The sequence below is a fragment of the Mercenaria mercenaria genome, chromosome 7 (genome assembly GCF_021730395.1).
Source record: "Mercenaria mercenaria strain notata chromosome 7, MADL_Memer_1, whole genome shotgun sequence".
Taxonomy (NCBI): Eukaryota; Metazoa; Mollusca; class Bivalvia; order Venerida; family Veneridae; genus Mercenaria; species Mercenaria mercenaria.
Window position 1 is genome coordinate 42,204,254 of NC_069367.1, and position 132,863 is coordinate 42,337,116.

At 34.1% G+C, this 132,863-nt stretch overlaps 5 protein-coding genes and 1 long non-coding RNA gene across 6 annotated transcripts in view; 3 read left to right on the forward strand and 3 right to left on the reverse strand.

The window, feature by feature from the left end:
* The window catches only part of LOC128558560 (uncharacterized), a 4,199-nt gene extending 2,208 nt beyond the window's left edge, over nucleotides 1–1,991 (forward strand). Inside the window, exon 4 of the mRNA XM_053548223.1 lies at nucleotides 134–1,991. Coding sequence (XP_053404198.1) covers nucleotides 134–587 — 454 coding nt within the window. The 3' untranslated portion in view covers nucleotides 588–1,991. The remainder of the gene's footprint in view (nucleotides 1–133) is intronic.
* A 2,053-nt stretch (nucleotides 1,992–4,044) lies between these two features.
* On the reverse strand, nucleotides 4,045–6,514 carry LOC128558565 (uncharacterized). The gene is made up of 3 exons (XR_008371720.1): nucleotides 6,410–6,514; nucleotides 4,817–4,927; nucleotides 4,045–4,199 (listed from the first exon to the last, which is right to left on the reverse strand). It is a non-coding gene; the product is annotated as an uncharacterized LOC128558565 (long non-coding RNA).
* Nucleotides 6,515–16,134: 9,620 nt separating this feature from the next.
* On the reverse strand, nucleotides 16,135–50,134 carry LOC123526611 (uncharacterized). Its single transcript, XM_053547140.1, has 7 exons — nucleotides 50,105–50,134; nucleotides 46,320–46,425; nucleotides 44,471–44,556; nucleotides 20,679–20,908; nucleotides 20,090–20,213; nucleotides 19,621–19,705; nucleotides 16,135–16,976 (listed from the first exon to the last, which is right to left on the reverse strand). Exons 1-7 carry the CDS (start codon nucleotides 50,132–50,134, stop codon nucleotides 16,906–16,908), a joined length of 732 nt encoding a protein of 243 aa, XP_053403115.1. The 3' UTR covers nucleotides 16,135–16,905.
* Nucleotides 50,135–57,615: 7,481 nt separating this feature from the next.
* On the forward strand, nucleotides 57,616–60,308 carry LOC128558562 (uncharacterized). The gene is made up of 2 exons (XM_053548233.1): nucleotides 57,616–59,344; nucleotides 60,288–60,308. The coding sequence occupies exon 1, from the start codon at nucleotides 58,316–58,318 to the stop codon at nucleotides 59,126–59,128; it is 813 nt and encodes a 270-aa protein (XP_053404208.1). The 5' UTR covers nucleotides 57,616–58,315; the 3' UTR covers nucleotides 59,129–59,344; nucleotides 60,288–60,308.
* LOC128558564 (complement C1q-like protein 2) lies at nucleotides 59,394–64,513 on the forward strand. The gene is made up of 2 exons (XM_053548236.1): nucleotides 59,394–59,733; nucleotides 62,868–64,513. Exons 1-2 carry the CDS (start codon nucleotides 59,709–59,711, stop codon nucleotides 63,275–63,277), a joined length of 435 nt encoding a protein of 144 aa, XP_053404211.1. The 5' UTR covers nucleotides 59,394–59,708; the 3' UTR covers nucleotides 63,278–64,513.
* Nucleotides 64,514–122,335: 57,822 nt separating this feature from the next.
* On the reverse strand, nucleotides 122,336–124,349 carry LOC128558247 (cytochrome P450 2D15-like). The gene is made up of 4 exons (XM_053547141.1): nucleotides 124,346–124,349; nucleotides 123,514–123,618; nucleotides 123,119–123,253; nucleotides 122,336–122,640 (listed from the first exon to the last, which is right to left on the reverse strand). Exons 1-4 carry the CDS (start codon nucleotides 124,347–124,349, stop codon nucleotides 122,336–122,338), a joined length of 549 nt encoding a protein of 182 aa, XP_053403116.1.
* Between the last annotated feature and the right edge of the window lie 8,514 nt (nucleotides 124,350–132,863).

Consider the following 132,863-nt stretch of genomic DNA (forward strand, 5'->3'; position numbering starts at 1 on the left):
TTACCTTATTAGCTTGATCCGTTGTACATACCCTAAACGGCCTGTTGGTTTATAATGATACATTTTATGATGTATGTATGACATGTTAAAAGATTAAAGCAGTAACTGAATGATTAACTGTCGCAATTTTCAGATGTTTGATTGACGCCGGTTTTGGCAGAATTAAACAGAGGTATCGTAGGGAGGATATTGATACGCTTCAACACGTAGCGGATGTTGTTGATCTGTCATCCTGTAGCAACGCCTCAGTTGTGTATGGCAGGCATACATGGAAATGGAGGCAGTGGAAGGCTTTCTTCGGCGACAGATATAAAAAAGTTCCGAATATATCCAAGTACCACTACTTCCGGTTCACTTCAACAGACCCCGGAGCCGTATTTATGAAAATGTCTGCGGTTGACACAGAGGAGACAAGGTTTGTCGTCTGTAAAACAAATCTTCTTGCTATGGATTCATACGACATTCCCCAAGAAATAATGCCAGCTGGACTTAGCCGAGAGCGACAGCGCTACCTTTACAGCCAGGTTCGCCCGCTTGTGAGACTCCAGTTTCAGGAAGAATTCTGTGCAGTACCAGCTCAAGAATAGTGGACATTTGAAAAGCAATGTCTTTAAATGGGAGTTTTAACGCTAGAAGTTTGTCGTCTCGTGAACAAAGTGTTTACAAATGTGTAAAAATGAGATTTTTAATTTGGTTATATATCGTCATGATAATAAACAGTGTAAACTTGAAAATTGAAGTACATACTGAAATACCGGTTGGCGGACTTCTTTCACTGCTGTTACCATGGGAACGGATAAATACGTGTGCTATTTCAGATATGTTGCTTGTTATAAGGGACGGCATTTAATGATTTGTTGTTCTAAACAAAAATGTTTTGAATCTGATTTCTATATGTTGCTTTAAATGTTATGTAAATAATTCCTTTTCACTACCGTTGTATACTACTGATGTTACTAAGTTTACATAGAAAACTACTTTTTTTTAATCATAACAAATTTGTAATAAGTGAAATTTCGTAGGATATTTTTGTAAAAGTGGAAAAAATATTTAAAAATGTAATGTTGTAAGTTTACCGGTGTAAAAAGTACTTAAAATGTCTTGAAAGCCGCATAATTCTATTCGCAAGTCAGTCGTTTCCATGACAACAAATATTTGTATAAAAATAAATACTTATATTTTAGAGAAAGTGTTTGTCTTTACATATGATATTAAATGACTGTTGTAAAATCACTATAATACAGTAGATAAACATATAAATCCAATACTTCTTTTTAATTGTTTGACATTTTTGTTAACGTTTTCTTGACGTTAATTGTGTAATTTTTTATTCAAGATGACGTCTTTGGACTGAAATGCTCAAAAATGTACGTAATATACCTATAGAAAGGTTTATATTTTTATAAACAGTATAAAGTGCAGAATAATAATCAATGAAAACCTAAAAATGTCACAAAATTACGTTAAGACATATTTCTGCTTGGCGCGGTTCATGTATTAGGTGTGTACAATTTTAAACCTCACACACACTGTGTAACTGTCTATACACATAAACATGTTAGTTGTATGTTCAGATAGTATAAAGTATAATCTGGATCCTTTTATCTTTTACACGATAGCCTTGCAAAATATTACTTTGAGGAAAAATGTTCTGACTCAGCGAAACTCATTGCAATATCAATGTATATCTGGTACTAACCCTTACACATTTGGAAGTTGATTACATCTTCGCATAGTTTTAACTCGCCTAGATATGGCTTATTAAAGAGCTTTTCGATACCAAATTTGTAAATAGCCAGGGGAGCTAACTTTGATATTAAAATGTCCAAAACCGGCCACATTCTGAACCATATCAAGACGAAATACTAAAGATCTGATCCTTATTTAGAGTATTTGCAATTGTATACATACCCCTTGTAAATGTTTGTTTTTTGTAGATACATTTTTATATATACAACAAATATGTTTTAACTATTAAATGATAAAACTAACACCTCTTGTATGCTACGTGAAAATGAGATGAGATTTGTAAACATATGAATACACATCAGCTCTCGACTACAGTGCAAATGGGGGCAAGGGACAGTTAGTTTCAAAATTCCACAAATCTGCGCTGATACCAATGCGAAAAAAATCATGAGAAATCCAATTTTGATAAATTCAAGGCAAGTGTTGAGCGAATGTATTGCATAGACTTACCACTTCATTGTGTGACATTTTCAGCCTGCCAATTCTGTTGCTTCTATGATAAAAACGAGTAAAACGCAGGTTTTAGGACACTAAATTTTGAGGCAAAAATGGCCCAAAGTGCACACCTTGCGCGACCTGTACCGTATTATCTGCAAATGACTGACCTAAAATACATGAGTATTTTTAAAGCATGTGGCCAGACGAAAAGAATGGTGGGAAGAAAAGTATCTCATAACCGTTTACTTTTTCCGCTATTTTGAGCAGAATTTGGATGGATGAATGACCGTTTCCATTTCGTCTGAATTCCGTTTCCTCAGGTAAGACTTTAGGCCCGGCCGTCTACACGGAGCGAGGAAATCGATTCAAGTACATATTTACTTTACACAATAACTACTCGTACGCAGGAATCCTCAGTTCTATAAACATCATAAATAACCAGTTGAATATAAATGCCTTTAAAGTGCATCTGTCTATTTTATTTGAAAAACGTACCCGGGCCGAATGCGAAACTGGCCCCTGCCTCTAAAGGCCCACGAGAACTGAAATAAAAGTTCAAACACAAATCGAGGGACTGGAAAGTCCCGATTTTTACTGTGGCGTTCGTGTCATTTCCAATTCGTCACATTGTAAGAGGCGATCAATATTCCCCTCTCATTTTTAAGTTTGTTTACGATTATATTCTTATGAAATGACAATGAAATGCATGGCTTATCCTACATTTGCATGAGAGCAAAAAATGATTTCACATATCCAAGGTATTCAAATAGCCGGTTATTTTGCCCGTTCCTTTATTGGTCTTGGTTACAGGATTCTGTCCTACAATCATAAGTGGTCATTTTCTGTGCTTGTTTTGTGTTTAGCGCCGTTTATTTCAATAGTAATGTAATGGCACGAAATCAACCTGGCCAGAGTTCCTAGATTATTGCCAGTACTAGCCTATTCACTGCAAGTAACCAACTTCTCCACATGAATTAGAGATGGTAGATGAATGATTTCAGATACATTGTCTTCTATCAAATCGTCATGGACAACATATGTCTCGTCCTAGAATTGAACTCGTGGCCTTGCGATCCGTTGTGCTTGCACTAACCTGGTTTTTTTAATTCAGGGATTTACGGGGAGGACTTTGTTTTCGGGACTAGTTATAACGTCTCCGTATGTGGAAATGGAGCTTTGATGTTCTAATGTATTTCTAATCATTTTAATTTCATGGATGACACTTGAATGAATTTTGATGAAAAAAAATCAAAATATAAAGTACAATCTAAAACATTAAAATTTTCGTACGACTTTCGAGTTCTTTAAAGTCATTATACAGTATCAATAACTGAATCCGCTATATCAAATGAACTAGCCGAAAATTAATGAAAAGTCTCATCATGGAATAGGTGGATCAAACATTAAGTTTTTTGCGGCCTATATTGGGTGCGCTTTGAGTTCTGCTTAACCCGGTGCTAGAGGGCGCGGACGGTAGCATGCATTTTAATTACCGTCCATGAACAGGCTCAATCAAACCGAGTCTGCAACATTTTCGTTTCTGTTGTGTTGAGCGACCTGTGGAGTTTCCACTTTTTCTATTTTACGTAATACACAGAAGTTCAAGGGAGAACAAATGTTTCTGATTATCATATACTTATTGAACTGTTCAACGGTTAATCAGCATAGAAAAACGTTCAACGTGACATCTTTCTAAACTCAACATTCATTTAATTCGTATATCAGTTTAAACATTCAACTCTATGTTTCATTTAACCCATATTAGCCATAAAGGTTAAAGTAGAAAAAAGTGTCTAAGCACACAAAGACATTAATCGACATATTACCTAAAATGAGGGGTTTATAAGTAAGACAAGATAGTGTATCAGTTTATTGTAACCTTTTTCATTATTTACATAGACCACATGACTTCTTGCAGTTGAACCTTGCCCAACCAGGAAAGTCCTTGCAAGCTGTTCTCAATTCATAAGCGTCACAGAAGGTTAGCTTGTCAACACATGGTGCCGTGTAGCCTATATGTCAAAATAGTATAACTTTTATTTTTACGTCTTAAGCTGAAGCTGTTTGAACGAAATAAACACTGATAATGTTCTTTAACAGTACAAAAGAGTTGGTATACTTTAAGTAAAATTTACAGCGGTATTTTTTTAGTTCTAAAGCCTCTTTATGTGTAATGAATTTGTAAGAATTTAAACAATTCATGTTTGATAACATACTTGTGTATTTAAAGGGATGACTAAATAAATTGCTCCGGATGGAGAATACATTTAGTCTAAAATCAGTGGACTATCACATCCTCACTCCCCAACGTTTAAGTATATAGTTAAACTATGCGTGTAGTGGCCTCCTTGGCCGAGTGGTTAAGGAAGCAGACTTCGAATCACACCCTCAAAACCGCTGTGAGATCTCTATCATATGAGGAAACTACCAAGCAGGTATAGGGAAGATCAGTTGTTATACTAAGGTACATGCAGTTGCCTGAAATATTGCCAAGAGACACCTTGCGTCTACCTCTGCCATCAAAGTTTCAAGAACGTCAACACCATATTTTCAAAATGTTTGTCTGCATGACTTTAATACAATGCACTATGCACATATACTCAAACTTCTCGACCAAGTATTTACGTACCACAATAGCCACATCTGAGGGAACAGTGAGCACGTGCCCACGGCTCGTAAATTCCTTTGCAGACGATCTCCTCGTAGTATTCACATCCTGGAATATTGTCTTGACAATCGCCTGTGTAAGTTTTATAACGAAAATCAAAATTATTTCAGTACTGAATGACATTGACCAGCATATGATATCAACCTAGTATGGCTCTGTCTTATGAGGCAACTATTAGACTGGGCCAGTCTAGTCCAGGAGAAGCCAATAGTTTACAATAACTGCAGTTGATAAATTTAAAAACCATGAATGCATCATGTGTGTGAGAGTACATCATTTTGACCTGGTTTGGTTTCTCAATCAGTAAACGAACAAAGTATGTCACCTAAATTTCACTTTTGAGAATTAGTCTAATGTGACTGAAATGTCATTGAAATGTCATCTTAGGTCAAATGTCAACAAGTCTTGTTCCTGTTCGGTCCATAACTCTCCCATTCATGAAGGGATTTCAATATTACTTGGCAAAAATGTTCCCCATGATGAGACGACGTGTCATGCGCAAAATCTGGACGCCTAGCTTAAGGGTCAAGGTCACAATTGGAGGTCAAAGGTCAACAAGGCTTTTTTCCTGTCCGGTCCATAACTCTCCCATCCATGAAGGGATTTTAATTTACAAATGTACCTCATAATAAGACGATGTGTCATGCACAACTTTCAGACCCCTAGCTCAAAGGTCAAAGTCACACTTAGCAGTCAAATGTTAACATAGCATGAACAGTGTCTGTTTCGTGTCCGGTCCATAACTCTGACATTCATTAAGGGATTTTAATATCACCTTTTTATAGGAAATCACGTACTGTTAAAACAGTTCCGTTTCATAGTAAAGCATGAACGTGATACGACCCTTTAATGCATAAATAAAACGGGAAGAAACGAACGCTTATCAGCATTATATTAATTTAATTCACTTTTTACATGTTTTATGCTAGAACAGTTTTTAGAGCAAGTTTCTTTCCCGTTATAGCATCTGCAGTATTCCTCAGGATACTTTGATGCTCGAGCCCGTCCCAGCCAATCTCTCGAGAATTATGCAGACGATATAACACGATAAAACATGGTTACACTTATATTTATGGAGTGAGTGACAAATATTATAGGGGGAGGCTTACTGATACACTTACATAATAAAACATATATTTTAAATGTTTTCTTCAATAAAGCAAAGCCACATGAACCATGGCTAACCATAAATTCTTCATAACATTATTTCGAAATTATTTTACTAGATATGGAAATGACACTGCATTAGGAAAACATAAAAAAAAACTTATTCCCGCTGATTCAAAGAGTAATAGTAATTTACTAAGCATCTATCATTCAAGTTTTACGCATTTCAATGAAAATGCACTTTGATTAATTTAAAGCCTGTTTCTAAAATTTTAAATTATCGATTGCCCACAGCAAATCGCATCATTAAACTATTTCATTATTATTACACCATACTTATGACCAATGAATATGCTTTACACGAAATGTAAAAGTAGTATGACAAATTCTATTGGTCGGTCAACAGTCAGTTAAAAATGGAGTGCGAGAAAAACGGTCAACACTAACTTGCATTCACACTGCTTGTAACGTTAATAGTACTTGTATAGTTGACAATATCCGTCTCGTTTCCACAGTCAAGTTTCGGGCAACATTCGCCAGTTTTCTGCCTGAATGATCGAGAAAATCTGGCAGCTCAGAAATGCGCACTATTTTACAAACTATGTACATCTAAAAAGACTGTTTTAGAAATTTAGCCGCCTCACCAACGCACAAAACTGAAATACTTTAAAGAGTTAACATCTGTTAATGGAATATACAGCTTCGAATGGTGCATTTTATTTGTTTTTATATTAAATATTAATGGAATGTAAGACAGATATTTGTATTAATATATAGCTTGAATAAGAGTGAGAGGTTGTGACGTTAAATTTGCGAACACAAGAGGTGGGGTAGCTTTTGATCGAAGCTGCACACTATGGTACCAAACAAGTATAATAACCGGTATCTATAAAGTTTAAATTAATTCAGTCGTATTTTTTTTAACAATGGAGAGTCCCGTTTATTGGTGTTTTACACCTGGCACGCTAAAGAAACAGGAAATCTCGTGGAATTGGAGTGTCTTCAGTATCTCCCACTCCGATTGTGTATGAAAATGTTAAAAGAAAGCAAAACTTTTGAACAAATCTTCAAAAATACCAAAGGTATTTTCATAGCATAGCATACTCTTATAGGAAGACTATGGGGTGTTAATTTTATGACACGTCCTCTGTGAATATATTCAAAACCTGATTAAGGTCAAACTAGATGACAGTCGCCTTCTTAATACTCATCTGCCGACAACAGCACAATCACATTGTTAAAAAGTCTCTTAGTTAATGTTTTAATGATAACCAGACGTGTTGAAACGTAAAGAAGCTTTTATGTCATGTTACACTGTGAATGAATTGTTGGCGAATTAGCAAATACTGGAATATTTTCTGTTACACATTTCCTTAGTTAATAATATCAGGATAGGGTCAAGCTATTTAACTATTTTTTTTCCGGAGTAGTTATATTATTTCAAGACCTTTCCATGAAATGTTATGAAATTATTAGCATATAATGTAAGTTGTACAACTACTATATGCCATTGGTTATACTAGAACTGGTATCAGAATGAGAGAAAATTGAATATCTTTTAACCTTACTGCACCAGAAAGTTGCTATGTTGTACCTTACAACAAGAGAAAGACCTTCAGTGACAGAAGTTTCAGGACTGTCGGACCTAGGCTCTGGAATGAACTGCCTTGAAGTTTGAACTTATAACAAAGTGTATCAGTGAACATATTCAAGAAACTTATTTCTTCAAAGATTACTTTACATTATTTTAAAATTGTAGTCATGGTAGAGCAATGACATTGACATGAATCCTTTTTCTATAACAACAGCAGTTTTGCACTCCTGAGCATGTACTGCTCAATGGGAGCTCTAAGGATCGTCGGATGTCCGACGTCCGTCCGTCCATCCATCAATCGTCCATAATTGCTTCTAACAACATCTCTTTCTAAACCACTTCGCGAATTTTAACCAGACTTTACAGTAATGTTCCGTGAGTGGTATTCTACCATATTTTTCAAAGATGTCCATTTCATGCAGAATTCTTGTTGCCATTGCAACCAAACATAAAATGTTTTCGAAAAACAGCAAGGCCTAGTGCTGATTGGATAGATGGTATGTACTATTGCCTAGTGGTTCTCTCTCAATTTTTCATGTAAAACGTGGCGACGTTTCAACTAGACAAAGCATGAATACAAATAATTGCAGCTGTTATAAATATAAAATGGAGTACCTGTCTGTATATAGGGCATATGGTTTCTTAAAAAGCTTGCAAAATGTGGTTGACTCGCCCTGCAAAAACAGAGATAAAGCCCCTATTATATAATTATACTTGAAGACAAAGTACGACCTACTTTCTGGAAACAAATATGAAATAAGAGAAGCATGCAAACTGTCGTCATAGACGTTTTACTTTCAATACAAACATTAATTTCTCTGCATTAAATGAGGCCCCGATGTAGTTTTTAATACCAACTAAAATATAAGCGTCTGAAAAATTGGGAGCAAAACATCTTATTTAAATATTCATCTACACAAACAGAATAAAACCCTAAGGTGTTGAAATGTATTGGTAAAGGTAACCAGATTAAATATTAAATTCTGCTATTATTTTTCTATATCAAGTTAAGGAAATTATACATAATAATGCTTTACAGTTTGATACACGAACAATCATTTTCTGAAAAACTTCTGAAAAATGGTGCTAAACCCTACCAAATTAATTTTCAGAGATACGAAGAAAACTTATTTTCAAATGTTATCCCCACTAAGATTGACAGAAACAAGACGAAGAATTATAAATAAGATAAATAATTTTTAGTTCAACTTATGTCCAAAATAGTGTACTTAAAATTTGGTCGGGACACCACTGTCCCTCCGTCTTACAAATAAGCGTAGGTCGTGCGTTAAGAGGAGATCGGAACTACAGAAATAGATTTGTGTATATTCTTAGATTCGAATCTGGACCCTTGTGGCGGCAGCATCTAGTGCTGAAATTTGTGTGAAGCTAGCCGTTTTCTGTCGCACGCCCCCAACCGAGTTGCACATGAAACAGTTACATGAATGCCGTTCGACAACCAGTATTAGTAGCATGATCATTTCATTTGGGGAGAGAGAGAGAGAGAGAGAGAGAGAGAGAGAGGGTGGGGGAGGGGAGATTTGCTACATGCCAAATATCTAAGCTCTAAGCCTTGAGATTTTAGAAAAGAAATTTCAGAGCATTTTCCAATGTAAGCTATGTAAAACAAGTGAATCCCAGGCTGGAGCCAAATTTGCCAAAAAAAATGACATCTTTGAACGACTACTATACAATGCTACATGTCACATATCTAAACATTAGGCCTAGAGGTTTTAGACAAGAAGATTTTCAAAGATTTACATGAAACAAATTTTGACGTCAGGGGTATAATTTGGAACAACTTGGTAGAGGACTTCTAGATAAAGCTGATTACCGCATATCTAAGCTCGGGGACTTGCAGTTTGTAAGAATAAGATTTTTAAAGTCTTTCTTACGTAAGGTTTTGTAAAACAAGTGAACTCAAGGACGGAGCCAATTCTGACACCAGAGAAAGGATTTGAACAAACTTGTTGAGGGCCAGATGACGAGTAGGCTGGTTCCTTATTCATTATTAATATTTCAAATAAGGAATATTATTCCCTATTCGGCGAATACTTTTTTAAAAGAAAAGTGATCCTTACTCGTGGTTAAAAATGTTTCACAGCATAAATGAACGTGTTAAATCATAACACGAACAAGTAAGACCGAAAGACAGAAAAAGGACTAATGAACTCGCTCCCTATTCATTTTTCTATTAAGGAATTTTAAAATCTGAAAATGAAAACAATTACATGTCATGAAAACCTCTTCAAAACATGCAAAAATAGCATTTTTTTTTTTTTGAAAAGTCAAAGATGTTTTTTCTCTAGATGCTAAAAGAGTAGTGACCTGTGTCTTGAAATTTAAATACAAAGTTCGAATTTGTTATATGGATGCGAAACATTAAGAACATGTTGGATAGATTAGAAAGTAATTCATTACGATTAACAAAAAGCATACTGGTGAAAATGTGGCATTTATACTACAGAAATAATAAAAATCATAAAGTCGGATAAGGAACTGGTTTCCTAAAATGCAATATAATGTTCTCAAAAAGTAGCTACATTTTGTAAACGTTACCATCATGAAATGTTTTGTATATGTTAGTGGTATTATCCACGTGTATAAGAGTGTCTGCCTCAAAGTAGAGGTACAAAGTTCGAATAAGGATCTGGAGTTACATTAGATGGAATTGTCCAATAAGGAATAAGAAACCCGTTCCCTATTCTTTTTTCAAATTTCGAGTAAGGGATATAACACACAAAACACGAAAGTACTTAAAATGCGATAAAATCTTTATAAAATGTAGGTAAACATCGCCGTCATAAATGTTTTAAATATGTAAGCGATGTTTTCAACGGATATGAGAGAGTATGCCTCAAAACAGAGGTGTGAAGTTAAAATAAGTAACTAGATTTTTTCAAAAGTCGAAAATGGAACAGGACACATAGATATAGAAATATTACAGATGCACTAAAATCTTTTCAAAAAGTAGGTTTATAATACTGTCACAATGTCTTAACTATGTAAGCAGTATTTGCCACGGATATGAGTGTATGCTTCAAAATAAAGATACAAAGTTTGAATAAGGAACTGGAATGATATCAGTTGATAATGTCAAAAAATACACTTGAAGGTAATTGGACCGGTTTTATTTAACTAACTAGCAGAACATCTCGTGAAAATTTTAGGTTTTGAAGATTTCGTCGGCATAAACGTAAAAGAGAAAAGCTGGATCGCCCTAAAGCGCCGTTCCGCTGCATTACGTGCAAACTGTCAGGAGAGCTGGTACTGGTCTCATTTAACACTGATAGCCAAGCCAAGTCCTTATATCTTATTAGACAGTCCAATCTTATACGAAGTCGAGTTCCTTATTCGAACTTTATACCTCTATTTTAAAGCATACTCTCATTCTATGACGGTAATGTATACCAACTTTTTGACAAGATTTTATTGCACATCGAGTACTTCGAGGATTTTGTGTTATACTCATTATTCGAGATTTGAAAAAGGAACAGTGACGAAGACAAACTTCTTCACAAGGAAACATTAAATAGCAGGCAAGCTGTAAACAAACAAGCTAAAGAACCAGTTCCAAATATGTTACAAGGTGACAGTTTGCTGAATGTAGCAACTAAAGCCATTTCCACTGACACCATAGAAAAGTCTCTATTGTCTGCCTTGAAATTAAGACAGGAACAAATTGATAATTTTGTCAGAGAGAAACTTAGTGAGAATGTATCAAAAGTTCAGCTATGTGATAAATAATAAAAAATACTCCATCTACACACAGCAGCCTGAAATTCTATCCAAAAGCCATGAAAAGTCTATATATGAAAAAAGACCCCCCTTCTATATAATAAAAAACACCAGGAATGAAACGCATTCACACCCCACCCACCACGAGAAAACAAGAAAATTTCAAAGTAAGCAGTGCGAGTGTTCTCGGATGGCGTAATTATCTAAAGGCAACTAAAATATATGCGGGACTGTGCTTACTGGTCGCTTCACCGTATTTACTAACACGAAATCAACGATTTCAACAACATTTCGTTCATCGTCCAAACCATTGCGTGACGTCACACATTCATGTATATTTCTGCGCCGGAGAGAATATAAAATAATTTCAAGAACCAGGTAAAAATATCTGTATATGTCATGTTTTATTATCAATATTTCTTTCAATAAATATTACATTTTTGAATTTCTTTAACCATTAAATAATAAAAGAATTAGGCATATCATGTTGGAAAAAACCCATTATGGGAACTAACTCTAGCATTGACAAAAGAGGGGAAGTAACTCAACCATTGACGGAAACAGCTCATAAGGACGGATTACACCAAACCGGAAGTGACTACTCAGTGTTACATGTGAAGTAGTCCAAAATGTAGTTCCATGCTATGGATGAAATCTGGTATAATGAGTAACATGAGGAGGTGACAGTTAAATTTTTGGCTTATGTTTATTGCTTATAGTATTGAGAATAGATCTAGACCATTTTCATTGTAAATTTCTTGGAATAAGTTTTATTCTTTGCGAAAAATGTCTACCTACGCGTAATTGCTAAACGGCTGTTTTCATGGGGGCATTTTTAGAGGGTGATGTTTGTCAGAACAGATTATTTTTCTTATATACAACATAACATGTCAATATTTTTCTATTTTTGATAAGAAGACATGTTATACTAAATGCCCATATATGGTTTTCATATCATTGAAATGCTGTAAAGTGCTGAAAATGAGGTCTGAATGTTTTGTTATTAATATGAAATAAATAAGGAATTGAATTGGTAGAATGTAACCTATAAGTTGTGCAGGGGTAAAAATTGAAACTTGTTTAGATGTGGCTGTAAATAGGCTAGTTTGGCCAGATTATGATAGAAAATGACAATTTCAGTGCAATTTAGCAGAGAAAAAGAAAAAAAACTAAAAATATTTCAAAATCACTGTTTTGGGTGTATTATTTTCAAAAAATGCATATTTATTGACTAAATATTGATACGTTTTAGGTGTCAGGGGTGAGTTTGGGTATATTTTACAGTAACAGTGTGTGATTTGAGTGCAGTTTATGGTAAAACTTGATAAAATATGGCAAAAATAAGCTCAAGCAAGGAAAAGTGGTCAAAAATGATGTCGCGACAGCTTTTTTCCAGGAAATTTGGCGCGCTAGCATACGTTACTGAAAAAGCCATAAAACCTTGAAAATTGATTGTATCAAACTGAAACTGGTATTTTTTTCATGCATTTAGGTTACTGGTACAATTTAAGTGAAAATAACACATTTTGAGTATGAAAAATTTTCCTATAAGTTGTGCAGGGGTAAAAATTGAAACTTGTTTAGATGTGGCTGTAAACAGGCTAGTTTGGCCAGATTATGATAGAAGATGACAATTTCAGTGCAATTTAGCAGAGAAAAAGAAGAAAAACTAAAAATATTTCAAAATCACTGTTTTGGGTGTATTTTTTTCAAAAAATGCATATTTATTGACTAAATATTGGTATGTTTTAGGTGTCAGGGGTGAGTTTGGGTATATTTTACAGTAACAGTGTGTGATTTGAGTGCAGTTTATGGTAACTGATGATTTTATAAAAAGGGATTTGACAAAAAAATCCCTGTTTGGGGGTAGTATACGCTATTTAGAGGGTACTTATTTTTACCAAAAAACGGAGGACTCTTTTGGAAGTGATGAAATCTGTCAATATATTTAGAAAATGTGACATGGATTAATCCATGCACAAGCAAAAGAAGACACTAAAACATGCTGTTTTTCATTTCTATTTTTATTTAATCTGTAGAAATATTACACAAAACATGGATTAATCCATCTATATGTAGAGCATTAATTCATAAATGACAATACTTTCTTTCTTAATTAAGTATCTATAATTTATAAACAAGCAGAAAACACAACATGGATTAATACATCATTCAGTTCAAATGAATTATGTACAATTACAAATGAATAAAAAATAATACAGTTATAATGCATGGATTAATCCATGCTTCCAAGAACAAAGCAATTTAAGCACAAAATATGAATCCAATGTTGTTTTTTTTTTCATTTCTCTGAGAAAAACTTCACATGGATTAATCCATCATTTCATTCTGTCTACTGACGAAAATTCAGATTTATCTGCAAAAAATAGCTATACTAAAATTCTAAGCATTGATTAATCACTCTCTTCCATGTTTTTCAAACAGGTACATGCATTTTTATATGCTAATAATGATGATTAATCCATCTTTCCTCGTGAACAGAAACAGTGTTAACTCAAACATCTAAATGTACATGTATCTGCTTTAAAATCTAATTATAAATTAAGAGTCAACATAAAAAAAATGGATTAATCCATTCCCGATTCATACAGAAAACAGTTGGTTAACGCCTAAACTGAAAATAAAGAAGACATGGATTAATCCATCTAGTCTCATCTTGTTCTCAGAACAATGAAGTAAAGTATAAAAACTAGTGAAACGTGGATTAATCCATCCTTTATGAACAATTTATATCAGACTACGAAAAATCAAAACATACTGAGTTTTAATTCAATGACATTGATTAATCATGTAGTTACATTGTATGTTCAAAACTGTGAGGTAAACTATAAAAGCTCATAGGAAAAGATGGATTAACCATCCTGATTCATGCAGAAAAAATTGTTGTTACGCCTAAAATGCAAAATCGAAACATTGGATTAATCCATGTAGTTAAAATTGTATTTTTCAAAACTGTAAGTAAAATATAAAAGTGATAGGAAATGATGGATTTAATCCATCCCTGATTCATGCAGAAAAATTGTTGTTAACGCTAAAATGCAAATCGAAAGCACGGATAATCCATGTAGTTACATTGTATTTTTTCAAACTGTAAAGGTTTAAAAATATAAAAGTGATAGGAAAAGATGGATTAATCATCCCTGATTCATACAGAAAAATTGTGGTGAACACCCAAAATGCAAGATGGATTAATCCATCCTGATTCAGCAGAAAATTGTTAACGCCTAAAATGCAAATCGAAAGCATGGATTATTCCATCTAGTCAATGTATGTTTCAAACTGTAAGTAAAATATAAAAGCTGATAGGAAAATGGATGGATTAATCCATCCTGATTCATGCAGAAAATTTGTAATGCTAAAATGCAAAATCGAAACATGGATTAATCCATCTAGTTACATAGCATTATTTTCAAACTTAAGGTAAAATATAAAAGCTGATAGGATTAATCCATTCCTGTTCATACAGAAAATTGTTGTGAACATCCAAAATGCAAACGAAGACATGTATAATCCATCTATTGAACTGTAAGTTTTCATAAGTATGAAGAAAATATAAGCTGGATTTAATTCCATCTCGATTCATAGTGCAAAATTGCTGGTTAACACCTAAAATTCAAAATCGAAGCATGGATTTATCCATGCTTCATTGCCCATTATATATTCATATTATATGTAAGCAGAGACAGTGAAAAAATAACCTAATAATGAACTTGTACAATAGCTGAATTTAAGTACTTTGTGAGTAAAAGACATTTCATTTGCTGACTAATTATAGTTTCGGTTTTGCGAGTCTAGCTTAAATGTATTTTAATTAAAAGCATTAATTGGATGCCAGTGAAAATATCATGTTATTTTCATCGTATGGAAACTACACTTGAATGTACAGAATATGAATTATAAATAATAGAAACTTCCTTGCAAAATATACTTCACAATAAGGTAAAATGTTATAAAAATACCACAGGATAATAAATAGTACATTCTATCACAATAAATCTGAAATTAAAAAAAATCAGGAACTTCGTAGAACTTTTATAGGTCTTCCACAAGAATCCTGATGATACAACATTATGTTTCATGATGCAATGCTGTGACTTGAGCGGAGAAAGTGGAAATAAAAGGTATAATCAATTATAAATTAATAAAATAAATGAAAAAAAACGTGTTTGTTTTTGTTAGATTGATTATATTTACTCGTGAACATCATAACTTATATTTATAGTGCTGCAATTTGCTCAGTGTTCAATTTATGAAATATATTTTCGTTCTTAAAAAAAATACCTCTATTTACACAAAATAAATGTATACACTTTGAAGCTGGAGTAAAATGGTACAAAATGTAGTTGTAATTTTCTGTCTGTTCTGTACATCAATTAATTTAACTTCCTGAACATCATAACTTATATTTTTATGAGTGGCTGTGCCACTCATAAAAATATTGCATCATAGTGTTCAATCCACTAAATATATTTCAATCTTAAACTAAAACAAAAAATAGCCTCTTATTTACTCACAATAAATGTATACACTTGAAGCTGATTAAACTAGTACATCACAACTTTAACTAACACGGATGAAAGAATTCGGTTAGAAAGAAAAGTTTCTCAAAGTTTTATAAATTTTAGAGAAACATTAAGCCCGAACTTAATTACATGTAAACACTACAAACACAAAACTGTTTATACATAATGTATAAGACTATATGAACAATAATCAAAAAAGCATCAAACAATATCTTGAACTAATTACCATACTGCTTAAATACGAAAGCGAATAATTAAGCCTTACTGGAAACAGTTGAGAATTTGGTGATGCTATTGAATGTAAACATACAGCTTGAATTATTCTAACAATGCCCAATTCATTTTCCTATTAAACAAAGAAGGCTAAATAGTGATTTATTTATACAACATTCATTGTTCTGACGTAACACTGCAAAGCGGCGTGTTGGAATACAAACCGGTTGAAAACAAGCAAATATTTAATGGATGCTGTCAAGGATGTACTTTAATAAAATCATTGGTAACATATAAGAATCAAAATAATATATCTCATGTAGAGATTTGCTCTTGAATAATATCACTGTTTGTCGTTCAGATGCGTATAATAATTCCTTCATATTTGAACTACAAGCAATAATTTTTTCAGCGACAAATCACTAAACGAGATATATTATATCTTAAACCAGATTCTTGCACTTACTCGTTATACATGGAACTGACAAAAGTACAAACACAGTAAATACCAAAAATATTAAAGATGCAGTTATCCTTTCATAGTTCACATTATATTTGGAAAATACTGAAAGTTCACCAGCAACTAATTCAATCCACTTTTTTTTTCTGTAATGGGGCCTGAGCCGAGCATTTAATTTATCATAAACTTAGCCAATAATATTTATTCACATAAAAATATACATGTTTTGCATTCTGATGGAGACAATTTTTAAAATGAGGACTAAATGTAGCTGTCAATATAAAAGTAGAACTTTAACTGAAAAAAATAGCTAAATGTTCTAGATCTCTGAATAAGCACATGGGTACGGAAATGACCATATAAATGTCATTTAGCAGTTGTCTTCTCTGGAAATTTACTTCTCCGCTATGTCATCCTCTGACACCTTCTTTTGCACATTATCTTCAAGGTACTGCACATGATACACTGAAATAAACAAAATAAATGCTAATGAAGCCATTCTCCTGGACATTATTCTGACAAACAAAGTGGTAAACAATAGAAACAAGTTATATTAAATATACACAAATCTTCAGCTGAGATCTTATTGGGGATTTTGAGCAGGCGCGGCAAATTCAATTGTCCGTATTGCCCAGGTTGTCCCAAAGCTTGTACGGACAAGTGAAATTTGACCAGAACTTACTGTAGAACTATCAACAAGAGGGCCATGATGGCCCTATATCGCTCACCTGTTATCATTGCACTTGCGGACAAGAAGGTCCGCAGAAAAAATATCTAAGTCCAAAGGACAGGAACAACAAAGGGAAGAAATTTAACCAAACAGAAAAAAAAAATATCTTACAAGGTATAGATATGTTAAAATACACCTAAAAATTGGAGGTACCATCCATGTTGTACCACAGAAAACTGGTCTTGTGTTTTCCCTACGGCCAATAATAAAAAAGTTACTAAAAATAAGCTATTTATAGTAACGTAAAAGGGAAGTAATTAAAAAAAAAATATTGTAAGTGGACAAAAGAAGGATCTGCCAAATAAATCTGACATAAATGAAATCTCAGATCAGTATCTTCATTAGTTATGGAGAAATAACAATTTTAATTTGAAATAAAGGGAGGTAATTTGACATAAAATCAGTCCATAGTTATCTACCCTGATTGTCTCAGTCCAACTAATAACAATAATGAAATTTCAACTAAGTTCTGTGAGTACTTACTGATATAAATCCATTTTGATTACAATCAGTGGAGGTAATCAGATATAAAATAACTCTGGAACCTATGATTGGATCTGATTTGTCATGGAATCCAAGATTTATTGTTGTTGGAAGATATTTTGGAAGTTTGCATCAAATAAAACCATAAAAGAAGTCTCTATATGGCTGCAAAAGCCAAAATAGCCAATTTTGGCCCTTTCAGGGGCCATAACTCTGGAACCCATGATGGAATCTGGCCAGTTGAAGAAAGGAAGCAAGATCTTGTGGTGATACAAGTTGTATGCAATTTTGGTTAAAATAAAATTATTAATGAAGCTCCTATTGTGCAGACAAGGTCAAAATAACTAATTTTGGCCCTTTCAGGGGCCATAACTCTGGAACTCATTATGGGATCTGGCCGGTTAAAGAAAGGAACCAAGATCTTATGGTGACACAATTTTTGTGCAAGTTTGATTAAATTCAAATCATAAATGAAGCTGTTATTGTGCAGACAAGGTCAAAATAGCTAATTCTGGCCCTTTCAGGGACCATCACTCTGGAACCCATACTGAAATCTCGCCAGTTCAAGAAAGGAACCGAGATCTTATGGTGATACAAGTTGTGTGCAAGTTTGGTTAAAATAAAAGCATAAATGAAGCTGCTATTGTGCAGACAAGGTCAAAATAGCTAATTCTGGCCCTTTCAGGGGCCATAACTCTGGAACCCATAATGGGACCTGGCCAGTTCAAGAAAGGAACCGTGATCTTATAGTGATACAAGTTGTGTGCAAGTTTGGTTAAAATAAAATCATAAATGAAACCACTGTCGTGCAGACAAGAAATTGTTGACGGACGGAATGACGACGGACAACGGACGAAGGGTGATCACAAAAGCTCACCTTGTCGACTATGTGGACCATAAGACAATGCTTCAAACCAAATATCAAAGGTCTAAGTGTTGTTATTTCAGACAAGAAGATTTTTTTAAACTTTTTTTCCTATATAAGTCTATGTAAAACTTGGGACCCCCGGGGCAGGGCCATATGTGACCCTAGGGGGATAGTTTGAACACTCTTGGTAGAGGACCACTAGATGATATTACTAACCAAATATCTAAGCCCTAGGCTGTGTGGTTTTGTACAAGAAGATTTTCAAATTTTTTCCTATATAAGTCTATATAAACCATGTGACCCCAGGGCGGGGCCATATTTGACTCTAGGGAGATAATTTGAACAATTTTGGTAGAGGACCACTAGATGATGCTACATCTCAGATATCAAATCAAAGCCCAAGGCCCTGTGGTTTTGGACAAGAAGATTTTTAAAGTTTTTCTTTTGTTTGCCATGTCAACCAGACTTCTGCACTGAATTCAATTCTTTGAAAAATTTTGAAAGGGGGCCACCCAAGGATCATTCCTGTGAAGTTTGGTGTAATTCTGCCCAGTGGTTTTCAAGAAGAAGATTTTTTTAGAAAATGTTGACAGATGCCGAACATTGAGTGGTCACAAAAGCTCACCATGAGCTTTTGGCTCAGGTGAGCAAAAAATAGACTTTGCTGCAAATGATCCTAAATATATTTTTTTTTAAGAAATCTGCGAACTTAACACCACAAAGGAAACTAGAGCTGAATTTGAGAAAAATGCATGTATCCCTCAACTGCATTATCAGACTTTCAGTGCCTTGATTATCAAAAACAAGATTTTAAGGCCATAATTCTGATGTGGCTAATTATCGAACTTGCCAGAGAACTTTATCATCAACTTTTGTTCAAGTCTGGTAAAGATCAGATGAGGAATGTTGACTTGGAGTGCGGTAACACGACAGCCAATCACATACACACGGGAGTGAATCAATATGCATCCCACACCACTATGTGCTGGGAGAGATAATAAAATTAGTAAATACTGAAATAAACTTACCAATTTCTACTCTTTTTATTTTCGCTTCGTACATATTGCCATCATTCCATTTAGCCATGACCAAATCACCAACATTAAACTTGCTCTGAAAAGAAAATCATATCACTATTTGTTCACTTAACTATTGTGAGTAAACCTTAAATGTTTGTGATAATACTGCATGTGAACCACTTAAACATCAAATTCAAACACTGGTCATTCCAGTAGACTTATTTCAGTTTTTCAATATCAAAAACATGACCTACTAATCGAAGGTCAGTAAAACTACATGTGACACCTTATCTATTCAATACACAAATTTTGTTTTCACAATCCTTTTATTCACTTGCATCACTATTATAATGACTATACAATGCACAGATACCGAACAAAGTAAGCAGTTGGAAAGCTCACACAGTGGATAATGTTCTGAGGAACTCAACCCTTTGTATGGACAAAAACGAACAACAGGATATGAGCTAAATGTTACCTTGAAAACTTGGTTTGTTTCAACAGCAGATTCACTCACAACTGGAACACTGCTGGTAGATGAAGCCTCGGAAGATGTGCCTTTTCTATACTTCCCAACTCCTTCCTCACTCATCCATTGGTTCCTTCAAATACAAAAGACATCCCAGTTTGTATATTACATGATTTCAAAAACAGTATATTCAATTTGATAATATTGCAGTTCATTAAAACTTAAAAAGACAATTTGTTCATTACGACTAAGCTTCAATATACTAATTTATTTATCCAATGGATTATATACTTGGGAATCCAGAACTTGTTTTTGATGTACATATGTTTTATTTCAGAATATATAAAATAAATATACAATTATTTGCAATTTCTTATCATTCATATTAATCTCTTGACAAGCTCCTTCATTTATAAAAGTTCTAAATACGTTTGTATTTAACATTCTGAATGTCAATATCACAACAAAATTAAAATCTGCCTATACTGCCTGCAGATATTTTATCTAGAATAAGAATCTTTTGATAAATACTTTACAAATTTTAACATTTTTACAGCAACTGACAATATTTATGGTCCTCTCTGTGATTAGTACTTACAGTTTTTTCTTGAAGGCCTGAACACCATTGTTACTCAGGACAGAAATTCCTTCTCTAACGTATTTCTGCATCTCTTTGTGTTTCGTAAGAGACTTCACCAAGGTCTGTGAAAGTGGCTTGTCGGTTCTGAACCATTTCCTGTCTGCTTCCTTCAATTGTTGGCGAACTTCTTCTGGCCATCTCGACACTGCTATATGTACAGCCAGATCATTCCTCACCTGTTTGCCATCCTGAAACAAATGAACAGATATATCATATACATGTATATTTTACATCTCAAATAAATGTTAGTTTAGGGAAGCATTCTACCTAAATGTGATAAAAGGATGCAAGTTAAAACAAGAATGAAACTAGAAATACATTCTGCATGCCCATGGGCAGAATGTCGAGTCCGCCAGCTGTCTAAAAAAGTAACATTTATCATACTATTTCGTGGTGTCAGAACTGATTTACACTAGCACCTGTATTTGCACATATATTGCTTTTTTTTTTGACTAATGATAAAAAAATATATAAACTGTATATACAAGTCCATACAAAACTCGTTACCAGGCAGAGATAGGTCAAAACACACCAAACAAGAGCTGTCTCCATAGGATGACACATGCCCCCGATGGCACTTTGAATGAATAGTTATGGCCGATGTTAGAGTTTAGGACCTTTGACCTACGGTGCTGGGTCTTGCGCACGACACGTCGTCTTACTGTGTCATACATTCATGCGTAGTTATTTTAAAATCCATGCATGAATGACAAAGATATGGACCGGACACGCCCATCAATGCAATATCATGAAAAATGACCTTTAACGTCTAAGTGTGACCTTGACCTTTGAGCTACGGACCTGGATCTTGCGTGCGACACGTCGTCTTACTGTGGTACACATTCATGCCAAGTTATTTGAAAATCCATCCATGGATGACAAAGATATGGACCGGACACGCCCATCAATGCACTATCTTTTAACGTCTAAGTGTGACCTTGACCTTTGAGCTACGGACATGGGTCTTGCACGCGACATATCGTCTTACTGTGGTACACATTCATGCCAAGTTATTTAAAAATCCATCCATCGATGACAAAGATATGGACCGGACACGCCCATCAATGCACTATCCTTTAATGTCTAAGTGTGTCCTTGACCTTTGAGCTACGGACCTGGGTCTTGCGCGCGACACGTCGTCTTACTGTGGTACACATTCATGCCAAGTTATTTGAAAATCCATCCATCGATGACAAAGATATGGACCGGACACGAAAATTGCGGACAGACTGACAGACTGACAGACCGACAGACTGACAGACCGACAGACCGACAGACGGACAGACGGTTCAAAAACTATATGCCTCCCTTCGGGGGCATAAAAATTGGACTTTTCAAAAAGTTTAAATACATTGTCGTCATAAAATGTTTTTAAGGATGTAAGTGGTACTTTCCATGGATATGAGGAAGTATGACACAAAATAGAGGAACAAAGTTCATCAAGGCTATCATTTTTACTAAATTTCATGAAGACCGATTAAAATATAGCCTCTATCGCATACACAAGGTTTTTCTTTGATTTGACCTAGTGACCTAGTTTTTTGACCTCAGATGACCCATATTCGAACTTTACATAGATTTTATTAAGGCAACCGTTCTGACCAAATTTTATGAAAATCCAGTGTAAAATGCAGCCCCTTTCGCATACATTGACCTAGTTTTTAAACCAAGATGACCCATATTAGAACTTGACCTAGATTTCATCAAGGCTATCATTCTGACAAAATTTCATGAAAATCAATTAAAAAAAACAGCCTCTATCGCATACACAAGGTTTCCCTTTGATTTAATCTAGTGACCTACTTTTGACCCAGATGACCCATATTCGAACTTGACCTAGATTTCTTCAAGGCAATCATTCTGACCAAATTTCATGAAGATTAATTGAAAATTACAGCCTCTATCGCATACACAAGGTTTTCCTTTGACTTGACCTAGTGACCTACTTTTTGACCCAAGATGACCTATATTCAAATTTGACCTAGATTTTATCAAGACAATCATTCTGCTTTAATTTCAGGAAGATCAATTGTAAAATATAGCCTCTATCACATACACAAAGTTTTTCTTTGATTTGACCTAGTGACCTTAATTTTAATCTCAGATGACCCATATTCAAAACTTTCCTAGATTTCATCACTGCAATCATTCTGACCAAAGTTTAAGAAGATCAATTGAAAAATACAGCCTCTATCGCATTCACAAGGTTTTTCTTTGATTTGACCTAGTGACCTACTTTGTTACCCCAGATAACCCATTTTCAAACTCGGCCAAGATTTTATTTAGGGTATTATTTTTTCTTAATTTCAGGAAGATCAATTGAAAAATACAGCCTCTATCGCATATACAAGCTTTTCCTTTGATTTGACATAGTGGCCTACTTTTGGACCCCAGATAACCTATGTTCAAACTTGACCTAGATTTCATCAAGGCAATCATTCTGAACAAAAGATTATCATTCTAACCATTTTTCTTAATTTCAGGAAGATCAATTGAAAAATACAGCCTCTATCGCATACACAATGTTTTCCTTTGACTTGACCTAGTGACCTAGTTTTTGACCCCAGATAACCCATTTTCGAACTCGGCCTAGATGTTATCAAGGTTATTATTCTGACTAAATTTCATGAAGATCAATTGAAAAATACAGCCTCTATCGCATATACAAGCTAAATGTTGACAGACGACAGACGACGGACGCCGGACATCGAGTGATCAGAAAAACTCACCTGAGCATTGCTCAGGTTAGCTAATAACAGAACCATGTTTTAACTTAGAAACGACAAAGAAGTGATATATGCAGAACAAGGCGTTCAAAAGTTTTATTTTTAGCGCATGTTTGGCACCAAATAGGAGATTGACGTGACTTCAGAATGTTTTTTTTTTCGGTAATGTCAGTCTTGTTTGGTCACGTTGGTGTAATTTCGTTTAAAATTATACGTTCTAGGGTCGTAATACGCTTAAAATTTGCCAGGGAACGAGTATAATTTATATAAAACGGAATATTTACAGCGCATGAGCTGGAGAGTTCCTATGTTATCAAACTTTACGTATAAAAATAGTCTAGCATAAAACTGCTGTTCTTGTCAATTTTTGGAGATGTTTAAGAAGGAGAGAAAACATATGATAACAGAGAGATTCTCGCGCTCGTGCTGTTAAAACAACCGTTTATAGATGCGCGTTCCGTAGCAAAGCGTAAATGTATTACGACCCAAAAAGGAAATACCATCAAAGTGAAAAAAAATATCAGACATTCCTGCGCATTTGATGGAAATATAATGACGCTGAGAGACAGTGTATTTTTATACGCGTTTTTTCCTTTTGTGTTTTGTGTTTGTGTTGGTCACAGCTTCAGAATGCGGCATTATGCCTCAGGATTTGTTGATACCATCGCCCTACCGTGCTCGAGCACGTGTTATAACACGAAGAAGCATGTGTTATCCCTTCATTGCATAAAACATAGTATTTCCTGTTTATGAGAACAGGAGAGTAAGCGTGTTTTAAGAGTTTATGCGCTGTTTACAAATATTATCATACACTCCTGCCCCCCCCCCCCCCCCCCCCCTCCAGAATGCTGTGCAAGATACTGAAGACGCTCTTAACAGAAGATTCCCTGCTTTTTCCGCATTCGCCGTCTGCTAATGTAGTTTATACCAGTTTGAGAAAGCCGAAATCGCATTCGGAAATTGCCGAGAAACTTAAAGTGACTGCACCTTGGAATAGGATTATTGCATTGAAATATGACACATTATACTGAACAAAACATATACTTTTCCAGTTGTTGTTGTTATGACAAAAACTTACAAATCTCTGGAAGTACTTTCTTGAAATTTTGTCTACACTTAAATCAATAGTTCGCTGATAACAATAATATCAAACTGAAGCAAAATGAAAGGGATAATTATGCAACACGTTGGACTATCCTGTTATATGATGATGTGTGGCATGGAAGCCACTAACCCTCCTTGCTTTCTTTCTGCTAATTACAGTGATGAGTAAATTACGATTTTTAGGTAGGGCATAGAGATCTCTTGCTTTGGTATATTGTGTTCTGTGGTGTGGAAGTCTCTAACCGGTTGTTGTTGTTTTTTATTTGCTTAATATATCACTGTGAAACCCAAAACTTTGTGGTAGGTGGCATGTAAGCCTCTTACCCTGTTCTGCTTCATGTATAAAGGACCATTTACGATAAATTATTTGAAAGATAAAGGATTAATATTGCATTTTTGTAAAGAAAAAATGCAACAGTTTTGCGTAAAAAGTCATGATCCAAGGTCTAGTTTCATGCCATCAACACAGATTTTGTACATTTTTATACATTTTCGTGCACTTTATCACCAAAGTACGATACGAGCGAAGGGGAGAACAATTTACGTTTTTGAATATGTTTTGAGGACTGCAAAAACACGAAGAATGATACATAAATGTCAAAATAAATTTCACACTATATTAGCAATGGATGATCAAGTAAATTTCTAATTTAAGTAATTTGAAATGATAACTTCAATATGACACTTTTTTAAAGCAAACACCCTTATAAAGCAAATATTCACACACTTGAACGCATGTATATATAAATCAGTATTTTTTAAAATACTGACTTTATTCAGATATTTGGCAACTAAATAAAGAAAATAGACATATTTTATGATGCATTTAAAAACAAAATTGAATTTGGGGCCAAAAACACCCCTTATCATACATGGTCCTTTCATTTGTTGTGCAAATAGTTTGCTTTGTAAATTATTTTCACTATAATATGTTACGTGTTAATGCTAATGTCAGTATATAGGGATATCAACATGTTTTTAAATTTTTACAATATTGCCTTTTGGTGCGGTCATTATGTGAATTTATCGACCTGATAAAAGCGATATCGACCGAGGACGCAGTCCGAAGTTGATACCGTTTTTATCAGTATTATATAAGTATAAATACCACTAGCAAATCTCTTTCATTTTTACATGCTAACATAATTACCCCATCCACTTTATTTTTAATTTAGATCTGCTGTTAAGATTTCAAAAATATTTGGCAGCTTTAATGACGCACTATAATGCTTCAAAATGGATAGAAAAAAGTTGAAGTCACCGTGTATCTATAAGCAATTTATTCAGAAAAACGTTTAGAAATTGTTTAATGATATCTTTATTTCTGTATTTCTTAGATAATATTATTTATTATGAAAGAATGTTTTTTAATCAAAGAATACAGGTTTGTTTGGGAAGCTGACGACAACGAGAAAACCTTAATTATTTAATGACATTGTAGAGGATACTACTCTTTGTGTAGTAACAATATTGTATCTCTTGAAATGGTCCTTTCTTTTCATTGAAACATTTTATTATAGATTTAATGGTGGCTATGATTTTAAAATATTTCCGATGAACGGAAGATCGTTGTTTCTACTAAAGTACCCGCCCATGCCTGAAACAATTTTTTGAGGTTTTCCTCGTGTCTTTCCCCACAACAAAAAGCTGAAAATGTCACCTAAGGACTAAATTATAGCGATACAAATGAACCCAACACAACAATGTAATAAAATAAAACTAAGGTGTTAGGTAAGCAGTCGTAATGACCGATCAATAAAATCATGTCCTTCCCAATAAAAGAGATTAATATCGGAAACAAAGCATAATTTGGAAAAAATGACCTTTTAAGTTTATTCTATTGTCGTAAACCCCAGTCCCGGGGTTAAATGTTCAACGAAGACCCTAAAATGTGGTTGTTGGCAATGTTCTTATTGCTGGAGTTTTGGGGGTAAATGTTCCGGATGGCCGACACCACTGGCTTAATTAATCTAAGGAAAAGCCAGGTTCCTTATAAGCCACTTTCTGGGCTATTTCAAAGTTATTATAATGCTAAGTGCTGTAATAATAAGTTTAGTTATTATAACACCACTTAGATTATAAATTGGAGAAAATCAACACTTTATGTAGTATTAAATGAAAACACAAGAGTAAGTTCAGTTTTATAAATCTATTAAATCTAAAGGCCTGTCATAACCACACATTCACAACTACAAAAATCAAGATTGTATCTACAAATAAGCTTCTACAATTAATATTATACACCAATTAAAATACATGTCAATATTATCAGAAATTTCCACAACTACATGTATTCCAAATAAATTCAGTAATTTTCTTGAGCAAATTAATTAAACTCCAAATTTCTAAATTATTCCCCAATAAAAATAAAATCCAAAGTTCCTAAAATTGGCTCCAAATTTCCAATAATTTCCTAACTAAGATAAGTGTTTAATCCAAAAGTGTAAACTAGAAGAGCCAAGAAATAACTGATAAGCCCATATTTATACAGAAGCACCAAAAATGCCGCAATCTGATTGGTCAATGACATTTTCCCAAATATGTAAAACTTTTCTCACCAAATGCAAGAAATAGAAAAAATGTCCTCAAAAACCAATTACATCAACACAAACTAGAAGAAAAACTACACCTTATCAGTATATTTAAAATTACAAATAATGATTTTAAAGCACTTGAAGCAAGTGTCAAAGAAATGACACACAAATTCTCCCAAAAATATCCAATATGGCTGCCAGAATCAGTCTCCACATCTAAGGGCCATTTTTATAGGATTACAAGAGAACAAGGTTTCTAAAAAATCTACAAAATTTCACATAACTAAAAATTAATATCCTTGATATAACAGTAAAGTTTCAGACCTGGGGTGACTAACTCAAAGGTCCCTTAAGTCCTAAGGTGGTCGTAACGTCACCTTTTCTTGCTCGTAGGGATTTTTTTGATTCACTCAATCTTCTCGTAAAATACGAGATACCTTCAGTAATGCCTTATCTTAAGGTAAAAAAATTGTGCCTTATCTATATCGTAAATAGATAGAAAATTGAAGAAATTAAGTTTTGTTTAACTTTCTGATTATTTTTTTATTTATAATCTAGCTTTTCCAATTCCTGTTGTTTTTTTTTTAATTCGATATAGAGGTAATTTCCTAAAAAATCTGTGTTTTTTTCGCCTGCCTGCAAGGCAACTATCATTTCAAACCATACAAAGTTGCCTTAATACAAGTATTGAGCAATGGCATTTTATTTAGTAAAAAAAAACATAAGAGATACGAGTATTAATGAAAATTTACAAAGATCTTCAAATGACCTCAAACATGCAAGTCACTTTTTGAATTGATGGTATATATAAACCTTCCGATGTTCATCAAAACATTTTTTTAAATCACAACATATATAGGAAATTTTCAGTCAATATTATATAAATTGATATTTCGTATGTTAGTTGTATAATACTGATACTTTCTTCTGTCTTATATCATATATTTTGCTGTGTGATTAACGCATCTATTTCGGACTCCTACTTACGAGGACATGTTTGAAGAAATATCAGATCTCGACGTTTCAGTCGTTCAATTAAGATGTTCCACATTTAAATGTAATTTAATGTAATTAGCTAGTTCAGTGATTGATAAAACATTTCTGTTGCATATGCATATCTGACACGGTCAAAATAAATGTACTTGCCTAATGCAGATTTTGGTACTCCTAGTCCTACAGTTTAGTAAATATTTCACAACTGTCATTCATATAATAATTTCTATTGTAGACGCGCACTTTAAATGCCTACCGTGCTCAAATGTAGATTTATATCAACAAAAGTTTTACCACTATTACAAAAAGTGGATGACAGGTTAACATAATTTGATATCCTTCCATGATTCAGACACGTGAGTAAAGAAATTTTAGTAATCTTCAAAAGATTTACCAGATATAATACTGAATCAAGTTAAGCGGTCAAAACAGTTTACTGTAACAAAATGACAGTATACGTTATCAGATACATTTGCATCATAATCTAAACACTACTAAATGCAAGAAGTGTCTACAATACTATGGAAAAAATGGTCCGATGAAACTGCTTTTAAATGTAAATAGCGAAATGAATGCCGCAAGTCAAGTCATTTTGCCTTTCAAGTTGCTTGGATCTCATTACTTGGTAATATGAACATAAGTTGCACTGTCATTGCATTTGTAAAACAAAATGAGAAAAGAGCTCTTGATAACTGCGTTCGAATAATATAAACAGACAAAAACCTTAATACTGTAAATGTACGGAAATTCAAATGATTGCAGGGGAGAGAACGTCTTATATCAACTAGAGATGAATGTATATCTACTGTCATTCCAAGAAGAGTAGAGGATTAAGTTTTCCGTTAAATTCTTCGACTTAAATTACTCAAATTTAGAATTTAAACCATTAACAGCAAAACTCATTCGGTCAGATGTGTTAAAACTAATGATAAATTCTTGCTACACGTTTACACATACCATTGCTTCAAAATTGTACGAGTATTTTATACGAATAAAAATTTATTTATTTGTCATACTAAAAAAAGTATATTCGTGTAGTACACGTTAAGTCTTTAAAAATAACCATAATGTCTGTCTCAAATAAGTTATGTTATACATTGTAGATACCAGCATAAACTTTGATCTTCACTTTTCAGTTTCAAATAAGCTCCAGTATTGTAGTATCAGCCAAGGATGAGGGTCAAAGGTGTTGCCCATAATTTTATCAAAACAATATCTTAGAGGTTTTCGTTCGGAACAATAGATACGTCAGTTTGGGAAGTTTCTAGAATGGCTACTTAAGGCAAGTGGCTGTTTAATTAATACCTGTAGGTGACCGCTAATGCAGGATGTACTGTATACCTCTATCACAGTTCAACATTAAATGTGTGCAAAAAGCCTCTTTGAATCTTCATTTCATCTTATATCTCATCCTCTTAGCCTTCAAATTTTATTTATTGAATTTCTTTTTTTTATATTTTTATTGTCGAAAAATGACGATATGCCTGTCATTGTATGAAAGAAGAACTGTTTTCATAGAAAACTAATGTCCTTTTCAGCATGACAGCAACATTAGACGGAACTTTGATTGTAGGGAAAATTGTCTGAACATTTTACATTTAATTTTACTCGTATGAGATAAACAAGAAGCTTCATCAACAAGAAAATTATACATTTACCTCCCAAAAAGTAAGATCTCTGATGCACCGAGACCTCCATCGCAAGAGAGACACATTACAAATGAACCATAAATTAATATTAATACCCGGGGTAGAGCACGGAGTGGAAAGAGTATTTTTTTCTTTTAAATAAAAACAGCGCACCAAAGTGTGTTTTTCATATCATATATCCTATTTTGCCTTGGAGGAGCCCCCCACCCCTACAAACCATCCTATGGAGGAGGGTGGGACACAACCTCCCTAACTAACCACTGTCGGCGCGTTGCCTTTACCATTCAAGTTAACCTAACCTGTATATACATATTGTGTATAATATTGTATATATTCAATGTATTATTGGTCAGTTACAAACTGTTTTAGTACAATTACATAAGAACCTATTAACTTTTCCTGATCACAAATGTGGCACTCAACTTCTTTTACTAGAAAACACATTAGGGTGCCTTTTGTAAGCCATTAATTTCATACGAATTTCATTCACTGTTGGCTTATAGGCCCACTGGGCCGGGTGTTTTTTTCTTTTTGTTTGTTTTTTTGATATGTCTGAAAAAGGCGATAAATAATCATAATATCAACTATAATTATATCCTTTCCGCGGCTCTAACGTAATAAAACGTATTAGCGTCTGATGGCCCTTTCACGCTTCCGTATAATCAACAATTATTACACGGACTTAATTTTAAAAATATTTCTGAAATGTCTAGGTTGCCGCTTTTAAATATGGAAATATCTGACATCCGACGAATATATATACTGACATTTTTAGACAACAGCAAAAAGGACCTTTTGAACGATTTCACGATGTTCCAAAATCTTCTTATACCCTTGCTCCGGTACGGACACCTGTGGGATTTAATAAGTATTTTCTAATTGCTTTAGTTAAAATAAATCAACACAAAAATGAAGGAAATAATTACAGGTTGTTACATATTTTTTTCTTAAAGATAGGACAATTACAAATGAGGTAGATTCCCGTTTCATTTTTATGCACATTTTTACGTTTACGGTATCGTAAGTCAGGCTCAACATACGAGGTTGATAAGGTATGCTTTGAGTTATAGAAATAGCGTTACCTTAGCGTTAAGGTCCTTAGTGTTACCTTAACACTGTCGTAAATAACCTCGTAAATTCAGCGATATCGTAAGTTTCGAGTTAGCCACCCCTGAACAGTATCTCTAAATATTTTTAATAAATATTTTCATTGGCCAGCTCTAGCCACATATGAAATGGACTAGCAAAAATGTAAACAAAGTAGATTTTTCAAGATTACTTCAAAGCTACATAATGTCATGTCCTCAAACTTTACATAAATATTAAGACATATATTTACAACATATTGAAAGTGGAAATACCATGGCAAAATATAAAGTATGCATTTAGGAGCATTTAATGGTTTATGCTGATAAACTTTCTCCAAGTCGGGGTGTCTTTTAGGTATATTTTTGGGAATATCTCGAACAATTTTTACCCAATGAGGGTCAGTTTTTCAGCAAAGCTCCGTCTTAATGTATTCTTTAATATATGATAAAAGAACATGGTAACGTAAACTATTTATTCAGATATTTACAAAAAGCAAAATATTTCTTTGCCAAAACCCAGGTTTACCACACTATTTTTGATAATACACTTAACAAAATTCCTAACTGGTCAGTTTATATTGTATAACTATTTTGATAATAATGCATGTATTTACAAGAAATTTCACATACCGACATTTGAATAGGTACTGCAACTTATTATTGATTTATTTTTGGCCGACTCACGACCAGCGTAACAGCATTAGGCGTTTTGATCAATATAGCATATTTTGCACGTGCAGGGCATGCGCACCAATATGCACTTGTTAGTGAACATTTTTGGCATTACTGACGAAAGTCCTACTAAAAAAACACATATCACTGTGAATAAAAACTGGAAAGTAGATCCCTCCTCGGAAGCACCGAAAACAATGCAAACTGTGAAAATTGCAGACTCGGTTTGATTGAGTCTGTTTGACCAGCCTGATCACATTTGTATGCTTTGCTTATTTCTTTGATTGTGTCTGACGGGCATGTTATGCACTGTTTTTCAGTATCATTTTTAAGGCGCGATAGATACAAATGGAGTTGACTAGACTGACCGAGGACTTCAGTCCATATTTGTTGAACATGACAAACACATTCCATGCATTTTCTCAGTTAAGACGAGTCCAATAAGTTTAATATGAAAAGACACAAATGTAATATTCTTTTATCACATGTTAGCTTTTTTTGCTGAAAAATCAAAGTTTCTTAGTGCTTTACCTTAGGTTAATTCGACGTTCTTGCATAAGAACTACTTGCTGGCTTATCACCTTGTTTGCTCCCTTTTTTAACTCAGCGACGGTTTAATTTTAGTCCACTGCCATTCGTAATCCCTCTCGAAAGTAGTTGAGAAATATAGCCACATATATCAAATTATTCCTTGGTTCAATATGTATGTATCTCATTTGGGGACCGCGACTGGATCCGGAAATGACGTCATCAATATGGCGACCGTTTACGAAAATAATACTGCTGAATAATGATTAAAAATATTAGTAAAATTGCTTATAATGTCGGATATGATGTTATTAAACAAGCCAATTGGACATATCAAATATATTATATTTGCACTTTCTCAGTAGAAAGTATATTTAAGTTATTTTAATTGTTTTGTTTTTTTGTACCCCACCCACCTAATTCGCAATGCATTTTTACATGTCGCTTCTACTTCTTGAAATAAAATATTTTTAGACTAATCTTATGGCGTTGAATCTGAAATAAGATTATTTCCAAACGTTACAAGAAATAAAACATACACTAAGGGAAACTACGTTATCAATATCTGGTTTTAATCAGTACCTAGAAGGAAAGGATTTTGTCGAAAATGCAATACAAATCAATGTCGGCACAAGTAATTGTCTATGCTGTTATTATTAGAACATGTACAGCATTAGAACTTGTGCATATTACATGCATTGTTTGCAATTTTATTTAAACAAGATTAAAGTACGATCAAGACGACTATGCCGGTGGAAATTTAACAGATATTTTCTTAGTTAGATTCATAATAGTCGACTCAGTTACTCAGAATTACTGGTTAATCATATGCATTCAAACTTGACATCAACACTGAAAGCGTTTTACTTAATTCGTCTTCAGCTCTGCGATAACAAAAGTATCTATAAACAATATTCTTTATTCATTTAAACGTTTATTAAGGGTTTTCAGTCATTATGTTTAGCTAAATGCAGGTGGAGGGGCATCAGGGGCAGGGGATAATCATTTCATTTTTTTTCTTTCGTCATTCTTTCTCTGAAACTGAAAATATTTCTCAACAGATACGATTTGATAAACTCTGATTCGTGTTAATGCAACGCATATTTGAACCGTAAAACTCTGCAGCAATACATGTATAGGTTAGAACATGATAAATACCTGAACGAAGTAAAGCCAATAGACAGAAAGCTTAAAACGTAAAATAAAGAAACGTAGTGCGGCAAAGCCTTGGAATGGTCAGTTGCAAAACAATGCTGGTGTGCTTAAACAATAGTTTGGCAATAATGCTCACACTCTGTATCTCCACCATATTCCAATGTTGTAGAACATTATACGTAAACTTAATCCCCCGACTGCTGAGTGTCTTATTCACGCAAGGGAAACTGAGGGCACACTATTAATTGAAACACAAAAATGATCCGGTAAATATCTACATTAAATATCTCTTGCAGCGTATAAAATGTTTCTTAGACTTGCCTGTGCGAAAAATGTTTTTTAATGCGTACATCTTACCACATTTAGATTACTGCTGCTCTATTTGGGGTAACTGCAATGCAACAGAAATTGAAACAATTATAAAATTTCAGAAACGAGCAGCAAGAACAATTCTTGATACTAATGTTGACACTCCATCAGAGGAACTATTTACCACACCAAATTGGATGAAATTTCCTGACAGGGTTAAATATAAAAAAGCAATCATTGTGTACAAATCACTTAATGACATATGCCCAGACTACTTCAAAACAAAATTCACATACTTGCACAAAGTCAAAAAAGTAAACTTAAGGTCATTAGATTCAAAACAAAATCTGTACTTGCCAAAGCCAAACATAGGAATATTTCGGAAATGTCTCGATTATTCAGGTCCCAGTCTATGGAATGAGTTGCCTGTTGAAGTCCGTACTGCAGAAAACTTAAGTTGTTTTAAACTAAAATACCTGGCATACTGGAAAGGGTCACAGGTCTAAAAATGGTTTTCAAGGGCAAATTCCACATTTATTAATTATAGAAATATCTGTGTCATTTTCTACTGTTATAATTGTGCATTTTGTACATGTGTGTGCGCATGTGTGAGTGTATGTGTGTGAGTGCCTGTGTGCATATATTTCAAATTATTTATTGCTTTATATAACTTTTTGTCATGACTACAATTATGTATTTCATTACTATGTTAATTTGAAAGTCTACACTGTTGTAAATATTGTATATATGATGAGGCTCACAGGGAAGATCGGGTTACCTGACTGTGTTGCCTCTTTAAATAAAGTCTTTATTATTATTATTATTAAATAGCCTCTGGTCCTTTAGTATTATGAAGTTCGTTAAATATCATTATAATATAATTCAGCTTAAGCTGGTGGAAAAGGGCACACGTTTCTAAACCTCTCAGGAACAAATTTAGTATTCTATTTTCTTGATTATTTGCGTTCTATACTTTCAAGGGATCTTCTTAAAGCTTTTAACAAATCATTTGCGCATTTGTTCTCCATGCCGTTACAGAAAGCAGAATACCAGCAGAACATTATTAAGGATCCGACAAATCAGGAAAGTAGAAATATATCAAAGCAGCTCAGTCCCAATGGCGTTTAAGAACCACCAGTCATGGCGTGGTCCACCTTTTTCGTTGGTCACGATCAAAGAGGAAAGTGTAGCATCCAGCTGACAAAAGAATGAACACCGAATATGCAACATATCTCCAAATAAGAGGGTCAAAACCGCATATGATAAAACATTTCATCATTCGTGAAACTTTTCATTGAAATTGATAAATAACTACTGTTTTGATACACTTAGTAATAGAAGTGTTTTAAATTGCTATTAAACTTTAAAAAAAAATAACCCACACAAGTCTGAATTACAATCGTAAAATTTAGTAGAATATTCTTGCACTTGATAATAGCAGTATATCTGCAAAAGGACATATTGATAACATTCACTGAATTCTTGAAAGTCGCTCTTGCAAATATATGAAGATTATATAAAAGTTAAGGAAAGTGTATTTATTAAACGTCGCATATAACCGACAAACAACAGCTGATTGTGACAAACTACGTATTTAGTAACAGATAGTTATCTAAGCTGATATATTGCAGTAGATTGTATGGGGAACATCCCCATCTGAATAGAGAAAAACTCCAGTAAATGAACTTGAAAGTGTAAATCAATTTAAGATATGGAGATAAATCAATCCCAAGCAATGCAGTATTGTAGTCTTTGAATTGTTAGTTTCATTTAGTAACTACACCTCCCTGACATAAAAAAATGTCAACTATTCGAGCAACAACTGATTGTATGTATTTGAAAACTTCATCAAGAATGCGTAAATTGTTTTTCATATAGTAGCCACACATAACTGTGTTTAACGTTTTCTAAATCATACGACAAGCTAGGCAGAAGTAGTTCTCATGGATTACTTGTTATCTCTCGAAAAACTGCATTCCCTTACCGGACATCGTTTAATAAGGAGATGCTTTAACAAACTGCCTCACAGGTTCACATGGAAATTATTTTTAGCAATGTTACAGGCAGGAAAAGGCTTAACTGAAATTAAATACACAAGAAAGGGCATTTAATTAAAGCAATTCCTTTGTAATTCATTGGATTATTTAGTAAATAGGTATAAAGAATAAAGGAATCATACGAAACGACGGAACAGCACACCCTGTAATTGCTGGATTTTAATTTTTCTGGGAATGTTTTTTTTCAGAATCTGCATATAATTTGTCGCAATATTTTTTTTTCACATGAGGTAAATATCAGTTCGACATGAAGTTATACGATTTAATAAATTAGAAGTGGTACATGTATTAGAGGTTAAATTATCTATGAAAAGAGCATAATCTAATTGTATATGCAATTAAGGAATCACAAATAGTATTGCTGATCATATATGCGAGCTTTGCTTGAAAATACAAATGAAGGGATGTGATTAGTGACCAAATCTTGTTCATTGAAAGGACTCAATGTGTAGTTTTTAGTATTATGAATTTTCTTCTGTAAAACGTAAATATACTGTAGCGCTAAACGACGATGATTTTTTTTTTCTGTGGGATGTATCATGGATGTTCTCCGGACCGTTTAGGTAGGGATTGACTCAATCATCCGGGTCGGTTTGCATGCTGTGATGCATTTCGCAGACATCATACTGTTTAATTCTGTCTGTTCAAAATATAAGATATCTTCTGTTCTATTCTGCTCTGACCTGTGTCTTTGATAGGTCAGATAATGTTTTATGATATTGTATTTTTGTTTCATGTTTTGATCTGCCTACCTTCCAATTTAAAATGCTTGGTATCTTATTACCGTAATGTAATTTTAATTCCTTCTATAATAGTTCAATTCCCATTTTTTATTGAACATTATATAAATGTTTTTATGTAAAGCACTTTTGAACGTATTTTTATATGAAAAGAGTGCTATATAAATGTGGTATATAATAATAATAATAATAATAATCAGTTTCAATAGGAGAATCTGCATTACAAAATAGTTTACAACAAGCTGTAAATGCATTAGAAAAAAGCATTTTTAAAATTATAACAATTATTTTTTCTATTGATCTTGAGTTCTGACCACAGTGTCGGGGTATTAAGCTGATCTGACACACTCATACAGACAAAAAGGGTATATAGATACATATAATTATGCTAATCGTCTATTGTAGTGATAGATTATCAGATTATTTCTATTTTAAATCGAACAAACTGCGCCATTAAATAGACATTTGCTCACTTAATATCGTTATTCAGTCGTTTTCGTCATTTTTTGATACATATTGATATCTTTTTTTCATTCTAAGCATAATTAATTCAATCCGTTTCCATAAAAGTGTTTTATCTGCTAGAATAAACATTACCTTCACTAAACATATCAATTTTGCAATGATAACATAGTTTTCAAAGACGTTGCCACCTGTATTTATTCAGCAGCCTACGATTTTTTATTTTCTCTTAAGCCGCCATATTTATGACGTCATAACTTTTTTCAGTCGCGTGTCTGGAAAGAGATACATGGGAAATTACAATAACTAACTTCAATCTACAATGTGGTATAGGTCTCTATATTTCTCAATATTTTTCTCACGGCGGCCCATATTCCCACAATTTGACATGCACTATTTTTGCCGATAACCATGAATGTATTGTGCGAATGTTTGTTTCAAGGAATCATAGCAATGATTTTGGGAAGTATGGGTCTGTATGTTTTCTATTTTATTTCTCACAAAATTCATACCAAAAGCGTGAATGTAAGGTTTTAAACAATTTTTCTAATAATTCGTTATTAAAAACATGACATTTCCCATAGTATTGCATATTATTAAAGCATTTAAGTAAACAGGTACACATTTTCAAGAATAATAACTGTACGTTAGAGTTATTTTGAGTACGCGTACGAGCACTTATTAAGCTTCCAAGATTTATATGAATTCTGTGAGAAATTAAATCAAAACTTTCCACATGAATCTTCCCAAAATCATTGCTATTAACCCTAAAAACAAACAATGACACAAGTTACAATATTTTACGGTTATCGGCAAAATCTGAACCGACGTTACGTTCAAAAGAGAGTAAAAATAGGGTGAAGCAAGGAAGAACATTGCTGATGCAGTGCGTATGTGGTTGGTAAATGATACATCAAAACATACCTCGGATTAGATTGCATCTTTTATGCTAAAAAAAGGAGTACACTATTATGGAAGAAACAAGATGAAGATAACAGATTTCTTTCTGAACCGTAATATATATGAAAGTCCCCGGAAAAGCATTCCAAAAAGAAAATCATGTATCAACAGCATGAAAATTGCCTTGTTTGTACACGAGTTTCTCGAGTTATTTCATGGGTGGATCCAGTAAAAAAAGTGTTTTTTTTTCTGCAAGAACTTTGTTTTAAATGTAATAAAGTGTTTTGAATAAATAAATTGCTATTCCAAAATCTTTCTGTCTGAAAATGTTGCGAGATATTTTACAGTTTTACCATAAAAGCCCAAATATCATTGTCTCTTAAGGGGGACTCAGTGGTCTGGAGGAAACACTGTCCGACTATGAAACCAAGGGTCGTGAGTTCGATCCCAAGCTTTTCCAACTAAAAGATTTTAACATTTGGATAAGAGTCCTGTGATGGGGTGCTTTACACCTGGCATGCTAAACAAACATACACAGTCTCCTGTTTTGCTAATCTTCATATTTCAAGTCATTCATTTAGTCCCATGTTGCACTAGTAAATTGTATAGTGATAAGGTTGAATAAAATAAAGCACTCCCTCACATGTTTACAAAATAAATGAGTCTTTTGATCTAATTGTGAAGTAGATTTTAGTTTTGCGTGCTTTGTTGGCAAATGAAACACGGTTTTGAGTTCAGATGCGTAGTAATATAATCACGAAGGCCCAAGTGATTAATTACGATGCATCTGAACGAGAAAACATGTTTTATTTATCATTAAAGCACCCAAAACTAAAATCTATTTCCATTCGAACACACGTTCGAATTACACCAGGAAGGGATATTAGTCTGGAATACTTTTTTAGGCGTAAATGGACGCATTACTTCCCTTGGCTCTGAGCAACGTAAAGCGGGTTTAAATACGAGGGAGTAAACCGGAATAGCCAAAAGTAGGTCATTTTGCGAAACGTGTTTTAATCGACAGCACAATACACGGTAAAATCCTTCTTTGTTTATAAAAGAAAATCTTAAAAGTGTTAGAATGAATATTTGCATATGTGTATCTTTACCAAATTTCATTTTTGTTAGTTTTAGTAAAGGATGCAAACTTGTTAGGTATGGTGTGATTATGAAAATTAGTTGTCTTACAATAATGAGATAAATAGGTTCTAATTCTTTCGTTCTTATGAATTATCCCACTGGAAATCATTGAACCAGGAAAACTTAGTCGGAATTTGATATCTAGATAAATGTTACCATGGTTATCTTTGACGGAAATACTATCAGGCTATATATTATTTTTAGATACATTAAGCTCTTTGGCAGAGACATATGATCATAGACAATAACAAAACTGCCTTATTGATAACAAAACCACAGTTATATTGATAACAAATCCGACGCCATACCGATAATAAAACCATAGCCATATCGATAACAAGAGCGCCATATTGATAACAAAACCGCCATAGTGATTACAGGACCGCAACCATATGAGTAACACATCCACCGCAATATTGATAACAAAACTGTCGCCATATTGATTAACAATGTTCAGCAATATTGATAACAAAACCGTCTTGTTTACTAAAAATCCGACTACAAATTGATAACGAATTCACCGTCATATTGATAACAAAACCGTCGCCATGTTGGTGAAAATGCCATATTGATAACACCGCCGTCATATTGATAACAATTCGTCGGCATATTGGTAACAAAACCGCCGTCATATTGATAACAAAATCGTTGCCTTATTGAAAACAATACGCCGCCATTTTGATAACAATTCGTCGCCATATTGATAACAAACCGCAATATTGATAACAAAACAGCCGGCATATTGATAATAAAACCGTCGCCATATTCATAACGAATCCTTTGCCATATTGATAATAAATACGACACCATGTTGATAACAAAACCACCGCCCTATTGATAACAAAACCGCCGCAATATTGATAACAAAAACGTTGCCAAATTGATAACAATTTCGTTGCGATATCGATAACAAACCGGTCGGCATATTTATAATAAAAACGGAGCCATATTGATAACAAAATCGTCATATTGATATCAAATCACCTCCATATTGATAATAAAACCATCATCATATTGATAACAATACCACCGCCTAATTGAAAATATAAATACCACCATATATATAACAAAACCACTTGTCCATCATATTGGTATCAAAACCGTCATCTTAATAAAAAGAAACGCCATATATATAATAAAAAAGCCTTATTTATAACAAAACCGCCAGGGACAAATGACTTAAGACAATAACCATATCGCCTTATTGATAACAAAATCGCCATATTGATAACACAACCACCATATCTATAACAACAAAGAAAAACATCCATATTGATATTGTTTTTTAAACCAACATACTGATATTAAAACCGTCATTTTAATAAAATAAAAGCACTACCATATTGTTATTTAAGCCACCATATTAGTATCTAAACATATATATTGATCACAAAAAAAACCCGCCACATTGTAACAAAACCACTGCCGTATTAAAACCTCCGCCATACGATAACACCAAAACTGCCATATTGAGCAAGCATAAATAGATTATATGAATTTAGTTTCGTCACCAAATAACGTTTTATTCTATTACTAGTTGTGATAATGGCATATCATATTTGCCTTGAATTAAAGCACCAAGATAATTTAAATAAGCGGGCTATAATCTTTATTAAATTTAACCATGAGTTTTCGTTATCATTTCAATAGGCCTAAAGTGTCGGAAGTATTGCTCCTGAAATACAGCTTGATATTTAGTTTACGTAAAACGTTCGAATTCCAAAAGGCGAAAAAAGGGCAATAAGTTGTATACATTCAACCAAGAACTTCCTAACTTGATTATTTCCCTAGGCTTGATAACGGGAATCACTGTGTGATGTTTTCAATCGTTACTGACATACAGCTTGACTGTACATTGCACGCAAAGTTTTAACAAAATGGGTTAAGCCAATAAAGGGCCATAATTGTATTATTAAACTCGGCCAAGAAGGGCTCTTCATGTGAGGAAGCCGACCAGCTGGCTTACGGAAGGTCGTTGGTTCTACCAAGGTGCCCGTCTGTGATGAAATAATCCATGGAGGGGCACACTGGGTCTTTCCCAACCATCAAAAGCTGGAAAGTGGCGATATTATCTTTCATTGTGTCGTGAGACGTTAAACCCAACAAAAAACAAAAAAGAAACAAATCAATACAGAGTTAGTATGTCTATGACGGGACATTTTTTTATTGTGCGAGCTGCCTTGTTCTTGACATGTTGCTTGTCAAATATTGCGTTATGAATACCACTCAGTAACGCACTACATAGTCAAAACATTGGGGTATCGCCATATCAGGCTTTGCCGAGTATTTTAGTGGTATCATTGCTTACATCACTCTCCTAAACAGTGGTCTCTCCTACCAGTAATAAGGTCATTGTAACCATATCATTTTCATCACGATTTTGATGAAACGAACTATGTTTTATCATTTAATATTACATTTCAGTTATTGAAATTGTTTTGAGTATATTTCAAAGATTTAATAATATAGAAAAATTGAAACCTCCACAGGTTGCTCAACACGACAATTACGAAAAAGCTCGGTTTGATTAAGCCTGTTCATGGACGGTAGTGGGAATGCATGTTACCGTCCACGCCCTCTAGTTCACGGCTGAGCAGAACGTAACATTTACACATGCTACAAGTATAGAAACAATTTTGAGACATCCGCATTAAGTCTAAAGTGGTTGATAAAATGAAAAAATATCGAAATTAAGAAAATAATATTTGAATTTCTTTTTGACGGATTTTCATGGTCACGTGGTATTTATGAAAGCAGTGATTATAAGGGGGAGATAATCGCTGCTGAAAGTTGGATATTATAGCGGTATCACTGCTTCTTAGGTAGAGATTTAACCTATTCTGCAATGTTAATACATATCCAGTATTAAAGGTAAACTAGACCTAAATTTCATGTTTGAAGATATGAACAAATACTACTTTTAGTTTTAGGAAACATCAACATAACAGGTCTATGTGTATTACCAGTACAATGCATTCGGTTTAAACCAGTACACATGTATAGGTAAACGCAAAATAAAGTGTACTACCACTAAAAATCTGGAAGATTTTTAAATTTAAAAGAAATAACTCACACTGCATGATATTTATCTTTTACATTGATATATTTCTATAATGGACTGGTCTATCATTCAGTTTGGACAGTACTATATATTTATTGAATGGGTGTTTATTAAAAATTTACTGACTGAATAACGAACGGATGTGCAGGCTGATCTTGGTCTACTCTGGTCGCAAAGGCAAAATCCCTTGCCGCCAGCAGGCTAAAGGCTAATTACGAAATTATCTCTATATAAACAATTTGTTTGTATACTTAGTCAAATTAGATACATTTGAAGAGGATTGTAAAGATGCAATAAGTTTATGAAAGATGGACATTGCATATCTTTAACGACACTTTAAAGCCCCAAGATTCTTACACCTGAGTCGTCAACCTTCATCTTTACGTTGGTAAAGTCTAACATGACGCCGTGAATTACATTTTGACGTAAACAACGTTAATTCTGTTTGGTCGGCACCGAGCAGCAACATGTTCCGATACATTAACTAAAGGATAACATTTTTGGGTGCTGGTTGATAAGTGTACTTCTGACAATCAAATAATCATTATTTTGTTCCTAATCAAATCAAAAAGTATGTTCATGCGCTACACGAAATAGTTTTCATTCATGAACATTGTGAATGAATAACTAATGATCAATCAGTCTTAATTTAGCCTGTTTCCATTCGCACTGACCATTTAGATTATAAAAGATATATCGATGATAAGGTATTCAAACCTATGCTTACATCACTGCCTTCCAGGTTCGCATTTGGATAACTTTTAGATTTGAGGCCCATTTGTATGTATTTTTAATAGTTTGGCCTTTGCTTTGTTTATACAAGTAGACAGTTACAAATAAATCTGAAGTATATCATTTATAGCGCGATTTAAAAGTGAAATAAACTTAAGGCAGCGAATGTATATATTTCACAGCGAAGTTTTTTTTTTATTTGCATGCAAACTGTTTGTTGCTTTTGCTTTACAGGTGACATGACATTTTAATAGACAAAATTTAAATTCAGTTTTTCTCTGCTTTATCCTAGCTCTTAAAGAATGGCATTGATGTACACAATAGTTGCCATAAAACAGAAAATAAATCAACCCCACCCATCAAGTCGTCTCAATGCTTTGACTAAATGGCTAACAAAATCAGGACAGTCTAACACTTGTCTTGTACGTATGTATTTTGCTCGCCATTCAGTCAGCATATCATTGGTAAGCACCCTTTTTAACAGTTAACGGTACCGTCCAAATCGTAAGATTGGCAAAGGTAAGGGTTAACCTCTCCAGTGCACAGAACTTGAAGCACGAGGCTATGAATCAGTTCTAAATGACTTCGATCCCTGGGTGAAGTCATTCCTCTTCAAAATGACATGCTTGTATTCTAGCTGAGGTCAAATCAGGACTAATAAAGGAATCAGGAACAATGGTTAGACTGACTGACAAGCAATACACAACTATAAAAAATGGCAAAGTGTGTTTTCAACTCATACCAAGATAGCATAACATATCAAGGCCCAGTAGTAAAACAATAAATTGCTAAAACAAAGAGGGCCCTTAAGACCGTAAGCAGTAAACTGGAAAAAGGTCATTTCAAAATGCTCTTGAAACGTCATATTTTCTAGCTTTAGAAATACTTGTGTCCAGTAAAATATGTAAAAACATATCAGAAAGACTTTGTGTAAGGGAGTTTCTGTCCAAGTAAATTGCTACCATACCGTTCATGAAAATTAGCTACTTGAATTTCTCTGTTTTTATATCACGTGGTCTTCGGAGTACATGTATACAAGCCTACACGAGGAAATTTTAACCAGATATAAATTGTCATTAAGTAGTTTCAAGATTTTCCTGCTCTATGGCGGAAAAATTTAAACACACTTGGGACACACCAATACAAAGGTAGCCATTTATGAGAAAAAAATTCTAAAGGAAAAAATAATTTTTATTATATCAACAATAAATGCTAGACGCTGATTTATCCATTTACACTAACAGCTCATCCATAAATTCGGTTAAGATGAGACAAAAATGAAAAACCAGATGGTGTGTATTTAACAAAGTACACAGATGAATTGCAATGACCATTATCAAAAGTCACAAGATGCCCGACCCTGTCATTTAACTGATGCAAACACATTCTATTTTTCGTTCGTTCAAAACATTTCACCTTAAGGTAGCTCTGCACATTTGATAAACTTGAAGTAATTGCACAACATAATTTATCCGGAAAACGTAGAATAAAGCCTAGACACGGCATATGAAAATGAAAATCATTTTATGAATTAATGGCAACCCATTATTACCTTTCTAAAGATAAATGTCTTAAACATGTTAAAATTACCGAATTTCCTCATTCATGTGCAAATATCTCAAAAACTAGCACACGGACCTATACACTTTATTTCATAACATAGACCATTTCTTCATTTACGACAGTGAAAGAATTCATTAAAATCTACATTGCAGAAAAATATCTATTTACGAGCATAATAACAAACATTGTGATTTACCTATTATGTAAACTTGTGTAAGGTCCAAATTTTTCAAATCAGTCTAGCAAAGAATGAAGCACACGATCCTATCTTTTTATTTCACTTAAGTTTTAAGTATATTCTGAAGTTTTGAAAAATTAAAGATTAATTAAATTCTACGTTGTAGAAACTAGTCTGTTCCGAACGTGCAAAACTACCTGGAAAAGCTATTGTAATGTACCAGTCATCAAATTTATGGAAGGACACTACAACACAAATCATTTAATGGAAGAACAGCATATTTAATTTTTAGAGGGACAATAGCACACAGTTCATTTGCTTAATTGAACGTTATGGAAGGGAAATCCTACTCAGTTTATTTGCTGAATGGAATGTTATGAAAGGACAATTCTACACAGTTCATCTTCTAAATGGAATTCTATGGATAGACAGTACTACACAGGTCATTTGCTAAATGGAATATAATGAAGGGCCAAAACTACACAGTTCATTTGCTAAACGGAATTATATGAAAGAATAATACTTCATAGAACGTTCCTGGAAGGATAATCACACAGTTCATTTCCTAAACGAAATGTTATGAAAGGACACTTTTACGCAGGTCATTTGCTAAATTGAATGTTATGGAAGGACAATACTATACAGTTCATTTGATAAATGAAACGTTATGGAAGAGAAATCCTAAACAGATCATTGGGTTCAATAGAAGGACAATACTACGATTTTCATTCGCAAAATAAAAGGTTTAGGAAGGACACTACTACACAGGTCTTTGGTAAAGGGAATGTTATGGAAGGACATTACGGAACAGTTCATTTGCTAAATGGAATTCAATGTATGGACAATACTCACAGGTCATTTTCTAAATGGAATTCTCTGGAAGAACAAATCTACATAAATCATTTGCTTGATGACAATCTATAAAATGACAATACTACATCGGTCATTTGCTTAATAAAGTGCTTTGGAAGGAATACACAGGTCCTTGATAAATGGTATGTTATTGAAGTACAATACTACAAAGTTTGCAAAATGGAAATATATGGAAGGACAACCCTACATATTTTCCATGCTCTAAATGGAATATTTTTGAAGAAAAGTACTTCACAGTTAATTTGCTAAATGGAATGTTATAGAAGCACTATACTCAACAGGTCATTTGCTAAATGAAATGATATGGAAGAACAATACTATGCAGGCCATTTGCTAAACGAAATTATATTGAAACATAAAACTACACAGTTCTTTTGCTAAATACTGAAATAGCAGTCACAGTCCCATTGACTTCGAATAAAAATGACTTATTTATCAGTAATGTGTATATCTTGTAAAAGTAACATTGCTTCTTTTTTTTTTTAAATAATTTCGGAAATTTTTTCTCCCCACTTCTTTCTACAACTCGAACGTTCATTGAAACAATAAATACACTATCAGTCATATTGTACTCATTTTAAAACAATTATATATATCATCTTCTATAATTGTGAATTCTTTTATCAGAGCTTCATAAATTAAAAGGAACTGACCTCACCATAACTGCACGTAAATAATAAACAAAACCATACTAAAACAGAAAGCACAAGATCAGCGTGAAAGGTATTTCTGTGCTAGAATAACTGACAGTGTCAATAAAATGTGTTTAAAGCTTTTCTATGGCTTTATAAAAAAGTTATGATAAATTCTGCCAATTCTTTCAATTAAAAAACATCAGTATGATAGGTATATCTGTCCCAGAATAATTGATAGTGTCTGAATGAGCTAATAGTTTTTTACGGCTCTACAAAAGATAATGAGCATTTCTACCAATTCATTTCAATTCAATTTTAGTCATATCTGCACAAAATCAGCATGATAGGTATATCTGTGTCAGAATAACTGACTGAGTCAGTAAAATGAGTTTAAGGCTTTTCTATGGCTTTACAAAAAGTAATGATAAAGACTAACACGTTTCAGTTCAATTTGATGGAAACTATAGTAGGAGTTAAATACACAATATACTGGCACATACATCCACCAAATTTCACTTCAGTTGGACATAAACTGTAGGAGTTGACAGGTAACGTCACAGACGGACGGGGAGTTAAAACACCATATGTCTCCTGGTTCTTTGGCACCTGAAAACATAAAAATCAGTATGACTGATATATTTTTACATTAAAGGCAAAAAACACCGCATTTGATAGCATAACATCTAGTGACGAGAAAAGACATTAAAAGAAGCGGAAATGAGTATATTCAGCGGATGTATTAAATGAAGCGTATCTTTTTGATTAAAAAGTTAAAATTTCACTTTTTTCTTTTTCTATACTAGCAATGTAGTTCTCTCTTTAAAACAAATAAGTTTCTAAGAATCTGAGACGCTAGGAAATCTATAAACAGGTTATTAAACAAACGAATCTATATGAAATGAAAAACAGACGGATTTAGTGGTGTTCAGCCTAAAACATTTACTTCTTGGTTTGGCCATTTATGTAGTTTTGAAAAAGACTTGAATCTGGATAAAGCCTAATAAAATAAAGTCTAATTTTGTCTTACATTTATATACGCATATTAAAGAAACACAATTTTAAAGGGGTTTTTGTATACGTTGTATCACGCAATAACTTTTCTAGGTTTTACCAACTCCGTTCTTAAAACAGGACACTCGCTCTTAAGTAAAGTACTCTGTTGAACAAAACAAAGAAATGCACAAAAGCAATTTAGTAAAACGTAAGTATTTTTCAAGTGTACGTTTGTTATTAGCCTCAGCTGGATTTCACGGGCGTATGCAATCTGTTTTCGGCAAAAATCGTCGCAGAGTAGAACAATTGTACTATAGAACAGAATATTTTAGTTTTTCATTGAATTTTTTCTTCTCATATGCAATGAATGTAACTCCACAAGGACATTTCATTGCCGTTTTCGCAATTGTTTGCAATGTTTGTTGATGATAACCATTCTCATCTATTTTTGACAACCATTCATAATTAAAAACAACCATTTGCTAAGGGAGCTAGAATCCCTTTCAAAACCCTGGATCCTTTTATTTTGATCAATGTAATCATTTTAATGCAGTTATTGTTTCGCTTTATAAACATTGTTCCTATGTCGATGCTACACAAGACTCGACATCGTCTAATGACAATTTATTAGCTACGCTCATGAACAGCAATTGGACAAAGTAATTATCAAATACTTTCCTTCTGTAGGGTGTTCAAGTAGGTCATTAAATCACATGGTCCGAGAGCTCACGGACTTTTATTGCAACGATTGAGGCCAAAAGAAGTTTATACATTTTTGGAAACAATATTTCATATCCTCCATGAAAACCCATTTCTTAAGTGTCAAAGCCGTGCCTATCTATGTTTTGTTCACTTATGTTTGTTATAGGGGAGGTAAAACTCACTTTTAGGGGGTAGGGTAAAGTTTACGTCTACCAGTTATTTTACTGATTAATTACAGTAACTATCTGATTGTCAGTAAATGTATATATGTCCCACACTGACAGCAATAAGTAATTCATCAAAAAGGACTGAAGGACAAACTGGATATTCAAGGTCAAAGGTCAGATTTATGTAAAAATCACAAAAATTGGCATATTTGAAATTTATTTTTATTCTTAAAAATTAGTTTGTTATCATAAGATACTCATCTTTATTCAGGTAATGTGTATATATCAGCCAAAATCAGAAATGTAAATTTTATTGCAAAAAGTCAACGTCAACCCTGATAATTGAAGGTCAAACTTCATTTTTATGTAAAAATGTGAAAATTATTACCTTAACTTTTTCTAATATGTTTAAAATGTTTTCACATTATTAGTCATTGAAGTTAATTCGTTTTAATGTTTGTATGTCAGGCAAAGTCAGCAGTGCAGATGTAACCCCAAAATTGTCAAGAGTAAAGCTAATATCAAGGGTCAAAGGTCAAATTTGTATGAAAAATCGCATGAATAGCTTCCTGTTTGAAAAATAATAGATATATTAAATATTAATCATTATAAGTAATTTCTCGTGATTTATTTTAATGTAAATGTGTCTCACAATGTCAGTAATAAAGATATCGTTTAAAATCAGACAAGTTCAAATGTAATATTAAGGGACAAAGGTCATTTTCAAGTAAAAGAATGAAACAATAGCTCTTTAATTTTCTCTTTATTAACAATATCTCAACGATCTAGCCAATGATATCAGTTCATTTTAATATTTAAATGTTAGGCGATAAAACCTACATTGCTGACCTTGCTTGACATGTATACATTAAAATAAATTGCTAAACGTGAATTATAACAACAAGCTTTTTTTGAACAAAGTAATGAGTAAGTATGCTACATTTTGATCTTTTACACAAAAATGACTCCTGACCTTTAATAACAGGTTTGACCTTGACATATTTTCTCTTCCATGACATCGTCTGACATATATACAGTAAAATGAACAACGATCAGTTACTGAAATGACAAAACAAATACTTTTAAACAATAAAAATTATTACAAATAGGTGATATTATTGCAACATTTTACTCACTTTTAGACCTTTGACCTTTCATATTATGGTTGAACTTGAATGTTTTGAAATTATATGTGAATACCAGACATCGCCTAATGAAGTTTGACCTTCATTTATCAGGGTTGACCTTGACTTCTTGCAATAAAATTTACATTTCTGATATTGGCTGACATATACACATTACATGTATAAAGATGAGTGTCTTATGATAACAAACTATTTTTTAAGAATAAAAATAATTTTCAAATATGCCAATTTTTGTGATTTTTACATAAATCTGACCTTTGACCTTGAATATCCAGTTTGCCCTTCGGTCCTTTTTGATGAATTTGTTATTGCTGTCATGGTGGGACATATATACATTTACTGACAATCAGATAGTTACTGTAATTAATCAGTGAAAAAACTTGAAGACGTAAACTTTACCCTACCCCCTAATATTTTTACAAGTGAGTTTTACCTCCCCTATCACAAACATAAGTGAACAAAATATAGAATGGCACGGCTTTGACACTTAAGAAATGGGTTTTCATAGAGGATATGAAATATTGTTTCCAAAAATGTATAAACTTCCTTTGACCTCAATTGTTGCAATAAATGTCCGTGAGCTCTCGGACCAATATGATCAACATTACAAAATTTAATCTCCGTCTGATAAAAATATTGTCTATGGTTTACATTGTTTTCTATGTTCGGAAACGGTATTAATTACATTTGTTTTACATCCTATTTTGATGCTTATCATCGACAGGCCATTAGAAAGAGAAAATACTATAAATGAAGAATCCGTTTGTCGTGTAAGCTCTCCGGGAAAATGGAGAGGATGTAATTCCGACCCGTGACATTGTATAAGCTCTTCGTGACAATAGAGAAGCCGCTGATCCGATCTCGGGAAATGCATAAGCTCTACGTGACAATAGAGAAGCCGCTGATCCGATCTCGGGAAATTCATAAGCTCTTCGTGACAATAGAGAAGCCGCTGATCCGATCTCGGGAAATGCATAAGTAATTACTGGTGCTGAATCCTGGAACACTGTGTTGATTAAGGTATTGGACCCGTAATAGAGAACCTCCTTTTTGAAGAGTATTCTATTTCTACCATAAACCTACTTTGGCTGCAATTTTCAGGGGGGGGGTGGGGGGGGAGCGTATGTTCAAACCCCACTGGGACCAAAATTTTTTTTTCTATAATTTCTTTTTTTCTAGTAAGTTTTTACTTCTTTCAAGACTAATTATGGATGTATTGTACAAAAGTGGAAAATTTTCATTTTATAAGCGATTTTTTGCTGTTAAAAGTGAATTTACCTCTGAATAAGGAGGAGTAGAGTTAGACATCTTTAAAAATACTGAGTTACGTGCGGTAAAAGTTCTCTATTTTGCCTTCATTCTTTAGATTACATATTGTGGAAGAAATGCAGTTAGGTTTTACTTCTGCCCCAAGGTTATTTTTGAATGAAGTGAGCAAAATTCAAAACAGACCCATAGGATTCAGAACAAACTATATTTAGAACCACAAAAGCTGTTTTCTTATAATAAATGATGTGACATAGAAATAGTTTGTCAGTAAACATTTTTACTGTCCTGTCGGGTCATGCAGTCAAGATTTGAAGTAATAACTGTTTAATTGTACGAGTGACTCCCTGCTATTTATGAGGTTTTCCCTGTTTAACTTTTGTGCTTGTTTGTTTTCTCTGTATAGCGAGGATGTTTGTCTTCAAACTGTAAATGTAAAACAAGGAAACGCCACGTTAAAAGAACGCATCTATCTCATATCCAAACTCTATAACAGTGTAAGCATAGATGTATACATAACCTACCATAGACTGCAAAGACATTTGTCAATGTTATGGGCAGACACACGACTACTAGACTACTGCATTTAGGCAATTGAGATACATACGGAAGCGTCCTGGTGCCAAATTATAATGTTCTATAACCAAATTCTCCTAATAAGGACTTTATATTTATTAACTTTATTACCTTCTAATTAGGGCTTTATAGCTCCTAAGGACTTAGTTACGCCTAATTAGGATTTAATTACTCCTAACTTGGTCTGAATAACTTTTAATTAGAGATATAAAGTCCCAATAAGGGGTTTGAAAGGCCAAATTAAGACATAAAACTCCTGATTAGAAGTTTAACAAAAATTAAACAAGAGATCAACCGTGTTCCAGAGTCGCTCACCCGACCTTGACTGTTGACCTTGAATATATGTATGACAAACTGAATCATGAATGGTAACCAAAGCCTTTAATACAAAACAAAACACAAAACAGGTCAATTGCCCCTATTTAAACAAAACATAGAGAGTACCTTATCAATTGCTACAAACAAACTTTGATAGTGTTTGATCATGCAATTCATCAGAGGAAGAGTTTAGAGGTTTTTCTTTTTTTATATTTAGCTGAACTACAAGAGGCCCAGTGCCCCGATTTCAACAAACTTAATGGGCTAAAGACCAAATGTGATAACAAACCATTAGGCTGTTCATGAAAAGAAGCTATTTAAAGGTATTTCTATTTTTATTTCTAGGGGACGAGAGTACCCCAATTTGAAATGAATCGGTAGATAACCTTCAAATGATATTACAGACCACATTTGATGAAGATCCATCAAGCAGTTCCTGAGGAGACGTCGTTGAAAGGTTTTTTCTATCTTTAGGTTTAGCGGCCTCTAAAAGGTGCAAAGCTCCCAAAATTGTACAAATTTAGTTGAGGACCTGATTAGGCTGTTACAGACCAAATAATATTCTTTAAAAACTAATCTGGAGTTACGAAGTCCTACTAGTAATTTGGAGTTATGAAGTCCTATGTAGAATTTATAAAATCCTAACTAAGAGTTGAAAGATAAAGATCTTTAATTCATAAAGATACGGAATTTGACAATTTGCATTTTCAATTATTTGAACTTAACATATACCTATATGAATTCTGTAAAACAAATCATCAGCTTGTATTTCACAAGTAAATATGAAAAGGCAGAAAAATATCCGTATTGTAGGCACTGCAACTAAAAATACAAACTTCAAGTAGGCACTGTCTATTTTACATATATGTATAGCTAACTACATCAAAGTATACAGTTTGCTGATGTTGAGGAACGGGCCGTTTGCTGATGTTGATATAACTCGTGGCCCAATCCATTTGTATATGTTACTTTTGTGTTCATTCTATTGTACATATGCCATATAACAAATACAATAAAATATTATTAAACTAAAAAGTATACAGTCTGTTAAACATTTTAGATATCATTTTCTAACAAAAACGTTATTTTAGCTGAAAGAAAATCATCATTGGTAAAATATTTGAAAACGAATGGAGACAACTCTGCTTAAACTTTATTGTAGGCTTAGGTGACTATGTACATAATATCTCTTGCAAATCAGGCACTTTTTACTTCTATGCACTGAAAGTCATGCATAATACTTAATGGTCAGCAATTTGTAAAGTAAATTATATGTAAATCATTTAATACCCTAAGGGGAAGTGTGATTTTTTTGTGGTGAAATTCGTCAACAAACAGACGAGTTTTTAAAATAAGTTAAAACTCATAGAATTTCACAAGCTTAAAAAAGTTGAGAAAGCAATAGCTGGAAGGACTACCCCTATATATGCGTCAAAGAATGGGAAAAATATCTAGATATATGAGAATTGCGAGGAAAACCACTTCAGAACTGTTAGATGCATGACTGTTATATCCTGTATAACAGGTAACGTACTAGATAGCTTAATTATCCACTGCACTGACATAACCAAGACATGATTAAGATTGACAGCCGGTGTTCACTCACTAATTTCACTCTATAAACAGATTGTATCCCTTGTGTAAACAAAGCTTAGGGTAAGTGTCTACGTATTGTACATTTTGTATTGAATGATACTGGACCAAATATACTTTCATTAATATGCATCTCCTGACACAGTTCTATAAATAGCGCATATAACAACTGCACTAAGTTCGATTTTAACATCGAAAAATATTGAGGATTTCGTTCAATAACAAAACACTAACAAAGGTGGAGTTTTATTATATAATAATAAAAGTGTCATTATAACAGTAGCTAGATCTTGGATTTTGTATTCGGTTCTCACGAACTGTGCAAGATCGGATCACACTCGGCGCTAGCACGCCTCGTGAGATCCGATCTAGCAAAAATACACTCAAGCCAGCCGAAAACCACATTCCAGATCGAGCTACTATTAACAAATCTTCTGTTAAGTGTTAAGTGAATGTTTCAAGTTTGCTTGTATAGGATGAGAACAGCTGGTTTAAAAAAAATCAATTTTTAGGTGTGTGTTAATATTGCAGTGGGTGTGTATATATATTATTAATAGTATGCAATGATGTCGATTTGAAGTATATTTATAAAAAAGTGACATTGCCACTGTGGTAAAAAGATAATTAGGTAAAAAAAATCATAAGACCGCTAGATTATGTTTGTTTAAACTTGTCAGTTTATGGTACTTTGAAATTATTTCATCATAACAAAACGCATTGTTCTTTGAGCATGAACACTTTGCATGGCGCATTTATGAACAATAATATAAGCGTTATGACTACTTCACGACATCATTGCATATCAATATAAATATTCATAAAAAACTTTTGTTCTCTGAATCATTCTTACTTGCTAAGTCTGTCTGCACCTCTGCCCGAATTATTATATGCGTAGTAATATTTTCTATCTTACTGATCACGTGATTCTTTCTTCTCCTGAGGAGGCAGTAAACAGTTTTCTGTGCTTCTCGGCCTAGAGTCGCCTACCCAACTTTCAAAACCTCACACAAAAGTCTGTAACTACACATCTGAAATAAAGATATTGCAAAATTAACATCACTGTATGTCTTTCGTTACAAACCATCTGCAATACATCTCTAATATCTAGATTTCTGTTTACAAGACCTGAATTTTGTGCTCTCCCGGTCGCGGAAACCGATGACCAAAAAAGCTTAATTTGCCAATTTTCAAATCGCTGTAGAAAATTCCCTGCAAATGATAGCCCCAACTGCTACACTGTTCCATACTCCGGTAACACTGTAAAATCTGAAAATAAGCTCAAATATATGTGCCGTCTGTACCGTTGTTTTTCACTATTCCAGTTTTCCTGAGGCCCCTGCTAAAATGACAACCTCACTTTAAGCTAGCTCAGAGGAAGCATGTATACGCACCTGCAAGTCATTACGTCATACTATCAAGATCAAAGCTACTCAACTGATTTTCTTTAAATAAGTGAAACTCAATTCTAGCCGCTGAAACTTCAATTCTAGCAATTATTATTATTTTAAACTTCAAATATCCACTTCAATCCGTAAATTGCCTCTTATTTGTAAATTTGACCTGGCCAATTCGACACTAACAGCTAAAAACTGTTTACTGCCTCCTAAGAGCTGGGAGAGAGACATATTTGGACGCAACATTACTCACCTACACTTCAAGCCTTGGTCGAAATTCTTCAGGTAATATTCATGTTGTCAGAATAATTTGTATATTTAATATATTGATAACGTAACACATAAGCACAGATAGTGCTTGACTCCCTTTTCATGTTGTCATAGCTATAATTTTTGTTTAATTGCTGTAATTAATAGAAATTGGGTCATTGGTGGCTGATTTGGGTTCATTATGTGGATGGCTGGGTCCAAGCTTCGCACATTATGTCATATACAAAAGTTAAAGGGAACCATATATTTGCTAGAGCAAGTACTCGTTGTAAAACTTTATGTTTAAATTTGGACCAATCAGAAACAAGTTCTAAAAATAGCAAGTCTGCTGGGGTATAAATAGGTAGAATGATGACAGAGAGCTCATTCTGTATCCAGCGGTTGAAGAAACTAATAATTTATCCCAGTACCTTGATAAGGAGACTATTGCAGTTACCCTGTCAGGGCGGATAAATTATTAAAAAGAAGAATTTGGAAGTTCGTAGACTAAAGAAGAGTTGCAGAATTTCAACCAGGTTTCGAGCTATAGGGCCAGCGCATAGAAGTTTTACCTTAAGGGTAGTTGAATGCTATATACGATAGCATATATAGGCTGAGCATCCGGAAGCTGAGACAGAGACCCAGAGTTTGGTAATCTACTGAGATATTAGGAGAGTTCCACCTTATAGACGGTTCAGCATTACTGGCGAAGTACAGCCAAGGCATCGGTGATATACCTATATGGTAGTTGAATGCTACATATGATAGCATATAGGCGCTGAGCATCCAGGAGTCAGGGCAATCATATAGAGTTTGAGAGGATAGAGAACGAGCATTTATGCGATAGGACTCGTATGTTGTTGATTCAAAGACATTGTCTAACAGGAACTTCAACAAAAAGACCAGTCAAGTATAGAGTCTCCAGCCTCTAGGAATTTGAGCTAATTGAAAATTGTTAGTTTGAATCATTTAGTGATTTGCCTGATCCCTGAAATTGTCTAGCTCATAATTAAATACAAATCATTGGTATACGAATCATTTAGGCAAGGTAGCCAGAGGAAAATTGTATATATATGAGGTATTTGGTCTCACCAGCTATACGTTTTAACAAAGGACATTCTACATCGTTTGTCAGCTAGTCTAAGACATAGTCACCTTAGCGATTGGACCCAAACCATTGTTCAAGATACTGAAGGCGTAGGCACTTCCCTGGGTCATATAACCAGTATCCTGACACATGTGCGTAGCTCTATAGTTTTACAAGGGTCAAAGCCGTAAGAAATATTCTTATTTGATATGAAGTTATTATTCTAAAAGGTTCATTATAATAGGCTGTGCCAATATTGTCGTTTACTACATTAAAATATATTATCAATAATATATTCTGTTAATCCTAAACCTTTTAAGCTTATCTTAATACCAGAATTGTTTTCTTTTATTATTCATTCTAAGTATAAATTGTATCACGCGATATTTTTTCCTGTTAAGTCTTACTTTATTCTCAAAACAGGAAACACGCCTTCAAGTTAAGTACAGCATGTGATTTAAGCATGTGATTTAAGAAAAGAATTGATTTTGCAATTAACCGACTTAGTAACAAGTAAATATTTCAAGTGTGCTTGAAGTGGATAAGAACAATTCATAGTCGTAAACAGTTATAAGATAATCGTCAAAGAAAATAAACCTTTGCACAGCAGCAACTTCGATAGAACAAATGCCCCTAATCAGGAGTAATATTAGATGAACGTCATAGAAAATTAACCTTTGCAGAGCAGAATCTTCCATAGATCAAACACTCACAAACTGGGTCATTATTAGATAAAAATATAACCTTCGCTAAGCAACATCTTCCTTTAAGCTCATACTCCTAATCAGGGACATTATTAGATAAACCTCATGGAAAAATAACCTTCGCATCTTCCACAGACCAAACACTCCTAGACTAGTCATAATTAGATAAACCTTTGCAGAGCTGCAGAATCTTCTGTAGAGCAATCATATATTAGTTTCCTGGTGATGTTTGCCTCAGTGATATTGTAATGTATTAAGATTAAAGCAGTTAGTTTTTTAGTTTTATTGCATATCGTAGAGACTTACCCTAAGCCCTCTTTATACAAGGGAAACAATCTGTTTATAGAGTGAAATTGTTGTGTGACCACCATTCGTCAATCCATAAACTATCTATGTTATATCAATGCAATGGAAAAGTAAGCTATCTATGTTAAATGCTATGAGTGATAACACAGCATCTAACAGTCCTGAAATTCTTTGATTTCCTCATATTTCTAGATATATTAACGCATATATATGGGTAGTAGAGATTGTGCTCTTTTTAGCACTAGCTTTTTCAACATGTTTTACCTTGTGAAATCCCGTAGGTTCTGACTTTTTTCAAAAAAAAAAAGAACAATCGTCTGTTTGTTGACAAATTTCACCACAAAAGAAAACTCACAATTTCCCCAGGGTAGTAACTGACTTGATCTTTACATAATTTTCTTTTCAGACTGTAGTAATTATGCTGGTGGTATGAATTACGGTACGGAATATGGCACGATTGTGGGATAACTGTCGGATGGACAGGTTCCCCTTCCTTTGATTGTTCTTCTATGTTTCTCATTTTTGGTAAGTTGTTGTTGTTGAAAGCGGGCTATCGATTGGTTGAAAACAAGAAGTGATTTTATAAAAGATACAAGGCCGGATTAGTCAATGCACACTTTAAGCTACGATACGTGCATGCACTCTACACTTTTACATAGGAGCGGGTATTTATAAAACAAAACAAAATGTAGTTGTTAAAGTAAAATTTTCATGTTTTTATATAAAATATATTTTACAGAACACATATTTTACATCGTAATTATATTAATCATAATCCAGGAAACTTTGACAAAAACGTAAGACTAAAAAGGAGGGGCCGAAAAGAGGAAATGGAGGGGGAGAGGCGAAATTACCATTTTTGAAATCGTCAAAGGATTCGAAATGACCGAAATGGGGACGATTTGACTGGGTGACGTGTTGACTAGGGGACGAGTTGACTGAAGATCACTTCGGTTTTAGAGTAGCAGAGTCGATTCGGAGGTATAACGTTTAACAAGCTATTTCCACAGGAGCCTTGCAACAGATTATACTCTCTAACAACACTGCACATATTTTCTTTTCTGTTCGGAAACTTGTGGAATATTTCATCCACCACTCAAGATGTATAGCTTTATTCAGCTGTTAAATGACCTTCACCCCCGATTTAAACAGGAAGTAAAGATGAAATCAGTATCGGCTCCGGTCGGGAAAAGTGTAGAGAAACCCGTAGCATTGAATGAGACTGATGAGCTGATTGATTAAAAATGTGTTGCCTTGAATCATGAAAATATCTTTAAAATCTTGAAATATAATGTTTTCTATTCAATTTGAAGTATTTTATAGCTGCATTGCTATATATCTCATTCTGAAATTAGCAATCTAGTGAAGTATGTACTAGTTGGAAATTCACTACTAAATTCCATGCACAGTTGAGAGTGGTTGTCTTTGAATGGAAATAAAGAAATTGAAAGGACATGTCCATATAGAAATATTTCTTTTTTTGTGTCTGGAAGGCTATTTGACAGACAGAGGAAATGGCACCTCATGTGTCAACGAAAGTTTGAAGATTAAACACAGCGATTTCAGTAAGTTGGCTATTTGGGTTATTTAATCTCAAATTTTAGTGTCCTATAACCAGTCTTAATCCCGTAATCTTCATATAAACGATTTAATTGGCTGACTGAAAATGTCATGTGATAAACTACTATGTATAATGAAACACATTATCTCACTTTTTCTTGACATTTCTTAAAACTTACTTATTTACGAGTTTATTCGGAATGTTTCATTCAACCAGTACATGCACAAATAAATCACTTCAATACTTAATATCTCCTTCTACGCCCCTGAGCAGAGCTATGAAAACAGAAAGCACTTATAAATGTCTAAGTAGGTAATTACATCATATGATCAACGTTATGATATTTAAACTGTGGATGCTGAAAATATTGATTACTGCAGCTGAAGTCACTTTCATGAAAAGATTCTGAACACTATACACATCGTTTTGGCTAATATGGATATTAAACGAATGAGATCAGTGCTAGTATGCGTTACTTGCATAGTCTTCATGCCAGGACACGCATACGAATTGGATTCTGATGTTGTATATGAAATATTTTCTAGAATGGATAAGGTTATGAAGGAACATGAAGACCTAAGGCATAGTTTAGATGTGGCAGTTCGGAATATGATACATCAGGCTGACATAGACGAAATCAGCAACAAGATGGAAAAGCAAGCGGACAAAATAGTCAAGTTAGAAGAAGCCATCAACAGGGTAGAAAAGCAGGCTGACAGAATAACGAATCTAGAAGAAACCACCAACAAGATTGAAAAAAAAGTGGACAACAAAATCTCCAGTTTAGAAGAAGCCACCAACAAGATAAAAAGGCAGGCTGACAGAATTACGAAATTAGAAGAAACCGTCAAAAACATCGAAAACAAGGCTAATGGAGTAACAAGTATTGAAAATGAGGTGCTAAAACAGAACAACCGGATAGCGAAACTAGAAAATAGTACCTTGAACAATGAAAAAGCTATCTTAGATGTGACACGTCTTGCAACGGAAAATGACACGAAAGCTGCCAAGGTAACAGAATCATCTATAAATGCGATAAAAGACGACGTTATGAAGCAGTCTATTGCGGTTCACAAAATGGTATTCGCAGAGAAAATGTTTTTACGTGGAATGAAAAAATCGTATGACGAGAAACTGTCAAATTTCACAAACGATATGAAATTGCAAATGTCAACTTTGAATGCTTCAGTGGAATCACAAATTTCCTCATTTGACACGATTTTAAAAGTGACTGAAAAAAAACTTTAATTGTTGCCCTGAATGATTACTCCAGTTACATAAATGATACCTTTTTAAACTTAAATCAAGAAATCTTAACATCTGCTAATGAAAATGAACGAAAGCTAGAAACTCTACAAGGAAAAATGGATAAAGAAATGGACCATCACATGAAAACTTTGAACGATGCTAATGGTGCAATTCAGCAACTGAAAACCAAAATTGTGAACGTTGAATCAAGACAAAGTAAAGGCGTTTTAATATTTCATTTTTATATCAAATGTCGCCTGACAAAAATATTTTTATTTACATGTAACAGCATGAATCGTGGGTCATTTGATTACTACATATACTATTTTTGTAAGAATCGACTATACTAACGTAAAAATTACCCGTCCGCATGTTAATGCCTAAACATTATTGTCTTTCATTTCAAACGGTTAGCCTTAACTAATGTAATTCTTTTTTAAAGTAATAATTAACTACTGTGAAATAAATTTCGTGTTTTTTTTTTTCAGAAACGCTTGAAGAGAAAGTAGATAAAATATCGGACCATCACACGAAAACTTTGAAAACAACTAATGGTGAAATTCAGCAACTAGAAACAAGAATGGTGAACGTTGAAACAAGGCAAGGTAAAAACGTTTTAGAGTCTTTCATTTTTACATAAAATATCGCCACACAAAAATGCTTTATTTTACAGTATGAATTGGCAAGGCTTTAACGCGGGTCAGTTACTTTATAAGGTTCGGATTCTGCATATTCTAAATATATCCTATGTACTAAAGTAAAAAAATATCCGTCCGCATTTTAATACTTAATCATTATTGTCTTTCATTCCAAACGGTGTAATTCTTGTTATTAAGTAAAAATTCAGCAGCTGAAAACAAAACTTGGGAACGTTCAATCAAGACAAGGTAAAGGCGTTTTAATATTCATTTTTAAATCTAATACCGCATGACGAAATATTTTTTTATTTAACAGAATGGATCGAAGGTCATTTGATTACTACATCGAATATGTTTATAATGTTTAGTCCGCTAAACATATCCAATATACAAAAGTTTAATTATCCGTCCGTATGTTAATACATAAACATACTGTCTCTCATTCCAAACGGTTAGCATTGCTAAATGTAATCCTTTGTTAAAGTAATAATAAAGTACGTTGAAATAAATTACATTTTTAGAAACGCTTCAAGAGAAAGTAGATAAGATATCGGACCATCAAACGAAAGTTTTGAAAACAGCTAACGGTGAAATTCAGCAACTAGAAACATGAATTGTTAATGTGGAAATAAGACATTACATGTAAAACATTTTAAATTATTTCATATTTATAAAATATACCGCCGCCAAATAACATTATATTGTTAAAAATAGGAAATATCTAATTGAAAACTCTAATCTATGCATTTATCAGACAGTAGAAGTGCCAGACCCATGTCAGTGAATCTTAGTTAGTTAGCAATACCTCAGTCGCAGCAGGAGCAAATGCCATTACCTTGCTTGATTTCTATAATGAACTTGTCCATCTTTCAGTTTAGACAATACCATTAACTGTAAAAAGGGGGTGCATACCAAAACGTTATTGACTGAATGTCGAACAGTGAAGATCATGATCGGACTGCACGGATGTGCAGGCTGATAATGTTCTGCACGGTTCGCAAAGGCAGAATCAATCGTGTTCAGAATAACAAGGATTAAAGGCTTCTACTGCTAACCGTTAAATACATGATTGCTTTTAATGTAAGTACAACCTCAGCGCGGGAATATTGTCAACAATCATCGTTCCCTCCAGACAAATCACGTAAAGATGGCAATGTGATCCTAAAATGGCGACATGTTTGGCAACGCCAGTTTTGCTGTAAGCTATTCTTCAAATTCTCTGACTGTACTCAAAATACTGTCAAAAAACGAAACATTCTGCATTCATGGGTGTAGTTGAAGCAGTACACCGCTGTACAAATTGTAACTGCTTGCAGTGGTATCAGTTAACTGCTGTAACTGCTGACAGTAGTAGCAACTGCTGGCAAAAGTAGCCGTTTACGGCTGTTACTTCTGGCTATAGTACCAACTGTAGCTGTTAACTGCTTGCAATAGCAGCCGTGAATTGCTGTAACTGATGGAAATAGTAGCCTGCTTTTACTGTAGGCAGAAGTAGCAACTGTTGGTAATAGTAGTCGTTAGGTGATGTTATTGCTGGCAGTAGTGGCAGTCAACTGCTGTTACTGCTGACAGTACTGTCAATAGTAACATCTAGTAGCAAAAGTGGTATTTAACTGCTATAACTGCTGGCAATAGTATACGTTATCTGCTGTAACTGCTTGCAGTTTCCAGCTAACTGCTGTAACTGCAGGGTTTAGTAGCAGTTAATTGCTGTTATTTCTGCTGCTACTGCTGTACTGCCAACTTCACGTCGGTTTTTCTTAAATGTACATGTATCAATATGTCAATTTCAAGGTTTGCTGTTCACAAACTGATAAAAAATACTTAACTATTTGTCGGCGAGTTAGGTTGAAAACTTGCGTTATACAATTATCAAAATTGAAGAATGTGTATAAATATGTCAAAATAAACAAAATCCTCAAAAATATATTTACAATATTTTTCTTAAGTGATTACATCTGTTCTGAAGCATGCGTCTCTAAGTAAATGTATATATTTATTGAAAGTGAATTTAAAACTCATTGTTGCTTTTTTAAATGACAGTGAATTATTGAAATATTAAAGTAACATCAAAATTATACACTGATATGTTTATTTCACGGTAAAAACAAAAGATATTTTCACTGGTACAGAAATACAAAATGGATAATAGTTAGTAAAAATCATTGAAAAAGCACGACATATAGAAACGTATGACCGCAATATATTTAAATCTTACATTTCCAATGTTACATTTTCAATCTTTACATTTTCAATGTTATAGCTTTGTGTTCAGTCAGTGAAAGATATATTATTCTTACCCTGACATAATCAAATATCCTTTATATATATCGACACTGAAAATATATCGTTCTAGATGTATTTGTTAAAGGCTGATATTTAAATAGACATAAGATTGGTTCTCAGAAATAATATAAGAAGATCTAAGAAATCAAGTATATACTGGATGATTCAGAAGTAATAAGAAATTTATAGCTGTATTGTTTACACATATCTTTGTTGTTAATAAATGTATAAACGATTTCGAAACTGCGAAGGCCGTGATTAAATAAAGGCATCTCAGTACATATGATATAGCATGTTAAAATTAAACAACACAGCGTCATACTATGATACCTACATATATCTATATAATATTAATGTGTCAACTTTTTATGCCCCCGAAGGAAGGCATATTAGTTTTCATCTGTCCGTCCGTTCGTTAGTCACAACGTTAACTTTTTGCATGAAGGCACTTTACACGCAATCCACTGCACCCAGGACCTTCAAACTTCACATGCTGATAGTAGTTATTGAGTACACGACCTCTACTGACTTTGGGGTCACCAAGTCAAAGGTCAAGGTAACAGGGGCAAATGTTAACTTTTTGCATGAAGGCACTTTACTCGCGAACCACTGCACCAAGGACTTTCAAACTTCACATGCTGATAGTACCTATTGAGTACACGACCCCTATTGACTTTGGGGTCACCAGGTCAAAGGTCAAGGCGCTGCGGGGGCATTTGTCACCATTAGTGACAGCTCTTGTTATATGTATAAAAATATATAATGTTATATAGATATATGTTAGTCTTTAAAATTTGATATCTCTATTTATACAGGAAAACGAGCGGCTTTCACAGTGTTCGGTGCGTCTACACGAACTAATGGAATATTAAAATTCTTGATAGAGTATCTGAACGAAGGGTCCGTCTATAGTAAAACAACAGGACAGTTCACTAGTCCGTTTGCGGGACTATACGGATTTACAGCGAGTTTCATTGAAAGTGGTAGTGGTAATAATTACATATCTTGTCGCATTAGAAAGAATGGTTATTCTTCCGTCTATATGCGTTCTCGGCAGGGTAAAATAGACGGTGGGTATATAACAGGCGGCGAGGAATCAGCTACTGGTGCAGCTACATTTCATCTAGCGAAAGGGGATAGTGTAGATGTCTACTGTTACAGTGACACTGGAACTAACCTTTACCTCTCATCATTTAGTGGCTTTCTTATCAGTCCTGATCCCTGAGCTTATCATTTTATCATATAATTTTGTAAATTAAAAAGTACTTCTGCATATAGAGCGATTATAATTAGTGTAATTATTATATGGTGAACACTGATAAGAAATACTAGTATTCAAATTAGAGAACGAACACTGTCAATTTTCACATGGGGTTCACATTTAATGAACCAAGTAAAGCTTCAGTTACAACTTGAATAAGAAAGTACATAGCTATTTAGATTATTATTTGTGGCTCTTCAAATTATATTTTATTTAGAAATTAAATCCTTACATGCAGTTAAATCTGTTGTATTTTAATCTCTTTATTTAAAATTACTTTCACGGAAGTGTTTTATTTAAAACATGACGTTCAAAGAAATACAGAAATATCATCAGTAGAAAATTATGATGTCATGTAATATGGTAAAATGTATATAGCCAAAACCTGATATTTGCTGTTACAATTGAGAAATAATATTCTCTACCCATAGGTTTGACAAATGTTTTATGGACATACTGTAAATATTTAAAACATTAAAGTTTTACTGTAGATATTTTAGATTAATTGTGTTGCTGTTCTTTTATTAACAATGTGTATTATTGTCTCTTGCAAATCTTTATAGATTGGCTTTGTGGTACAATGTTAATAAAGATCTTATTTGTATGTATACACGTGTATTACAATGTATATAAATGTGCACAAAGATGAGATTAAAATAAAATGTTGAACTTGAACTACAAAAATAAATAAGAAAACACGGTCAGGTAATCTGTATTGCTCCACCTAGAATTCCAGAAGAGAATTTATGACAGTTAATAAAAGGTGCGAAAGCAAAACACGGGAGACAAACTTGTAAAGTAAAGAATATTCCTGACAAAAGTTACAAAATGATTAGGGGAGAAATATTAAAGTTTCGAAACTTGAAGCGGAAACTGGAATATAATTTATTTCAATTTTACAATTAAAAAAGTAAATATACAGTCGTGTATAAAACTGGAAATATGTGTATGCATTGGAAACTGAACGACAACAATACGCGAATATTTTATCAGTGGACGCCGACGTCATCGCAAATGTTTACGACACAAACTCTGGACGACTTTCTGAAAAACAATGATGCAGACGAAGTACATCATCGCGTATGGATGTTTCAGTTTGTAGTTGGTTTGGCAGTGGCTCCTAGAAAAAGTACTGTTATTACAATAAATTACTTTCGAGCATCAAGTGAATTGACGTTTAATAAAGAAATATTCCACTACTGTACTGTTCTGTTTCTTTAACCATTGCAAATGTTTGCATTTGATATCTCACTTAACCTTAAGAATTTGATAATAAAACACTAAAGTCTTGTTGCCTTTTAGGTTCGGTCTATATGATGGAAAAGAGATATTAATCTCGGGCTACGCTCTTGTCCATGTCAAAAAATATTCATATCGACCTTACCCAAAAGCAAATATTGTGTAATATCATCCAGACGTGTTAAAGCCATGTGCAAAATTAGTTGCAACTGATTTTAAATACCGTTTGAAATAAATTGTGTATTTATATTATATATAATATTACATGTTTTATACAGGTACGCTTGCATGATGACAATAAAATTAAAAATTGATAAAGTTCCGTAAGTCTTTTTTTTTCATGTCAAAAATAAAGCGGCTGTCCATTCAGCCAGCGATTTGGCAGGTTATCAGAGTTGGCCGAGTTATTATGCCCAAAAACATTGTCACCAAGTTTTGTGAAGATCAGATCAAAAATGTTCGACTTAGAGGGCGGACAAGGCTAAATTTGCAGATATTGAGTAATTCAAGGGCCATAATCTAAGAGTGCCTGAGTGCCTGGAGCGATTTTGCTGTTTATCGAACTTGGTCGAGATATAATGCCCACAATCATTGTCACAAGTTTGGAGAAGATCGGCTGAAAAATGTTCGACTTAGAGGGCGGACATGCTTCTGGACGCAGACCACCAGCCCGCCGCCCGCTCGCCACGGGTGTTCACATAATACGCCCCGCTCTTTCAGAGACGGGCGTATAAAAAGCACTTCTTTCAATATTGCACATGAACCTATAAAGTTAGATCCATAAAGGGAGGTAAACATAAACATTGGATTAAAAATATTTTCTGAAATGTTAATCAATATTCAAACCTTTGGAAAATGTTTCTGAAAACAGTTATCGAAAATAGGAATTAAGAAGAAATAAACATAGTATGTATGTTGATAACAATACACGTGGCACCCACGTTGTAAACAAAATCACTTTGAACCTGTAATGCGGGATAATCACTCTTCTACCACATTACAGATAAAATGAAGCTGACACAGGGCGACAATCACTTGATCACTTGATGAACACTGATGACTTTATGAGGCACTGATCGGCACTTCGTGTGTAATACTGCAATGTGTATTTGAGAATGTAATGTTATAGGTTTTACAAGAAAAAAGGCAGTTATGTGAATATATGTTATCTTACTTTCTTGTGAAATAAAGGGCAGAATTTAGGGGTAAAATAAATTTTACTTTATTAGGGTAGTGACTCAATCACATTTTGGTAAACTTCTCTCTTTTTTTTTCTTTGCTCTTTTGGAGGTCAAGACTCTAGGCTTGAAGACCAGGGACATAGGCCAAACCTGCGACAGGCACTAGCTTATTTCCTTAAATGATCTTACTCAAGTTGCTATTAGTCAGTCAGTTGCAAAATTATACATCTCTACCATTTGCGATTCGAGCTTCTTCCGTAGTTTTGAAGTGATTTCAATGAAACTTCATAGGAATAACTAACTGTAAGTGTAGATGTGAGTGACATATTCTCTGGGGTGAATAGAAAATGGGATATCCATGCATCTATATCCATTAAGTTCATGGGTACACCTCTATCCTTCCCTCTTGTTCTGATGATGTTGTTGAACTTTAATATACTTTAAACGAAAACAAACAACAAAATTTCCATCGGAAGTATCTTTCTCTTCTATCAAACGAAGATAAAAGTTATGTGTAAACGTAAACGTTGTAGTAAAAGAAATGTTGCACCTAAGTTTAAATAATATTTAGATTTAGCGTATACAAAGTTAGGGAATTTATGTCAAAAGGAAACAGCGCTATGTCATTTAAAGTTGTGAAAGACAATTCACATTCAGTATAAGAAGACAGTTAATGCTAAAACATACACTATCGGTAATTAAATTGATGGTAAATGTAAAACGGTAAAATTTATGACTAAAGAAATTGTTTGCATTCTCGAGCAATAGTTTTGACTACGGTATTTGTTATGTTTGTTGTATGCAAACGGTATTGGCATGAGTATGTAAATTAAAAGTTTTAATGTACAGGGTTTAGGAAATATCCAAAAATACCGTAACAAATGAAAAATACCGTAACAAATGTGAGTTTCTGGCGATGCAAAACAATAACACACTTAAACAGAAATGAAGATTACATATCGAAACTGGACATACCCTGCTGTTATTTACATTGCTATAATGCCGTCGACGTCAGAAAGCGTGGACGTTCCGCCAGGGACCAACAATTTGTAAATTAAAATGGTTTTGGTACATTGTAACAATATCACTTTAGCGAGGAAACATAAGTTTGTTACTAGTTATGTAAAGTAAATAAGAGGAGGGCTGCAGTCAGCCTTCACTCTTTGCTTCTCTGGATACATTTTGATCACTTTAGCAACAAATTTAAATTGACATGTGGCGTTTTATGAAAAATATCCGCTCAATATCTCACGTGGTGCATTCAGTTTTTATAATAGAATTCCGCTTACGTTGGTGCTTGGGGCGTGAGAACAGTTGTACATTTCATTAATTTACCTCTCATGAACAGAATCAAATAAACCGAGTCTTCTATTATGTTGCTTGGTAGCGTTCTATGCTTCCGAAGGTCCTTCTGATAGATTTTATTAGAAAGTATATAGATCTTTACATTTTTGATCTCTAAACAGATAAAATAAAGCTTATGTTGACAATAAAACCATTATAGTCAACAACATTTGATATGACGATGCTTAAGCCCAATTCAATCTAATTTTTTTAAACCTGTCGAAGAAATGTTTCCATTAATATGAATTTGATTACTTAATTCCGTTAGATGATTATTTTGATACCTGATGTGGTCAATTTGAAGACTCCGTTGAAACATGTCGCGTTTTTAAATGGTGTCTTCGGTAGAAAGTTGATTAGATTTATTTAACAGCTTAGAAACTATGTATCTTTATTATTGTCAAAAATTCTATAAATTAGGAAATCGCTTACTTCCTCGAATACTTAGTCATAGAAGAAATCCTTAGGTGACCTACAAATGTGGCCATTTTTGTCTATATGTAGATTGTGGATTCTTGTAATAATTTCGGGAGACGAAGCGATCATTTATAGCATCTTAAATTAACATCTAGACTAGACGAATGTTTTATGTAACGAACTTCAACTTTTATATGATGTTATTTACAACTTCATAAGATTGTATTCCAATTGTGCATGGAAACATTATCATATTTTAAAGAGTCCATAATAGTATAATGCCGCTTAAGCCAGTGCTTGGACTAGGGATTGGAGAGAAGTTGCACACATTTCAGTCATATAACTGCGGGTAGTTAACCTAACCAGTGTTCCTGGATTCTGTACCAATACTAACTTGTTCTCCGCAAGTAACCGCCAACTTCCCCACTTATCAGAGGTGGAGGACGAATTATTTTAGACTAATGTCTTTTATCAAATCGTCATGGAGAACATACGCCCCGCCCATAGTACTTGCATAATGTGCTACTTTTAAGCACAGCTTTAAATAAAATAATTCACAGTTATTTCAATGTTCTGATATCTTGACATAAATTGAAACGTGTCAAATCCATGACATTCTATTTTCATTTGACAAAATCATTTATTGCGGCTGTTGTAATAACTCAGTGAATAAAGTAGACTGGTAACTAAGATTGATTTATCTACACATTTGTTAAAATGATGTTTTATAAGATTGAGTTAGCCACATTTGTTAAATTTACACAAAATAGCCCGTGTTATTTTAAGTCATTATTCTTCGATAATCTTAAATGTAGTAACTAATGCATTTTTATTTTCAGATTTGTTCGATGATCTATAGGTACTAAGGGAATTATAGACTGGCATCAGTCGTTAGAGTCATTAAATGTAGAGCACTTGGACATAAAATCAATCCTCTTTGATAGCACTTTCCGAAAAAATTTACGATACCTCTAACCTCTGACTCTAACGCCTAGAGAGAAAATGGTTTTCTTGGAAAATATTAGTGTCAGTATGAAGAAAGAATAAACTTTATTACAGATAACTTTATCTCAACAGACTTTGTAAGTCTAAGGGAATTACAGATTACAAGAAACAGTATCGGACAATGCAAAAAAAATCTAAACTGGTTTTATATGGAACACTATCCGGCAATGTATTGTGTGAAAATGAAAGACAAATGAACGAAACTTTTCATACGATGCACAATGAAGCATCAGTCTGCGAAAATAAAATAGCCACTGAACAGGTTTCAACTGAAAATTGTGCAATGGCGGAAAACGAAATGTCGGCAAAGGCAAATGGAACTGTTCAGACAACGGAGAATATCACAATTGTCTGTGAAGACAAAATAGGAGAAAGTGAAGAATTTAGACAAATAAGTGAAACTTATCAGACAATGGACAATGGAAAACGTGACTGTGAAAATAACATAGCACCTAAAACGGTTTTAAGAGAACAGTTGCCAGTTAGTGCAATGTAAGAGAATTCGATGTTTGCACAAGCAAATGAAGTCTTACAGAGAATGGACAATGAAATATCTGTCTGTGAAAGCAACATTATACATAAACCGAATTCTGACGAAAAATCGCCAAGTAATGCTTTAGGAGGAGAGATAGGACCAACACAAACAAATTCACAGACTATAGACAATAAAACATGTGTCTATGAAAACAAAATGGCTGCTAACACGGTTCCAGATGAACAACTGCCAATTAACGTGATGTGCGAAAATGAAAAATCAACACATATAGATGAAACTTTGCAGAAAACTGTCGATGTAACGCCTACATAAAATGCACAGATATCAGATATTGCAACAGAAGTAAACAAAACAAAATGTAATGGTCTAGGAACCAAAAACATGGACAAAAGGGAAACTGTATCGGACAAACTGTACACTGCTAATGTAAGTGAAGACTACAGAATCACAAACAAATAAAACATCAGTGGATAGTGAGAAACGCCAAACTGTACTGTTATACTCGTATTGAGCAAATGGTAGAAAATATTAGAAAAGAAAAGGCCGAAAAGGAAAAACGCGATAGAAGTTAAAAGACATTAACACATCAACTTCAGATCATGATGCGCTGCTGAGTTTGTTCATTAGAGATTATTCAATGAAAGTCATTGTAAATGATTTTGGGAATGATAATACTTACATTCCAGATTCAAAAGAACTGAATTCTACGGACACAGGATATTATTTAAAATTATCAGATGTTCTTGATTACAAACGTTTAAAATCAAACAATGAAGTATTGAAGGCAGTTAGTGGCAAAAGGGTCTTGTGGACATTGATCAAGCGGATGCGTTTTCTGGAAAGTAATCCTGAAGGTTGTCATTTCAAGTATGAAATATTTTAATAGGGTAAAGCTTCTTTGTGGCAAACATGGTCAATATGATTGCCCGCAAGCATTGTATTTTAAAGAACAAGATACCAATTTCTAGTGCTAAAAAGAAGGATATGGTTAAGTTATGTAAGACAGGCGTCATACCAACTGAATTTCACGATTTCTACAAGTCGACTCCCTCCAGCAAGAATATGCCAGAATGTCTGCTTGAACCAGATAAGGAAGGAAGTGAAAGTGATATTGACAGTGACTGAGTTAATGAGGGAACTGAACTGAAAATATGATTTGAAGGGTGTTTACGAATGTTATAAGTTAGATTTTGTATTTTTGTCGAAAACTGTAAATATATCACTGTGTGAACAATCATTAAGTAAAACGTTCCTTAAACGTATGAATCGAGTGATTATCAATAATAAACTGTTAATGCTATGTTCTGGACGGAAAAAATGAAGTATGTATCAATTAAACACTGCCAAAACTAAACAGTGTTTAGAACATTGTTGCAAAACTATTCACAGTGACTTTTTTATTTCTTGCCAGAAGGATATTTTGGAATAAACGATAGTCTGGTATACTTTTTCGAAATTATGAATTATATTTAGCTGAAAACCAAAACAAAATATATTGAAATAAAAAGTTCTTGTCAATACAAATTTTCTGCAACAGATATTGTTCATACCGCCACAACTTGATACTTGTATATTGCAAGAGAATTAGTGAAATTATGACTAAAAATCCAAAAGTAAAAAGCAATCATTTTAAATTGCTTGGTTCTGTCCTATCAAAACAATCGAAATAAGTACAAAAAGTTATGCAAAAACAAAAACAGCAAATATTGCCTTAAAACGGTGAGTAGATTCTGAAAAGTGTAAACTTATATGGAAAATATCTCAAACCGCATGTACCGACTAAAAGTTAGTTGATGTAAACACATTTTTTTCCCGTTCCTGAAAATTTTTGAAAACTGGACATACGAGGTTTTGGCTTTCACCCCACGATTAATGCGATTAATGATATGCAGTAAAAGCCGCTTAAAAACTGTCACTTTTATGTACACATTCATATTGTGTTTAGTAATACATACAGGATATTACACGAGTGTCGTTTATATGTTGCATTTGTCAAACGAGTTGAATAAAATGATAAGATGCGAGGCCCTTCCAAGCATTTTGTCTCTTTATTTCAAAACGTTAAACATGAAAAGACACAAATGTATTATTCTTTTTATAGCATGTTAGCTTTTCTTACTGAAATATCAAAGTTTTTAGCTCTTTACTCCAGGTTAATTCGACCAACGTTTCTAATATTTAAATCGACGTTCTTGCATAAGAACTACTTACTGGTTTATCACTCTGTTTACTCCCTTTTGAACTCAGCGTCGGTTCAACTTTTGTAGATAACCGTGAATATATTGTGCGAATGTTTGTTTCGAGAAATCATAGCAATGATTTTGGGAAGTATCGGTCTGTATGTTTTTATTTCACTTCTAACTAAATTCATACAGAAAGCGTGTATTTAAAGTTTTTAACGATTTTTCTAATTTCTCGTTATTAAAAACATGACATTTCCCATAATTTTGCATATTATTTATTCAACAAATGATAACTTTACGTTCGAGTTATTTTGAGTACGAGCACTTATTAAGTGTACAGATGTGTATGACAAGCTTGCAAGATTTACATGAATTCTGTGTGAAACTAAATAGAAACTTTCTGACTGAATCTTCCCAAAATCTTTGCTATGATTCCTAAAAACAAACAATGACACAGGTTACATTTACGGTTATCGGCACACACTGAACCGAGGTTAAAGTTCAAAAGAGAGTGAAAAGAGGGTGAAGGAAGGAAGCACATTGCTGATGCAATGCGTTTGGGGATGGTTAGTGATAAGCAAAACATGCCTAGGATTAGATTGCATCATTTATGCTACAAAAAATGAGATATAATACAGTGCTTCAGGGTATAGCGGATTTGAGGGTATAGAGGACAGGTTGATAAATTTTGTATTTAGACTTGAATTATTGTATAAATTTTCATTTCATTCTTTTACTGGCATGCAGACAGACATTCAGACATACATTAAAACTGTTTGCTCATTGTGTTATTGTTCATATTTCATCAAATGAAAATCAAAGCTATCCTTTACTGACTAAACCAGTGTGCATGTTAAAACATCAATGAATGAAAAGTATTTGATAGAAATTTAAAACGTTGAATGTTTTTGAAACGAGAATACATTATTATTCTGACTTATAGTAAAAAAATCTTGGGAAGTTTGTTTAGATGTGGAATTTAAACTAATAATGGAAAAAAGGACCAAAACTATCCTGAACACCTAAATCAGCACATGTAAACGATGGCATAGAAAGAAAAAAACTTTCTGTTAAAAGCTAAATGTTTTGAAAAGAACAGCTGTTTTCTGACTGATATACAAAAAAGAACTAAATTTCATTTATTTTAATTGGAATGCTGGAAAGTTTAGTTAGCTATCCGCTATACCCTATAGCACTGTATTAGAGAAGAAACAAGATCCAGATGCCAGATTTCTTTCTGCACCATAATATTATACAAAAGTCCCTGGAAAAACATTTCATAAATGAAACGAACATTCCCTTGTTTGTGCACGAGTTTCTCCCGTTATTTTACGTGTTGATCCAGTGAAAAAAAGAATTAATGCAATATTTGTTTTTTCAAAATGTTATTTTTAAATGAGTACGTATTCCAATATCTTGCGAGATATTTTACAGTTCTATCTTTGAAATGTAGCCAAAATTGCCATCTCTCTAAATGCGGACGCAGTGGTCCAGTGGTCAGACTATGAAACCAATGGTTTTGAGTTCGATCCCAAGCTTCTCCAACTAAAAATTTCTAAAATTGGGATAAGTGTCCTGTGTATTGGTGCATTACACCAGGCACCCTATAGAACAAACAGTGTTTCTGGAATTGGAGCGTGTTCTGTTTCGCACTATCCTCCCAAATAAAATACTAGCAGTCTTCTGGTGGAGCGCGCTTTTGCTGGCTACTGTTGGGAACAATATGTAAGCTCACACAAACATGCACGGTCTTCTGTTTTGCTAATCTACATATTTTAAATCATTCATTAAGCCCCATGCTGCACTAGTAAAATAAGGTTGAATAAAATAAAGCACTCACTCACATGTTTACAATGCAAGTGAGTCTTATGATCTAACTGGGAAATATATTTTAGTTTTGTGTTCTTTGTTGTCGAATAAAACACGGTTTTGAGTTCAGATGCGTAGAAATGTAATCACGATGGCCGAAGTGATTTATTACGACGTATCTGAACGAAAATATGTGATTCATTTATCATTAAAGCACGCAAAACTAAAATCTGTTTCCATTCGAACACGTTCGAATTACACCAGGAAGGGATATTAATCTGGAATCCTTTTTAGGCGTAAATGGACACATTATCCCTCGGCGCTAAGCAACGTGATTTTATTGATAAAATGCGGTATTGATTACGAGGGAATAAACTGGAATAGCCAAAGGTAGTTCATTTTGCGAAAAGTGTTTTAATCGACAAAGCCTTTTTTGTTTATATACAAGAAAATCTTAAAAGTGTTAGAATGAATATTTGCACATGTGTATCCTTACTAGAATTTATTTTGTTAGCTTTAGTAAAGGATGCAAACTTGTAAGGCATGGTGTGATTATGAAGACTAGTTTTCTTACAATAATGAGATTAATAAATTCTTATTCTTTCGTTCTTATAAATTATCCCACTGGAATTCACTGAACCAGGAAAACTTTGTCGGAATTTGAAATCTAGATAAATGCTACCATGGTTATCTGTGACGGGAATACTATGAGCCTATATATTAAGTTTAGATACATTTAGCTCCAATCTGACAGACACATGTTACTTTAGACAATAACAAAACTGCCTTATTGATATCAAAACCACAGTTATATTAATAAATCTGACTCCATTTTGATAACAAAATCATAGCCATGTCGATAACGAGAGCGCCATATTGATAACAAAACCGTCGCCATATTGATTACCAATCCACCGCTGTTATGATAACAAAACCGCCATAGTGATTACAAAACCGCATCCATATACAAATCCGCCGCAATATTGATAACAAAATCGTCGCCATATTGATTACCAATTTGCAGTCATATTGATAACAAAAACCGTCTTGTTGACTACAAACCGACTTCAAATTGATAACGACTCAACACTGAGTTATAAATACCATTCAGTAACGCACTACATAGTCAAAACATATGGGTATCAGGTTGCTCAACTCGACAGTTACGAAAATGCTGTGGGCTCGGTTTGATTAATCTGTTTATGGACAGTAGTGGAAATGCATGTTACCGTCCACGCCCTCTGGTCCACAGTTGAGCAGAACGCATCATTTACACATGCTACGAGTACAGAAACAACTTTGAAACTTCCACATTAAGTCTAAAGTGGTTGACAAAATGAAAAAAAAAAATTGAAATCAAGAAAATAATAGTGATTATTAGGGGGAGATAATCGCTGCTGAAAGTTGGATATTATAGCGGTATCACTGCTTCTTAGGTAGAGTTTTAACCTATTCTGCTATGCAGACAAGGTAAATATGTTAATACATATCCAATATTAAAGGTAAACTAGACATAAAATTCATGTTTGAAGATATGAACAAATACTACATTTAGTTTTAGAAAACATCAACATAACTGGTCTATGTGTATTACCATTACAATGCATTCGGTTTAAACCAGTACACATGTATATGTAAACGCAAAATCAAGCCTATTACCACTAAAAATCTGGAAGATTTTGAAATTTAAAAAAAAATGACTCACACTGTATGATATTTAACCTTTATCCTGCTGTATTTCTACAATGGGCCGGTCTATCATTCAATTTGGACAGTACCATTTATTCCATGAAGGGGTGTTTATTAAAAATTTACTGACTGAATAACGAACGGATGTGCAGGCTGATCTTAGTCTGCGCTGGTCGCAAAGATCACTTGACTGAAAAAGGGCAATATTTATTTTGCCGAAGAATACCTTAACAAATATATATTTTCACATATCTGGGCAAAAAATACCGCCCACAATAATAGCTTAACACATATAAAATTTCAGAAATCAGGGCGGAAAAAACCGCCTTAAGCATATCAATAAATGTGAATGAAGTTACATAAGATAAACCTTCAGAGTTAAAAAAAAATGTCACTCAAAAATGGAGGTGGAAAGGGAGGTGGTGGCAAGATAAAACTAAAAATTAGTCAAAATGAACTTTGAAGAAAGAAGCGTGGTTTTAACTCTGGAAATTTTCCGAAGAAGGAAGATGCCGTTTCCCGATTGGTTAAACGGTATCACGTGATAAAAAGGAAATACCTGATTGTCTTTTAGCGTAGTACATACATTAACATAATTCAGAATGGGACCTGCACGCCCAAATGTACAACAATGACATAAATAATTTTATCTAACTATAAAATACATTTATGTGTATCTGTTCACCAAGAAGCACTGGCCCTGAGGACTATGTATGGGAAAATATAAGAGTGAACTAAGTGTTGACTGAAAAAGGGCAATTATTTTATTGGCCGAAGAATACCTTAACAAATATATATTTTCACATATCTGGCGAAAATACCGCCACAAAGGACCAGGAACTGGTGATCTGGGATGCCGCCCCAGAAACACAGGGACAATGCTCCGAGTGGCATTTTTAAATTTCCATAACCAGTATATGAGTGCGTGTGTAACCATAGTTAGAAAATTATAAAGGTGAATTGCAAATGTTTGCCGCCTAAGACAGATATGTCATACTTGCAAAAATTATAGAGTTTCCAGAAAAATATTAAACACATTAATAAATGACTGCAGTATGTCTAACAATATTATACAAAACAATGGTCGAAATTTACATAAACACAAAGGTAGTAACATTTTCGTTCAAATAACAGATACTAATCAAGCAAAGCTTAACATAAAGCTTATTCAATATTAAGAGTAAAACCGTAGCTACTGCCTACAACAAGGAAATTGTCTCTGTTTAGAAATGTATACACAATTATATTTCAAACACCTGAGCTCGCTGCTTCAGTCAGTCGAGCAATAATAAAAGACTATAAAGCTCGCCGCCCCAGACAGTCGAGCAAAATAGACACGTCATAAGCAATATAACATCTAAATTTGCTGTTTAAAATTGTCATTTGGCATATAATCTAAACTCGCTGCCTCAGTCAGTCGAGCAAAATAGACACGTTGCAAACAATATAACATCTAAACTTGCTGCTTAAAATTGTCAATTGCAATATATTCTAAGCTCGCCGCAGGTCAGTCGAGCAAAATAGACACTTCGCAAACAATACAACATCTAAACTTGCAGCTTAAAATTGTCACTTGGAATATATTCAAAGCTCACCGCCTCAGTCAGTCGAGCAATATAAAAAACAACAACAAAAAACATACTAAAACATTAAGCTTGCTGCCTCAGACAGTCAAGCAATACGAAAAGAAAAATAAGCCTTAGTCGCTGCTTCAGTCAGTCGAGCAAATGAAAATGCAGGAAAGTTAGCTCGTCGCCTCAGCCAATCGAGCCATACATGTAGAACTCCCCTTGTACAAAACTGTTCATTCAACATATTGATATCGTATAGATCTAGCCGTGCTAAATTCCCTCACTGTCACAGCCATGGCACACTAAAAACGAACAACTTAAATATACGTTACGTCTTGCTACCTCAGACAGTCAAGAAAGAGAACAAACCTACTTAATGGTAAGCCTTGAAATACCCCTTAAAATGGTTGCTGATTCTACACGTGAAGACACAATGTGACCTCTGAAAACACTTTGTTATATGGCAATTATATAGGACCGCTTGTGAGGTGTGGACGTATGTATTTGGTGTAAGCCTGTGACGACCAACGGCCTAACCGTTGAATTTGCGTATTGGAGAAATGCATGTCATGGGCCAAAGTTGCCCCACCAATACGGAATGAGCGTGTTGTGTACTTAGTGGGGTCAAGCCGACAATCTTCTACACATAGTTTTAGAATGCGTCGGGAGAAAGATGAAGTAACTGGACGACCGCAGCTAAATCGGAATAAAGGACCCTTCCGGGTTGAGATGGTATTTACATACTTCTTCAAGGCCCGCACTGGGCATAGAGAACGGCGTTTTGAACGGTGAAGTACTACCGTGGTTGTCTGGCCTCTGGAATGTTTGAAGTGTGTGAGTTTTAAGGAGGCACTGGTCACTTTTGAGTTGTCATATGAAAATATGACATTTTCTAGTTTTATTACATTTGGCAGCCCCAGTTTTTGTTGTGGAAATTTCCCCTAGGCGAAGTAAAGCATAGAATGCTACTAAAACATTGTTTTTAACAGTAACAAGTTAAACGGACTTGTTGTAAACTTGGGTAGTGATTGAATTAATGCTTTTAGCAAAGGGAGTGTAAAACCTTGACGTTTATCCGTGACCTTTACTTTCCGAATACTGTAAAGTAGTTTTTGAATGATGAAAGACTTGGTTGGATTTTTCAACCGTTTTAGCCGATCTAAATATGATAGGGCTGATACCAGGGTTGTAATCGTTGCTGGTTTGCGACCCATATCATGGCAAACCGCAATAAATTGTGCCATTTTGTATACTGGAATGGGAAGTAACTCATGGTTTGGGTAGTAAGTATTATGAAAATGTGTATATTGTTTGAAAGCATTCCGGTAACTATTTTGTATGGAAGGAGCAAGGGACTTGTGTAGTATACGTAGAACCGATCTATTCAGTGCAAAAGCAGCAACTTGTCTGGTATTTTGGTGGGTTGAGCGTCCATGTGAGGTGCCATTTGATGGAACTGTTTTACCTGTAAACGTGAAAGGAGATCTGGTAAAACATTAGCCTTTCCTGGAATATGTTTGGCATGGATCAAAACATTATGTTGCATACATGCTAAGACTAAACGCCATACTAACTTCATAATTATCGAGTCTTTGCAAGACTGTTTGTTGATAATGTGAACAACTGAATAATTATCAGAGTGTAGGACAATGCAACTGTTACTCAAAAAGGGGCCCCATATTTCTAGAGCTAACACTATTGGGAAAAGCTCTTTGAATGTTATGTGGAAAGATGCCAACTGTGGTGGTCATACCCCATTAAACCAACTTGTTTTAAAAATAGCTCAAAACCAAGAGAGCCAGCAGCATCATATGCAGGTGTAATGTGGAGAAGATACCCAACGTTGGTGTAGTAGCAGAGTTTTGCCATTGAAATGTTGTGCAAACAGGTTCCAGCCTTAGATCTACTCTCACAGAAAGTGTTATATAGTGGCGGGTTTAGAAACTTTCATTGTGGAGGTCAATTAACCTACGTAATATGCAGCGGCCGGGACTACCACGAACAACAGAAGTTCAGGAGCCAATTAAAGATTGCAATTCTTGAGGTTATTTCCTACGACCTGAATGATGTGTTAAAAGTGACTACAGCTTCCTCAGTTTGTCTTGAGGAAGACGGGCCTCCATCGCGATTGAGTCAAGTTCTAAACCCATGAAGGTTATAACTTGCCTGGCCGACTCTGTTTTTTCTTGTTTAATGGGAACTCCTATAACCTGGCAAAGCTGTAGGAATTGTTGGAGGTATCCCTGGCATTTGAGAAAGTTGTGTCCTATGAAAAGGAAATCATCTAAGATATGAACTATGCTAGGGATATTAAGTCTGTTTGAAGCAATCCAATGTAGAGATGTGCTGAAAGCCTCAAAATGGCACAGGAACTGGAGGACCCCATTGGAAGGCATGTATCATAGTAGTATTTTCCTTGAAATGTGATGCCTAACAGGTCATGATCACTTGGATGTATCGGAATTAACCGGAAGGCATTCTTTATATCGGTTTTTGCGAAATAGCTACCTGGGCCATGTTGTAGAAGCGCTGTGACTGCGTTGGCAAAGGAAGCATATTTGACAGTTGCCAAGTTTGAGTCTATGTGGTCATTAATGGAGTTACCTTTTGGATGACTTAAATGATGAATCAAGCGAAATTCCCCGGCCGTTTTCTTTGGAACTAACCCAATGGGACTGACATGAAGATTAGGGAAAGGTCTTTCAGAAAAATGACCTTTAATGCGATTAGCACATAACTCTGGAGTTTTTGTTTGACAATTTCAGGGTATTCATAACAAGATTTGAGGTTTGAGCTTGAAGAAGAGTGATGAGGACCAGTGTAACCAAGATGAAAACCTCCGGTGAAACCTTGAATTAAGTAGTCATGGCCCGGGTAACCCCTTAAATATCTTGACAAAACCTTTACTTGTACTGGAGTAGTAGGTTTGCCAGATATGTTACTTTTTTGGATACCGATTGGTGTTTGGTGTTGTTGTGTTGCTGACAGATTGTTGAGGGGTTGCGGAGAAGGCTTGTTCTTTGCTAGTAAAGGAACATTGGCCAGAGTGATGTTGTCCCCTGCAGAACCCACAGACATGGGGCCGTGGGCATCGTGGCTCTCGGCAAAAACCTCGCCGGTTGTATGTCCAGCAAGTGTTGTCGAGGAAAATGGGGGATCGACGGAAGGAGTTCTGGGAAGGACGGAATGACCTGCTGGACCCTGGCCGAAAGGGCCGATTGCCTTGAAATGAATTATTAGGGAAAGGGTTGGCATACTGTGTTGTTGCCATTACCCAAAATTCTGTATGCAGGCTGTCCCATGGCATGAGTTGATGTTCTCTAAACATCCGGAACTGGCTATCATAAATAGACCATGCCAGGCCAGGTCGACGACGAGCTAAATCCCGAACAAGTTCTCCATATTTCATTAACTGTGGGGTCTCGTTTGGGTAGGTTGCAGAGTATATGGCTGTAAACCTGATAAAAGCCGTGGTCCATGTGTCGATCGAGAAAATTTTCTTTGACGTAGAGGAGGGGGTAAGATGTAGGTGGTTTCTTGAATTGACGGTAATTGAATAACCTTCTGCAGGCGGTAAAGCCATGTTTGGTAGCAGTAATGCAAAGTCTATGAACTTGTTGTTCTGGATTTTTTTGATTAGGGACTTAGAAACTGAGTTGGCAATTGGAGTGGAAACCGGTTCGACGAAGTGTGTCTGGCTACCAAGGATATTACCTGTAAGCTGATTTAAGTGTGAATTTACAACATTATCTAAATTGTCTTGTTCCTCGTCACTGTTTGAATATTCTGAAATTGACGTATTTTCAGATACTATCGACGATACATCGTTGTTTGTTTCAAGCTCAACATGCCGCTGTTCCGTCTGGTCCTGTAATGGAGTAGCTGTGAAGCTATCCAGGCTTCCGAGAGAAGACTCTCCTTGTATAGTACTTGCATGCACTTGGTTGCTTCCTTGAGCTTTCTGTGTCCGGGTTTTGCTCTTGTGTATGTTTTGTTTATTATTACTGGCGTTCCGCGTTTCTTGAATAATTTGCCTGAGCAAGACTCAAGACTGTCACTGTTTTGTCTGTGTGAGTTTTGTTTGGATTTAGTTTCAGCGCGTTTGCCGGACTTATGCTGTATCGAGGAAGGCTGAGAACTTTCACTTTGTTTTGAACAACCGCCCTCACAACAAGGAAGACTACACGTGCTCGTGGTAGCAGAGCGCTTTTGGCGTTTCATCTGTAATAATATTATAATAATATTAGAACATTGGAAATCCTAATATTACTGTTTCATGTTTATATCCAACCTCAGAAAAAGATCTGGAACCTCAGAACATAGTCTGAAACCTCAGAACACAGTCTGGAACCTCAGAACATAGTCTGGAACCTCAGAACACAGTCTGGAACATAAAAACTCAGAACATAGTCTGGAACCTCAGAACATAGTCTGGAACTTAAAAGTTTCCTAAGTTACTAATAATTCGAGTGGTTCAAGCCGGACAAAAATACATGTTATAATAATAATAAAATAAAATAAATTTAAATTTATTTATCTTAAACATGACAGCTTGTCCGTGTTAAAGTTTGAAACTGATTAGGCAAATATATACTGTAAACAATCATATAAAACAAATGCCGTGAACAAATTTATGGCATTTGACCGATCCTACTTGATATCTCATGCTTGCGAGCTGCAGTTGATAAAATAATTAAAACCCCATTCATGCTACACCACACTTGTTTATCTCGAATTAACGGTCAGAGCTGTTTTTCATCAACTACCATACCATTTAAAATGTCAGACTGCGCTGCCTAGAGAAACCTGTCACTGGATACAAAATAATGAAATTATCAGAAACCGTTCGGTTTATATTGTGATGAAGTGTTTGCTCACAAAAGAATTGCCTTGTTACTGAATGAAAATTTACACCAGGGAAAGGTTAGAAGGTACAATGTACAAATTCGAATTACTGCACATGTCATCTCAACAAGATAAAACAAACAAAATAAAATCTTGGAATGTGATAATACTGTATCGTTTAAATAGCACGGCAACCTATTGCACCTATTAAGTACTGACTTTGTTAGCTTGCAAGGACAGATTCCAGATAAATTCAGAAAATAAGAAAACCACTCGACCCTTACGGTCTGATATAAATTGTCTTATGTTTTGTGTATTATTGACCACACGACATACATGGTACAGACGGTCAAAGGCTGTGGCTGGTCTGCCTTTTAAGCTGTAGTGAAAACATTATCGAAGCAGCAGGCTACATAGAATAAAATTTTGGCAAAAGTAAACAATATAAGAATGTCCTTTACATTATCTGCTGAACAATTATTTGTATAGTCTTCTCAAATCTAAAGAAAAAATAATGAACATAAAATGATATGCGTAAATAAGCTACGTATCTTGTTCATCTAAGTCTGTAGCCCTCTGTTTAATGTGTGAACACTGCAGCACGGATGTTGGAATATAATTTTCTTTGGCCCTCATCTGACAGTGTACACCGTCTGCTGAGAAGGCAGTGGACTGGGCTTCTTGCGACCAAAATCCTTTTAGACGCCAAAATGTGACCCGAGTATGCAGAAGTTCTTGAATCCGTGCTGATAACAGATAATTTGTGTCATCAACCCGGTGATTGAACCAGGAAGTGTTAACTCGGTAGCGGCCTGTGTCAGACGGTTGTCGATGTAAGATCTGGCAGATTACCACTCTTTTCACGTGTTCAAAAATATCAACCTGTCCACAAGATCCAAAATTGATGACGTAACACTGTTAGGGTCCGCTTCTAAATGATATAAATCATTTGTTCCAATCACAAGAACCACAACAAATTAATTGAATTATTCAACAAAGACGTGCGTCATGGTTTACAGTTCAACGCTGTGTACACAACAATAAACAAGAAATATCTTTAAAAATGATGGTCGGCGAATTGTAATAAGGAAAGAAGTTTATAAATTTTTCATCTAACATTCATCTAACATTTTTCAAATCAATAAACACCGCACTTTAACAATTTAAATGGTTCTCTTTTAATTTTTCGCAAAGGTTTCGTAGGGTTGCAATTTTGTTTCGTTTATCCTTAGACGAATAATTACAGCAGTAGTTCGATGAAGATTCATAAAGCGGTTCATGAGAAGAGGTCATTAAACGTGTTTCTATTTTTAGCTAAATTGGTCCCTATCCCCATTTGTAACAAAATAGCAGGAGACCTTACGATATTGTTACACATCGAGTTTGATAAAAATCCATTACATTTTAGTAGTTAATGCGAAGAAAGGCATATTTACTTTTAGCTATAGTGGTCCCTAATAGGGCCCAAGTTCCTATATAAATAAATTTGGAAGAGGACCTTATAATGATGCTCCAGACCAAGTATGACAAAGATCCACCAAGCTGTTCATGAGACGCTGTATAAAGGCATTTCTAGTTTTAGCTCTAGCAGCCCCTAAAAGGGGTCAAATGTCTCAGCTGAACAAAGTTAGCTGCGGGCCTAATAAAGATGCTACAAATCAAGTTTGATTAGAATGCATGAGAAAAAATCAAAGGATTTTTTTATTTATTATTATTTTTTTTTATTTCTAAATTAGGCCAACTGATCCCGCTTTAACAAATGCATATTCGCTATTCGTGAATCTTTGGACAATGACGTCACACCTATAAAAAGTGAAGGTCAAGCAAAACATACAATTGTTATTATTTCAATATTTCTGTTTTCATAAGCAAATTTTGACCGCATAAGCAAGTTTGACCGTAGTTATATCACATAGATAAACTGTATGCAACGTACCTTCATTTCAGTGTAAAATGAGATTCAGTCATTATATAGCATATATATAATGAAACAGATTTCAACTGAGTTCAATACTTGCATACAATACTAAAAATATTCATATATAACAAATCAGTTAAATAATTTGTAACAAATATATCAAAGCAAACAAGTACTCATTTTAATATGCAAACTGAATAAGTCACAAAAGCAAGAAACCTTTTCATATACAGACGACAATTGTGACAAGGAAAATCTTTTAAAAAGCACTTCTCTACATAAAAGACTCTTATCACACCCTTATTCATGTGATACGCAGACCGTATTCAGCTCTTTCTTTAATTTGATATATGTTGGTATTTGAACAGGTTTTTATCATATTTATTAAACTTACTTATTATTTTGAGATATATCAATATTCTTGCTAAATATACTGAGCCAAAGTTAGCTTTAAAACTGTGAGCAGCGTCGTTTAGGATAAACGCTTTGTCTACATTTCACTCAGCGAGCACAGTCAACAGAGTGAAAGAAATTGACACTCTCGTCCAATCAGGCAGAGTGTTGCATAAATCTTCCGTTTTGATAAATTATCTATAATGCGTTATCAAGTAGTTTGATTTGCAAACTGAAGTCACGTGGCATGGAAAAACGAAAACGAATTTAGACGGCGTCGCCGAAAAACCCTCTAAGTTTATAAGTATATCCCATCCGTACTGCAATGAACTAGAATGTAAATGTCAACAAATATATTGTGTATTAGATAACCATAAAATTCCAGTCGATTCAGGCAAGATAAAACCAAAAATTAGTCAAAATGAACTTTGAAGAAAGAAGCGTGGTTTTAACTCTGGAAATTTTTCCGAAGAAGGAAGATGCCGTTTCCCGATTGGTTAAACGGTATCACGTGATAAAAAGGAAATACCTGATTGGCTTTTAGCGTAGTACATACATTAACATAATTCAGAATGGGACCTGCACGCCCAAATGTACAACAATGACATAAATAATTTTATCTAATTATAAAATACATTTGTATACTTAGTCAAATTAGATACATTTGAAGAGGATTGTAAAGATACAATAAGTTTATAAAAGATGGACATTGCATACCTTTGAAGACACTTTAAAGTCCCAAGATTCTTACACCTGAGGCGTCAACCTTCATCTTTACGTTAGTAAAGTCTAACATGACGCCGTGAATTACATTTTGACGTAAACAACGTTACTTCTGTTTGGTCGGCACCGAGGAGCAACATGTTCCGATACATTAACTAATGGATAACATTTTTGGGTGCTGGTTGATAAGTTTACTTCTGACAATCATATAATCTTTATTTTGTTCCTAATCAAATCAAAAAGCATGTTCATACGCTACACGAAATAGTTTCATTCATGAACATTGAGGATGAATAAATAATGATCAATCAGTCTATATTTATCCTGTTTCCATTTGCACTGACCATTTAGATTATAAAAGATCTATCGATGATTAGGTATTCAAACCTATGCTTAAATCACTGCCTTCCAGGTCCGCATTTAGATAACTTTTAGATTTGAGGCCCATTTGTATGTATGTTTGGCTTTTGCTTTGTTTATACAAGTAGACAGTTACAAATAAATCTGAAGTATATCATTTATAGCGCGATTTATAAGTCACTGTGATAAACTTAAGGCAGCGAATGTATATATTTCACAGTGATGTTGTTTTTTCTTTGCATGTTTGTTGCTTTTGCTTTACAAACTTACATTTTGTACAGGTTAAATTCAGGTCTTCTCTGCTTTATCCCAGCTCTTAAAGAATGGCATTGATGTACACAATAGTTGTCATAAAACAGAAAATAAATCGACCCACCCATCAAGTTGTTTCAAGGCTTTGACTAAATGCCTAACAAAATCAGGACAATCTAATATTTGTCTTGTGCGTATGTCAAGGAAAAATGATCATATAATTCTCAAGAGACAGTGACCTTTGATATAAATATACATCGTATCATGCAGTATTTTACTAGGTTAAACCAATTTTTTTCTCGTAACAGGAAACACACACTGAAACCAGAGAAATATTACTCAGTGTATGTTGCCAAAGAACAGCTAATAAAGTATATAAAAACAACTTAATGACTTCCCTACAACTTCAGATATTTTTTCTTCAGGATATCTTAACTTCCTAGTCAATCTTTATCATGCTGGACACGAATGACTATTTGATTCTGCCTTAGAGACCAGTGCAGATAATGATCAGCCTGTGCAGTGTGAGCAAGATGTGCACTGTTCGCCATTCAGTCAGTATATCATTGGCAAGCACCCCTTTTACACTGCTCGGAATTTGCCCGAAATATCGCTCTTTTTGAGCTAGGTAACCTCAAGGGCATGCATTATTATTAGATGATTATAATTTCATGCATTTCGCTCTGTGGCAGAGAGAATTCAGCATGATAGTAAGCATGATTAGTTAATGATCTGTAGATTGCTTATGATAAAGAGAAAACATTTCTTTAATATGAGTTTTCGATAGAAAATTATTTGTTTATATAGATATGTAAAAGTAGATAAACATTTTTCTTTTTAAAAACAGTTTTATTTTCAATTTTAGTATAAAAATAAAAATATTATTAACAATGAGTAATAAACTGAAACAAAATTTTATCCACAATAGATATGATTAATAAAGATATTTTTACTATAAAACTATATATAATTCATAGATAAAGAAAAGACTTATTCTTAAGCATGAAATGCATGAATAGTTAATATATGGAGACACATTTTTTAAAATGAAAAATGATATTAAGTATTTCTGAAAAGAATTTCATTTCAATTGCTAAAAGTAAGATATGTGACTTGTGTATGGCATTGATATATACATATAAAATATTACAAATTTTAAACGCCCGGACCTATATGTCACCTTTCATAAATATTCAACATTATTTAGTTTATACTAATTTGTTTTAGCTCGATTGTGATGAAAGCTTCAATCTTATTGGAAACACTCTCGAGTCCGCTGCTGCAAAACCAGTACTGGTGTCATATGAGAAATCATGGTCGTGACCCTAGTGGGGCTCAAAACCACGACCCCTGGATTGAGCGGCCGACACCTTATCCACTAGACCACCGCTCCCCTTTTTGTTAACTGAAAACATTATTTCACTGATACACTAACAGAATACAATAGTGAACAAGGACATTTCAAGTCATGGTCGTGATCCCAGTGGGGCTGGAACCCACAACCCCTTAACAGAGTGGCCGACACCTTATCCACTAGACCACCGCTCCCTTTTTTGTTAACTGAAAACTTTATTTCACTGATCCACACACTAACAGAATACAATAGTGAACAAGGGCATTTCAAACTTAAAGTGCTTAAATAATTGTTAAGTTATTTCGTTATTCACATATATAATAAATATATTTGATGAAAGAATGTAATGATATCAGTTAAAGAAAGCAGGGTATAAATGGTCTTGTTTATATGTCTTTACGTATGATTTACACAAAAATTTCAGATAAATAGATCTTTTAACATATATTTTACTACATGAAAACAGCTATGTAAGAGAATCACGATATATTCTAATTATTCTCCAATTAAAGGTTTTAAAATGATATACTTTAGGATGAATATTTACAAACTCAATACAGTGTGTGCATTTTAAATAATGTTTTATCATTGTTTACTGTAACTAAAATGGAGCGGACCTCTTTAGTTTTCCATTGAAATTAAACATATTATATTTTATTTAAGTTTTATACAACGGTAAAACATGTAATTATTTTATTTAAAAGATATATAAAAAGGAGATGCAGATAGGTATTGGATTTTACATGAGGTCTTTTCTTATTCAACGAATTTAATAAATTCAGCGTGGAATGGTAGATTTTCCTGCTGAAACATCAAAATTTATTCTTTGTATACTTATCATTGACCAAGTCAATTCGACTAACGTCTCCTATACATGAAACGACGTCAAGGTCAAAGCTATATTACACAAGTGTAATACCAAAATTATCCAATGATTTTATTTCACTCCCACAACGTTAAACATGTGCTAATTATTTTTTTCAGATATAGATATACATTTCATATGTTGAAATTTCATAACCAGCTAGGCAGTGGGTGTCGCTTACAACTTTAAGAAAACTTCAGACGGGCAGAGATCATTACGCCTACAGGAGCAAGTATCATATGATAATGTATAGGAAGGGTGCCTATGAATTTCAACAGGTTGGATAGAAGAGAACAATAACTCCTGGTTGCAGGTTTGTTGTTCAATATCTGTCAAATAATTTTGAACATTTACAAAAAACAACGAGTTCCAAGGCAATATTATAATTTACCTACAATTTTTTATTCACACACATGTATATAACATGTAGATTTAGGGGCCTCCGCAGCCGAGTGGTTAAGGTCTCTGACTTCAAATCACTTGCCCTTTGTCGATGTAGATTCGAGCCTCATTCGCGGCTTTGAATTTTCAAGTAAGGAATCCATCCAGCTGGTTACGGAAGGTCGATGGTTCTACCCAGTGCCTGTTCTTGATGAAAAAGCCCCGAGGTGCACCTGGGGTCTTCATCCACCACCAAAGCTGAAAAGCCACCATTATGATCTATAATTTTGTCAGAGTTACGTTTAACTCGAGAAAACAAACAAACACGTAGATTATCTATAAAGAACCGAAGACACACTGTACCTCAATTTAAATAAACTATGAAAAAGAAATAACTGTATTAAATTTTCATATACAGATTTGTTGCTTCAGCTTTGACTTGCCTAATGTGTAGCTGCTTTGTTTTTGTCGTTGTTGTTGTTGTTGTGCGTGCCTGTGTGCATGCTTCTCTTTGTCCTCTTTATATCTGATAAGGAGATCAGGAGATCAGGAGAGAAAGGTTGTTTATAAATACAGAGTCAAGACACATTGCTCAACAAATAAGAAATGTTACATCTAGAAATCTATCTATCTATATCCGAAACGCTCTCTTAAAGGTTTCTGTCGTGGAACAAAACAAGACATCATTCTGACCAAATTTCATGAAGATCAATTGAAAAATACAGCCTCTATCGCATATACAAGCTTTTCTTTTGATTTGACCTAGTGGCCTACTTTTTGACCCCAGATAACCCATGTTCAAACTTGACCTAAATTTCATCATGGCAATCATTCTGAACAAAATTCATGTAGATTATATGAAAAATACAGCCTCTATCGCATACACAAGGTTTTTCTTTGATTTGACCTAGTGACCTAGTGTTTTTATCTCAGATGACCGATTTTGAAACTCGGCCTAGATTTCATCAGGATTAGCATTCTAACCAAAATCCATGAAGATTAATTGAAAAATACAGCCTCTATCGCATACACAATGTTTTTCTTTGACTTGACCTAGTGACCTAGTTTTTGACCCCAGATAACCCATTTTCGAACTCGGCCTAGATTTTATCAAGATTATTATTCTGACTAAATTTCATGAAGATCAATTGAAATACAGCCTCTATCGCATACACAAACTAAATGTTGACAGACGACGGACGCCGGACATCGAGTGATCAGAAAAACTCACCTGGGCATTGCGTTTTTTCCTTTTGTGTTTTGTGTTTGTGTTGGTCACAGCTTCAGAATGCGGCATTATGCCTCAGGATTTGTTGGTACCATCGCCCTACCATGCTCGAGCACGTGTTATATCACGAAGAAGCATGTGTTATCCCTTCATTGCATAAAACATATTAGTATTTCCTGTTTATGAGCACAGGAGAGTAAGCGTGTTTTAAGAGTTTATGCTCTGTTTACAAATATTATCATACACCCTCACCCCCCTCCCCCAGAATGCTGTTCAAGATACTGAAGACGTTCTTAACAGAAGATTCCCTGCTTTTTCCGCATTCGCCGTCTGCTAATATAGTTCATACCAGACTGTGAAAGCCGAAATTGCATTCGGAAATTGCCGAGAAACTTAAGTGACTGCACATTGGAATAGGATTATTGCATTGAAATATGACACATTATACTGAACAAAACATATACTTTTCCAGTTGTTGTTGTTATGACAAAAACTTACAAATCACTGGAAGTACTTTCTTGAAATTTTGTCTACACTTAAATCAATAGTTCGCTGATAACAATAATATCAAACTGAAACAAAATGAAAGGGATAATTACGCAACACGTTGGACTATCCTGTTATATGATGATGTGTGGCATGGAAGCCGCTAACCCTCCTAGCTTTCTTTCTGCTAATTACAGTGATGAGTAAATTACGATTTTAGGTAGGGCATAGAGATCTCTTGCTTTGGTATATTGTGTTGTGTGGTGTGGAAGTCTCTAATCAGTTGTTGTTGTTTTTTATTTGCTAAATATATCACTGTGAAACCCTAAACTTTGTGGTAGGTGGCATGTAAGCCTTTTTTACCCTGTTCTGCTTCATGTATAAAGGACCATGTATGATAAAGTATTTGAAAGATAAAGGATTAATCTTGCATTTTTGTAAAGAAAAAATGCAACAGTTTTGCGTAAAAAGTCATGATCCAAGGTCTAGTTTCATGCCATCAACACAGATTTTGTACATTTTTATACATTTTCGTGCACTTTATCACTAAAGTACGATACGAGCGAAGGGGAGAACAATTTACGTTTTTGAATATGTTTTGAGGACTGCAAAAACACGAAGAATGATACATAAATGTCAAAATAAATTTCACACTATATTAGCAATGGATGATCAAGTAAATTTCTAATTTAAGTAATTTGAAATGATAACTTCAATATGACACTTTTTAAAGCATACACCCTTATAAAGCAAATATTCACACACTTGAACGCATGTATATATAAATCAGTATTTTTCAAAATACTGACTTTATTCAGATATTTGGCAACTAAATAAAGAAAATAGACATATTTTATGATGCATTTAAAAACAAAATTGAATTGGGGGCCAAAAACACCCCTTATCATACATGGTCCTTTCATTTGTTGTGCAAATAGTTTGCTTTGTAAATTATTTTCACTATAATATGTTACGTGTTAATGCTAATGTCAGTATATAGGGATATCAACATGTTTTTAAATTTATACAATATTGCCTTTTGGTGCGGTCAATATGTGAGTTTATCGACCTGATAAAAGCGATATCGACCGAGGACGCAGTCCGAAGTTGATACCGTTTTTATCAGTATTATATAAGTATAAATACCACTAGCAAATCTTTTTCATTTTTACATGCTAACATAATTACCCCATCCACTTTATTTTTAATTTAGATCTGCTGTTAAGATTTCAAAAATATTTGGCAGCTTTAATGACGCACTATAATGCTTCAAAATGGATAGAAAAAAAAGTTGAAGTCACCGTGTATCTATAAGCAATTTATTCAGAAAAACGTTTAAAAATTGTTTAATTTTGATATCTTTATTTCTGTATTTCTTAGATAATATTATTTATTATGAAAGAATGTTTTTTAATCAAAGAATACAGGTTTGTTTGGGAAGCTGACGACAACGAGAAAACCTTAATTATTTAATGACATTGTAGAGGATACTACTCTTTGTGTAGTAACAATATTGTATCCCTTGAAATGGTCCTTTCTTTTCATTGAAACATTTTATTATAGATTTAATGGTGGCTATGATTTTAACATATTTCCGATGAACGGAAGATCGTTGTTTCTACTAAAGTACCCGCCCATGCCTGAAACAATTCTTTGAGGTTTACCTCGTGTCTTTCCCCACAACAAAAAGCTGAAAATGTCACCTAAGGACTAAATTATATCGATACGAATGAACCCAACACAACAATGTAATAAAAAAAAACTAAGGTGTTAGGTAAGCAGCCGTAATGACCGATCAATAAAATCATGTCCTTCCCAATAAAAGAGATTAGTATCGGAAACAAAGCAGAATTTGGAAAAAATGACCTTTTAAGTTTATTCTATTGTCGTAAACCCCAGTCCCGGGGTTAAATGGTTCAACGAAGACCCTAAAATGTGGTTGTTGGCAATGTTCTTATTGCTGGAGTTTTGGGGGTAAATGTTCAGGATGGCCGACACCACTGGCTTAATTAATCTAAGGAAAAGCCAGGTTCCTTATAAGCCACTTTCTGGGCTATTTCAAAGTTATTATAATGCTAAGTGCTGTAAAAATAAGTTTAGTTATTATAACACCACTTAGATTATAAATTGGAGAAAATTAACACTTTATGTAGTATTAAATGAAGACACAAGAGTAAGTTCAGTTTTATAAATCTATTAAATCTAAAGTCCTGTCATAACCACACATTCACAACTTACATCAACACAAACTAGAAGAAAAACTACACCTTATCAGTATATTTCAAATTACAAATAATGATTTAAAAGCACTTAAATCAAGTGTCAAAGAAATGACACACAAATTCTCCCAAAAATATCCAATATGGCTGCCAAAATCAGTCCTCACATCTAAGGGCCATTTTTATAGGATTACAAGAGAACATGGTTTCTAAAAAATCTACAAAATTTCACATAACTAAAAATTAATATCCTTGATATGACAGTAAAGTTTCAGACCTGGGGTGACTAACTCAAATGTCCCTTAAGTCCTAAGGTGGTCGTAACGTCACCTTTTCTTGCTCGTAGGGATTTTTTTGATTAACTCATTCTAGTCTAGTCCAGATTTCAATAAATGTGAGAGATACAGGCATTTTGTTAGTATTTGGTCTCATATACCTTTTTAGTATAATTTGGGTATGCTGAATTCAAAAATATATGTTGGCCATCCGACAAATGATTTTTTGTAGGTCAAAATGGCTGAAAACAAAATGGCCGCCAAATTAAGATATTTCTAATATAAATATATAATAGTATTACAATTATCCAAAAATATGTGGGTTTTTTATCAAAGTTATGTGTAACATAGTAACAAATTAAATTAACAACACTTTTTTTCAAAGATACATAACTTTTAATCCAAATGTGTGCTCCGCTAGGAGTAAAAAAGCAATTAAAAATCCACTCTAACTTCACTATTTCGCCAAAAAGATGGTTATTAAATAATTCACGTCGGTTATAATTGCAAAACTATTGCTGAATACAGTACACTAATTTTATATTTGGAATTACTTTACAGGACAGAAGCTAAATATATAAACTGTTTATCATATAATTATTTGTTTCAAAATAATATAGATTGAAATACTTGCTTTATTTCATGTTAATTTACTGCCTCGAGTTCATACAGCTGGTAATGCTTTTATCGCATATACATTATCTATATCTGTATATCTGTGCATAAGAGCCCAGTCTTTTTACACTCACATCTGAGGGTTCTACATCCAGATGTACACTTGCAAGCAATGAACTCAATACAAACTTGAGGAATTGGATCACGGGTAATAAGAACTGGCTTTAGTGTGTCATCTGCCACTTTCCAGCCGGAAGGTGCAGGCAGGTCTGAATTGAGAACAGTTGATTGGTTCCATACCAAGGCTTGATAATGAGCTCTTCTAATGTGAAATGAGCAAGCATCACTGGTTGTTGGTATGTGTTCAGGACTTGTAGACCTGCCAAACATAACATTTTGAGCACTGTCAGTACTTACAGCATCTTGGCCATACATTTTACAAATGAGATATTCACAGTTTTTCGTTACTTCATCAGACAGTTGTCCATATCCAAGACCTTCTATCAGTTTTGCACTGGCTGTAAACACTATAAATACAGATCTTTAGAGATTCTCCAGAAATTTGATGTTGTGTCACAGCCAGTGAATGCATGAAAGGCAAGTAGATTTCTACGCAAATCTTATTGAGGATTTATTTAACACTATGTTGACTTGAATGTATTTTCGTTTTTTCACTGTTCCAGCCATCACCCATACTGTTGCATTTATTTCCTGCAAGTGGCAAAGTTAGAGAAAATACGTCAGTATCTCTGGCAGAAACAACAACAGTGACACAATTTGATCGTTTACTGCTGTGAACAGCACGGAGAATGATTCTTGTGTCAGCTTCCTCGCGTTTAGCCTTTAATTCATCCAAATTAAGTTCAATGACAGTGTTTTCAACAGTTTTTTTCATCCTAAAAGCCAACGCCAACAACCAACGTCTTTTCTGTAGGCGATTGCATGATTAGCTTCTGATAAAAATGTACTACGTCAATTTTATTTGCTGGAAGAGCCAAAAAGTTACACCAGATTTCAAATAATTCATTGATATTTGCAAACCACCCATTCTGGGGCACTGCCCATTTCAAATCCACAAGCTTAAAGTAAAGAGCCTGATTAACAGTTATAACTGATTGTGACTGTCCCAGTCTTTCTGATATATGCATACACTTCTGAACAATAGTGTTAAATGTCTCGATATCTCATTCTCAATAAGATTCAGCGGAATAACATGACCAGTTTCAGGACCCATTGATTCCAGGTTTTGTTTTCAGCTAAAGATGTGTCTACAATTAGTATGTCTCTGTAGCTCAATCTGTGTCCTGCGCTATGATATAGGTTAACTAAATGTTTAATCTTGTCATCTTGTGCTATGTACTTGCAAGTCCTGTGTGTTTAGGGGTCCATTTTTACCATCACTCACTCCATAAACAATATCTTGTGCTACACTTAATAATTTTGTTTGCCTATCAAATTCAGGGTCTTTATGGTCAAATTCTTCATCTTGAAGCTCTTGGCCACCATATGTTGAATTCAGAAACATGAAAAGACACTCCGGAACACAATTTACTGAATCATTTTCAGTCGCACTCAGTCCAGAATGTCCTTCCAGAGAGAACATATCAGACCTTAATTTAAGTACTACGTATACAGTTGTCAAGAAGTCGTCACTGGAATTATATTTCTGTATTGTCAGCCGTTCATCACTATTACCAGTAGTATTATAATGGGCATCTCTAAGCATTGACACAGCACATTCATATGGAACAAGAAGTGTATTCCTTTCATCAGAAGATACATGTAGTGGAGTTACAAACTAAAACTGGTTTCTCAGTTTACGTTGTAGGGCTTCTTTGAAAGATGATATTCTAGAATTAAATGATTGACAAAGAATTGTTGAAGAAGTCTCTTCAGTACGTATGCGGTATCTGTTCCAACTGTCTGAAAGCTGCAGTATTTGTGATTTCATTGCAGCATACCCATGTTCATGTAAAAAAAAGATCATGGCAAGATCTGTATTTGGGTTGTCCGACTTGGTTTTGCAAACTCCGTATCTAAAAGAATTTAAACATTTGTGTGATATGTGCCTTCTATTGACATCAGAGTCATAAACGCATTGTGTTGTCATGTTTATCATCCTTTAAAATACTATCACTGACTAGTTATGTTAAAGAGTTTTTTATGTTTTTTTTCTTTTTTCTTTTTTTTGTCTTGACAGAACATACACATTTCTTAATTTAGTACGAGTATATGATAAGTTTGATGAGGATGCAGCTTAATCTGGTGTTTGTTCTTTATTAAACTTAACTTTGACTGAATAGTATGTATTAGTGCTTTGTGGACAGAATTAGAATAACACTTTCTATGGAAACTTATTTTGTCATTGTCATCTATTTTTTCAGTTCTACTAATGGCTTCATATTTAGAAAAAATCTCTAAACAAATCTTGATTCAGCACACTCTTTAGAGATGTTATACCTTGAGGCTGTTTTTGTCTAAAGTTTTTTCAGATTTTGCCTCCTGACAAATGATGCACTTTTCTGTGCTATCTTGAAATGGTCTCTCGGGAGGCAAAGTCTTGTCCACTCTAACTTTGGAATATTTTAACACCTATTAAACAAAATAATATTTATTACTTATCATTCACAAGCAATTATAGTATATAAAAAGCTAGCATTAACAGATTCTTATAAATGAACTTATCGCAGATACTGAAAGTTAAAATAAATACAATTTCACCAAATCTTAAAATATAACGAACTATATAAAGCGAAGCATCTCTAAAAATGTTTAGAAATAAAATATACATGTAGATTTGGCCTACCTGTAAAAAAACATCGAAAAGTCCTGATTCCATGAAGTATTCTTGACATCTCTAGAACCTTAATGATCATGAAAGAGTGTGTTCTTGACAGAGTAAATGTACATTAAATAACAGGTAAAACACTCCAAAGAGTTTAGATAAGGACTTTAAAAAACATGATTTCACTCAGATTGTTATTGTGATAGAGACCTGGATTGTTTATACTAATTAAGTTCACATTAGCCTTAATCTTAATCCCTGTCACACTTAATTTTCCTCAATTATTATGATGCTAAGGTATTAAAATGTTGATTATTAAATAAAATGATCTTACCAGGATAAAATACGTTCTACATGGTATTATGTTCATTACAAACAATGTCATGTTAATTAAGTTTTAACTTCCCCATTGTTTATTTTTTCTTAAATGACTATTTAAAAACTGCAAAACCATTTCATCAAAATATCATTTTCTTTTTTGACATAAAATTCCAGCGGAAGTTTTCAGTCTAATACTTAGTCTCATTTTTCTATTCTATAAATGATGTTGGATATTTTTTTTAAAAAACTGTCTTCAAATTCCCCTTTTTAAACCCCTTAAAGTTCACATTTTTAACTTGTGATATATTTTATTGATAAATATTTACTCAATTATACTAATAACATGAAATAATTTGTTGAAACATATTTAAAGATAAAGATTTGTATTATAAAGTAATATCGATGAAAAAGTTTTTGTTAAAAACAGTGGTCATTTTTGCCCCCATTTTTAACACTTTCAGAGGCATTTGCCAGATGGCCAACATATATTTTTGGATTCAGTATACCCAAAATATGTTAAAAAAGTATGTTGGACCATATACTAACAAAATGCTTGTAACTTCTTAAATAAGCTGATATCTGTAAAATCGGACTAGACTATTCTTCTCGTAAGATACGAGATACCTTCAGTAATGCCTTATCTTAAGGTAAAAAAAATTGTGCCTTATCTATATCGTAAATAGATAGAAAATTTAAGAAATTAAGTTTTGTTTAACTTTCTGATTAATTTTTTATTTATAATCTAGCTTTTCCAATTCCTGTTGTTTTTTAATTCGATATAGAGGTAATTTCCTAAAAAATCTGTGTTTTTTTCGCCTGCCTGCAAGGCAACTATCATTTCAAACCATACAAAGTTGCCTTAATACAGGTATTGAGCAATGGCATTTTATTTAGTAAAAAAGGCATAAGAGATACGAGTATTAATGAATATTTACAAAGATCTTCAAATGACCTCAAACATGCAAGTCACTTTTTGAATTGATGGTATATATAAACCTTCCGATGTTCATCAAAACATTTTTTTAAATCACAACATATATAGGAAATTTTCAGTCAATATTATATAAATTGATATTTCGTATGTTAGTTGTATAATACTGATACTTTCTTCTGTCTTATATCATATATTTTGCTGTGTGATTAACGCATCTATTTCGGACTCCTACTTACGAGGACATGTTTGAAGAAATATAAGATCTCGACGTTTCAGTCGTTCAATTAATATGTTCCACATTTTAATGTAATTTAATGTAATTAGCTAGTTCAGTGATTGATAAAACATTTCTGTTGCATATGCATATCTGACACGGTCAAAATAAATGTACTTGCCTAATGCAGATTTTGGTACTCCTAGTCCTACAGTTAAGTAAATATTTCACAACTGTCATTCATATAATAATTTCTATTGTAGACGCGCACTTTAAATGCCTACCGTGCTCAAATGTAGATTTATATCAACAAACGTTTTACCACTATTACAAAAAGTGGATGACAGGTTAACATAATTTGATAACCTTTCATGATTCAGACACGTTAGTAAAGAAATTTTAGTAATCTTCAAAAGATTTACCAGATATAATACTGAATCAAGTTTAGCGGTCAAAAAAGTTTACTGTAACAAAATGACAGTATATGTTATCAGATACATTTGCATCATAATCTAAACACTACTAAATGCAAAAAGTGTCTACAATACTATGGAAAAAATGGTCCGATGAAACTGCTTTTAAATGTAAATAGCGAAATGAATGCCACAAGTCAAGTCTTTTTGCCTTTCAAGTTGCTTGGATCTCATTACTTGGTAATATGAACATAAGTTGCACTGTCATTGCATTTGTAAAACAAAATGAGAAAATAGCTCTTGATAACTGCGTTCGAATAATATAAACAGACAGAAACCTTAATACTGTAAATGTACGGAAATTCAAATGATTGCAGGGGAGAGAACGTTTTATATCAACTAGAGATGAATGTATATCTACTGTCATTCCTAGAAGAGTAGAGGATTAAGTTTTCCGTCAAATTCTTCGACTTAAATTACTCAAATTTATAATTTAAACCAACAACAGCAAAACTCATCCGGTCAGATGTGTTAAACCTAATGATAAATTCTTGCTATACGTTTACACATATCATTGCTTCAAAATTGTACGAGTATTTTATACGAATAAAAATTTATTTATTTGTCATACTAAAAAAGTATATTCGTGTAGTACACGTTAAGTCTTACAGCTTTAAATATATCCATAATGTCTGTCTCAAATAAGTTATGTTATACATTGTAGGTACCAGTATAAACTTTGATCTTCACTTTTCAGTTTAAAATAAGCTCCAGTAGTGTAGTATCAGCCAATGATGAGGGTCAAAGGTGTTGCCCATAATTATATCAAAACAATATCTTAGAGGTTTTCGTTCGGAACAATAGATACGTCAGTTTGGGAAGTTTCTAGAATGGCTACTTAAGGCAAGTGGCTGTTTAATTAATACCTGTAGGTGACCGCTAATGCAGGATGTACTGTATAACTCTATCACAGTTAAACATTAAATGTGTGCAAAAAGCCTCTTTGAATCTTCATTTCATCTTATATCTCATCCTCTTAGCCTTCAAATTTTATTTATTGAATTTCTTTTTTTATATTTTTATTGTCGAAAAATGACGATATGCCTGTCATTGTATGAAAGAAGAACTGTTTTCATAGAAAACTAATGTCCTTTTCAGCATGACAGCAACATTAGACGGAACTTTGATTGTAGGGAAAATTGTCTGAACATTTTACATTTAATTTTACTCATATGAAGCTTCATCAACAAGAATATTATACATTCATCTCCCAAAAAGTAAGTCCTCTGTTGCACCCGAGACCTCCATCGCAAGAGAGACACATTACAAATGAACCATAAATTAATATTAATACCCGGGGTAGACCACGGAGTGGAAAGAGTATTTTTTTCTTTTAAATAAAAACAGCGCACCGAAGTGTGTTTTTCATATCATATATTCTATTTTTCCTTGGGGGAGCCCCCTACCCTTACAAACCATCCTATGGAGGAGGGTGGGACACAACCTCCCTAACTTACCACTGTCGGCGCGTTGCCTTTACCATTCAAATTTACCTAACCTGTATATATATATTGTGTATAATTTTGTCGCTATTGTATATATTCAATGTATTATTGGTCAGTTACAAACTGTTTTAGTACAATTACATAAGAACCTATTAACTTTTCCTGATCATAAATGTGGCACTTAACTTCTTTTACTAGAAAACACATTAGGGTGCCTTTTGTAAGCCATTAATTTCATACGAATTTCATTCACTGTTGGCTTATAGGCCCACTGGGCCGGGTGTTTTTTTTTTTTTGTTGTTGTTTTTTTATATGTCTGAAAAAGGCGATAAATAATCATATCAACTATAATTATATCCTTTCCGCGGCCCTAACGTAATAAAACGTATTAGCGTCTGATGGCCCTTTCACGCTTCCGTAGAATCAACAATTATTACACGGACTTCATTTTAAAAATATTTCTGAAATGTCTAGGTTGCCGCTTTTAAATATGGAAATATCTGACATCCGATGAATATATATACTGACATTTTTAGACAACAGCAAAAAGGACCTTTTGAACGATTTCACGATGTTCCAAAAATCTCCATATACCCTTGCTCCGGTACGGACACCTGCGGGATTTAATAAGTATTTTCTAATTGCTTTAGTTAAACTAAATCAACACAAAAATGAAGGAAATAATTACAGGTTGTTACATATTTTTTTCCTAAAGATAGGACAATTACAAATGTGGAAGATTCCCGTTTCATTTTTATGCACTTTTTTACGTTTACGGTATCGTAAGTCAGGCTAAACATACGAGGTTGATAAGGTATGCTTTGAGTTATAAAAAAAAGCGTTACCTTAGTGTTACCTTAACACTGTCGTAAATAACCTCGTAAATTCAGCGATATCGTAAGTTTCGAGTTAGCCACCCCAGTGACATAGGCCAAACCTGCGACAGGCACTAGCTTATTTCCTTAAGTGATCTTACTCAAGTTGCTATTAGTCAGTCAGTTGCAAAATTATACATCTCTACCATTTGCGATTCGAGCTTCTTCTGTAGTTTTGAAGTGATTCCAATGAAACTTCATAGGAATAACTAACTGTAAGTGTAGATGTGAGTGACATATTCTCTGGGGTGAATCAAAAATGGGATATCCATGCCTCTATATGCATTAAGTTCATGGGTACACCTCTATCCTTCCCTCTTGTTCTGTTGATGTTGTTGAACTTTAATATACATAAAACGAAAACAAACAACAACATTTCCATCGGAAGTATCTCTCTCTTCTATCAAACGAAGATAAAGGTTATGTGTAAACGTAAACCCTTGTAGTAAAAAAAATGTTGCACCTAAGTTTAAATAATATTTAGGTTTAGCGTATACAAAGTTAGGGAATTTATGTCAAAAGGAAACAGCACTATGTCATCATTTAAAGTTGTGAAAGAGTATTTACATTCTATATAAGAAGACAGTTAATGCTAAAACATACAATATCGATAATTAATTTGATTGTAAATGTAAAACGGTAAAATTTATGACTACAGAAATTGTTTGCATTCTCGAGCAATAGTTTTGACTACTGATCGACGTATATGAGATATCATGATATTCAGTTCATCGATCTTTGTTTGTGAAATCAACTACGGTATTTGTTATGTTTGTTGTATGCAAACGGTGTTGGCATGAGTATGTAAATTTGTAGTTTTAATGTACAGGGTTTAGGAAATATATCCAAAAATACCGTAACAAATGTGAGTTTCTGGCGCTGCAAAACAATAACACACTTAAACTGAAATGAATATCACATATCGAAACTGGACATACCCTGCTGTTATTTACATTGCTATAATGCCGTCGGCGTCAGAAAGCGTGGACGTTCCGCCAGGGACCAAACATTTGTTAATAAAAATGGTTTTGGTACATTGTAACAATATCACTTTAGCGAGGAAACATAAGTTTGTTACTAGTTATGTAAAGTAAATAAGAGGAGAGCTGCAGTCAGCCTTCACTCTGCTTCTCTGGATACATTTTGATCACTTTAGAAACAAATTTAAATTGATGTGTGGCGTTTTATGAAAAATATCCGCTCAATATCTCACGTGGTGCATTCAGTTTTTATAATAGAATTCCGCTTACGTTGGTGATTGGGGCGTGAGAACGGTTGTACATTTCATTAATTTACCTCTCATGAACAGAATCAATAAACCCGAGTCTTCTATTATGTTGCTTGGTAGCGTTCTATGCTTCCAAAGGTCCTTCTGATAGATTTTATTAGAAAGTATATAGATCTTTACATTTTTGATCTCTAGACAGATAAAATAAAGCTTATGTTGACAATAAAACCATTATAGTCAACAACATTTGATATGACGATGCTTAAGCCCAATTCAATCTATTTTTTTTAAACCTGTCGAAGAAATGTTTCCATTAATATGAATTTGATTACTTAATTCCGTTAGATGATTATTTTGATACCTGATATGGTCAATTTGTAGAACCCGTTGAAACATGTCGCGTTTTTAAATGGTGTCTTCGGTAGAAAGTTGATTAGATTTATTTAAACTATGTATCTTTATTATTGTCAAAAATTCTATAAATTAGGAAATCGCTTACTTCCTCGAATACTTAGTCATAGAAGAAATCCTTAGGTGACCTACTAATGGAGTTCAAATGTGGCCCTTTTTGTCTATATGTAGTTTGTGGATTCTTGTATTAATTTCGGGAGACGAAGTGATCATTTATAGCATCTTAAATTAACAACTAGACTAGACGAATGTTTTATGTAACGAACTTCAACTTTTATATGATGTTATTTACAACTTCATAAGATTCTATTCCAATTGTGTATGGAAACATTATCAAACTTTCAAGAGTCCATAATAGTAGAATGCCGCTTAAGCCAGTGCTTGGACTAGAGATTGGAGAGAAGTTGCACACATTTCAGTCATATAACTGCGGGTAGTTAACCTAACCAGTGTTCCTGGATTCTGTACCAGTACTAACCTGTTCTCCGCAAGTAACCGCCAACTTCCCCACTTGAATTATCAGAGGTGGAGGATGAATTATTTTAGACTAATGTCTTTTATCAAATCGTCATGGAGAACATACGCCCCGCCCATAGTACTTGCATAATGTGCTGCTTTTAAGCACAGCTTTAAATAAGATAATTCACAGAAACGTGTCAAATCCATGACATTCTATTTTCATTTGACAAAATCATTTATTGCGGCCGTTGTAATGGCTCAATGAATAAAGTAGACTGGTAACTAAGTTTGATTTATCTACTCATTTGATAAAATGATGTTTTATAAGACTGAGTTAGCCACATTTGGTAAATTTACACAAAATAGCTCGTGTTATTTTAAGTCATTATTCTTCGATAATCTTAAATGTAGTAACTAATTCATTTTTGTTTTCAGATTTGTTCGATGATCTATAGGTACTAAGGGAATTATAGACTGGCATCAGTCGTTAGAGTCATTAAATGTAGAGCACTTGGACATAAAATCAATCCTCTTTGATAGCACTTTCCGAAAAAATTTACAATACCTCTAACCTCTGACTCTAACGCCTAGAGAGAAAATGGTTTTCTTCGAAAATATCAGTGTCAGTATGAAGAAAGAATAAACTTTATTACAGATAACTTTATCTCAACAGACTTTGTAAGTCTAAGGGAATTACAGATTACAAGTAACAGTATCGGACAATGCAAAAAAAATCTAAACTGGTTTTATATGGAACACTATCCGGCAATGTATTGTGTGAAAATGAAAGACAAATGCACGACACGTTTCAAACGATGCAAAATGAAGCATCTGTCTGCGAAAATAAAATAGCCACTGAACAGGTTTCAACTGAAAATTGTGCAATGGCGGAAAACGAAATGTCGGCAAAGGCAACTGGAACTGTTCAGACAACGGAGAATATCACAATTGTCTGTGACGACAAAATAGGAGAAAGTAGGCATTTAGACAAACAAGTGAAACTTAACAGACAATGGACAATGGAAAACGTGTCTTTAAAAAATACATAGCACCTAAAACGGTTTTAAGAGAACAGTTGCCAGTTAATGCAATGTAAGAGAATGCGATGTTTGCACAAGCAAATGAAGTCTTACAGAGAATGGACAATGAAATATCTGTCTGTGAAAGGAACATTATACATAGACCGAATTCTGACGAAAAATCGCCAAGGAGGAGAGATAGGACCAACACAAACAAATTCATAGACTATAGACAATAAAACATGTGTCTTTGAAAACAAAATGGCTGCTAGCACGGTTCCAGATGAACAATTGCCAACTAATGTGATGTGAGAAAACACATACAGATAAAACTACTTTGCAGAAAACTGTCGATGTAACGCCTACATAAGGAAATAAAACTACACAAAATCATGGGTCAAATGCACAGATATCAGATATTGCAACAGAAGTAAAAAAATGTAATGGTCTAGGAACCAAAAACATGGACAAAAGGGAAACTGTATCGGACAAACTGTACACTGCTAATGTAAGCAAAGACACGACTACAGAATCACAAACAAATAAAACATCAGTGGATAGTGAGAAACGCCAAACTGTACTGTTATACTTGTATTGAGCAAATGGTAGGAAATGTTAGAAAAGAAAAGGCCGAAAAGGAAAAACGCGATAGCAGTTAAAGTACATTAATACATCAACTTCAGATCATGATACGCCGCTGAGTTTGTTCATTAGAGATTATTCAATGAAAGTCATTGTAAATGATTTTGGGAATGATAACACTTACATTCCAGATTCAAAAGAACTGAATTCTACGGACACATGATATTATTCAAAATTATCAGATGTTTTTGATTACAAACGTTTAAAATCAAACAATGAAGTATTGAAGGCAGTTAGAGGCAAAAGGGTCTTGTGGACATTGATCAAGCGGATGCGTTTTCTGGAAAGTAATCCTGAAGGTTGTCATTTCAAGCATGAAATATTTTAATAGGGTAAAGCTTCTTTGTGGCAAATATGGTCAATATGATTGCATTGTATTTTAAAGAACAAGATACCAATTTCTAGTGCTAAAAAGAAGGATATGGTTAAGTTATGTAAGACAGGCGTCAAACCAACTGAATTTCACGATTTCTACAAGTCGACTCCCTCCAGCATGCCAGAATGTCTGCTTGAATCAGATAAGGAAGGAAGTGAAGGAAGTGAAAGTGGTATTGACAGTGACTGAGTTAATGAGGGAACTGAATTGAAACTATGATTTGAAGGGTGTTTACGAATGTTATAAGTTAGATTTTGTATTTTTGTCGAAAACTGTAAATATATCACTGTGTGAACAATCATTAAGTAAAACACTCCTTAAACGTATGAATCGAGTGATTATCAATAATAAACTGTTAATGCTATGTTCTGGACGAAAAAAAAGAAGTATGTATCAATTAAACGCTGCCAAAGCTAAACAAGTAAAATTGCTATGTTTTGAAAAATCAGCAATATTGTTAGCCACATCATTGTATCTTTATACACCTATGTTTAGAACATTGTTGCAAATCCATTCACAGTGACTTTTTATTTCTTGTCAGAAGGATATTTTGGAATAAACGATAGTCTGGTATACCTTTTCGAAATTATGAATTGTATTTAGCTGAAAACCAAAACAAAGTATATTGAAATAAAAAGTTCTTGTCAATACAAATTTTCTGCAACAGATATTGTTCATACCGCCACAACTTGATACTTGTATATTGCAAGAGAATTAGTGAAATTATGACTAAAAATCCAAAAGTAAAAAGCAATCATTTCAAATTGCTTGGTTCCGTCCTATCAAAACAATCGAAATAAGTACAAAAAGTTATGCAAAAACAAAAACAGAAAATATTCCTTAATACGGTGAGTAGATTCAGAAAAGTGTAAACTTATATGGAAAATATCTCAAACCGCATGTACCGACTAAACGTTAGTTGATGTAAACACATTTAAATGAAATATGAAGTTTTTTCCCGTTCCTGAAAAATTTTGAAAACTGGACATACGAGGTTTTGACTTTCACCCCACGATTAACGGTATGCAGTAAAAGCCACTTAAAAACTATGACTTTTATGTACACATTCATATTGTGTTTAGTAATACATACAGGATATTACACGAGTGTCGTTTTTATGTTGCGTTTGTCAAACGAGTTGAATAAAATGATAAAATGCGAGGCCCTTCCATGCATTTTGTCTCTTTTTATTCCAAAACGTTAAACATGAAAAGACACAAATGTATTATTCTTTTTATAGCATGTTAGCTTTTCTTACTGAAATATCAAAGTTTTTAGCTCTTTACTCCAGGTTAATTCGACCAACGTTTCTAATATTTAAATCGACGTTCTTGCATTAGAACTACTTACTGGTTTATCACTCTGTTTATTCCCTTTTGAACTCGGCGTCGGTTCAACTTTTGTCGATAACCGTGAATATATTGTGCGAATGTTTGTTTCAAGAAATCATAGCAATGATCTTGGGAAGTATCGGTCTGTATGTTTTTATTTCACTTCTAACTAAATTCATACAGAAAGCGTGTATTTAAAGTTTTTAACGATTTTTCTAATTTCTCGTTATTAAAAACATGACATTTCCCATAATTTTACATATTATTTATTCAATAAATGATAACTTTACGTTCGAGTTATTTTGAGTACGAGGCTCAGCACTTATTAAGTGTACAGATGTGTACGACAAGCTTGCAAGATTTATATGAATTCTGTCAGAAACTAAATAGAAACTTCCCGACTGAATCTTTCCAAAATATGCTATGATTCCTAAAAACAAACAATGACACAAGTTACATTTACGGTTATCGGCAAACACTGAACCGAGGTTAAGTTCAAAAGAGAGTGAAAAGAGGGTGAAGGAAGGAAGCACATTGCTGATGCAATGCGTTTGGGGATGGTTAGTGATAAGCAAAACATACCTAGGATTAGATTGAATCATTTATGCTACAAAAATGAGATATAATACAGTGCTTTAGGGTATAGCGGATTTTAGGGTATAGAGGATAGGTTGATAAATTTTGTATTTAGACTTGAATTATTGTATAAATTTTCATTTCATTCTTTTCTTGGCATGCAGACAGACATTCAGACATACATTAAAACTGTTTGCTCATTGTGTTAGTGTTCATATGTCATCAAATGAAAATCAAAGCTATCCTTTACTGACTAAACCAGTGTGCATGTTAAAACATCAATGAATAAAAAGTATTTGATAGAAATTTAAAACGTTGAATGTTTTTGAAAAGAGAATACATTATTATTCTGACTTATAGTAAAAAAAATCTTGGGAAGTTTGTTTAGATGTGGAATTTAAACTAATAATGGAATAAATGACCAAAGCTATCCTGAACACCCTAAATCAGCACACGTATACGATGGCATAGAAAGAAAAAATTTTTATTAAAAGCTAAATGTTTTGAAAAGAACAGCTGTTTTCTGACTGATATACAAGAAAAAAACTAAATTTCATTTATTTTAATTGGAATGCTGGAAAGTTTAGTTAGCTATCCGCTATACCCTAAAGCACTGTATTATTGAAGAAACAAGATCCAGATGCCAGATTTCTTTCTGCACCGTAATATATACAAAAGTCCCTGGAAAAACATTTCAAAAATGAAACGAAAATTCCCGTGTTTGTGCACGAGTTTCTCCCGTAATTTTACGGGTTGATCCAGTGAAAAAAAGAATTAATGCAATATTTTTTTTCAAAATGTTATTTCTAAATGAGTACGTATTTCAATATCTTGCGAGATATTTTACAGTTCTATCTTTGAAATGTAGCCAAAGTTGCATTCTCTCTATATGCGGACGCAGTCGTCCAGTGGTAAAACTGTCAGACTATGAAACCAATGGTTTTGAGTTCCCAAGCTTCTCCAACTAAAAATTTCTAAAACTGGGATAAGTGTCCTGTGTATGGGTGCATTACACCCGGCCCCTTAGAAAAAAAAGTGTTTTTGGAATTTGAGCGTGATCGTTTCGCACACCCCAAATAAAATACAACAGGATAAGACACAACGCTTTTCTGGAATTACGGATGTTGACACAAATAAAACTAGCAGTATTCTGGTGGAGCGCGTTTTGCTGGCTCTGTTGGAACATATGTAAGTCCCAAACATGCACGGTTTCTGTTTTGTAACTAATATTTAAATCTTCATAAGTCCCATGCTGCACTAGTAAAATAAGGTTGAAAAAAATAAAGCACTCGCTCACATGTTTACAATTAGTCTGGTGGATTTAGTGACAAAAGTGCTCTAGAAATCATTTTATGAGGGCCGGTGTAATGAAGTATTTCGACCCCCATAGAATAATGACCCCCCGGTCATTATTCTATTGAAAAAGTGACCCCCGGTCATACTATTATGACCTCCAGATCATAGTACTATGACTCCCCCACGTGAAGTAAACTGAACCTCACGAAGAATATTGACTCCCATAAAAAAAACGACCCTCGGTCATTTGGTCAAATTTAGTGATAACTCGTGTATCTAAGGCCTAATTGCTGCATTTTATGCCCCCACTCGGGGGAGGGGGGCATATAGATTTTCCCTTGTCCATACGTCCGTCCGTCCTTCCGTTTGACCATTAGCCCCAGATACCATCACTTGAAACAGAAATCAGAGCATTCCGCAACGGGAAAAGGGATTCTATTTCTAGACGCTGTATCTTGGTGTATACATTTTTTCAGGAAAATAACAATTCACAATACGTTCACAAAACACACCAGTGTCAATAATCCCTGCAAACTTCGGTATGAAGTAATTCTTCAGAAGAAAACTGCACAAGAAACTGCTAGCATAGAACTTAGTATTAATAGAAGTTGCAATACTTAGCAGCGGCAGTAAAGTACGGTAGCGGCAACAATAGAAAGTAGTAGTAGTAGTAGTAGTAGTGGCAGTGGTAGTGGCAGTTGCAGCAGCAGCAGCAGAGGAATAAGTGACAGCAACAACAACAGCAGGAGAAGAAGAGGTAGATGTACAAGACGTTTAGTGGAAGCAGGTAAAGTAGTATCAGTAGTAGCAGTTGTAGTAGTAGTAGTAGTAGTAGAAAAAGAAGTACATGTAGTAATAGCAATAGATGTAGCGGCACCAGTAGTAGTAGTACAATCAAAATGTTAACTATTGGCAATGGAGGGTATTAGAGTTGTAGATCTAGTAAAATTGTCCATTAGGTTTGGTGGGGATCACTTTTTAATAGATATTATCGTCGAAAGTCTTTTTAGGAGCCGGTGTTTTACACGGAAAGAGTAACTTTTTTAAATAGAATAATGTCCGGGAATCGATATTGTATGAGAGTTCGAATGTAGTAATTTCGGCAGTGAGTATTTTACATGGAAGGAGTCACTTTTCTATAGAATAATAACCGGGGTCGTTATTCTATGAGATTCGAAGGGAGTCATCTTTAGGGAGTCAGTATGTTACTTGGAGGGGTCAGTTTTTCTATAGAATAATGACCGGGGGTCGTTATTCTATAGAGTTTTCAAAGGGAGTCAGTTTTTTATAAGGGGAGTCAATATTTTACAGGAAAGGAGTCACATTTTCTATAGAATAATGACCGGGGGGTCGTTATTCTATGGGGGTCAAAATACTTCATTACACCGGCATGTTAATGCCCGAAGACAACATATTTGTTGAAGCTTGAACCTTACCGGTTACTTTGATAGCTGTCTCCAAAAAATATAACGATATTTTATGTGAATTAGAGGGGTCAAAAGGTCATGCTATGAAATTCTGATTTTGCAACTTTTTTGTGTAGCCTTTTTTTTGAATGATTATGTACTGGCAATTTTTCTGGAAAATTGTACCCTAAATGTATTAGGAAACTATTTTTAGTCGCTTAGAATTAATGCAAAGCTTAAAGAGAACATGACAAATAGAAACAATGTCTGAAATTAGGGTCAAAGGTCGTGCACTTTATCTATTTACGTTGAGACAATGTCATCTATAGATACTATTAATATGTTATCCAAAAGTGATAAATGGAATTCATTCAAACTTCATACAAAGATTAAGGACATTAAGGAAAAGTGCTTTGTACAAGTACAATAAATCTATCTAGCTTACTTTTTGAATTATCTCCCTTTATTAAACTTACATATAACATTTCTTTTCCAAAGAATAACTCTACATTTAACCAATCATTTTTGCTGAAATTTCACACAACGGTAAAGACCACTGAAAGAAACTGAAGTATATTAAATGATGAGTCTATCTCGCTCATTTTTTAAATTATCTCCCTTTATAGAATGTAGCTGTCTGAACCATATTTTTAAACACTAAATGACATTACTTTCTATTCAGTGGTCTAAATAGTACTTACGTTACTGGCATCAGTTGATCGTTACAAAGCTTTTGTCAAAAGGTTTGTGGTACCCTACTTGCGTAAGGGATTGTTCAATTATATAGAAAATATATCAGCAGATGGTCACAATCAATACTAAAGACATAAAGATTAATATTTACCGTATTATATACTTGTTAAATCAGACCTCAGCTTGTTGGCACTTATGTTATCATCAATATATATCATGAACAGCACAACATATGATCTTTGATAGTTGTATATTCCCTTTGTCTGCATATTTAAATGTTTGTATATAATTTAACACAGATATCTTAAGCATTGTTATAGAATATTGGGTTCCTTTTAGGCTCATCTGATTTTTTGCTCGATTATACGAAGTAAAAGGAGAGCTATCCTACTCGACCAGGTGTCGGTGTCTTTCCGCGTCCCAACTTTGGTTAAAGTTTTTTTTTTTACATCTTTTTTCTATTTATCTCTGTAATTACTTAATGGATTTGATTGAAACTCAAAATAGTTATTCCTCATCTTCACCCACATCATCTGACCTAAGGGTCATAACTCTGGTACCAATATTCCGTGATTTGTCCCCCTTTTCACTTAGATTTTCAGGTTAAAGTTTTGATGCACTTTCACTCTATCTGTGTTATTACTGAATGGATTTGATTCACACTTAAAATAGTTGTTCAACATCATCACCCTCATCATATGAAGCACGGTGCATAACTCTGGCACAATTTTGTCATGAATTATTCCCCCGTTTTACTTAGAATTTCAGGTTAAAGTTTTAAAGCACTTTCACTCTATCTCTGTTATTGCTGAATGGATCTGATTCAAACTTAAAATAATTGTTCAACATTATCACCGACATTATATGACACAAGGTGCATAACTCTAGTACATTTTTTCATGAATTAAGCCCCTTTTACTTAGAATTTAAGGTTAATTTTGATGCATTTTCACTATATCTCAGTTATTATTATGAAATGCATATTTAATTCAAACTTAAAGAAGTTGTTCCACATCATCACCCACATCATATGACACAAGGTGCAAAACGTTTGCACCAATCTTTAATGAATTATGCCCCCTTTTTGCTTAGAATATACTTATATAGTGTTTGATACACTTTACCTTTACATCTCTTATTACTTAATATTTTTGACTCAGGCTATTGTGCAATATCTTCATCTACCATTGGAATCACTTGTGACAGCTCCAGTTTCCTCAGATATGCCAAGTTTTACTATCCAGCATCGAAATAGTCGAGCGCGCTGTCTTCTGTGACAGCTCTTGTTTGAAAATTATTCTCATCACTTGATCGTCATCGGCGTTGGCGTCTGCGTCGGCGTTGCCTGGTTAAGTTTTATGTTTAGGTCAGCTTTTCTCCTAAACTATCAAAGCTTTTACTTTAAAACTTGCAACACTTGTTCACCATTAATAGCTGACTCTCTACAGCAAGAAACGTACATATGTAACTCCATTCTGCTTTTTGGCAAGAATTATGGCCCCTTTTGGACTAAAAATATCAAATTTCTTATTTAAGTTTTATGGTCAGGTTAGTTATCTCCTAAACTATTGCTTTAAAACTTGTAGCACTTGTTAACCATTAAAAGCTGACTCTGTATAGCAAGAAACATAACTCCATCCTGCTTTTTGCAAGAATTATGGCCTCTTTTGAACATAGAAAATATCAGATTTCTTGTTCAAGTTTTGTGTTTAGGTCAGCTTTTCTCCTAAACTATCAAAGCTATTGCTCTAAAACTTGCAACACTTATTAACGATCAAAGATTGACTCTGTAAAGCAAGAAACATAACTCAATCCTTCTTTTTGCAAGAATTATGACCCCTTTTGGACTTAGAAAATATCAGATTTCTTGCTTAAAGTTTGCGTTTAGGTCAACTTTTCTCATTAATGGTCAAAGTCATTGCTTTAAAACTTGGAGCAGTTATTTGCCGTTTAAAGCTGCAAGTGCAGTAACTCTACATTGTTTTTGCAAGAATTACGACCCTTTTGAACTTAAATATATGGGTTATGACAATATTTTATTATACAGAGACAAAAAAATCAGATGAGCATCTGCACCCGTAAGGCAGTCTCTTGTTTTATTTCAGCATGCTTTCATGTTAATATATGTACCGATACTTAAATTTACTTTTGAAACAATGTACTGCATAACACATGTATAATTCGATTTTATATATATTTGTGAGTTCTTATTACAAGTCGCTTTTACATAATTTTAATGAATAAAATGCCTTCTCCCACAATTTACCACACTTTGAGCAATGACTGTCTACCACTGAGTACTAGTATATCATGCTTTGTTTAGCGTACCATTTATTTCACCAAAATTTACGTTACATTAACACTTAAGATTGACAAACTTTTCAAAGTTACACAATGAGTATTAGGTTACAGTGCTTAGTTAACAAGCATCTTAAAATGACTTTTGAATAATTCTTTATGTAAATTACTTTAAAGTGCATTCTTTCGCCAGATGCAGCTTATTAGTACATACGTTACTTAATTAGAGTATGTCCTTTGTGCATTTAAACTCTCTATTGATAGAGAGTGAGTGGCGCAGAAGTTAGCAGACTGGGCTACGGCGGTCCGGGTTTGATTCAAGGTTGCGGCTGATATCCCGACCTGTGTTTACTACTGGTACTTTTTCAAGCACTATCGGTCTAGAATGTATGCTGGTAAGGTAAATATCACACCTGCCGTGGGCTCCGCTGGAAATAAGTTGTTCCATCCATTACAGGTGGGGACTTTCGTCCACAACCCACTTTAAACAAGAAAGTTTACCTTTTTTCAAAGTTTTATATCAAACCAAGTAAATGTGTTATATACCGATAACATAGATGAGTTTTCATATAGGAAAGCAGTTAAATATTTCCGAATGTTTATATGAACTCATTGCTCTATGCTGCTATTCTGCTAATTTCACATAAACGAATTATTTAACAATACTGAATATTGTTCTGTAATCATGAGTTTACAAGTACCGGTACATGTACATGTTTAAGCGACCCCCACATACAGCCGACATCATCCTTACATGATACATATATTGGTTTGCAATTTTTGTTGATATATTCCAACGACGCCACTTAAATATTCACCATTACAACAATATGACATGTTCAAAGGTCAATGTCACATGCACCCAAATTAAGTTTCCTTTTTGTTTGAAGATGAAATTACTTCCCTTTTATATCATATAGTATAATAAACATGTTTTTCTTCAGTAAATCAGTTTTAGAACTAATTAAAAAATGAAATTACGATTGGTTCTGATAGATATATAAAAAATTCATATAAACGAATTATTTAACAATACTGAATATTGTTCTGTAATCATGAGTTTACAAGTACATGTACATGTTTTAGCGACTCCCACATACAGCCGACATCATCCTTACATAATACATATATTGGCTTGCAAGTTTTGTCGATATATTCCAACAACGCCACTTAAATATTCACCATTATAAACAATATTACATGTGTAAAGGTCAAGGTAACATGCATCCAAATTAAGTTTCCTTTTTGTTTGTAGATGAAATTACTTCCCTTTTATATCATACAGTATAAGAAATGTGTTTTTCTTCAGTTTTAGAACTAATTCAAAAATTAAATTACTATTATTTTCCAGAATATGAACACAGACGCAAGTCACAACTTTATTAAAAGAATATTTTTTGGCAAAGTTATCCTAACAAGAAATCAGAAATATTTGGTTAAATAGTCTCAACCCGAATTAAAACAAGTCAGAGCTGTCCGTAAGACAGCGCACTCGACATTTTCTCATTGCTTGACTCTAAATTAGAGCTTTGCCAGTAAAGACTTTATAAAACTTTAACCAAAAAATCTAAGTTAACAAGAGGCATAACTCTGTAAAAATTCAAGTCAGAGTTAGAGAGTTTGTTTTCTGGTGGACTTGATGTAAAAAACTATTTGAGCCGCGCCATGGAATAACATAGTGGGTTTCGACCCGCATGGATCAGACCAGCTGCGCATGCGCAGTCTGGTAGGATCCTGGTTGCTAACAGTTTTTTAATTCATATGCTTTAAAAGGAACACATGGATCCTGCCAGATGCGCGGATGCGAGGGGTCTGGATCCATGCTGGTCGCAAACCCATTGTTGTTTCTCATGGGACGGCTCATTTATGTTTCATCAATAGCTTGAGTAAGAGATATTTGACTTTATCAAAAACTTTAACCAAAATTCTTAGTCAAAAAAGGGCATAACTCCATCAAAATTCAAATCAGAGTTATGGGAATTGTTTTTGCTGGTGTAGACTTTGATAGTAAATAATCAATTTAAGTTTCAAGTCAATAGCTTTGATAGTAACAAATATATTTGACTTAATCAAAAATTTTAACCAACGGCGATGCTGACTCCGATGCTGGGGCGAGAGCAATAGCTCTACTTTTTCTTCGAAAAGTCGAGCTAATAAAGCAACGAAATGAAACATTTAAAACTTTACAATATGTCCTGCCGGAAGGTGAACTTCAACAGTATTTTACGGTGCCCCTAAAGTGACATGTTACACACTTTTTTCCACTTAGGTAATGTGAGACTTTTTTTATTTCGTTTAAATGATTTCGTTTTAACGAAATAACTATTTCATTTAAACGAAATCATTTCGTTTTAACGAAATAAGTTTAAACGAAATCATTATTTCGTTAAAACGAAATGATTTCGTTTTTACGAAATGTTATTTCGTTCAAACGAAATGATTTCGTTTGAACGAATTAGTTATTTCGTTAAAATGAAATGATTTCGTTTTAACGAAATGTTATCTCGTTTAAACGAAATAGTTATTTCGTTCAAACGAAATGATTTCGTTTAAACTTATTTCGTTAAAACGAAATAGTTATTTCGTTTTAACGAAATCATTTCGTTTAAACGAAATAGTTATTTCGTTAAAACGAAATCATTTCGTTTAAACGAAATAGTTATAAACGAAATATTTCGTTAAAACGAAATGATTTCGTTTAAACGAAATAAAAAAAGTCTCACATTACCTAAGTGGAAAAAAAGTGTGTAACATGTCATTTTAGGGGCACCGTAGAATTTCATGATAAAATGTATGCAAATATTACATAAAGATTTATTGTGACGTTTTTAATCTGTAAAATAAAAGCTTTCCTAAAATTGTATATAACTAATATATACTGAACAAAATAGATAAGTGCCCTTCATATTTTTTTTGCCAATATCTTAAAAAAAATAGCATAAAATACTTTTTGAAATGTAATGTACACTCAGAACAATATGTTATTGATAAAATGCCGAACTTACAACAAAACCAAAACACGTCTTCGGAAATAATATTCATTCATTTTAAGATTTAAACCAATTTTTGACAGGTCACAAAAAATAAACAAACATGTTAACAATGTGCATGAACATACTAAAAACGAAAACGTATTTTGGGAAGATAATGAAATTACTTTGTTAACTTACTTTTTCTAAAAACAGCATTCACCATTCGTGTCAAATTTAACCATTCGCTAGAAAAAATGTTAATATGAACAGTTCTTATTCTTACAGATAGTATTCACTTGTTCACTAAAACACAGCTTTTATGTGTTTTTGTGACTTTTTACAAATGGGGTGAGTTAGTAAATTGAATAAAATTTATATGTTGACGTCACTTAATATTTTTGAAATTTTATTATGTTATTAACAACAGTTTGTTCTAAAAGTATGCTAAATTTCAAATTTGTATTTACAGAATTTACAAAGATATTGGAAAATTAGCAAATGCGGTTAGCTATTTTGTTCTGTATATATACCCTGTGACCTTTAACCTTTATATATGAGCATACAATATGTTTTCGGGTGCGAGTCATAATTTATTAATTGGATACAAGTGTATGGTTTATTTAATCCTGATATAATTGTAAATCAAATCCTGTATAATGAGAAACTATTCATGAATCATTGCATCAGTGCCAAAAATTATGTGAACATATCAGTTTTAATGCATGGCCTTTTGACATCTATAATTTGCATATAGTGGTCATATATTTTTGGAGACATCACCCAGATGAACCAGGGATGTTTAAACTTTAATAAAGACTTTATCTCCAAGCATTAACATTCCGGCCCTCATAAACAAATGATAAACATTTTTCAGGGGCTAAAACCACCAGACTAAATGCAAGTGAGTCTTGTGATCTAACTGGGAAATATATTTTAGTTTTGTGTTCTTTGTTGTCGAATAAAACATGGTCTTGAGTTGAGATGCGTAGAAATCTAATCACGATGGCCAAAGTGATTTATTACGACGCATCTGAACGAAAATTTCTGATTCATTTATCATTAAAGCACGCAAAACTAAAATCTGTTTCCATTCGAACACATTCGAATTACACCAGGAAGGGATATTAATCTGGAATCCTTTTTAGGCGTAAATGGACACATTATCCCTCGGCTCTAAGCAACGTGATTTTATTGATAAAATGCGGTATTGATTACGAGGGAATAAACTGGAATAGCCAAAGGTAGTTCATTTTGCGAAAAGTGTTTTAATCAACAAGACAATTCACGGTAAAAGCCTTTTTTGTTTATATAAAAGAAAATCTTAAAAGTGTTAGAATGAATATTTGCATGTGTGTATCCTTACTAGAATTTATTTTGTTAGCTTTAGTAAAGGATGCAAACTTGTAAGGTATGGTGTGATTATGAAAACTAGTTTTCTTACAATAATGAGACAAATAAATTCTTATTCTTTCGTTCTTATGAATTATCCCACTGGAACTCACTGAACCAGGAAAACTTTGTCGGAATATGAAATCTAGATAAATGCTACCATGGTTATCTGTGACGAGAATACTATGAGCCTATATATTAATTTTAGATACATTAAGCTCCAATCTGACAGACACATGTTACTTTAGACAATAACAAAACAGCCTTATTGATAACAAAACCACAGTTATATTCATAAATCCGACGCTATACTGATAACAAAACCGCCGCCATATTGATTACCAATCCACCGCTATTATGATAACAAAACCGCCAAAGTCATTACAAAACCGCATCCATATACAAATCCGCCGCAATACTGATAACAAAACCGTCGCCATATTGATAACAAAAACCGTCTTGTTGACTACAAACCGACTTCAAATTGATAACGACTCAATATTGAGTTATAAATACCATTCAGTAACGCACTACATAGTCAAAACATAGGGGTATCAGGTTGCTCAACACGACAGTTACGAAAATGCTGTGGGCTCGGTTTGATTAATCTGTTTATGGACGGTAGTGGAAATGCATGTTACCGTCCACGCCCTCTGGTCCACAGTTGAGCAGAACGCATCATTTACACATGCTACAAGTACAGAAACAACTTTGAAACTTCCACATTAAGTCTAAAGTGGTTGACAAAATGAAAAATATATTGAAATCAAGAAAATAATAGTGATTATTAGGTGGGGGGGATAATCGCTGCTGAAAGTTGGATATTATAGCGGTATCACTGCTTCTTAGGTAGAGTTTTAACCTATTCTGCTATGCAGACAAGGTAAATATGTTAATACATATCCAATATTAAAGGTAAACTAGACATAAATTTCATGTTTGAAGATATGAACAAATACTACATTTAGTTTTAGGAAACATCAACATAACAGGTCTATGTGTATAACCAGTACAATGTATTCGGTTTATACCAGTACACATGTATAGGTAAACGCAGAATAAAGTGTACTACCACTAAAAATCTGGAAGATTTTTAAATTCAAAAAAATGACTCACACTGCATGATATTTATCTTTTACCCTGATATATTTCTAAAATGGACTGGTCTATCATTCAATTTGGACAGTACCATTTATTCCATGAAGGGGTGTTTATTAAAAATTTACTGACTGAATAACGAACGGATGTGCAGGCTGATCTTAGTCTGCGCTGGTCGCAAAGGCAAAATCACTTGCCGCCAGCAGGCTAAAGGCTAATTACGAAATTATCTCTATATAAACAATTTATTTGTATACTTAGTCAAATTAGATACATTTGAAAAGGATTGTAAAGATACAATAAGTTTATAAAAGATGGACATTGCATACCTTTGAAGACACTTTAAAGCCCCAAGATTCTTACACCTGAGGCGTCAACCTTCATCTTTACGTTAGTAAAGTCTAACATGACGCCGTGAATTACATTTTGACGTAAACAACGTTACTTCTGTTTGGTCGGCACCGAGGAGCAACATGTTCCGATACATTAACTAATGGATAACATTTTTGGGTGCTGGTTGATAAGTTTACTTCTGACAATCATAGAATCTTTATTTTGTTCCTAATCAAATCAAAAAGCATGTTCATGCGCTACACGAAATAGTTTCATTCATGAACATTGAGGATGAATAACTAATGATCAATCAGTCTTAATTTATCCTGTTTCCATTCGCACTGACCATTTAGATTATAAAAGATCTATCGATGATTAGGTATTCAAACCTATGCTTAAATCACTGCCTTCCAGGTTCGCATTTAGATAACGTTTAGATTTGAGGCCCATTTGTATGTATGTTTGGCCTTTGCTTTGTTTATACAAGTAGACAGTTACAAATAAATCTGAAGTATATCATTTATAGAGCGATTTATAAGTCACTGTGATAAACTTAAGGCAGCGAATGTATATATTTCACAGTGAAGTTTTTTTTTTCTTTGCATGCAAACTGTTTGTTGCTTTTGCTTTACAAACTTACATTTTGTACAGGTTAAATTCAGGTCTTCTCTGCTTTATCCTAGCTCTTAAAGAATGGCATTGATGTACACAATAGTTGTCATAAAACAGAAAATAAATCGACTCACCCATCAAGTTGTTTCAAGGCTTTGACTAAATGGCTAACAAAATCAGGACAGTCTGATATTTGTCTTGTACGTATGTCAAGGAAAAATGATCATATGATTCTCAAGAGACATTGACCTTTGATATAAATATACATCGTATCATGCAGTATTTTACTAGGTTAAACCAATTTTTTTCTCGTAACAGGAAACACGCACTGAAACCAGAGAAATATTACTCATTGTATGTTGCCAAAGAACAGCTAATAAAGTATATATAAACAACTTAATGACTTCCCTACATCCTCAGATATTTTTTTCTTCCGGATATATTAACTTCCTAGTCAATCTTTATCATGCTGGACACGAATGACTATTTGATTCTGCCTTAGAGACCAGTGCAGATAATGATCAGCCTGTGCAGTGTGACCATCGCTCCCCTTTTTTTAACTGAAAACATTATTTCACTGATCCACACACTAACAGAATACAATAGTGAACAAGGGCATTTCAAACTTAAAGTGCTTAAATAATTGTTAAGTTATTTCGTTATTCACATATATAATAAATATATTTGATGAAAGTATGTAATGATATCAGTTAAAGAAAGCAGAGTATAAATGGTCTTGTTTATATGTCTTTACGTATGATTTACACAAAAATTTCAGATTAATAGATCTTTTAACATATATTTTACTACATCCTGAAAACAGCTATGTAAGAGAATCACAATATATTCTAATTATTCTCAAATTAAAGGTTTTAAAATGATATACTTTATGATGTACTTTAGGATGGATATTTACAAACTCAATACAGAGTGTGCATTTTAAATAATGTACAATTTATCATGCCACTCGTTGAATACATTACGAGAATACAATATTCATTTGCAACCTCTTCTTAGAATACAAAATAATTAGGCAACAAAAACAAGAATTTAACAACACAATTTTATCATTGTTTACTGTAACCAAAATGGAGTGGACCTCTTTAATTCTCCATTGAAAGTAAACATATCATATTTTATTTAAGTTTTAAACAACGGTAAAAACATGTAATTATTTTATTTAAAAGATATATAAAAAGGAGATGCAGATAGGTATTGGATTTTACATGAGGTCTTTTCTTATTCAACGAATTTAATAAATTCAGCGTGGAAAGGTAGATTTCCCTGCTGAAACATCAAAACTTATTCTTTGTATACCTATCATTGACCAAGTCAATTCGACTAACGTTTCCTATACATGAAACGACGTCAAGGTCAAAGCTATATTACACGAGTGTAATACCAAAATTATGCAATGGCTTTATTTCACTCCCACAACGTCAAACATGTGCTAATTATTTTTTTCAGATATAGATATGCATTTCATATGTTGAAATTTCATAACCAGCTAGGCAGTGGGTGTCGCTTACAACTTTAAGAAAATTTCAGACGGGCAGAGGTCATTACGCCTACGGGAGCAAGAATCATATAATAATGTATAGGAAGGGCGCCTATGAATTTCAACAGGCTGGATAGAAGAGAACAATAACTCCTGGTTGCAGGTTTGTTGTTCAATATCTGTCTGGAAAAATAATTTTGAATATATATCAAAAACAACGAGTACCAAGGCAATATCATAATTTACCTATAATTTTTTATTCACACACATGTATATTACATGTAGATTTAGGGGCCTCCGCGGCCGAGTGGTTAAGGTCTCTGACTTCAAATCACTTGCCCTTTATCGGTGTAGATTCGAGCCTCATTCGCGGCTTTGAATTTTCAAGTAAGGAAGCCATCCAGCTGGTTACGGAAGGTCGGTGGTTCTACCCAGTGCCCGTTCTTGATGAAATAGCACCGAGGTGCACCTGGGGTCTTCCTCCACCATCAAAGCTGAAAAGCCACCATTCAGAGTTACGTTTAACTCGAGAAAACAAACAAATAGTCATGTATATTATTTATAAAGAACCGAAGACACACTTAGTTTAATCATATTTTATTGTATATATATACATATTTAATACACACACATACAACAAGCATACATAAATACATCAATGTAAATATACAAAAGGGTTGGGCCAGAAGTTATAACAACATTATCGGGGGCCCTCCCCTGACAAAGCAGACTATATGTTATTTAGAAATACTGTCGTTTTGTGATATATGTGAACAATCAAATCAGGAATTGAAAAAGAAAAAAGAAAATATAGTATGGTACTGCAAAAAAAAACAGCAACAAAAAAACAACAACATTTATATATTACAGAAAAGCGAGAAAAAAAGATACAATACAATTGCCGCAGATCCAATATAGATGCCACCTTCCCAGTCCAATGCATTTCATGTATGTAATATTTTAGCAGTGGTCATTCTATCTTGATGTACATCATTAAAATACAGAAAACTAAACAGTAAAATAGTACAATAGTTACAAAATTTCTTAGTTTCCTTTATGAAATGATGTACTTGATGAAATAAGAGCCTATTTTGAGCATCGTTCAGGATATCAATACCAAATAGTAATTTATTCGCGCTATGAGGGTGGAACTGACGTGTATTTATAAAAAGATTTCTCCTTTGATTGTTGTATTTTGGACATTTAAATAGAAAGTGTTCGGCATCTTCTACTAAAGCACCACAGTTACAGGCAGGATTTGCGATAAGGTGATTGTTATACAAATCTGAATTAAGGTTGCTACAATTGTTTCTAATGCGTGCTTGATGAACGGATGGTGAGCGATCGCCACTTGTAAAATACGATGGAACAATTGGTGGTTTGTATAAATCCTTGAGTTTTCTTTTGAAACTTGCTAATGAGTCTGATTCTCTAATATCTAAAGGTAATTCATTCCAAAGTTGTATTGCTGAAGGGATGACGGACTTAGAATAAAATTTCTGTTCTCCTCGCCATTGATACATAATTAACATTATTTCTCAACCAGTATTGATTTTCATATGCATTTACGACTAAAGGGGGGAATAACTGTGATAAGTACAATGGCAATAAATGATGTTTTTCTTAGTATACTAATATTAATTTCTGAATCTTTCTTCTGTCCGCAAGAGATACCCATCCGATTTCTTTTAATAGTTTTTGAATAGATACTGATCTTGTTAAACCCGTTACAACTCTTGCAGCTTTGTATTGTATTTTTTCTAATATTTCTTTCTCATAATTAGCACAATTATCCCATAACAAAGAGGCATATTCCAGACGTGGACGTAAATAAGATATATATATTTGATTGAGGGTTTTTCGTTGAATTTGAAATTTAAACATTTTCATTGACCCTAAAATTTTCGAGGCAGATGAGACTATAGTGGCGATATGTTCATGCCATGACCCGTCCTGACTAAATGTAACACCGAGATGTTTATGATGTTCAACAAATGTTAGATGTACATTATCAAAATATAAGTTTGGGCGGTTTCTATTACAATAGGAAAAAAACATAACTTCTGTTTTAGAAGGGTTAAAATTCACTAACCATTGATTGGACCATAACTTAATTTTGTGGAGGTCATGATTAAGAGTTTCTTCCATCGTATCTATGTTACTTGATGATACGGCTAGAGAACTATCATCTGCAAAAAGTCTAGTAATACTTAAAAGTGAATCAGCTATATCATTACATAGATAAGAAATAAAAGAGGTCCAAGGACTGAGCCTTGAGGAACCCACCATGTAGACATTGTGAGTCTGAAAAAGAAGTTCCGACGAAAACTTTTTGAGTTTTATATCATCATATAATTTTCTAACCATCTAACAAATTTCCAGTGATTCCATATTGTCGTATTTTGAAAATTAGTCCTTTATGCCAGACCTATCAAACGCTTTGGAATATATCACAAAAAACAATACACGTTGATTCTTTATTGTCTCGAGCTTTGCATATTTGATTATAGATGTCAATCAGTTGAAAAATTGTAGAATGCCCTGGTAAGAAGCCTGATTGATTTTGGAATATTAGTGAATTGTCATGTAGATAGTTAAACATATGTTTAAATATAATACGTTCCATAACTTTTCCAACACAACTAATAAGAGAAATTGGTCTGTAATTCGACGGTTCATCTTGTTGCCCTTTTAAAAAGAGGCATAACGTGCGCTAATTTCCAACTAGACGGATATATTTTTTCGGACATTGAACGATTATAAAGTAGACAAAGAGGTTTGCATAATGTTTTAGAAGTTTCTTAGAAGACACACTGTACCTCAATTTAAATAAACTATGAAAAAGAAATAACTGTATTAATTTTTCATATACAGATTTGTTGCTTCAGCTTTGATGTGCCTAATGTGTAGCTGCTTTATTTTTGTTGTGTTGTTTTCGTTGTGCGTGCCTGCGTGCATGCTTCTCTTTGTCCTCTTTATATCTGATCAGGAGATCAGGAGATCTTGAGAGAAAGGTTGTTTATAAATACACAGTCAAGACACATTGCTTAACAAATAAGAAATGTATCATCTAGAAATCTATCTACCTATATCCGAAACGTTCTCTTAAGGTTCTGTCGTGGAACAAAAACATCATTATCGTCTACAATTTCTGAATTAGTAGAAGGATTTTCTAGCTGATATTTGCAGTGTTGCTTAAGCAGACGGAATGTTCGGTTCAACACGTTTGATAAAAGTTGTAGTTAGATTCTGTTATTTGTCTGAGTGACACTAATACCTATCTCTTTAAAAGAAAAGCACATTAAACTCATACATGTATACCACAAAACGGTTTATCACTAGACATAATGTTACTAATGTAGTGTTGAATACCTGTAGACGAAATAGATCAAAACTTCCATTATGAATAAACAACTAAGACATTTGAAATACATACAAAATAAGAGGTGAAAACAATGTTAAGTATATAATTAAGCACATTGTAACTAATTTAAGCCTCGTTCTTCTGTTTCATTTCAATTCTCTTTTCTACGACGACCTTATACGGCTTGTAGATGAGACCATTTGCACCGCCAACTTGCGCTAAATCCGGGCACTTCCCAGAAATCATTCTCCACTTATAACGCTGCATCAAGCAGGCAAAGATCAAATGCAGCTCCGGTTTTGCTACAAATTCACCGAGGCATACTCTCTTTCCCGCTGAAAATGGCAACCAGTTCTTTGGTTTAGGCCCAAGTTTTCCATTCTCGTCTAAATAACGTTCAGGAATGAAACGATCAACATCGTCCCAAGCGTCTGGGTCATGAGTAGGGCCCAGTGATTTATTATAACAGTTGTACCCTTTGGTATCCTGTACCCAGCTTCATGAAAAAGAAAATTATTTACGTATTTGTTATTGTTAAGTAATGTTTATCGGTCACGATAGTCCACGAATTAATACAACCGTCCCCACGGCATTGTCCGTGACAAAACGGAATAAACAACATTTCGCCTTATACAGTACTCGCATGTTATTCTCCATAGTCTTTGATAAACATCTTAATACTGTTCAAAGGCCAGTTTATAAACTCCATTAAATTGGGCAAATGGAAATGAAAAGATATTTACAAAATACAATTAAAGTAAAGGGGATTTATTTAATTATTTAAAGCAAACAAGTGTTTGGCTACTTGTTCTATTTATGTTACTAGCTGATGCAAATAGAATAATTAGTTGGAACTTTATTTGGAAATAGACTGTTTTAAAGAGTAATTTTTAAAAAAATGGAGCTTACCAACTTCAGTGTCACCCATAGTCTTATGTGGTAATCCTAATGGAACTACTGTTCCCAGACGCATACTTTCATGCAACACAGCTTCAGTGTAACCAAAATTTGGCCGGTCATTAATGCCAGGAAGTCTATCCCTGCCTAAAATGAACGCAAACTTGACATAACAGATATTTTCTATTTGCTATGATTACTCAGGTTATTAAAATCATAACAACAAAAATTTCACATTACTTTCATTCTTGCAAAAAAAGTTAGTCATATATTGCTAAAAACGACGTTTCTGGCCCAAACTATAAAAACATGCTCTGGTAAATAAGTAATATTGTTAAAATCGGATTCGAACAAACGCAATACCTAGAAATGTAAGAATGGTGAACTTCAAGGATGAAATACCTTACCAACAACTCTGTCAATTTCTTCTTGCACCTTTTCTTGTATGTCAGGAAAGGCCACCATGTGTAGTATTGCACCACTCAAGGTAAATCTTGACGTATCTATACCCGCTGTAATAGATTAAATTCCAATCTGATTTAAAGTTTTATGAAGACGGTATTTCACAGTTGTCCTGCTTTGGCTAAAAGATAGTTTATGGCTTATTTGCAGAGAAATTCTTAAATTAGAATTGGCATAATCAACTGTCTGTCAGAAACTAGTAATCATTTGCCGTTTGGTAGTTATATATCACCTTATGGTCATGTGAGCATTTTCTTTTAATTTCAGAAGTGGCGGTTAAATGGAACAGTGTACCATCAGTTGCAGAGAAAGTGATGGTGTTAGCTATCTGTGCAGACCCATCCCGGTGGTTTGATTTTTTCTTGAAAACAAGGGAAAAAGCCAAAGCTTTCAAATGCACTGCTTTTATATTAATTTGCTTTCTTAGCAAGGTGGGAACCAGTTAGTCTAAAGAGACACTTTCTAAATGACATGCCGTGCTATGTGTTCTTTGCTGTGTGTTATTTTTTGACACGGAGTTTTTAAGTTCAACTTTAAAATCCAAATAAGACTAATTATGTGAAAAATAGTTGACTCTTGCGGATGAAATGATCTAAATCAAAACCAAGATCCTGTTAGAAATGGGTAGTTTTGCTTTTTACTTAAACAGGGGATGTATTTATTTTATGTCTTCCTAAATGTGACTTTCTATTTCATTTTCGTACGTTATGGCTGACTATGTAACAAACAGATTTCATGTCTTAGTTGAATGCTGATACTATTTAAAATTAGGTCTACCCATAGCCAGAACTATTTAAGTCTCGACTATACTGAACAGTAACATTATAAACACAAGACGGACCGCTGACACGCTTTGTACAGACCGTTGTTAAGATTCGCCAATGAGATCACACTATATTTTACTGTATAAAAAAACTATTTCTAATGCGCTATTTTACCTAAATAGTGTACACGCACTCCAATTCCTACCCCTAAAATACTTTACTTAAGAAAAGAAGATATATCCTAAAAGCATACACCGATTCATAATTTTAATATCGAGTATTTTTTATTGTTTTACAATAACAACATGTAATGAATCTCAAACTTTGGTAGTCACCTTTGTAATGATATGAATGAAGCATCTTTTGTAACGTTATGTGCAACCGATGTTTCGGCCTTTTCAAGAAATAGGAGATCATTTGATCAATATGCTTATGTTTGACAAGTATACATGTAATGCTATTGAAAACGAACATTACTCACACTAAAGCTGTAATGTCAGATCTCCTTAAATTTAGAACTTCACTGATTCCAAAAAATCCAGCATACATAAGAACAAACAAAGATACAATTCTGAAATCTGCCAAAGAACTGCTCTCGGAGGCAAAACGTAAAATAAGCTTTTTAATTATATATAATTTCGAAACGAGAATAATTTCACTTTATACATTGTACAAAAATTATCAGTTGCGTTTTATGAAGACTACTATTTCATTATGTTTCTTGTATATCTATGATACTAATTAAATTGTAACTGATTTTGTTATTGATATATTATTAGTTAGATGTACTTCAGTAAATTTCAATTATTAGTCCCCTACTGGTTGAAAAACCAGTTTCGGGGACTATAAGAATGTGCCTTTCCGTCCGTCCGTCCGTCCGGTCCATAACTCTTGTCATCCGTGAAGGGATTTTAATTATTATATTACTTCGCATTAATGTTCCCCATGATGAGACAATGTGTCATGCGCAAAATCCGGACCCCTAGCTTAAAGGTCAAGGTCACATTTGGAGGTCAAATGTCAACAGGGCTTTTTTTCCTGCCCAGTCAATAACTCTGCCACCAATGAAGGGATTTTTATTACTACTTGGCACAAACATTCCTCATAATAAGACAATATGTCATGCACAACTTTCAGCCCCCTAGCTTAAAGGTCAATGTCACACTTGGCAGTCAAATATTAACATGGCATGAACAGGGTCTGTTTAGTTTCCGGTCCATAACTCGGTCATTCATTAAGGGATTTTAATATCACTTCGCACTAATGTCCCCCATGATGAGACAGTGTGTCATGCGCAAATCCCGGACCCCTGGCTCAAAGGTCAAGGTCATAATTGGAGGTCAAATATCAATATCGCCTTTTTCCTGTCTGGTCCATAACTCATTGCCATCCATGAAAGGATTTTAATATTACTTGGCATAAATGTTCCCTATGATAAGATAACTTGTCCTGCGCAAAAATTGGACCACTATCTTAAAGGTCAAGGTCACAATTGGAGGCCAAAATCAATAGTTTTATTTTCTGTCCGGTCCATAACTCTGCCATCCATGAAGGGATTTTAATATTTCTTGGTACAAATGTTCCACATGATGAGCCGACGTGACATGTGCAAAACCCGGACCCCTAGCTCAAAGGTCAAGTCACATTTGGGGTCAATAGGTTTTATTTCCTGTCCGGTCCAGAACTCTGGCTTCCATTAAGGGATTTCATAACTTGGCACAAATGTTCCCCATGATGAGACGACGTGTCATATGCAACACTCAGAACCCTACTTAAAGGTCATTGTCACACTTGGAGATCAAAGGTCAATGGGATTCTTTCCCTGTCCGGTCTATAACTTTGTCATGCAAAACAGGATTTAAATATTAGTTTGCACAAGTATTCCCCTGATGAGACAATATGTCATGCGCAAAACTCGGGCCTTCGCTGCAAGGTCAAGGTCACACTGGAAGTCAAAGACCAAAAGGGCTTTTTGCCTGTCCAGTCTGTAACTCGACAATCCTTAAAGGGATTTTAATATTACTTGGCACAAATGTTTCACCTCTATGAGATGGAGAGTCTTGCGGAAGAACCAGTTCCCCAAGGTCTAAGGTCAAGGTCACACTTAGAGACCAAATGTCAGATACAACAATGACTTTGTCCGTAGCATTTCTTCTTCATGCATTGAGATTTAACTTGGCATAAATGTTCAACATCATAATACAGATTGTTATGTGCAAGAACCAGGTCCCTAGGACTGAAGTCAAGGTCACACTAAGAGGTCAACGGTCAAACTAAAGAATAACTTTGTCCGAAGCATTATTTCTTCATGCATGGAGGGATTTTGATGTAACTTGGCACAAATGTTCACCACAATGAGGCACCCTTGTTTTTAGAATTACGTCCCTTTGTTTAACCACAAATAGATTACATTGTAACTTATTTATTACTGATCATAGGGAAAAATCGAGACCAGTTTTCTGTGATACAACATACATGTTACATCCAATATTAAGGTGTATTTTGATCAATCTCTACCTGATAAAGAGTTTCTTGTGGACTTATATTACATAGATAATTTTTAGGATTAATTTCCCTTTGTTTTTCAAACAATATTCTATTTAATGACCGTGTTCGCAAGGTAGCGCACGGAATTGAGCATGCAACTTTTAGTCTTATTGTCACGGGGTCTTTTGTCTTTTCTGTTATTTATGTTTCATCAAGGTATATATCATGATATTCCACTTTCATTTATCATTATATTCATATTCATCTCCTATAAACCCCATAATTTTCATTTCATCCCTAAATCCAATAGAGTCCTATAACTAACATGTATCTAATATAGGTGACGGGCCTCCGTTATTTACCTAACCGCCAATTGTTTGTCACGCATGCGCACATCAGTAGAGAGATTATACGTGAGGACGTAAATTCTTTGTGTCTCGACTTATTTATTTATTTGTGCTGTTTGCGTGCCCCTTTCAGGTAACCTATGTACATGTTTAGTTATATAAAGCAATGTTCTTCATTTTGCTGTTCATCATTTTCCATATTTCGTTGTATTTTGAAATTATGCATTTGTTGTAATGCGCACATCAGTAGAGAGATTATACGTGAGGACGTAAATTCTTTGTGTCTCGACTTATTTATTTATTTGTGCTGTTTGCGTGCCCCTTTCAGGTCACTAACATACAGACCTGAAGAGAACCTACAAATCCCGACTATCTGAACGGGTAACAAATTGGTGGCCAGTGTTACTTTGGGTCGACATGTTACGGTACGAACAGAAATAGGTGCGAAAGGGTACCGAAGTGGCATGACGTCAGAGGGCATTCCTCCATTCAGCCAATCAAAACGCCAGAAGTGGTGAAGCACAAATTGTGCATACGTCATACAATATTTACACTTTCCACGGATATCCTCAGGAATTTATACATGCAGTTTAGAAAATCTATTAAATATTTTAGAATTGTGAATCCGGATATAAACTTCGTTATCGGTAGGAATCACTCCAGAGTTACATTTAGATAAACAGCTCTTCGTCAGAATTCATTCAATTTCAAGGAAATCTAATTGATGCACTGCAGACTGTGCAGTTAGGAAATTCAGTTTGACAGGAATAACAGCTATTTGAATTCTACATGTAGTTATTCAGTTACCTTTCAAAATTGAGTGAATCAGTGACCTCAGTTTAAAATTTTAGTACTTTATTGAACATTGTATTAAATAAGGACTATATTATTTTACACTACACCATATTGTTTGTATATATATTTTAGTGTTTGATTTCTTTTTCTTTTGTGCATTGCAGGATGCTCCTGTATGCTTAAACTCTGCATACATTTTCTTAAAACTGAATTGTGTTAGAGTTGGTTGTTGTTTGAAGCTGGTGTGTGTTGAAAGCCGAGAGAGTCACAGTCCCTACACAGAGTACACGGAGCTGCATGAAGTATTACAGTAACATTTGGTGTTGGTGAGACTAATATTAACCCTCAGTATTTCATCTATACAATAACATCTCATTTAGCAATAAATTATATCCTATAGCTTACCTGATTTTCCAACATGGTTTAGGATTCCACATATTTTTCAACAATTGAAAAAAAAAAAAAAAAAAAAAAAAAAAAAGCCAAATTGTAATTATTTGGGGATTCAGTAAATTTCTTTGACTGACACTGTGACAGATCTTTAGGCTTGTAGTGTGACATAGAATCCAGTAGTAAATAAGTACTGTCAGTATAAATCTGTAGTGTAAAGGTAGAAATTTCATCAACAGTGTAATTAACAAATTTTATTTGGATATGTCACTATAACAGTTTCATGGGGAATATTAGTGTTTTGAAAATTGAAAGCAGATCTTAACTGGAATACTAGTTAAGTGCTGTTAGCAAGAGAGGTTTGACAGACAAGACTTTAAATTTAATGGCGAGAAGTGGGAGCAGATCTTGAGTGTGTTATTACAGTTAAGTGCTGCTGTCACTAGATTTCCGGTAGCTTTATTTCAACTGTTTAGCAAGAGAAGATAGAAGCATTTCTGAAACTTTGGGTAGTACAGGTATTTGCGGAATTCAGGTAATTTGTTTTTGGCAATAAGCTGAAATGTAGCTAGCCTAAATAAAGTCTGCTGAATCTTTGGTCAGGAACAAAAGTAATATTTCAATTGTGAATTACTTACTGACTGAATTAAAATATAAGTATGGTGTACATATAGTGTAATCACCTGTCTGTTGCACATTTCCAGAGCTACATATTGAGTGACATTTTAGTATACAGAAGTGAATATAATTGAATCTTTTGGTGTACATTTTGTAATCAGTGTATGGTGTACTTTTATTGCCACCACATAGTATCTCTCAACTTTTTAAATCATTTATATATATGAGAGGTGCAATGTAAACTATTGAACTTAGTAAATTGATACAGTTTTGTGACACTTTTATAGAAAATATAAAATATATCAGTACTTATCTTTTTGTGTTTTCATACTTATCTAATAGTATGGTGTACTGTTAGGGACACCATTGCTATTTGGCAGAGATACTTGTTGTATATAGTTATCAGACTGTTTGAGTTGTATAGTAAAAGAGATACTGCACTTAAACAGCTACTCCAGTTTTAAAAACTTTTATACGAATAAGTGCATTAAGTGCATTAAAAGAATCGCTTTAATAAAATACATTGTTGCCTTATAATTTTGTTAGTTGTTGTTGTGTGTTTCAAAATGGCTGAAGGTAATACCACATTTGATATGCCTGACATTCAGGATGAAGAATTAGAGTACTATGCAGAAGTAATCCGCAGGTCTGGCAGATACAGAATTGAACCAGTTACCTCTGCACAAGCTCCTAATCCTCCTGCCCCACTTCCTAATGTACAAAATACTTCAAAAATACCTGACATAGAAGACAAACACACACATAGTATCCATTTTAGTACAGACAAGGAGGAATTGAAACCAAGTATACCTCCTCGTACAAGTGCATCAGAAATAGATGCAAAGAGGAGATACTCCATAGGTGGACAAAAGTTCCCTTTATTTAGTTCCAGACAGAGTCAGGAATTCCCACATCCTACAAGGCCCCTGGACTACACCCACTTTACACATAATCCAATTTTGCAAAGCACACCTTTGTTTTCAGGTAATCAAGTTAAAAGAAACATCACACACACCATAGAGGAGAAGAACCCTGAGTGTTCTAGACCCCTAGCTGTTGATCCTGAAAATTCACAACAACCCTTAAGACCTCCACCACCTGCCAGGGAATCTCTTTTCCCTTCATCACATTCTCTGCAGACCTTATCTCAGTCCTCCAGAATTCCTTAACTTCAGGACTTTACAGGTGAAGGTAAAAGTGATTGTGATTTTGAAATGTGGAGGTATGATGTTAATTGCTTGCTAAGAAATGCTCTCTATCCAGAGCATATTATCCTGGAAGCTATTAGAAGGAGCCTTAAGGGCAAGGCCCGCACAGTTTTACTGCATCTTGGTGAAGGTGCTTCTGTATATGAAATTCTAACTGAACTTGAAGGTGTGTATGGTAGTGTAGCCACAGGTGAAAAACTTAAAGAAAAGTTTTACTGTGCCCAGCAAGAGCCCAGGGAATCCATAGCTGATTACAGTCTTAGACTTGAACAGCTACTTTGTAAATCAAATGTCAGACTAGATTGGTCCACCAAGAATGAAATGCTTTGTAATAGACTTTGGTCAGGCTTACGCGATGTTGAACTCCGCAATGCATCTCGTTATAAGTATGAGACCATCGATAATTTTAATGTTCTTAGACGGGAACTTCGTCAGATAGAACAAGATCTACAGGTTACTCGGAAACCTCTTCCCCCATCTAACTCTTCAAAAGTGGCTGGTCCAAACTTTCCTGAAAATAAACCTGATGCAATTCAGAGACCTTGTGAACCAAAGCCCGAGCAAGCTGGTCAGTTTATGTCCTCTGTTGAAAACAAATTACTTCAACAATTACAGGATTTGAACAATAAAATGAGACAGTTTAATTCCCGTATTGGAGATGTAGAGAAAGAGCTGCATAAGATTAAGAAGTCTAACAGACAGCAATCCAGCAGAGGTCGATGGTCTCATGGAGAGAAAACACACAGTTCTGATAAGACTCCTAGCACCGACAAGAAGGATGATAAGCCTTTAAACGAGAAAGGACCTTCCCCAAAGGGCCAGTAGAAGGTCTTCGAAATCACAATGGCCCTAAAGTAGCCCCTTTGGTTGGTCATGGCAATGAAGCTGACGTGCTCATCAATGGTACATCTTGTAAAACGCTTCTGGATAGTGGAAGTATGGTCACGTCATTGAGTGTTTCATATTACACTACACTGAGTCCTAAACCTGATCTTTTGAGTCTGACAGATTTCAGCCTTGACATTTCTAGTGCTAATGGTTCATCTGTACCCTACATTGGTTACATCTTGGTAGACATTGCCATCCCTGATGTTGACCTAGATCCGGTTTCAGTTCCAGTTCTTATTGTTCCGGATACAAAGTATTCTGCTTCAGTCCCTCTAATTATTGGTACCAATGTTTTGAACTTTGTCAAAACATCTTTAGCTGATAAAAAGATAGAGGCACCATCCAGTTGGAATAATGTCTTATCTCTTCTGTCTAGTGTGCATCGTTTTCCTGTAAAGGCTTTGGGTGATACTGACACCAAGATCAGACCGTTTGAAAGTCGTACAGTATATGGTAAGGTACGCAATGTTGGCGATATGTGTTCTGGTGTTACTGAAGGTCTAGACAATTCAACAAACTTGTCTGTCTACCCAAACCTTGTCTATATGAAACCAGCTAGTTCTTTTTGTCGGATTCCTGTTAGAATCTACAATATGTCAACCCACCCCGTGACCATAAAACCAAAGTCGCTTCTTTGTTACTTGCAGGACGTGAATGTGGTACGTACCATTGATCCATTTGAAGGGGGCATATCCAAATCACACAATTCGGAAAAATCCATCGAAGACCTAGGGATCTCTATTCCTACTGACACTCTTTCAGTTGATGAGTATAAGAAGGCCAAGCAGTTTCTCACGGACTGGAAACATATCTTCTCATCTGGTTTGACAGACTTAGGCTGTACCAATATAGTAGAGCATAGTATAGAGCTGTCTGATTCAACACCATTTAAAGATCCTTATAGACGGATTCCACCTGGCATGATTGAAGAAGTCCGGGAACACCTTAAGGATATGTTAAATGCAGGTGCAATAAGGGAGTCTCACAGTCCATTCTCCTCTAACATTGTCCTTGTGAGGAAAAAGGATAATTCTCTTCGATTTTGTATTGATTTTCGTCGCTTAAACAATCGCACGATTAAGGACGCATATTCCCTTCCACGAATCGAAGAGACCATTGACAGTTTGAAGGGTGCAAAGTATTTTTCGAAGTTAGACTTGCGGTCTGGATATTGGCAAGTGGCAATGAAAGAGGAGGACAAACACAAGACTGCCTTTTCTGTCGGCCCCCTGGGTTTCTTTGAGTGTAACCGGATGGCATTTGGTCTCACAAATGCCCCTGCTACATTCCAAAGGCTCATGGAGCGTGCCATGGGTGAGTTAAATCTCACTGAATGTCTCATCTATCTTGATGATATTATCATCTTTTCTTCTTCTATCGATGAGCATTTCAGACGGCTCGACTCTGTTTTCAAAAGGTTGGAAGCAGCAGGTCTTAAACTCAAAGGCAGCAAATGTGAATTTTTCTGCACCAGTGTTAAATATCTTGGTCATATCGTTAGCTCTAATGGTGTCGAAACAGATCCTGACAAGATTTCTGTCCTGAGAAATTGGCCTGTTCCAAAATCACTTAAGAAATTGAGAAGCTTCTTAGGCTTTGTCGGTTACTACCGAAAGTACATAGCTGGATTTGCCATGATAGCCAAACCACTTAATGACTTACTTGTTGGTCATTCCACAAATAAGTCCGGAAAGTCCGCAAGAAAACTCACACCTTGGCAGTGGGGTCCTGATCAGCAGCGTGCCTTCGATTCTCTCCTTCAAAGTCTTTCATCTCCTCCTATACTGGCCTATGCTGA

Coding starts and splice junctions, on each gene's coding strand:
- LOC123526611 (XM_053547140.1), bottom strand. CDS start 50,134: ATGTCTAACTCTACTCCTCCTTATTCAGAG. Junction 46,426..50,104: donor CTACTCCTCCTTATTCAGAG/GTAAATTCACTT, acceptor TTATGTTTTCAG/GTGCCAAAGAACCAGGAGAC. Junction 20,214..20,678: donor CAGGCCTTCAAGAAAAAACT/GTAAGTACTAAT, acceptor TTGTATTTGAAG/GAACCAATGGATGAGTGAGG.
- LOC128558562 (XM_053548233.1), top strand. CDS start 58,316: ATGGATATTAAACGAATGAGATCAGTGCTAGTATGCGTTACTTGCATA.
- LOC128558564 (XM_053548236.1), top strand. CDS start 59,709: ATGGTGAACGTTGAAACAAGGCAAG. Junction 59,734..62,867: donor GAACGTTGAAACAAGGCAAG/GTAAAAACGTTT, acceptor CTATTTATACAG/GAAAACGAGCGGCTTTCACA.
- LOC128558247 (XM_053547141.1), bottom strand. Junction 123,254..123,513: donor AGAAATTGACAGAGTTGTTG/GTAAGGTATTTC, acceptor CGTTCATTTTAG/GCAGGGATAGACTTCCTGGC. Junction 122,641..123,118: donor TATGGGTGACACTGAAGTTG/GTAAGCTCCATT, acceptor CTCATGACCCAG/ACGCTTGGGACGATGTTGAT.